This window comes from Falco biarmicus, chromosome 3 (assembly GCF_023638135.1).
Source record: "Falco biarmicus isolate bFalBia1 chromosome 3, bFalBia1.pri, whole genome shotgun sequence".
Classification (NCBI taxonomy): domain Eukaryota; kingdom Metazoa; phylum Chordata; class Aves; order Falconiformes; family Falconidae; genus Falco; species Falco biarmicus.
In genome coordinates this window covers 95946206-96090384 of record NC_079290.1, presented here as the reverse complement: position 1 = coordinate 96090384, position 144179 = coordinate 95946206, and the positions used below count along the sequence as shown (strand labels likewise).

The 144179-nt window shown below is 44.6% G+C and overlaps 1 protein-coding gene and 1 long non-coding RNA gene across 5 annotated transcripts; one reads left to right on the top strand and one right to left on the bottom strand.

Moving 5' to 3' along the window:
• Window positions 1-2137: 2137 nt before the first annotated feature.
• LOC130146958 (uncharacterized) lies at window positions 2138-8812 on the bottom strand. Its single transcript, XR_008821058.1, has 2 exons — window positions 6450-8812; window positions 2138-6405 (listed from the first exon to the last, which is right to left on the bottom strand). It is a non-coding gene; the product is annotated as an uncharacterized LOC130146958 (long non-coding RNA).
• A 19121-nt stretch (window positions 8813-27933) lies between these two features.
• On the top strand, window positions 27934-135079 carry NEDD9 (neural precursor cell expressed, developmentally down-regulated 9). Of its 4 annotated transcripts, none has more exons than XM_056330480.1 (8): window positions 27934-28119; window positions 60166-60383; window positions 111629-112069; window positions 127418-127519; window positions 128718-128819; window positions 129261-130484; window positions 130845-130934; window positions 132346-135079. In XM_056330480.1, exons 2-8 carry the CDS (start codon window positions 60381-60383, stop codon window positions 132853-132855), a joined length of 2472 nt encoding a protein of 823 aa, XP_056186455.1. In that variant the 5' UTR covers window positions 27934-28119; window positions 60166-60380; the 3' UTR covers window positions 132856-135079. The 4 variants fall into 4 exon arrangements, with proteins under 4 accessions (XP_056186455.1, XP_056186454.1, XP_056186456.1 ...); XM_056330479.1 differs by having other exon boundaries at window positions 27934-28123; window positions 60168-60383; XM_056330481.1 differs by lacking the exons at window positions 27934-28119; window positions 60166-60383 and adding an exon at window positions 94104-95897.
• Window positions 135080-144179: the final 9100 nt, after the last annotated feature.

The following is a 144179-nucleotide window of genomic DNA, read 5'->3' as shown; positions in this document are numbered from 1 at the left end:
GGGAGAGGGAGGATGGAGCCCCACCCTATTCCTTAAATGCATCTTTTTGCCAGTTTTCTGCCTGCCTTCTCACATGCTCTATCTTTGTCCAACGCCTTTGCTCAGTGAATTTAAGCACTTTGCCACCAATTCTGAGTCCCACTTTCCTTCTGACATTCCCCAGCAGCTTCCAACCTCAGATTTCAGGAGCATTACCAAATTTTCTCCTTGTCAACAAAATTCTCCTTTCTCTCCTCTTTCTCCCCCATACTAGCAGTGTCTCAGGCCCGCGGGCTGGTGTTTTTTCTAAATAAATGCATCTATTTCTAAAACCAAGCCTGGGGTACACGTCCTCTGTCAAGGAGAACATTTGGCCAAAAAGTGAATCTGGTGAAAGATCCCACCATTTCTCAACAAGCTTGGCCAGACACAGCAGCAGAAAGGTTTGGGGAAGCCTTGGCAGTAACCGGTGCCGTTTATTAACCCTGCCTATAATTACACGAGTCAATAAGAAACAACGTTGTTGCACCCAGGCAGTTTTCCGCTGACGTAAGGGAACATGCACAGCTGGCTGAAGCGAGCACGTTCTCTTTGACGAACATTCAGTAATGAATTTGCTGCACCTAAAGCAAAGCTTTATTTCAACACTTATTTTTAAAAAGCAGCAACCGGTTGTCCACACCCCAGCAATCTGCGTAATTGAGTTCATGATATAATATCACAATGTTTACTAAGAAAGTGGCAGATGGTAGTTATTGTGTTTTTTTTTAAAAAAAGGGCACATGTGTATATCATGATTATACTCAGGCTATTCCTGTGGAAAACAACACTTCTTTAATTTGGTAGAGGATATTAAAGTTTATTTAAAAAACATATACTCCATGAGAGGAGTGGCAGATGGAGTTAACAAGCTCACCTGCTGTTTTATTTAAAAACACTGTCTAATAAGAGGTTGTGTGTTTTAAAAAAATGCATTCATGCCATAATATGTAATCCTTTCCTGGGGAGAGGACATAAACACTCTGAGGAAGGTGGCAGGGCTCTGAGAAGAGGGCACTTCTCCAAGGCAGAAGGGATAGACCTGGAACAGGGAAGGGTTGGCTCTTTGTGTAAAGACAGCTGCTGCATCTTGAAGGGAAAGAGAAATCAGGGCAGCCACATCCCGCAGGTTTATGCTCAGCTCTATCAAAACAACAGATCCAGGGGAGGCAGGTCTCACCTGCAAGGTGCCCGTGAAGGACAGAGATTTTGGGGGTGCATATGGGTATTTAAAAGGAAAAACTCCTGAGAGGGAAGTAACTGTCTCAGTAAATCCATAGTTAACTGCACTGGGCTGAAATTGCACAACTTACCCTATGCATGTCCTGGCCCTTCAGGTTATAACAGCCTGTCGGATGGACTGTATTTTCTTAACAGGTCCAACTATAAATGCAAAAGCCACCTTTTTAGGAGCCAAGATGTGGTCAAGATCAAAAAGCAGCAACTTCAGAGTGCTGCTGTGGCACAGTGTTTTGCTGTGTACCACGGGACACACGGCAGATCGGTAAATCCCTGGGTCTGCAGACCCCTCTTGTTCGCTGACGATGCCGATGGGTCTGCTCTTTGGCAGCCACCGGCGCTTCTATTCCTTCCTTCAGCCTCAGTGGACAAAACTGCTTAAACCCTCCCAGTTGTTTCCATTTCTCCCAGACTGGAATCTTCCTTCCCCAGCCTACAGCACCCCGGGGGATGGAGGCAGGCTCCCCAGCGCTGCCTGAAGCAAGTTCAGCATGCTTGCCTTGGTGGCCAAGGGTTTCAGCAGCTGCTTTCGGTGACTGCTTTTCTGGAGACAGGCAAGAATGGTGTAGGTTTGGGGTAATTATTGGTACTCCAGAGGCAGATGGTGTAATAGTTGTTAGACAAAATGATCTGAAAAAAACCCAACCAACCAGGAGAAAAGCATATATTGTATCATACTTATTTGAGAAAGCTTGGAAGCAGATAGTGATAAAAAGTTAACATGACGCTTCAGATGGCAAGAAGTTAATGGAATGTGTTTTCTACTTTAAGCATTTAAGATGCAATTACTATTCCAGCCTGGGCTGCATATTGCAACACAGAATCATCTACCATGAAATCACTGAAAACAATTCAGGAAGCGGGACGAGGAGAAGATGGCAATGAGAAGATTATCCTTTTATTTTTCTTTAAATGACACAGATGTAACCGAGAAGTATGAGACTGTGTTTATGAAAACATCCCAGCCTGACGCCGCACCTGCTCTGGGCAGGCAACAAGAGTGTTTCCTTTTTGCTACACAGGCTGGTGCTTACCGCCCACGCTGGCTCTGCGGTGGCACACAGCAGGCTTCAAAATGTTTTGCTCAGTTATATATCATGGAGGTTGGCCTTTAGAGTCCGTGTGTTTGTGTATGGACCCAAATGTTGGATCTGAATTAATGCAAGCTTTTTTGAAGATTCTATAAGCTTTGTTCCTTTCTGAACTGAACAATTCACTGAATATTAGACGTATAGAAATAAATATAGAAATAAACCTTAACATCCTTGGAGTAAGAACTGGAGCCTACAACGAGTATTTAACAACCACACAGGCACAGCCAGTCTTGTGTGTGTGTCTATACCTTCATAATTATACTTCAAACCAGGAGGAGGTGTAACAAAGGCAGCATTTACTCCAGGGCACTCTCTAGTTAGCTGCTTAGGCGTTCTCCAGGGAAGTGAGATACATGAATTTGAATGGCCTTGGGCAGTAAAGAGAGATGAATGGGTTTAACTCCCTTTTCCAAAATAAGCAGATAAAAAGCAGCCACCACCATTTCATGCAGAGCTCTGGTACAATTGCTGAGGCCTGGAGTTAGGTTTTCAGGTCCCCCAGGACAGCAAAGAGGTTTGGGAGATCTGCATTTAGACAGAAGCATCTTAGACTGACACTAGGTACCTGAATCCTTTTGGAAAAGAGCCCTTTGCCTACCACCTTAGTCACACCTGTTTCCCTCAGGTAAGGCAGACTTAAGCTAAAGTAGGGCCTGAATAAAACCCAAAATATTTTTATTTCCTTGATTTGATTTCTAGAAAGCAAGGATGGAGAGAACCTGTATTGCTTTCATTAAACAGTTTCTTTTTCCAAACAGCTCTGCATTCAGCAGCATCCTGTGCTCCATTGCGTGAACTCTTATTTTTCAATTTTGCAGATTTGCTTGAATTGCCAAAAAATGCACTTTAATGGATGGCTCCAAGAGTAAGGCTGTGCTGTGCCCACCTGGGTTGGTAGTGAGCAGCAAAAGGGTGTCAAGCACATGGCAGGAGCAGGGACTTTGCTGGCAGAAATGTAAACCCAGCAGGCAAGACTCTGCTACTCAAAAAAAAAACCCCAAAGCACAAACAAATAATTAAAAAAACCCAACCAAGCGCTTTTAATATTACTTTTAAGAAAAAAAGTAAAAGTGGGAGTTGACAGGGAACAGAATGGCTGCCCAAACACTTCAGCAGCTTCAAAGGAGGAAAAACCCAGAAACTGGAAAAACACCCAGCCTATATCTGACATGGTTAATGGCAAATACTCATCAAACATCAAAGCTGGACATTTGGGTTCTCGCTCTTTGCCACCACCTCAGGAACTTCTCTGTGAAGTTTTGGTAGCTTGTCACGGCTGCTAGGACAGCACGAGGACACAGGGCTGATGTCCTGTGTTGGTGTCTGCCGATGGACAAGACTTAGCCAAAGAGGACAGGGGTGGAAGTGGGGCTGACCAACTCAAAAGCAATTTGGGGGAAAAAAATAATAATAAAAAAGACTTGCTGAGTTCAGCTCTGATATTTTTCAATTTACGTAAATGGAAACAATAAAATTGAAATAATCTACTTACAAGTATAGTACAGTCGTTCACTATTACAAAAATAAAGCATTTTAGACATCACTGTATAAAAATAGCCCATGACATCAGCTCTGTTTTTCATCAGCTCCAGAAAAAGCCGTGGGCTACAAGGGGTATGTGTGGGGTTTGAGTTTTTTTTAGGTTGCGTATGAGGACTGTTGGGAATAGAATTGGTACTAAGCCTCGCTCGTTCATTCAGGGAACACAGTTTACTACAGGGGAAGGCAGAAAGCCGAAGCAGCTAACTTCTCTCACACCACCATGCTTTAGATGCTTTCCCTGCATCACCAAATGGAGAGAGAGGGAAAAAAAAAAAAGAAAAAAAAAGAAAAAAAGAAGATAGAGAAAAGCAGCAGCTCCCTCTGGAAAAAAACAATTAATGTTTTCTCTCAGCTGACCTTTAAGGGAGCCCAGAAAGACTAAACTAGGCTGGAAGAATTCAGACTCAGAGAAAATGTTCCAAAGAGCCCCAGGGTGCCAGCAGCCCCGCTGACAGCGGTGCTGGCTGCTCATGTCCCGTGCCAGCTCGGCTACCTCCTCCTCCTCCTCCTCACCTCCTCCTCTCCCACAGAAACAAGCTGTCTGTGACCTTTAGGGGGGCTAACTTCTGTCATGTTCCTGAGCTGTAAGAGATTCAGGGTTTCAAGTCTTTATCTTCAGCTGTAGAAATGTAGTAACCAGGGACTTGAACAACAAATTCTGAAGCTGTGAAATAACCAGACTGAAAAAAACTTAGAGCTACCTTTTTTTGCAAAAAAAACAAAAAACCAAAAAAAAAAACCCCAACAAAACACAAAACCACAAAAAACCCAAACCCAAATGCATAAAAAACAGAGTGAAAAAAGAGCTACATTTTCATCGGAAAAAAAAAAAAAGTACCAAGTCATTATATTACATGCTTTGTAATGTCATTGATGGCACACAGCATAAGCTTGTTTCTTTCCTCAGAAAAAACCCAACAGTAATAAAAAGACACCTTATTTAAGACCCCTTATCGAAGCACTAGTCTCCCACTAAGGGACAGCTGTGTGTTTTCGTGGAAGACATCAGGCTGAGTACCAGGTGAGACCACAGTGTCGCCACGGACAAGGTTTTAAATCAGTTTATGAGAAAGCATGAGCAGGTTGTGACTGCATCTCTGTTCCTTGCAGGAGGCTTCAAAATAACGAGACACTTTTTTTTTTTCAGAATACAGGACAGGAATATTCTTAAAATAGGAGCTATGGGAGAAAGGAAAGTGGCTAAAGGAAAGAGCTGTCGCAGTCTGCAGATTATTTTATCAAGGAAGTAACCACAAACAAAACGTGTTTGGTGTACTTCTGTCACAGTTACCTTTCACGCAGTGCTTAGCTCACGGCTTTACGTGCCAAATCCCCTGTCTGCACGGAGAGTACTACGGCGTGCACACCGAATAACAGCTCCTCCTTGTCCTCGGCTGTTACCGAGCCTGTGACCTGCCAGAAGCCCGTCCGCCTGCTCAGCCAGCCCTGAGTCACACAGTGGCAGAGCCCAGGCGTGGGGAAGGGGGGCTGGACCCCATCCCCCCCACACACACACACCCCGTGCCCGGCCGCAGGCTGTGCTCCAGGCTGGGGTTTTGCTTCCGTCTGCCTTATCTCAGTTGATACACGCCAGTGTACGACCTGGTGGTGCGTGACTCAGGCGCACGGAGGGGTAAGTGATGTCAAGTGCAGCAAACAGCCTCAGAACAGCCCATTTACTGAACTAGTCAGCAAATACCTACAAATAAGGGAAGAGGCTAGGGAAGTCAGGAATTCTCAGTGAATGAATCATAAACGCTAAAACCTCACCAAATTTAGGAAGTAATATTTTCCAAGCTGAAGTAGCGTCCCAAAGTGAAACATGCAAAGTTTGCAAAGGTAGCTCACTCCCAGCAATTTTTCACAGATAGATCTCAAAGCACTTTGGCAAACAGGTCAGCATCGTTACATTCCCTTTTCAAGCAGGGTGAGAGGAGCTGGCCCGAAGGAGGTCAGCCCGTGAGCAAGGAGTGTGGCCACGAGCGGAACAAAGGTCTCCTTTGTCACCCACCAGTGACCTTCCAGTCTACAAACCCAGATAGTCTTTTTTGCTGGGGTGAGGAGGAAAGGAGGTTGCTTCAACTTCAGATTTGCGTTCTGAATTTACTACGCTTTGAACTTAATTAATTAATTTGATTTTAAAATCTATTACAAAAACCTTCATAAGAGATTCTGTTTGTTTAAACCAAAACCAATCACACCCACCGTGATCAGTCCTTAGGTCCATCAGGCAGGTAGCCAACAGTTAACTTTTACATGGCCCCATCCTCCCTCTTACCAGAAATACGAAAACAGACCATAAATAAGATCATACCATCCTACTGCTGAACACCACATTGGTGACAGGACACAGAGACCTTGCAGAGGTTGCAGAGGCTGGACGCTGGAAGAGTCTCACCATTCCCCAGCAAAAGGCTGGTTTGCCAGCTGACAGGGCAATGAGAGTACAACAACATACAGCAGAGCTACGGGGGGAGAAGGCAGGAGCTGGGACAGGGCAAGTTATCACAACCTTGCCCTCAGAAAAGGAGCTGGGACAGGGTAAGTTATCACAACCTTGCCCTCAGAAAATACCCCATGGAGTGCATCATAATGGTGACTCCTCTTCTGTTACACAGACCTCTTCTGTGGGCAGGCTGCTCCAAGACCACTGCCACCAAGGTAAATGGAGAAAAGTGTGATCAGACAAAATGCTTGAGAGGTGAAGGAAGGAGGTGAAGAGGTGAAGGACGGGTCTACCGTATTTGTCATCCTCAGCTGCTGAAAGCAGGAACACGGAATAATTAAAGTAACTCCATGAGATCTGCCAGCAACGTTTTTACCGGTGACTGTTTTGTTTCGCTGAGTCCATTTTACAGAAGCTCATGGTTGTGACGGTGGAGGGTTGTGGTACACACACCAGGTATACCATTTCTCCGTGTTCCTTTTAACTAGTGTTTCCCAGGAGCTTCACTGGTACTGCAAGCAGGCGTTACTTCATCTGATGCCCAAAGCCACCTATTTTAGTTTACTGTTTCCAACTCTTCCAGTCCAGATTCTTACCACATTAGAGAAATTTCCCATCAAGCACTGACAATAAAAATGGGAAAAGCTCATTGTCCTGCCTCCAGCAGAGCTTCTGACTTGGCCATCAGCCTTATGAATGGTTTGACTTTGAGTTCCCTGAGAAGCCATATCAACAACATCTAGTCCAGCACTAGGGACATTTTGTGATTCCTTCCATTGCAGAAAGTAAGAGTAACAGGAGCTTTTTGAATGGCAAATTGAGGTCCGTGACTCTCTCTGAATAACAGCCATAGACAAGAGCGAATGAAACTTGCTTCTCTGACCCATGCTGCTGTGAACAGCACCGCAGCTTGCTTACAGTGTGAGAACATGCTCTTCTACAACATCAAGTCCATCTTCCTCATGAGCAAGGGAGGGGAGGAAGGGTCTTGGGGAGTCCGTATGTTTTGTGCATCCAGACCTAGCCAAGAACCGCCTGAAAGATAACAAGTAAAATAACAACTAAAAAGAAAGATAACAAGATAACAAGTAAAATCCTTCCTTCAACCAACTTCAAAGGAGTTAGCATCTTTGCCCAGTATACGAACAAGCAGTCTTTTATACACAGTTTAACATACCAAGTAGGAGAGACAGAGATACTATACAGTGACAGTCACATTTCTTCTCCTAGAAGGGCTGGCTGCTCCACCAGGGAAGGTTATCAGCATCAGAAAAAAGGCGACACCTCCTCCTCCAAAAGACAAGCACCATCATAGCAACAAACCGTGGTTTGTTTTATTTCTGGCCGTTATCAGTTGTCTCAGCAGTATGTATCTAACCTCTGTTTACGATCAGAGGTTTATACTACATTGCAGCATGCCAATGTAAGTACATGCAGTGCTTGGACCAGGGCCAAAGTGGAGTACAAGGACCTTCAGCCATTGGTTTTACTAGTAGCTGTGATGAACTACACCAGCCAGAAGCAGAAACCTCACCCTTCCACTAGGAATGGAAAACCACCAGCACAGCCATCCTTATGCTAGTAACCATCAGCTTGTGGGGTAACAGCGTACCAAAAGGGTGCAGAACAGCCCGGGGAAGAGCCACCACTGCCTTTCTCTAGTGCTTTTTCCCTGCTTTCTGAACACTGTGAGAGGGAACCTGCGAGCTTACAGACTCGCCTGCCCTGCGCCTGGCTGCCTTCCAGCTGGGGAAGCACATGGATGCAGCAGCTGGAGACATGAGAAGAATCCGGACAAAGAAAAGAGATTAACTAGGGAATATTTACGCTCCTTTTTTACAGCTTGAAACAACCCCTTGCTAATGGCCCGAAACCAGGGACTGCAGAACTTCTAAGGGCTCCTTCTGTACAATTCCCAGCCCAGAATATTTATTCTCCACCTTTGTCACAGAACACAGCAGAGAAAGGATTTTGCCGCTAAATTGACAAGGACTCATTTCTGAAGGTTCTGCTGTGACGGGGACAAATTTCTCCGTTAGGCCATCCCAGGGCAGTGCTATTTTCAACAGCATCTGCAGATAACGCAGACGGCTGCTTTGCTTTGCTGCTCCCTCCGTTAATTCCCCGCAGCTGCACAGGGAGCTGCACGGCGCTGCCAGCCTGGGGAAACCACATCCCTCTTGGGTTTATATCATGGCCATAATCCTTACGTGGTGGTTTAGACAAGGCGCACTGAATGTTTCCATGAATAGCTGTGTTTTGCAACAACCCAGGGTGAGGTGGTCGCGTGTCCCTGTCCTTGAGGGGCTGGAAGTACAGGCAGCCCAAGGCCAGGCTGAGCCAGCAGCAAGCACCCGTGTTTGAGGGTCTGACGATACGCTCGTTTCTGACAGGTGATGGTGCACCCCTCCACAGGCGACAGGAGCTGTTATGGATGAGACTAACGCAGGACAAGGGTGCAGGGTGACATGGCTTTGAGGTGTTTATGATGCCCCCTCCCCACCCACCCTCAGGAAAGTGCCTTACAAACCTGAAGGCAAGCTGCAGGAGGCCAGTGTTGGTGCAGCACCCAAGGATGTACCTAGGAGCTCGGTGTGCTGTATTTCTCGGTCACTTGGCAAATAAAACGGGATCCCTCTGCTTTTCCAGGCTTCATACCCCCTACAGCCCTGGTTCCCCTCTGTGGGGCTCCCTGGGGAGGGCAGCAGGCAGCTGGGGTTCAGCTGGTCTCCCCCAGGGTGCAGGCACAGGGAGCAGCGCAGGGGTTTAGATCTATGCCTTGGACCACAAAGGTCCTCCAACCCCCCATCCAAAGCAAAACCAGCTAACAAAAAAAAAAAAAAAAAAAAAAAAGGAATCCCTGAGCACATTAAAGTAAATTGAAAAGGATAATATTTAAGCTAGTGTCAAGCTGTTATGAAATCGAAAGTGGAGAGCAGCAGCTCGCCGTCAGCGAAGCAAATGAACTGGCTCCTGGGGGTCTGTCCCATGTGCAGAGCCGGAAGAAACGGTCTCCTTTTCTACACTGTTATGAACATATTGGACTCTAAAACCAGAATAACTTTAAATGTTATCAGAAATATCTTTCTTAACCTCCCTGTGTAAGGGCTGATACGAAACACTGCATGTGAAATTTGCTATTGGTGCTTTTGTACAAGTCATTTAGCAAGGACAATGACAGGAGGAGGAACCATCCTAAGTCAAAACCCAGTCGGCTTTGCTTAGATTCAACTTAATAATTTCTACAATTTCATGCAAAGCAGTCCACAAACTTATTCTCTCACCATGTTTGCAGACTGTAAACAGCTGAAAAAATAATAAATCTGAGTTATTTATTCAGAATTATTTCCTTTAAAATGTCTAACAGGAACCCTCGAGCTGTATATCCTTTGTAATCACATTGCCGTGCCTAGTCAGTATTCAGAGTACAAGCAGGCTGGTTCAGTCTGAATGGCCTGATGGATTACATGAAATTGTTTCTGAATAATTTTTATTTCTACATCTCACCTGCATGTTGCAAAGGAAAGCCCCATTAAGAATAGAAGGTCATAATAACTGTACAAAAATTACAAGGGTGAAAAATAATAAAATCGGACACTTAAAAAAAATATTGCTGACTTGACTGCTTATAGACATCAAATCAATATATGCTATAATGGAAACCAGTATCAATGGATTATCTCCCAGGAGAGTCCTGCATGTATGAGCAGTCTCAGCAACTAATGTATTTCCCAGTGCCTAAGACACACTGGTGTAGAATCATAGAACCATGGAATGGTTTGTGTTCGAAGGGACCTTAAAGACCATCCAGTCCCAACCCCCCTGCCCTGGGCAGGGACACCTTCCACTAGACCAGGTTGCCCAAAGCCCCATCCAGCCTGGCCTGGAACACTGCCAGGGATGGAGCATTCCTGGATGATGTGTCCCTCCTTGGAAAGAGAAATTAGAGAAACTTGGTACCAACTGCATCCCCCGCTGCTGGGGTGAAACAGCTCCTACTGCTGCTGCATCTGACATTGCTTCTCTGCTGTGGCAGGGCCAGGAGCAGCGGTGACAGCAGACCATGGAGCAGGAGTAGCAGCGATTCATAACATCAGTGTATAAAATACATCTGAATCTGAGGTCCCTCTTACCCTTTCCAGTATGGGGATTAAAAAATGCACCCATTGTATCAATAAATCTGTCATGATATAAAATAACTGGTGGTGCCAACATATGAAGGCATTTTATTGCATGCCTAAATGTAAATCTGTGCTAATAGGATACTATTTAGCTTACAAAGCTGAGGACCTGAACGTTAAGGAACGCCAGTAGGAAGATTGCCTTTGTAACTGGAGATAGCTCCTCTTGTGTGTGCAGGCGTGTGCACACATCGGTATGAGACTGTTTGTAACTCCAGTTCTCCAAGGCTTATCGGGATACGGGGTATCTCACGTGTTGCCTCCATCCTTCGACATACAAGGCCAGCAGTGGGAGCCGCTTTGCTATCTGCTGGGAAAGGGATGGGGCAAGTCCTACCCAAGATAAAGCTTATAGGTAAAAGAAACATTTTTCATTAGCCCAATTAGTACGGTTAGAAAAAAGAGGAAACCTTCCAGGCAGACAAGTCCTTTTTTGGGTCAGAAAAAGGAATAGCAAGTATAACTTTGCGGGCATTTGCTCTGCAAAACACCAAACACCGAAAAATCCCTCTAGAGCCCTGGGATCCCAGCTCCATGGAGGCAATACCTTCTCCTCAGCAGCTGATGCAGCCCCCTGCAGCAGGGACAGACCTTGCCAAGACCCCCTTCCCCCCAGGCTCTGCTACATGTCTGAGGGGCCTTTGCTCCCTGGTGATCACTGGCCACGGCTGCAGCAGTAGCAGGAGAGCAAACCCAGGCTCCCCAGCTGCTCCGGTGGGGAGAACAGCTAGGGCAGGAGCCGCAGGAGGATGGGCACGGGACAAGGCAGGAACTAATCCCTCTGTGCCCATAACAAGTCAGGGCAGCTCCACAACCCAGCCCAAAAATAGGAACCCCCAGGAGGTAGGTTGAATCCATCTGGGTCTGGGTCCCGACGCCCCTCCCCACCTAACCCCCCTGCAGCCAGCATGACCCAGCACGTGCCCCAGCTGCCCATCGGCGCTTGCTCTCGCAGATCTGTCTTCTGAGAAGAGGGATGTTTCTTCTGTGTATCCTCATGGCAATGGCCCGAAGTTCTAAGGATTGCCAGTGCTGCATTAAGAAAAGGAAAAACAGGTAAGTGGAAGGGATAAATGAAATTACCAAAGGGGCAGGCCAGGTGCACCAGGTCACCAGGGAGTCTGTTAGCAGTTTGGGCTGCCTTTCTCATTTGGGAAAGTTGGTTCCAAAAGGTTCAGATGGCAGGTGAATCAGGGATTTACCGGCGGGGCAGCGGGGGCTGCGGCTGGCCTGCCTGCCTCGCTGATTATTTTGCTGAAGCTGCAGCATCCGAATAGAAATTCTTTTCACCTTACCTCTTCCTCTAAACTATCCTATAGGTAGGCACGCTGGCAAGTCCCCTCAGGTGAGCTTTGTCAGGATAACAACAGATCATTCCACATACCCAGCTTTTGGTGTTTCCGAATTCCCCTGAATGTTGAAAGCTATTAAGCTGACATGTTTTCTTCCATGTGATTCTCCTGGTGTGGCTTTGTGGTGGCCTGATGTCATACCTGACCACAAAAGACCATGATCTAATATACCATAACTGTTAGAAAATACAGTGTCCAACACATTGGTTTCCTAACCTCATGGGGAAAGTATTTACACCATAAAACTTAACTGAAAGATGGTATTTAAAATACCATATGGTATATATGGGAAGTAGGAATATTACATGGGTGAGTTTGCTTCTCTTTTTTTTTTTTTAATTTTGAGAAAACAGAAGTACTTGGTACTTCTGTAGAATATGGAAAATATTCTAGAGACATGAAAGGATGCTTTTTCTCATGTCCAGGTCTCTTTTATACCACGCTGGCAATTCAACAGTTTGGCATTGCTGGAGCAGTATAAAGCAACCTCTGGGTGGGAATTCAGTTCAGGCAGCGTGGAATTGCAATTTAAAAAGTCAATCATTTGCAGGCTTGAACTGAAGAAAAGACTTATAGAATATAAGGATACACAAAAATGCAATTCATCTGCTGCAGAATGCTGTCGGTGAGGGTGATACAGCAGAAGGCATTTTCAGGACATTGTGTACAGGCAGGAGACTGTGAAGGGACAAAAGTATAAAAAAAGATGAACCCTTCAAGACACCGACTTCAGCATTACCACTAATCGCTGCCTTGTTTTTAGCAACTGAGTTTCTGCACCATTTTACAAACATGCCATTTGTGTTTAGAGCTAAATGGATTTATCTTGAACGCAGCCCTTTTCCTGAGGGCTTGTGGCCTGTAAAGCTTTCTGCCTTTTTTTTTTTTATTATTTTATTTTTTTCCCCATTTGCCTGGTGATGGCTGCATTCCCACATATAACTAAGGTGGAAGGTGGCAGCACCCCAGAGGCAGGGAAAGGGCTGGAATTTCCCAGGTCGTGCTCAAGAATCCAGCCTTCTGCGAGGCATGGGATGCTACCTCTGAGCAGGAAAGATGCTTCCAACTGCTTTCTGTTCTCCAAGACAAGTTTTGTAGCATCACTGTCTAAACAAATTCGTTCTCTGCAGACTGAGAAAATGTAATCACTGCTACCACCGATGATCTTTAATGCATGCATTTCCATTTCAATGCAATGAGGCAAGGAAAGGGTGCTGTTTGTTTGTCTCCTCACTGACATCTCACAGGCTTCACCAGCGTGAAGGTCGTGATGGTTCTGCAGCTGGCTGTGGCATCTCAATGACCCCAAACCTGGAGGTGAAGCTGTGGGGGCTCTGCTCGCAGCTCAGGCTTTGCCAAAGCTCCACGGGGTGCAGGAATTCCAAATGATTCCTCACCCTGGTCTGATCCCAGGTTGCACACCTGGACTGATGCAAACACAGATTTGGACCTGAGCCACCTGCTTCAGGCCAGCTCGAGCTACAGTGCCCTGGGGCACGGGCTCTGCCTCAGATCCTGCAGGCAGAGCCTGGGGCTGCAAAAGCTGGGAAATCAGTCTAAAAATAGGTGTTTCAGTAAAAGTTTGTTTTTCACGTCTGTTTTGCTGCTTTACAGTGCATCACGCTAGAAATGTGGGCAAGTGGTTTTTGGTACTGAGCCGCCTTTTCATTTTAAAAGAATGTCCCCACCAACCACATCCCCATGTAAGGAAAAAAGCTGCAACTTACTGGTAATGCTGTGAAGTGGAAGGCTGGATCACATTCTCTGTTAAACCTTACTGTCGTTTAAGTGAGGCTTCGATGGTTTCAGGAGCTGCTTACCGGCACTGACACGGGCACGGAGGTCAGCACGCTCCCCACCCGCCCATCCCCGGGATGCTAAAGCGCAGGAGCCGTGCAAGGCTGCCAGGCAGAGTCTCTTTACTCCCTGGTGCATCGTGGTTGTTTAGGTCTGCGTGTTTACTTAAATCAGAGAAAGCGTGGGATGAAATACTTCTTTATTAAGGTTCGATGTCCTGCAGCTGGCGTCTTGCCTTCCGATTTATTGGATAGTCTGGCAGAACTGATGTTCTGCATTTACTGTTTTTAAACTGAAGGAGAAATGTCCCCCTGACAAAGTGGAATGCACGGAGACCATTCCAGAAAAGGTGAAAAGCTTCTCTTGCCTGGCACAGAAAGCGTGCCATATGCAGCTGGACACGTCAGCCAAGGGAAGAGATACTCTCATAAGCTGTTACTGAAACTTAAAAGTTCAGGAGCACGAGGCAGTCATTGCTGGGGATTTGGATGAATAAAAAACTGATTATTATCCAAGTGTGACCCTGAAAATAAGAAAAGGGTGGAATATTTTTCATTCTAATTTCATAGACTTGGTTTTTAGAATGGAATCATCTCAAATCCCGGAATCTGGGGGAACAAAGAACAAAAGGAAAATTTTGGGAGATACAAAATCTGGACACAGGATGGCATTTTGGAACACGGATTCATCTACTGTTAAAAACAAAACCAAACGCTGAACTCTGTAACCCAGCCATCGTGTCCCGCTGATTCAAGAAGCCCCTCCATCCAAAGAATGTAAACTCTGCTACGACAGGAGCCGGGAGCTCTCTTTTATGGAGAGCCGGAAACTTTTCTAAAGGCCCAGTTTATGACCTGGCTGGAGAGCTGGAAATAATTAAGTGTTCTTGTCAAAGGTCAAAGTCATAGGGTTAAATTCCTAGGAACTCAAAACAATTCTGGCTGACTGCGCCAAGACTGATCATTTGGCCCTTTCCTACCCGCAGTGGGAAGGCAGGGAGCAGCCTGGGACAGGCGTGAGCCATGCCTCAGGTATCTGCCCTTTCCAATTCCAAGTCTGATGTTTTGAGACTCATCACACACTCGTGGTCTAAAAAAGCGTAGCTGAGGTTAAAAAAAAAATAAATAAATCAATCTGGAAATCAGAACTGCAGCCCAACGACCTATTTATAGCCACACCAAATATGAACTAGATGCCAAATGAAAAACTAAGCTCCTAATTCATATTCTACTTCTGATGTAACCCTGCTGAATTCGACGGGGTGTTAGACTCTGCGGATGAAAACAGCAGCCTGGGTCTGGCCCTGGGGAGCCGTCGTGCTCGGCCGTACATGTGAACGTTGCAAAGCAGCCTGTGTCTGTGGGGACATTGGTCCTTCAGCCTGAACCTGTGCATGGTGTCATCACCAAGCGGCGCTCAAAAACATGATGAGGTGCAAGGGGAATTCACTCACCGGGTGCTTTTTGACCAAATGACGATGTTAGCCTCTCAGAGGAGCAACAGTCTGTCTCCCTTTGTGAAACTTCACGGAAACCTGATGCAATAATGAGTAGTGTGAGTCTGCCAACATCCCTGACATGAGCTATAAGCGCTGCCTGGTGAGATGTATGGAGTGCAGCTCCATTCAACTCACTGGGCTGAAAGCAGAAAGGCAAGCCGGGGTGGGGGTGGCGGGGACCGACACCTCACCCACCCCCCATGTGCTGGGGGTAGATGTGCACTGCGTTATTGCCCTGAGAGTTGTTTTCCCCATCGCCTTTCATTCAAAGTCTTTTGCCTCGGGCCCTCCAAACAATATTTGACTCCTACTAATGTCCTTTCAAGGGGAATGAGCATCTTTACAAGGCAAAGAATCACCCCAAAACCTGTTGGAGGGTGTTTCTCAGCTCTGATTTCCTATGGGGTCACATTGTTATAGCCCAAATATTTTCCTGCTACAGCCGGAGAGCAGACTCGTAGTTTTATCCCAACGTTTTAAGCTCAGCAGCATCTTTATTCATCCTTGTGTGAGGAATCAGGTTATTCTCCATTCGTCCAAGTCCTTTGCTGGATTCAAAGCAAATTATCTGGTATCAAATTTCTCCATAAAATAAAGCAAAAAGTCTCAGGTTGGATCTGAATTCCAAACTTGGTGAACATCTCGCTTCACAATGGGATAAACTGAGCCCAGATTACAACCGCTGATGAGATTTTGGGATAGTCCAGGTCCTGGCACAGTAGGATGGGTCAATCTCTACTGCAGATGGCTCTTCTGCCTGTGCCTCTTCTCAAGCTCTTTTTCTGCCAGTCTGCAAGCGATCCTGCTCCATCAATTCATCCCTGTTCATCCCCCTCCTTCCTCCCCGTTCAAATTTCTAAACCCGAAGAGCAACTGAGACCACACAGTGACCTTCTGCACTGACTGCTCTGTCTTTTGTGAATCTAAATTGATTTTCCTTGCATGGGAACATCCAGGATCTACCCTTTGACCTTCAGCCTGAGGTTGTGTATTATAGGAGTAAGAGAGAATTTGAAAGCGGCATTTGACTGTCAGCATTGGCAAGAAATATGAGCCACCCTCTACTAGAAAACAGTCTGTTTCTGTCCAATGCCTGGAAATATGGGAATTGCCAGACTTGCTTAGACACCAGGGTCAATATCCTGTCTCTGATGCTAGCCAGCACCAGATGCTTCAGAGAAAGGCCTGAGAAGCCTGTAGCTGGCAGATACAGGATAATCCCATTCTTATCTCCCTGCTTTGGAGAACAGTATAGCCAGCAGGCACACAAAGACAGGCACATGTGTGCACGCTGGGAACTGCCTGCCTCAGATTGCTCTCTTCCTGGAAATATTGCAGTATCCTGTGTCACGTCAAGTATTGTCCAATACCCACTGCAATAGCGTGCAACTGACCCCAGGGACTCGGCTCTGTTAAGGAGGGGAATGAATAATAGAAGGGATGCTGAGGGTTCAGCAACTGTATATAGCACCTGGGTTTCTACAATCATCGTGCAGCTAACAATTCAACTGAAAATGGCCAAAACCCCCAAAATAAAAGCAGAGCCAGCAGTCCAGACAGGAGCTAAAATATCATCATTCTGACAGAGGAACAAGGCTGTTGAAAGAAATTGCCAGCCCTTCACCCACATCCCTATAATGTGGGCATACTCTTGAACACGATTTAGTGTCCCTTTTCCGTGCCCCCAGGGTCAGCTGCTGGGCTTCCCAATGGCTTTAGGCAAGTAGTCAATGATCTTCAGGTCTCTAGGGCATGTTCAGCTTGTACTGATGCTCCTCCCAGCACCTACCTGCTGGAAGAAGATTTGGGACCAGGTTGAGCTTGGATATGTTTCTACCCTGCCCTGAACAGATCACCCTTTCTACCTATGATTTAATAATATTTTTTTCATAGCAATGCTGATCCACAGGGAAAGATAGACTTTCTTTGTGTAAAGCTGCAGTTGGGGATTTGACGTGAGGTTTGTCAGGGACTCTGGAAAGCTACTGCAACAGCCACTGTGGATTTCCCGGCCCAAATTCTCTCTGTGTTTTGAGTTTATCTGCTGTTATGCAAATCAGATGGTTATGAAAATATTACACTGTTGAGTACCTGCACCTCAGATGAGAGGGAGAGGAGAAGTTTGTGTTGACCTGTTAGAGAATTTTGTTATTGATACAGTTGAGGAAAACAGAGATCTCACATTTTGCTTGTTTAATTAGTGTCTGTCTCTAAAGCCTCAGATGTCCCACAGAACTCTTTCTGTAGCAGTAATTAAACAAATAAAATTGTAGAGCGCTATAAGATGATAATCCACATTATCTGATACTGCTATTTGATAGCTCTTCAAAGGACAAAGCAACCTTGATCTTCCTAATGCTCTTTACTCAGAAAGAGGCCCAACGCAAAGGCATGTAGAAGTCTGCTTTCTAAAATCAGTGGGCATAAAAAATAGGATTGCAGTTTCTTGGCAAAAAAAAGTGTTTCCTTGGTATTAATGGAGTAAGCTATTTTTAGTTTTGTTCTGAAGCCTTTGTAAGGGGCCTCTCTGAATCAGTTCAAAACACAAAGTCCTCTTCCCTAATCTGGAGAATATCGTACTCCCTCTCTCTTGCAACGTATGTTGTTGAACTGCAAAAGAATCATCTCATGGACAGCTTTTTCTGGAAAGGTTCCTTAAATAAAAGCTCATCCCTCATCCTTTGCAGACACACTTCCACCCAGGGGTTACGAGCCCCTCTCCAAGCACAGCAGTGCCCTGTGGGGAGAGCCAGGGCTGAGCTCCAGGGTTAACTCTCTCCTAGGACCACTGGCTGTGAGTCACATGCAGTCCTCAGTCCTCAACAGGCAAACTCATCCTCTCTTTCTCTTCCTACTCCTCCCCACCCTTTCTGCAAGTGCAGGTGATCTCCAGAGCTGCTTTTTCTCAGGCAGGGCATCATTTATGAGAAACAGTACATTCCCATGCTGCTAGTCCCGTATGTGAAGCCACATGGCCATGCGATGCAAAAGCTGATCTGATATAAATTCATTCTGCTGGCTCAAGCTGGTTAAAAGTTTTTGACAGTTACCCTTGCATCGGCAAGAATAATGCTGGAGCAGACCTTGCCATCAGTGCAAAGCCACCATACGAGCATGAAATCAGCATAAACACTGTACTGCAGGTTCTGGTTGACTTAGCAGAGCCTGGCCTGCCCATCCAAATGTCACCATCTGTCCCTCCCTGGTGGGGATTGAGTATGTACTGATGAGTGACCACTCCACACAGTCTTGCAACAACACAGGGTGGCATTGGGCAGCCCAGGGCCTCAGCAGGTTTAGCAGTGCTGTCCGTCACTGCATCTCTGCACAGTGACTACGGGGGGGGGGAGAAGCAGGATGCCCACCTGCCGGATGCTTGCTGGCCCACCGAGCAGGCAACCCTTGCTCACACCAAGCCGTGGCTGGGTGTTTCAGCCAACTGCCCCCCATCAGGTGGAGGCAGATGCCCGAGACCCCTGTATGTGGGATCCTGAGGACATCCGTCGCTTGAAGGTTTAACTCCCAGCTGCCCCCCAGGGGGTACAGAGAGCCTGAGGTGTATTGCCCTGCAGTACCGGTGCTTGATATAAACCTCAGCTTACATCCAAGAAACCTTTCCTTATGTCTGGGTCCATCTCGCCCTCCCCAGGGGGCACAGTCCAGCATTGCTCCCCACCACTAGAAAAGCCAAGTCTCGCTGGTCCGGAGGCTGTTTCCTCAGCAGCCCCACAAAGGTGTTTGGCAGCGGCTGCCCTGTAACTGATCCCACCGAGCAGGCCTGGGCTTTCCAAAGGGAGCAACCTCAGGCTGTAACAGGAGAAATTAGGGGGCCTCACAGGCTCGGAGCCAGCGCGGTGCTGGCTCCGAGGACGCTGTTCCATGTGGTCAATCCCTGTAGCTATTAAGGAATAAACTGCTATATAAAGTCGTGCCACAGTCAAGCACAGCCTCAGGAACATGGTGGTCACCGGAGAGCTATTTGAGTCCTGGTAGCTACTTGCTTGCTGTTACAAACACTGCCAGGGTTATAAAAGCTCACAAGGAAAACATATCCCACCATAAGCCCTGCTGCTGCGACCGGGGCTACGTTAGGTACCTGGTCCTCCTGCTATGCAGCCCATCATCTGCTCTTTGAGCTGAAACGTGACCTTTTTCCACTGCAAATGGCTTCCTCTAGAAAAACTTGGGGTTTGGTTAAATGAAATTATCCGTTGTGTACCTCTAGTAGAAAGTAAAATGTTACCTTTGGGGCAAAAATCCCCATATGCTCCCAAACTCAAAAAAGTTCAGCCAAAATACTGCAGGTTTTGATACACTGCCCAATTCAGTATATTTCTGTGCAAAATGTTAAAAAAAGCAGCAGTGTCTGTTCTAGAGGACCCTTCCTATTTTCTCATCAAATAGTCAGGATCATACCACTGTTCTACTGTTAGCAGGGAAAAAAAAAAGTTACATAGGCTGTTCAGAAGCAGCTTTTTTTCTGCTTGTCCATTTATGATAAATTATACTTTGAGGAAAAAGGAAGATATATGATTGTGGAATTGGGCTTTTTTTACCTGGAATAAAATAGAGATAATTGCTTTCTTCTGACCTTGAAATAAGCCTTTTTCCCTCGAGACTGCAGGAAGAATTTCCTGTATTTTTCCCCTAGCAATGCCCTGCTCTGCTTGATACTTTTCCATGGTGCTCCGTTCTCAGGGGCTGCATTTGTCCATGTGTCAAAGCTCTGCCTTTCTGCCCTCCAGCTCCTCACTAACTTCACAGAGCTGCAGAAGGCACGTGTCATTAGGTGGCATAACTGAGAAAGAGGGTTTGGTCCTGTGTCCTGTAAAGTTTCCTTTTAGCAGGGTGAAGATCTTTCATGCTGAAGAGATGAGGTGAAGTGGTTCTCTTAAATTCAGATGATTCCTACAGATGATTCACTCCACCTGTGCTCCCCATCCATCCCTTTTTATCCCTCCCCCTTCTCCCTGCCAACTGAGTCCTGCCCTAAGGACAGTAATAACTTTAGTTTGAATGAGGGGATAATTTTGTTACCTGTGTTGTTGCCAGACTCTCGGTTGATTTCTAACTTTTACCAAACCTAGAAGTCCTTAAATTACAGCAACAAGAACATACACGAACACTGCAGTGCTCTGTTCTAAACAAAGCCCAAACACATATTCCTCATTTCTTTATAGCACCATAGCGATAACACTGAAGTTATCGCCAAAGCATAACTTGACCCTGAAGAATGGTCACTGTTAGCAGTACCCCACTGTGTGTTTTGGGGAACGGGAGGCATGAACATCATTCACATGAACATAAAATATGGAATAATGAAGACATTTGCAGGTATGCACTCTCAAAAGAAAGACATGGCTCTGAAAGCTCTGCACGTAACTTTTTTCCCTGAAAGTGATTAAATGCAGATGGCTACGGGGAAAGCTGGGTTTTGCAACAGCAGTCATATAGGATCCTTCAGACTATTTGGCCAGTAATTTAAGTTAGGAAAGCTATTCGCAGAATGTGACCTCTGGAATGTAGTTATTCCAGGAAGATGTAACATATTATCAGGGAGTGAATTCCAGGACTGACTTATTTCTGGTAACAATTGAAGGATGACAAAAATATTTACAACTAACTTATAAAACAGAAACATGCAAATATTTGTCAAGGAGTTTATTTACAATGACCAGTTTATGCAGATCTCATTAGTTTCTACTTAGGAGAGAAATAAATGGACACAGACTTTGGAAATGATCCTATACGTTCATTTACAAGGTACATACAACTCCCATTAATTTTAAACAACGGGGTAATAAACAGCAAAGACTAACAAGACACGCAACCCGCAGAACTGCTGCAAGTGCCCTTGCACATACTTCAGCCTTTCACAAAAGTTCTCCATTTCTTCACAGCTGGGCTCCATATGAATCTGTAGCTCAGTCTCAGTGCAGACTTTTACCCTTGTCCAAACAAACCCAAAGCGAAGCTAAGTCAGAACAACGGCTCTCTGCAGCTCTTCCCACAGGAGCACAAAACTGTGCAAGCACAAGGCTCTAGAAACACGAGGGAAGATGTTAAATACTGCCCAGGTTAAACTGCCGACCAACTACAAAGCTTCTGTTCTCACTACCAGGTATAGCAAACCTGCTGCTAATGGGGACATAAACTGGGAAGGACCTCCCTGCCCCAGGCCATACAATGCCTTTCCACCTGGCCCTTCAAATGAGGTTCGTTTTTATCACACTAATACCCCCTTCTTGCTTCTGCCAAGGGGAGAGGTCCCCTTTCAGGGCTGGCCTGAGCACTTGAGGTTCATTAGTCCTTGTGTCAAAGCTCTCCTTTAGCTTAAACAGCTCTCTTCTTTTGCTGGTGTGTGTTTGCTGAAGTATCTATAGACAGCAATTGTATCCCTCTGAAGTTTTTGCTTTGCTAAGCTAAACAAACCAGCAGGCTTTTTAATACCTTTCCCTAACAGAAAAACAACCCCTAACCATTTACTTAACGAACCTAATGACCCATCGCTGCATCTGTCCCAGTGCAAACTGATTTTTCTTGGAGGTAGGTGACTAGACTTCTAGATGATAACTTGCTGGTGCTTTACGAAATAGCATTGATATTCCTACGCCCCTCCTGGCAATTCATGCTGAGATCACATTTCCATTTCTTTAAGGGAAGGTCGTGCTAGTGACTTAGGGCGATCTTGTGATCAACCAGTACACAACTAGTGCACCCACATCTTTTCCTGCGTACGAAAGCCAAGCACAGGGATCGAGCAAGTCACATTCAGGCTGCCCCACTGATTCCTTCCTCTGAAGCTGCCCTTACCCCCTACGCCAGCCTTGGTCCAGAAATGCAGCTCTGGAGGGATGTAGGATGTTCCACCCAAACCAAATCTTTACAAGCATCTCCCAGTTAACAACAACCCACAGACCTTAACGCGCACCACATCTACTTTTTCCCTATTTTCTCTTCCATGCACACCACTATCTGATGCTTCCCCCCCAGACAGGCTTCCCCCCCACCCTGCCCACCCCCTCTTGTCAGAACCAGGCGCACACCCCAGCCTCTGCCCTCAGCCATCTGTGGAGCCAGGATTGCTGCTGCCTCCGTGCCAGTCTGGGCTGCTTTTTCAAGGATAAGGACTGGTGCTTTACTCCCAGGTATTCTCTACCGCCCTGCCCTCTTCCTACTACACTAAAAGATACTGAGACAACATGATAAACTCTTGCCCAAGCAATGCTAGTCACGTACTTCATTATTTTAGGGAAAACATTTTGCAGTAGCTAAAGATAGTCCTTGGGTTTTATGTTATTTACTTAAACAGGTGTTGAGCAGCCCAACCTTAGCACAGATAAACAAAGTATCCCACAGAAATTTTAGTGCAATAATCTATCTGCCCCGAGAGAAAGTTGTGCTTCAGAAGCTTTCACTTAGAAAGCAGTAAAAGAGGGAATTTAAAGTGCAGCTGGCTATAACTTATGAAGCTGATCCCAGCCTCCCATTTTACAGTAACTTATTGCTATTATTTCTTTTGACTGCGAGCATCCCAAAGGTGGGAGTTGAATCAGGACCCCGAGCATGGCTGAAATGGATCTATCAGGCCAGTTGCAATGGTTTGGCTTGCGCTATACCTTCCCTCCCCGCTGGTCCCAGCCCCGTCTCATTTGCTAAGCACAGCAGCAGCCCCGTCAAGTGGAGACTGTTCTGCACCATCCGCACGGTTTCAGGCAAACTCTTGCTGTGTTTAATTCACCCTGGCCCTGGGATCCATCAGGAAGGACTCTGCTTGCCCTTTCATAATGCAGCAGCATGTTGTTCAACACAACTTACTCAGACCATGCCCAGAACCCACCTCCTGGACATGTATTTTCAGTTTTGTAAAACAACACCCAGAAGCCACGGTTGCCTTTTCTCGCAGAGCCACCGCTTTAGTCAGCATCCAAACCAACAGAAGTCTGGGCTTTTCTGTTTCCACGGGGTGAAAAACATATCAAGCGCTTTGTGCTACAGCCTTCCTGGCAAGACACAAAACTCTCTCAACCGTACCCATTTTCAGACTGCAATGTCAAACCAGATGTGGGACCAGATTTACTGTAAAAGGCTGCTTCTGAGCCATGAATCTTCCAGCAAATCTCTAATGCCCTGAGCATAATTTTGAGCAATTATTATAGCCTCACTCGCAAGCCCAGTGAGACTTATCATTTCACGTAATTTTGACATGAGCCCAGCTGAAACTCAGTGGATGGTTTTACTTTTTGGTATCTGCTGATGCTTTAAGACAGCTTCATTCCCCCAGCACAGAAATGAACTCAGTGCCTTGAAATGAGTGGGAGACCCAAGGCAGACGGTATGTACTGGTTTCAATATCTCTACATTTGGGATTCTTTTAATGTACATTTCTGTTCCAATGAAAGAGGAAAGGAGTGTTTGGTGGGGTCAGACCCAACCCCCTGAAACAGATCTGTCTGCCACAGAAGTTAGCTGTCCCTGGGAGCTCACTGAGACACGCTGATGCAAATGCAAACACCGATGAAGTGTAATTTGCGTTTCTTAGGACCCAGTCTCTCTAGTTCATTTTTCGTTACTCCTGTCATTATTCAAGGTTTGTGCTGGGGATCACTTTAAACATCTCCATCTAATGTGCAGGCCAGGGGGAGAGCAAGCAGCTTTTAATGGCACTGAAGAAAATATAAGCCAAAAGTCGACCGTGATACAAAGGGACTTGCAGTTGATATTGCCAAGAAGAAGAGAAAGAGGTATTAACAGGGTGCCAGAATATCTTATCAGAGACCACACTCCATGGCAGAGGTGGGAAAAGAGCCTCAAGCCTTTTGACTTTCAGTCCACTGCCTAAGCAGCTAGCTATACCACTGTTGTGAACCCTCCCGCTTACACTGGGGTGGCACATCCACCTCTGCCTGTGTATCTGACCTGCCTGCAAGCTCCATCACAGGTGAATTTATGTCAGAGCAACTCCTGGACGGAAAGAAAAAAAAAAAAAAAAAAAAAAGACGCAAACAAGCCACAATCAGAGGCTTACTCTGTTACGCTTAATTAGTTAGAGTGCTCCAAGAGCATCTCAAGGTCTGCTGTCCCCGGCTCAGAGGCACGTGGGGCTAAACAGGATTGCCTGCCACAGCAGCTGCATGCCAGAGACAGTGCAAATGGGAAAGGAGCAAGATGCAAAAGTCCTCGAGCCTGCTGTGTCATTTTGCAACGTTTGTTTCATGTCACGTTTCATGCAACTGTGCTGCATAAAAGCTGTTTACGTAAAACATCCTTTTCCTGAGGAACTGGGGCGCAGACACATGGAGAGCTCTCAGGGCTGAAGCTCAGGCAAGACTTGATGAGTCTAAACATTATAAAGCACTAATTACCTCAAAGGGGGCTGTGAACATACAGATTCATGGGGCTGTTGGAAGATGATCTGGCGAGAGAAGTATCTTTAGAAAAATGGAAAGAGATGGCCACTGGACTTGGGGAAAATGATTACAGATGACTATAGCAGGGGTGCAAGCTACTCTTTGGGAGAATAAATGGACCTGTTGGACCAGTGTTGAATAGGGAAAGGATTTCTTCTAAAGGCGCGATACGTCTGGAAACAACTTTTGCCAAGCAGCACTGCAGGCTGTAAGAGAGTAAAAGAATTAACAGACAGCAAATTGTTCCATGTTGAACCCACTAGCATTTATAGCAGGAATCTCTCTGGAAGGAGAAGGTTCTGCAAGCCAAAATGCGACAGTAGCTGGTGTTTGTAGTGCGCATGCAGACTGAAACGTGCTGAAACTGCCTGAGGGGGGGAGTCTGTTTTCTTTTGGTGTTTGAGCTACACTTTGCTGGCATTTTTCACCAACTCGGTGACCATTGAGAAGGACTGCTACATTTCTTTTTGGGACAAGTAAGCCTGGAACTAATCATTCAACCGAAGAATTTGGAGAATAATGGGTTTCACATATGGAAGGACAAGCTGAGTCCATTCCAAATAACAAGACACACACACAGTTGTCATACCTGAAAAGGAGGAGCACCGGTCTGGACGCAAAGCATCAATCTGTCCAGCTGAGGAAAATGAGAGTCTGGGAATGAAGACCTTGACTTGAAAGAGATGGGAAAACTGAAGTAATTATTTTGATGTGCTCAACACACTGCAGCAAAAGCATTTAGGGTTTCCCTTTCATTTGAAGTTAATCTTTCATTTCTGGATGAAGGAGCATACTCTGATACATTTCCTTGGATTTTCTGTAAAATATCTATTATTTGACTTCACCAGGAGCATTTAAGCACATCCTGGCTAAGATTTCCTAGCTGAAATTACTGCAAAGAGTTTACAAACCTATGATGAGATTTCTGAGGACCAGGCAAATGCTTCACCTCTCCACTGGCACAGAAAACAGCGATCTCCCCAGCGCAGCAGAAATTAGTATGAGATGGCTCATACCCGCAGATGAAAAGGTGACTGGTTTTCACCAGCGAGAGGCATCTTTTGTCAGTTTGTCACAGTCTGCCCTGGGGACTGCGCAGGTTAAGAAAGTAATACTCACACCTCATCACCATAACAGCTCCAGCCTGTTCAGATCTGACGTAGTTGGATTTTCTAAGGTTTCCAAATGCCTGAGGACCCTTTCTGTCTTCTACCTTCCCTGTTCTTCCGGAGGTAACATGCACCCCCAGTGCTAATACATGGCTGCACCTTCTGTCTTTGTTAAGGAAGGTTCATTTCTGTGGAAATCAGGCTTTCTGAACATGGCCCACAGAGGCACCGAGGTGCCTGCAGGCTCTGGTTCACTGTCTGAGGTGGAAAAGGTGCAAAAGCTGGAGAAGTCCTTGCTGCTAGAGCTTGGCACCTGCCCCTGCTTCTGCAGCAGCCCAGTGCAGGTGGGATCACAACCCAGGAGGCTCAGTGGCCAGGTTAAAGCTGATACACTTTGGTACACATGGTCATACCTAGAAATTTAGGAGCAAAGAAGTTAGCCAGGCTGCTGCATCCGCAGAGTTGATAACCTCTGGACCAGGGCAAGGCAGGCAATCCATTTTTGTGGACCTGAACCTGAAGTCCTGATCTTGCCACCTTGAAATGAATTAGCAGATACTAGCACCCATGGAGCTAGGAGCTGCAGCCAGCTTGGCTCGTGAAGCACAGGGGAATGCAACTTCAGGATGGAGACCAGCATGACCAGCTGCTAGCTATTAGTGAGCACACAGCTGGGTCTGGGTCATCCTATCTCGGATGCAAAGACCGGTCTTTGGCAAAATGTTCCACAAGCAATTTAACGAGTGTGTTTACGTGGGTGAGCAGAGTTAACAATGTGTTACAGGTGGGAAAAGCTAAAACGAACAAACAGGCAGTTTAGATAAAGATAAAAATGTAAACAGCACTTGCTTTGTAAGGTGATTGATCAATCAGCTGTGGTTGCTTGTCCCTTTTGGAGCAAAACAGACTTGGGGACAGATCGAGAGGCTTCTTTGCAGTTGTGAGACACACAAAATTAGTAATATACATTTTGTACTACCCAGGAAGGGCTTCAGCAAGTACCCTACTTGGAAGTCATGTGCACTGAGACTAAGAAGCTGAAGTGCAATGAATTAGGTTTTATCTCTTTCTCACCTCCTCTTCTCTTGCTAACTCCAGCTTTCTTGCTGGCAGCCCATCAGGCCCTGATGCTTCCCACTCCCTCCCGGCTCACCACTTTTGACCTCAGAGGTCTGGCTCAATTTCCCTACTCACTGACAGAGCTCTTTGGATGTTGTTTTGGCAAACAAATTCGTATAACTTCTTTTTTACTGTCTCACACCACCTCTTCACCTCTTTCCATGCCACCCTCCCCCTCCCTTCAGCCATGCTCCATCATGCATTAAGGGGAGTTTAAAGACGCCTCAGTACTGACCTGTATTTCACTACGGAGAGATCAGTTACTCAGTATTATTTGCATGAGAGACATTAGTGCCTTTCTCCTGAGTTAATTAGGTTTTCCCCTGCCTGCTTGGCCAGGCCAGCAGAAGGGCAGCATGGTTGTATGGCACCTGCTTGACAGCTTGTTCCCTTCAGGCCCTGCAAACAGCCACTGGCAAACCTGCCCTCACCATCACATCACAGCTGTTGCTTCTCCAGAAACCACTAGCGCCTGTGGTCAGGAGAACCAAACCATCTGCGGCGATGTCTCACAAGCCCTGTCCCAGCTCCACACCGGTGACGGGGCGCACGCCAAACCTCCATCACACGATCCCTACCTGTGTGGGATAAAACCTCTATCTGCAGCCACCCCACTGTTCCTTAATCCCATTTTTAAAAACAACTCAGGCTTCTTAATCATTTGCGAGAATGACAGCGAGGGTCCTGAAGCACAGAGGTGTTTCTTATGGCCCATGACCATAACCCACCGAGGTGCTGAGCTGTGGGAGCCAGCAGCCATCTCACCATGCACAGCACCGCTGGGCTGCGGCATGGAAAGCTCGGCGCCCACAATCTCACTTTCCAGAGCTACAAAGCTTTCTTTTAGCACCGAAGCAAGGTTAGAAATAGCCTCGGGAATTAGGGCTGCCAAGTAAACCATCAGAATAAAATGAAATTGCCCCTTGGCACAGCTCCACTGAATTTGGTGCCTACAAGACAGCCATGGACGGCCACTGACCTCTCCCCATGGGCTTCCTCATTCAAGAAGCACTCGGCCTGAATTTCTAAGAGCACTCAACCTGAATATCTAAGAGATACTGTCAAAAAACAAGGTTTGCCAAGCGGAGAGGAAATGACTAAAACCGGAAGAAAAACATTTGTGGTTTCTCTCTTTTACAAGCAGGAGGGGAGACAGAGTAAAAATGTACTCCTACAACCGAGCCTTCCCTACGGAGCCAACGGGTGGGCATGGTTTCCTTGGGCTATGTTAAACTCACCAAGGGTGCAAGAAACCCGACGAGAAGGGTTGAGAGAAGGTTGGCAGAGAGCATTAGGAGAGGCGTCCCCGGCAAGGTAAGTGCCACCCAGTGACACCCCTCCGCTGCTGTTGCTGGTGTTTCTGAGCCTGAACCTGTACGTCTGTAACAGCCCGGTCCCTCTGCATTTAGGTATGCAGCGACCTTCTTGAGATTTTTAACAACCCTACCGATTAATATGAACTCTGTGCTTGTTAAAGGCTAAATTAATAGCCGGTTTGCTCTCATGGGCTTTTTTTGTTGAAATAATATTTTGTGTGACAACTGACCATTGCAATTTGCCTCCTTGGACTATTTGGGTACCACTAAGTTCTTTAGTGAAGATACGTTTCATGAGAAATCAGGGAAGCCCTGCTGCATTTCCAAAGGCAAGTCAGGAAGTTGGCTGGCAGCAGCGAGTTTATTTGCAGAGTTGCCACTGCTGCTGGAGAAGGGGCCAAACCCCACGTACCTGTCGTTTGCCAAGAGGAAACACATTATAAACTCTTCTGGAGACAGCCCACCCTTACTCTAAGCTGGGCATTACCAAACAGATTGTCAGGTCTCAATTATATCATCAATTATGCTTATCAGACAGGAAATATCTAATTTCTTTTTTTGTGTTGAACGTACAGTAAGATCTGCTTCAATCTGTCCTGCATGTATCAGAACATTCTAGTAGTTATCTAAACAGAGGTTTAGGATGTGAGAAAGCTCAAAGATAATTTTAAAATAGGGTTTTAAAGACATAAGAGATCATTCTTTGCAAGCGCAGATTTCACCATAAGTCTGCCTCGGTCACTCCTATTAATTCCTAGGCTTTCTAGCCTATAGATTTTCACGTGGTTGAATTTACATCATGAATTTTTTGCTTTACTTAGTCAATTCATAGTGATGGAGGAACATAACATGATTGCTATTTTGTTAGTCTGCGGTGGTGGGCAAGCTGTTTCCTAATGCTGGTGGCATTTGATTTAAACAGCAAAAAAATTTGGCAAGAAAGCATCTGCAAACATTATTTGAATAACAGCTACAAAGCTGTGTCAGCGGTATGTGCCCCTCTCTTTCACTTTCTGCAGCTGTTCACAACTGATCTGCGATTGTACAGAGACCAAGAACGAATACTCAGGAAAGATTACATGGTGATCTGCACCAGGCAGCCAAGCCTCTTGGAGATACACCATTCAGGGTGCCATAGGATATGACAAGAGGATATGATTTGGGTCACGTTGTGTATTGTAAGCAGAAAATGAATTGTTCTGCCCACTCTGGGGCTATTTGAAGGAATCATTTCCTGGGCTAAAGAATACACTTTGATAAAATGCTTGTAGAGTAAATTCAGCTAAGTAATCTGCAACACCCTGTCAATTTTTAAAGAGGAACTATTGCTTCTACTGCACTGAACAGTTCCCCTGCACTTCTCTTTTTGAGACCTGTCCATATTCAGCCAGAAGGACAAGGAGAGGCTAGAGACACCTGTGTATCTGCCAAATCTCACTAAAAGCAACCCTCAGCAACCTCCCTGTAGGGCGCTGAAGTCCATATCTACCAGCTGCAGACACAACAGCCCTCTCTAAGCCTCCAGAGAACAACAGAGAGAAAATCCAGGTCAGTGCTGAGGCTTCCTCTGAAGCAATGTTGCTTCACAGGGTCACTAAAAAAAGTTACCTATCCTGGTAAAAGCATCATATAAACCGTAGGAAAAGCTTAACTAAGAACAGGCATGGGAGTGCTGTGCTGAGGCTAAGTGTGTGGAGCGTGGATTTTTTTGTCTGCTTCTCAGGAAAACAAAACAAGGCTGATAATAGCAACTTGTGTTTCATCGGAGAAGCCACACTGCCCCTTGGAAAGAGCTTAGACTGTCCTTCAGAGCCAGGGGCGCACTGCAGCTTAGGGACCTAGCCCGTACCTGGGAGCAGAGAGGAATGGACATGTTGGGACCAGGCTCTGAAGGTTGGTGAGATATGACACCTTGCAGCAGGAGCATTCAAAATTCAGGCATGTGACAGAGGACATGAGAGGAGTTGCAAATAGGGAAGGAGCAATCTGGTGTTTCAAGGGGGAAGGGAGACGAGGAAGGGTGAAGTAGTTTGGGGAAGGTATGGCATTCTTCATCACTAACGGTCCCCATGAACTTCTGCCAGTCATTCTGCCTACTTTTTTCCCCAAAAGCAAATTTTCTCCTTACCACTACACTATGCACTTTGATTTGCATGGTTTCCCACAGAGAGCACAAACGTGAAGGGGCTGTTACATACAAATGTAACTGACTGCTGCACTAGCACCCCGTAAAGCACTGAACTGTAGATCTAGCCTAATCTCCTAAGTCCAAACTTATGGGGTTTCTTTGCTCCTGGAGAGTTTTTCCCCAGTAATCCAGGTGGACTAACTGATAATGATAGTTAAGATGATTCCATAAGTACTCAGAATATCTTTAATTGTAGGTTACAGGTTGCTTTTTTAAAAACAAAAGAATTGTCATTAGCTTTTTCTCACCTAAATTTGCTCTTTCAGAACAAAGCATTCACTGAGTGCTCTACCATGCAGGCTCAGTGGCAGGCATTTTATCAGAAGCAGCAAATTTTAAACAAATATTGGCATTTTAATGGAATTTTAAAGTCGTACTTTCAAGAATCAAAACTGGAAACCATTGTTCTTACCACTCAGTGGAAAAAACAATTTGAATGAATCAATACTCATCAAAGACTATGTCACGAATACCAAATACTTAAAACACTCCTAACAGCATCTGGCAAACAGCCTGAAAAGCAGAGACCATTCTCTGTCTGTGAGTGGTACAACAAGTAGTATAATACATCTATTACTTGGTCTAGAGCACACAGCTGACTGTGCTCAGACCTTCTGACATCTTGTCTAAGACCAAGTCAACAGTTCTCCTCTATCAGCAGCCACAAAGAGATCTAACCAAACAGACTCCCAGAACGTTTAGTCAGGCCAGTATATTACAGGGCAAAAATTAATGATCTTCAATTACTCTTTATGATCCCTCCGATTTAAAATTCTGTGGTTGCATCTACATGGCAGGCCAGAAAAAAAGCTGTAGTTGCAACATGCCCCGTAAGTGATCCACCTTGTATTTGTGTTGGAGACACTCTCAAAATACTGCAAAGACATCTTTCCTGAAGTAACAGCTGGCAGGGATCAAACCCAGGTGTATATTCACGTTCTTCCATCTGTCTAATTACTGATCAAAATCCTCGTGTCCTGTGCCTGAGCTGCACTGGGCTCCCTGCCCAAAAGGGCATCCAAACACGCACCCATTGCTGCAGCTTTGACTTATCTTCCATAAAGAACCTAATCCTGGTTTCTGGACCTTACTTGTTGTTATGGAAATGACTGCAATATCCATGGGAAAGCTCCACAGGATTTTGTGGCCTTTTGGGTTCTTCAGCCTGAGCTGGTCTAAGCTCTGCGACATTCTCCCCTTCTCCAAGGTACTTTCTAAACCTCTTGGCTTCCTCCTGCTGTTTGTCCGCTGCTAGAGAGGGACCCAAGGGCTCTTCTAGAGAGTGACAAGGAGCAGTAGGGACTGAAACATATGAGGAGAGGATATTTGTTCATGTGGTCATGGAAAGAATTAAAGAAGGGAAAAGGGGTCCTACTTTATAAAATCATCTGAACTGCAAGAAATGACCTCTGTTACTGTGATTCACCAGTTGAGAGAGGCTGCCTTGGCTAGCTGGGCACCAGGGTGCCATTTCTTCATGGGTTCCACATGATGTGTTGGGAGACACAATCGCACGGTGGCCTGGTGCAGGAACATGGCCGTAGGACAGTAGGTGGCCGTATCCCTTTCCCCCTCTTCACCCCTAGGCCACAAGGAAAGAAATCCGCTTTCACTAACGCTTCACCTCCCTCTGGGTCATGGTTTGTTCCACCAGTGCCTTTTCTACCCGAGTAGACAAACTCTTGTTTGCCAATACAGCATCTCTAAATGTCGCACGCAGGATACCTCAGCAGGACTTTATTTTGCCTTCTCTTACTCTTGTATAGCTGTCTAAAAGTGAGACACTCTTGTGCAACGATAGCACTTGATTGTTTTTCCTCATCTTTCTGATTCAAAGCAGTACAAAAAAGATTTTCTTTCTCCAAGCTGCAAGCAAACAGACCATTGTTGAAGAAAAAGCAAAAAAAATGCCTAAGCAGATTTTTCTGCCACAATAATTAGTGAGTTTTGACCTCTGCAGCCTGTTTCAAATATTGGACAAGCGATCTTCTGAGCTGCACGCCTTCGGTTCTCTGCTGAACTCTTCTTTTGAGCTTACTCAGGGTAAGCAGCATCACTGGCAATGAACCACCCCACATGTACATCTGAGGAGGAGCTGTGCTTCAGAAAGCCCCTCTGAAAATTAAATTTTCTCCTTCCCCTAGCATTAACAGCTTGATGCTGATAGACGTGAGTAACAAATTACTCTGTTCTCACACTAATTAAACAGTAAATTAAAAGTAGCACAGAGCTAGGACGCCTCTTGCTGCCTGCCCAGGCCACACAAAAGCATCCCCCCTTAACCCAGGATGCCTTGATCCGAGGTGAGGGAGGAGGAGGAGGAGATTTTATGGTCATTTAAGCCCCCGTGCAGGTACACAGCTCACTTTGCAGCACAACTAAGGACATGGCCCGCTTCAACAGAGATGAGGAAAGGGCTCCTTTTTTGCCTTTAGTGAGACAGACATTCTTCAATTTATTTTATGGCTACAGATGACATAGCTGTCTAGAGGCACTCTGGTGAGGAGAAGCGAGGAGAAGAGCCAGCGTGGGGGTGGAGAGCTGCAGCTCTGCCCCTCCATTTGATGTGGTCTCTTTTAAAGGTCACCCACTGGGACCCGACATCAATCAAATTATTTTTGTAAAAACAACAGTGATCCCAATGAAGATTTATATAACACATTTGTGCTATAGCTCTTGGTTCCTTTTTCTTATATTACTTAAAGCAATATAATAACTTTTGCAGGCATATCGTAGGAGACTGCCAACATCTCAAACATTTCCTTGATGTAGGATGATCACAATTGAAAGGAATGTGAATTTTATCCAGCCGTCAGTAAGGTTTTGTTTTCCTTAATCCCTGAGACTAAATTATTGGGCAGTTTTTATCCTTCCAACTAAATCTTAATTGAGACTTGCTGTCATTTAGGTTACCACATGACTTTTCTAACCAAAGCACCAGGGCACCTCTGAGGAAGGACTGAGACAGGGACCCTCAGCATTTCTCATTGCTAAGAGCTGGTTGTGCAAGAGACCTCTGCAACACTTAGGAAAAGGCAATCAAAGTTTCTTTTCAGTATTAAATTTTCTTTGTTTGAAGCGCTCTCCTAGTCAAACCTGTGAACAGTGTAACCCAGCCAGAATTCCCACCGACTGGAAATAAAACTGGTGGTTGGTGTCCCAGGGTGCTGTCATTTTGCTTTGCGCTGCATACGCATGGGGGATTTTTTTCCCCACAGCTTGAGAGTTCAGGTTCTCTCTCCAGAACTGTACAGAAGAAAACCCAAAACCTTCCGTCCACCCGCAGTTAGGATCCATCTAGGTGTCTGCAGAAGTGCTGAAGAAAAGAAGCGGTTCGGCTGCGGTGACTGGTGTCACTGGAATCAGCAGTAAAGATACTGACGTGGGGAAGAACATCAGGGATATTTCAGTGCCATTTCTTTGGAAATAACTTGGGATACCTCCAAGTACTCTGGCAGCTAAATGGCAACATTTTCCCCAGCAAAATAAGTTAGGTCCCTTTTCAACAGGAGCAGAGTGCAGTTTCTGCCCCCATTGCCAGGATCATCCACAGATGCAAGGAGACGGGAATGGAAACAGCAAGTACAGCCCCCTGTTCGCCTCCCCAGCGGCAACGAGCCCACGCCAACACCAACGGAGGGCAAATGTCCTGCCAAAGGTGGGAGTGAGGGAGGAGGAGGAGGAGAATGGCCTGCTTGCCACCTCCCTCAGAGCCCCCCATCTCCATGGCTTCCCTCAGGCAACATGAGGGATGGTCTGGAGGCTTTGTTTAATTTGGAGGAAAACCTAGAAGCACTCACAGTTCCCTGCGACTAGTCTGGGGGAGAAGCACTTAAACGGTAATGCCAGGGCTTAGCTTTAACCAGGATTTTAGCCCCGAGCCTCAGTTAAAGACTAATAATTCAGACTGACTGTTCAGGTTCTGCCAGCACCAGTGAAGACAGACAGGCCATTCCTCACCCCGAAACAAGCAGGGAGGAGATGAAATCCAGGAACCTCTGGAGGGATCCGTTTCTCCCTTTCTAGAAGGATTGTGGATTGCTAACCTGGGCTGTATGTCTGACTTTCTGCCAATTCAAATTAGGTCAGAGGTGCCTGGGTTTCTGCACCTTGGCTTCCCACTTTCAAACAGTGTGCGTAACTCATTCCTCCCTCGCAAGGGAGTCACAGGGTTGAACGCATCGGTGGGTGCACGTCATGCACACGGTGCACACCAAGTGCCGAAAAGAAAATAAAAAGGTTGTACTCAACCATCCTGAGCACCTCAGCACTTCACGGCTTTCATTCTACTGGAAAGTGTCCCTGCCCATGGCAGGGGGTTTGGAGCTAGATGGTCTTTAAGATCCCTTCCAACCCAAACCCTTCTAGAATTCCAAACAGCACCAGCATCTCCCAGAAATATAATTAACTTTTCTTTTTATGGGAGCTATTGAGAGTTGCCACATCAGATTCTAAATTCTATTTTGTATCAGGACTCAGCTAAACAACAAATCCCTGCGTGCATTTTGCTTTAGGAAAGTATTCCCAATAAATACCAATGGATTTTGATTTTTTTGAAGCTATTCTAAATGCATGGCTTAACAATAATTAATAATAAGAGCGACCGCTACTTCTTAGCGCAGCTCTCTGTCACTACAAAACTTCCGCCAAAACCCTACTAATTGAATAGTACAGGCTGGGGAGCACCTGACTACCCAAGGGATGTGGGAGTCCACGCAGAGCGGTGTGCCAGCAGCACACAATGGCAGCAATGAAAGCCAGCAGGGCACCAGGCTGCACCAGCACGGCCAGCAGATCTGGAGAAGGAGTTATTCCCCTTCGCTCTATGCTCATTAGAGCATATCTAGATACTGTGTCCAGTTTCACATATATATATACACACACACCCCAATACAGGAACGGCGCCGATAGCCTAGGGTCAGTTCAGTGTAGGACCACCACGATGGTCATGGCTGGAGCACCTAACCTGTGAAGAGCGGCTGAGGGACCAAGGCTCAGTCAGCCTGGAGAAGCAGTGGCTTTGGGGTGATCTATCAATAGCCCCAGTGTACCTACGAGGTTACCATGAAGACTTGAGACAGGCTCTTCAGAGGTTCATGGTGGGAGGATGAGACACAAAGGTTGTAAAACAAAACAGGAGTTTCTGGCTTGATATGAGGAATGTAATTTTCCCCATGAAGACAGCCAAGCGACAGAGCAGGTTGCTCAGAGAGACCATGAAGTCTCCATCCTTGGAGATTTTCAAGACCAACAGGACAAAGCCCTGAGTGATTTGGGCTGACCCCACAGCTGGCCCTGCTTTAAGCAGGAGGTTGGGCTAGTTGTGGTCAAGACATCCCTTTCCTACCTGAATTACTCTGAGATTCTCATGCCATAACCTGTCATTTGTCATTAAAGGTGTAGAAATATTGTCAGTCACCACTGGGTAGCTCTTGAGAGCACATAGGGCAGTTAAACTATAATAACTTATGGTCCTTCTTTCCAAGAGCACCACATCCATTCGGTTAAAGATCTTCTGAGGCAAGAACGCAAAGGTTATCATCATTATAGCTACATGAGTGGTCACGACTAAATGCTGATCTGCCCAGACCTGGTCTGGAGCCAAGTGAAGTAACTGGAAAGTTTGAGTGCACACATCAGCTGACTTGAGATGTAGATATCCAAACCTGAACTCATTACTGGCAACTGAATTACTCCCCACGAAAAGACATAAGCCCACATACTTCGGCAGAAAACTAAAATAAGCCAGGCTGATTAGTGCCAAAACACATTTACTCTCCCCAGACTACAAAGGCAGTCTGATGACTCCAGCTATAGCTGCGTATAGTGCACACACCTGTAAAGTTAGATAAGATGGATCCTACCCTGATCGACTTCGGCAGGGGGTGGATTATGCTTGGAGCCTATCGAGGTCAGCACAGCCAGACTCAGAAGTAAAATATACAAACTCCACGCCGAAATACATTTCTGTGCATTTTCCAGTTTAGAGTTTTAGCCCCACAACTTCACAATTCTAACCGTTATTTATTGGGGAGATATTTTCCTTTTTGACTGTCATGGGTGGAACAGCCTTGAGGACTATAACAAGAGACTGGGTGAAATTTCATAGTGAAAAACATAAGGAAAGCAGAGAAGAAAAATACCTGACTCTACTAGCACACCTTACAAGTTATGGATGCACTGTGGGATCCAATAACTTTTCACTGAAGCCTATGTAGATTGCGCCAGGCTTCTTCCCAATCCCACAACAAAGGCGATATGAGCCTGTCCTCATCTGCCATAGCAGTGGAAAGTACTGGTCCTCCACGTGACTAGGGGAGGTGCTTCCAGCAGATGGGGATGAGCTGCCCAGGGTGAGAAGGGCTGCAGGGAGCCTGAAGAAGTTGGGGTTAACCCTGTAGTTTCACAGTCTGTTTCTATTGGCAGAAGCAGGAGGCCACAGGGTGAAGTGAATCCAGATGCTGATCTGGGTTAAAAATAACAGCATGGTAGGGGAGGGAAGGGGAGGAGGGCAACAGCTGGCTCTGCTCCCAGCCGGGCAAATGCCCCAACGGGAGCAGGGTGAAGGGTGAGACTGCTGGTCTCGGCAGCCACCAGCTCCTGCTGGCTGGGACCCACTGTGGTGGAATCCAGCAAGCTGAGCCTGGGTGGGGGAAGGTGGAAGAGGGTCCAACTGCTGCCCAAAACCACCCCCAGTGGGGAAACAGAGCAGAAAAGAGAGAGTGGCCACAGGTGAAAGATGGTGTTGTTCACACACCCTGAAAATGTGTTTACCCTGGTCAGCAACATGTTTAGAAGGGAAATTAGAATGAGATTTCATTTTCTTTTCACTTATTTTCTTCAGTCTTCAGCATTTTTGCCTCCACAAATAAAACAATGTCCAAACCAGAATCCCTTTGGCATCCACCCACTATTTGCGTTCCCTGCAAAACAACTTCTCTGTCAGCATCCCAGTGACAGGCAGAGCCACAGCAGTATAAAGACGTAAATGACAAACAGGTCTCAGAGAAGCAGTAGCTTGTGTGAGGCAAACTGAAATTAAGAAAACAACAGACAAGCTTTCAAGTACACAGGTCTGAATAAATGCTGAGTGCCCAAATTTTACTGGTTTTCTCTTGGAGAATGTGCCAGCCTACTAGGAATTGTGGACTACACCGACCTGCCTTCCCGCTTTTCAGTGGTGTTCACTTTCCAGCTCCCACTGTTCATGTTTCCATTTTATCTGACTTACTTTTATACTGGTTGATCGCTCCATCCTTCCTATATTTACTAAGCTACCTGCAGGCACCCACCACCTCTCTGTCCACGTAATGGAGCTCATGAGATAAAATGTTAAAATGGGAAAGAGATGCTCAGGAGGGACAGAACGAGCCACAGAGATCCTCCATGCAGGCAAGATGCTTGTCTTTTGTACTTGGGGAATCCCTTGGTGCAGATCAGTCCCTGAGTATTCAGGTCTTATCTCTAGCTATGTCCCTGCCTGTTTCCCCCTCCCCTCCTGCCGGTATGAGAGCAGACTCCCCAAGACTTGCTCTCTGAGTAGCTGGCAGCAGCCACACAAGAAACTGTGGCTTGTGCTGCGGAGGTAGTCACAGAAAACCACACATGGACAAGCCACACATCTAGAAACATCCCCCACCCAAAGGAAAGTATTACAATTACCATCATTAGCTGCTGCCTAAAGTGGCTTTCCACTCCCAAACACCCAGTAGAAAATTCAGATCCATTTCAGACCCTCTCTTCCCACTTTTGGAAAGTAGCTTTGCAATTCTTGTGTAATTACTCAGGAAAAGAAAAAAAAAACAAACCAACCAACCAACAAATCCAATTATCTTCTCCTTGAGTCATGCCACTTGCTGGCTGAGCGGCAGGCTGAGTTCCTCAACCAATCCGAACGAGATGGCTGTGTGGAAAGCTGACATGGTGTTTGGCAATGCCAAGCCAAGCAAGCAAACATTTTATCAGAACAAGCTTTTCTAAATCTGTCCCATGAAGCAGAACAAACATATGGGCAATGCCATTGCTATGAAAGGAAGATATGCAGGGCCCCGGTCCTTCAACCTACTCTATGCTTTGGCTCCAGCACAGCTTTGAAAATGAATATATTACAAAAATTCAAAAATGTTGATCATAGCAAAGGCCCCCGTGTAGACCCAATCATACTAACATCAGAAGTCCTTCTGCTGATAAAGATTATTCCATTTAGGAAACTAATCTGAGCTGCAAATGGATGTAAAGTCAAGGTTCTTCCAGCCTCTCCAGAAGTCAAAACACATCAAACAAACATGAGACGTGCCACTCACTGCCAGTGCAAAAAGCCTTGCTCTGCAGTGTTTGAGCTGGAACCAAAAGGAAGGCCTCACAGAAGGAATCAAGAGGCTTTTGGGGTGTATTTGTGCTGCCGGTACTTTTCCCTGGCCCGTGGCCCCTTGAGCAGGGTTGTTTGGGTACAAAGCACTCCCATACAGGATGGATACTCACACACACACATTTTACCACAGCTCACACCAGTCAAGCGTCATAAATTTCCTGTGCTGACCTCTGTGGTGGTGGAGGCAGATCATTTATGAGAAAGCCAGTTACCTCTACACTGAGTAATGGCCCTCTATGCCTCTCCATTCAGCTCCTGTCTCTCTACCCGAGAGATTCGTGAACCCCTGTCCCTCACTCCTATGTTACCCCCACCACACATCACACTCCCCAGAGTGCAATTACTTCATAAAAACCATGTCATGAAGAGAGCTGTGCTTGCTAGCTTACTCCTTTCAGTCTCCTAAGTAAGCAAGGAATAGATTCTCAGGCTACACATGCCACCTAACAGAAAATGCCTCCTCTTGCACCCAAGTGCAGCCAAATGTCTAATGTTTCTGTTCCTATGGCACCTACGGAGGAAGGTTGCTGATGATGAGTCCTATATCACACGCATACAAGCCAGTGCTTTCAGTCACTGACAGGTTCCTGCTGTCCCAAAACCAGCATTCAGATCCCACAGTACACCAAGATGTTCATCCTGATCTAGGCCTTCCTACATATACACACATCCACTACATCTGTTACCTCTCAGTCTTTAATGTATTTATACACAGACTGCCTTATACTGTGTTCTGCATGATTTATATTCTGATGATACGCTAAATTTGAAAAAGAGTTGTAAGTTGACACAAATATTCATTGCCTCATGGACCCACGAAAGAGCCATCCCGGTATTTTATTTGTATTAAGAACTTTGGCCTTTCACTGCCCTTTTGAAAGGCTGTCTTCAGCTTAAAAACTACACTGAAAAAGCTTCACTTTTACTCAGTATTTGCACAAGTACAGCAAACCCAAGTGTAACATCTCGGCTATGGACCCATAAAGATATTGGCAGCCATGAGGTGAAAGGGACTATTCGATCCTGATAGGTCCTTGTTTGTGCTTCAAACAGATTTGAGATACTGACCCAAAGTCTGGCTTGCCTCTCTCCAGGGAATTTAATCACTAGAGTAGTGTGAAGTGGCCACAGGGCCAGGTTTTCCTCCCTTAAGGCTCCCACACTGCTACCACAGCACAGAACCACCCCAGCGCCCCTTCCGTGGGTCTCCTCACACCTAACAGCTCCTGAGCACATGATGCCCTTCCTCGAGGGAACGAGGGAAAGCAGCCCTAAGTTAGGGAGAGGGGGGTACCCTGCCTGCTTTAACGCACACCACTGAGTTAGCAGGTGACCTGCAGTAAACAGGGCGTACGGGATGGCTTGGTGGTGGTTAGTGGCAGCATCCCTGAGGAGCTCCACGCTTGGCTGGCAAGCTGGAATGTGACCTTGCCTGCTCTGCCCCTTCCACCCAAGATGCTCAGATCAGACCAAGTTTCCCTACAACACTGCCTGCAGCAATCAAACATTTGATCGTTTCCAGGTAGTCAGTGTTTTTACTCCAGATTGCTAAAATTACATGGGGGAAATCAGTTCTTTCTGTCTAGAGCCACTGAAACTAGTAAATCCACTTAGCCTGACTTTGAACTATAACAACTACAGTATTTTTAACACAAACTTTGTGCTTCTCACAAACTTTTTGTTTACCAGCCTCCTATCTTTGTGAAAAACATCCCGTGCTTAGTTAGACTTCATGTAACAGGCAAGCCCCACATCCTGAGTCAAGTGGTTAGCTGCTGATGCTGAAAGCAAAAGGTATTTTTAGTTGCTGTTTTCTAATCTGAATTTGTCCACCTTCAGCACCTAACCACCTTGCTGCATCCAGAGATAGTTTTCAATTAATATCTCTTTGCTTTCAGGCATTAGTGGAAGAATATAAAATCTCACCTTTGACAAAATAAACCAATTTAGCTTCTCTTGCCTCTCTTTAGAGGGCACGGTTCAACTCATGCTCGTGCTGCTCAGCCCTTCTCTGCTCCCTGCCCACCTGTCAACATCCTCTTAAAAGTGTAAACACCAGGAGCGGGCTCAGTAGCTCAGTAATGGGCTCATTAATGCTGTACACGTGGAAATACCACCTCCTTGACCTTTACTCAGCAATCTGCTCTAATCCCCGGCAGCATTTGCTTTCAGGTATACCGTATCACACAGGGAGCATGTGTTTAGCTGACTGTCCATTAGCAATGAGCCTGACTGAGTCACTGGTTTCCAAAACACAAAATGTCCCAGTCAAACAGCGTGGCTCTAAAAGTACACTTTTTGTCTGTAAGTACCTTGAATTTGACGAAATATGTAAATACATTTTTTGTTTGGGATAAGATTAGTTTACCAGACAATCCAGAAGACCCTGAAAAATAGCTCTGTCCTTGACATTATTCTTTATTACTTCATCAACAGTTGCATCATCATCATTGTCTTTGCCTAATGAAATACGACGTGTGCTCTCAAGTCAAAACCCAAGTAACTGGATATCTCTTAGCCTAAGAATGAGACTTTTGGTTTATCTGTCAGGAACATCCATTCTGAATGCTTCCTCATGTATAATTACTTTAGAAAGTGGGACTATTAGCCAGATTGTAATTCATTTAATGCTTTTAATTAGTCTTATATATTTATAGTTTTGTCTTGCGCTCAGAACGTCACGTGGAAAAAAATCATATGCCTCAGAGAAATTTCAATAGATGTACGTTTAGGTAGATATCGAAACCATTACCTCCACCAACCAGACGCTGCAATTATTTGACGAGACGGTTTTCATAAAACTACACTGATTACCATTAATTTTTTTACCTTCTTCTAACCCTTTCCTAACTTCAATGCACTATCAGCCTTCCTGTGATTTGCCCCAGAACTTACCACCTGCGCTTCAACTATCTGAGTGATCTCTCCCATCTTTTCCTTATTTGACTCAGCTGGCTGGTTTTGGCTTCAATGTCTTCACAACTCACTTCATTATTTTCCAATTCTTGGTGCTGAAACATGATGGACGTATGGGCTCAGTAAATGAGAACACATTTTTCCTCAGACCGCAGTAGAGAAAACTGTGATTTTGTCTTGGCCATTCTGACTTCTTCTGCACATTGTCCCCTCTGCTGGGTTAGAAATAAAATTTCTACACACAGGTGCAAGCATGATTGTTTTAGGGGAAAAAATTAATGTAGAAAACCTGGTTAAAACTTTCAAAACTTTCACCTTTGCTCTTCCTTTGGTCAGGAGAAGGATCCTGCTGCAAAAGGTGCAGGTGGAATCCCTTCTCACATCAAACTCTTATTGAGTTTACTTGAAGCAATGCAACTCCATCACTTCAAACCACATAATTTGTTATGCTTTGTGCAGTGCCTAAGACAAGCAAAGCCCAAAGTGACAGGTCCCTTCAGCAGTGCCGCAGCACACGTGCCAGTAACAAGAGGATAACCCTACTGCCCTCCTTCAGCACCTTCTTTCCTTGAGAGAAGCAACAGGTTTACTCAGGGCAAGGAAAGCTGGCAGAGGCATTATGGAAAGAAAAAGCTCCCCTCTCTAATCATCTCAGTTCTTGATTCCCCTGGGTCATTCAGGATAAGCCCTCCCTTGCACGCGCTAAGCGAAGGCAGCCACTGGAGGTGGAAGGAAGGGACAAATGACCTTCAGGAGATGTCCATTTGTGCCTGGTGCATCTCTGTGTGTTGCCATTACCCTGGGTCTGCCCAGCTTGCTCCATTTAAAGAAGGGATAAAGCTGTGATAATTTCAGATTGGCTACCTGGTTAAAACGATAGCGAGTGACAGGAACATCCCACCTGGAGCCAGTAAAATGGATTAGTAAAGACCAGTATCCCAGATTCCAGGCTGGAGCCTGCTGCTATTTCTGGTTACACAAACGGTAACACGAAGCTGGCTATCAGGTCACATATCGCTTAGCACCACTACCTCACACTGACTTGCTGCTAAATGCCTGCAACAGGAGCTTAGGTGACCATCCAGATCCAGGTGGTAGGTTTTAAGAACTGAGTTATTACTCACAGACCACAGGAAAGTAACCGATACTCTGGAGTATCTTTGGCTAATGTATTGTCTAACATTTCATTTGCTCCAAAACTGCATCGGATTTATCACTTCTGGCAAGAAATAGGATCACTTGTGTGGCAGGCTCTACTGATTAAAGTTGAAAACAATTTGTGCAATGTTATTGCCACCTGTATTGAAGAAGGAACAGCTGTTACCACTCATACCAACTTTAAAGGGTAAAGATGGATGGCTAGAAAGCTGTGTGCACGTTTGTTTGGGAAGCATGAGGAAGGGAAAACGCTGGCAAGACCCATGCTATAAGCACATCTGGGCTCAGAGAACAGACATCCACTACTTAAGGAATGGCTCCCTGATGCTCAGCTTTGAAAATCGAACAAATATTTAATGCTGGCTCTGAATTTTCCAGCTTTCGAGTTTAAAACAACATGAAACAGCCTTTGCAGCATGGAGCCATTCCACACCGATTTGCTCATTGGGTTTAGCTTACGGGGCTACTCTGGGGATGGCCAGCCTTCAGGAGGTCACCCACCACACCTCGGCTGGCTCCAGAGTCAACCAGCAAAGAGGCCCAAGCAGCACTGGGTTGAAGCACCATTTTCTCACTGATGGCAATACTGGGAGAACTAGGTAAGAGTTAAGGACTTCCAGGAATTAAACAGGAGGCATCAGGGGTGTGACACAAGATGATGAAGGGGCTTTTGGGAGGGGATCTTGTGCAGAGTCTTGGTCTCCACCTTCTTCTTCCCTTTTGTCAGGGATATGCTTCCTCTCCCACAACCTGCCCTGCCGTTTCCCCCTTGATGAACACACTCCCAGCAGGAAGGGCAGCAACAGCTATCACAGAAGCAGGGCAGCTCAGGGGCAGGGAAAACCTGCATTGAGCTAAGATGCTTGACATAAAGCGTGTTTATCAAGGAGCAGCAGGCAGGGTGACCTGCTGGAAAGGATCTCTTTGGTTGGCCTTTTTTAAATCAGGAAAGGGCGGAAGCTGGGGAGAGCGTTATCACATAAAGCCTCTTTCAACCCAGTTGGTGCTGTCTCCTCAGACTGACGCCTCTGGAGCACTGGTCAGCAGGCAGCTGGGCATGAGCCCCCAGCGTGCCCAGGTGGCCAAGGGGGCCAGCAGCACCCTGGCTGGTGTCAGCAATAGTGTGGCCAGCAGGACCCGGGCAGTGACCGTCCCCTGTGCTGGGCACTGGTGAGGCCGCACCTTGACCCCTGGGCTCAGCTCTGGCCCCTCACTGCAGGGGGGCACTGAGGGGCTGGAGCTGGGGAAGGGGCTGGGGGAACTGGGGGCGTTCAGCCTGGAGAGGAGGGGGCTCGGGGGGACCTGGTTGCTCTCTACAGCTGCCTGACAGGGGCTGTAGCGAGGTGGCTAGCTGTTTCTTAAACCGACAGGACAAGAGGAAATGGCCTGATTTGCACCAGGGCAGGATTAAACTGGATATTAGGGAAAATTTATTCACCGAAAGGGTTTTCAAGCATTGGAACAGGCTGTCCAGGGAAGTGGGGTCACCATCCCTGGAGGTATTTAAAAGACACGTAGCTGTGGTGCTCAGGGACATGACTTAGCAATGGACTTAGCAGTGCTGGGTAAGAGTTGGACTAGATCCCCTTAAAGGTCTTTTCTAACCTACACAATCCTACAGTGCTATGACTTCCCCAGAAGTTCTGCTGCCATGCTCCCACCTTCGAGATACTCCTCCAAATTTTAAGTTGAAATTATAAAAACTTCAATATGGAACAAATGAATAATAAAAAAGCACAGTAATGGATGGATTTGCTCAGGCTCTGTTCATAGCAAGCCCTAGGCTGTGGCTGTTCTCATCGTTGGCTGTCAAAGCACAAAAGCAGCGGAAAGCAGGGGGGACAAAAACGTTAAGAAGAAAACTCTGAAGGAGGGAAACGGAGGAAAATCATGCACCAAAGTAAAGGGACAGAGAGGAGAGCTCTTGAAATAAAGTCCAGCAGGAGAGCATAGGAGTAGGTCAACCTCTACCTCTTCCCTCATGAGCGAATAAATCATCACTGCCAGGATCTCATCTGGATTATTCACCAGCCCATCTCCCAGGGGTGCCAGCAGCCCTACAGACCACACAGTGTTACTGGTGGCTGTGGGAGAAGCAGTAGGTCGGGAAGGTAAATGATCTCAGTCCCACTTGGTGATCCTGGGTTGTTGGAAAACCCTTAAATGTGGGACACCACTGGCACTACAGCCTACTTGAAAAGCGTTATGTCCACCATAAGGGATCTCCAAGATGCTCCACCTTACTGATGTGCATCTTTTGTGCTATGTGTAGGAAACACCTCCAGTTGTTTCACCCCACTCACTCCTCAGCGTGGCACAAGGGGGTCTAGGCACAGCTATTGTGGCTGAGACCCCAGTTCCTCCAGGGAGGTCTCTTCTCTCTTCCTGTAGGGCGAGGATTTCAGAAAAGGCTAGAAGGGGAAACAGCCACTAGAAGATGGCAGTGGAGGTACGATGGTAGAGCTCAACAAAACTCAGTTTTCATTTTGCCCAGCCTCTGGGTACATGTTTACACATTCAATGGTACTCTACTGTACAACCCAAACTTCTCCATACCCCTCTGTTCAGAGACACCATGCCTTTTTCTTTGAGTGCTGTCTGGAACGCATCAAAGAAAGGAGGTGTACCCACAGTATCATGTCAGAAAGACCTCTGGTTTGAGTAATTCCATTAAGAGACTGACTGGGTCAGACTTCTTTCCCTTCCCAAACAGTATTTGCTGGGTTATCTATTGTGCAAGACTCTTCACTATTGAATCCATAATAAACTGGACTAGAAAAAACCCTTCTACATGGGGGAAAATATTTAAAGCTTGGGGAGAATTATTCTAAAGAAAAATCTAGATTTACAAAAAATGAAAATCTAAACCACATTTATCCCTTCTTTCCCTCATTGTGGTTTTTTTTTAAGCTTCAAGCATTTCAAAACACTTTTTTATTTTTCTTGTTTCAGGGCTCTTATAACTAAGTCAAGTGTTAAAATTGAAGGTAATTTCGAGCTAGAGTTTTAGTTTTAAGCTAGAGTTTTCTACCCAAAAATATCAGGACATTTAAAACATAATCTGAAATTTTTACAGCTAAGTCTCTTATCACTGTTAATTCTCATGGAAAATTTTAGTTTTAGACAAAGTAGGTTTTTGTTTTGTTACAAAAATGATCTCAAGAAAAACATTCCCAAAACACTTATCTCTAACAAGGCTGTCAAACGCCTTGTGTTTGTGTCCCAGGGAAACTGTTTTGTAAACTGAAACTTAACTGCTATTGCAAAAGCAGGAAGAGACTCCTCTGACCTCCACAGCTTCCACGCTTAGAAAAGCACGTTCCAGTGCCACCGAAAAAATGACCTGTCGTAATACTCCTTTGAATGCACAATCTCCTCCTCTGTCATCCGCCCAACAAAAAAAAAAAAAAATGCTTACATGCAACTATGAGTTTGTGACTGCTGGCAAACCGAAGCAGATGTACTGAAACTGCTTTCTGATTGCCCCTGCATGCATCTGAGCACTACCAAGGCCACCCAAAGGCTACGGATCCCAAGCTTGTCCAGTGTTAATCACTTAGCACATTTGAAAAATTGCCATCTGATGAAAGGCAAATCCAGGTCCTCTCTCCCAAGGTTTGAATCTGCTGCCAGATTTGACAGAGCTGGCCCAGGCAGTAGGTTTTACTCTTTTTAAGGCAGACGGTCCCTACAGAACCAGGGCACCAGCTTAGGGAAAAACAGAGATGCGGTGGTTTAGACTCACTTCCCATTTGTTGCACATAAGGGAAATCACACATTTTTATAGATGCAGCCAGGGCAGCTGAGATGAACAAACTGATTGCTACCCTTTGCTTTCAAAGGACAAAGTCAGCAGCAAATGAAAAGAGTCTCAGCTGCAATGGGACACATGGTTTCCAGAGGCAGATCTCTGGAGAAGGGAAACCACAGCTCTCCGCAGTGCTCCTACTCCTCCACTGAACTACTTGCAATGAAGACATGAAATCCTGTTCGAGGTTCTGCCCAGATTAGTTGCCCACAACCATACTGCAATGAACTGATCAACTATCAGATTTATCTGTAGCCATGAACCACAAGGCATGCAATAACTCTTCTGCACACAAATTGCTGTTCAAATGGAGTGTAGATGGCCCAAGGATCAGAGCAACAGGTACAACAGCTCTTATTCCCACTCTCAAAATGATGTGGCTGTGTGTGGTCCTGAGCACACCAGGTGAAAGGGACAGTTTTTTCCTCCAAGAGGAGCAGAGGACATCCAGCTCCTGGCCAGAGCTGGGTGGCATACTGCTGGACTGAGCCCTTAAGGCCACGTTTTGCCACGCAGAACCTAAATGTGAAGTAGGCTTACTGACCCGGCAAGGGAAATACTCTGCTTTGATTATCGGACTCTGAGTGATTACAGATTTGCACCGCTGTCGGCAAGAGCTGTGTCAGCCCCACGCTGTGCCATGGCCAGGGCTCTCACGAGATGAATTCCCCTGGAGCACACCCAAGTCAAGGTTGGGCATTAGTTCCTCAAACCATCTCCCAGAGGTGGTACACTCTGCAGCGGAGCTGCTGGAGCATGAAAGTCTCAAGAGTTGCTTTTGTACCTGAGAAAACCGTGAACACCAGGGTTATTTTCCCAGGCTGCTGCCTAACGTGCCATGTTTCGTTATGGCACGGGCAGCCCCGCTTGCCTGCTGGTGGGCGCTGGGGCTGTATGCCACCGTGTGCTCACCTCCCCGTCTGTGCCGTGAGCTCATCCCACCCCCGAGCCAGCGCATTCCAGGCGAGCCTTCCCTGCAACAGCGCAGGCCTCGCTGCAAACGGGTGGTTTTCATTATTGTTGGGGTTTAAGGGAAATGGTTTCCAGAACTTTAAAAAAAAAAAAAACCACAAAAAAAAAAACCCAAAAGCCCACCACCTTTTATATATATATAAATTTATGTTAGAGGCTTGCTGAACTTTGAGAAGCATTGAAGCATTTGCTGCCAAGTGGTATGCCCTTCCTTATGTCAGCAAACCCAACATACACATTTGGGCTTGGATGACTGTCTGACTGGTATGTTAGGAAGATGTTTATCTAGGGATGTAACTCACTGTGTTCAGGGGAGGAAAAAAACCCACAAAAACAAAAACACAACCTAAAAATGAATGGCTTAAAATGTCACAAGTTGTGTTTTCACATTTATCCCAATGCTAAAAACAATTACCCTTTGGCTGGTTTTCATTCTGATTATTTGAAAGTACTGCAAGTAAACCAGGGAAAATAAGCATGAAAGGGAATGAACTGGTATTTCTGAAGCAGAACTGGATTGGCGCTGGGAGGGAAGCATACCCACAATAACCTCCAATGATCATATGCACATCTCCTACCACAAAAACGGATAAGGTACTATTTACAGGGCTTCAAATGACTAGTTGACAATTGACACTTAAGTCTGCATGTTTAAATACATATCTTTCTTAGGTAACCCCTGCCTTTCAAAGAAACACATTTGGTTTCAATAAAAAGGTATGCGAGGGATTTGGAGTTTTTTCAACACACGAGAGTCCAAACTAGTCCTTTTGTCTTCAGTTACCGTCCTGACAGCTCAGACCATAATTGACTTCATTAGCAGTCATTCACCTCATGAGACATGTCACTAATAAACTACTGTCATCTTGGATGCAAGTCCCTTCCTCTACTGTTACAGTTTTTCAGAAAATCCATCAAGTCTCTTCATCTCATATAGAAAACTATTCACAGCAGCAGAGGGAACCAGAGGATTTCAGCCAGCCTGCAGGTATAGGAGCATTTGGTCAAAGGCAGCAGTTACTCCACTGGAACACACAGTGTTTGGAAGATGGACTTTGCTGGCCAAACCCCTTGCCTGCCTTGTATAACATATCCTGACACTATGGCAAGCGTTCTTGTGCAAAGCAGGAGTGGCAAACATCTTGGCCAACAAAGCTGCAGCTCAGCAACCTGCTAGCTTGCTGAAGTTCACATTTAGAGGGGATCTACAAAGACTTCATTTGCCTAGTCTGTCCAAGAGGCCCAGTTTAGTAGACAACTAGAGCGATTACTCACAGGTTTGCATAAAACAAAACTGGAGAAGGTTGTGGTCCTCCTTGTACCCTATAGCTTAGCTGCAATGCGAGGAAACCAACGTTTAATTCTGTTCCTCTGTCTCACTTGATCACCCATGCCTCAACTCTTGTGAGCAAACTTAAGCCACCTAGTTGTAAAGCCTTGTGGGAAAAGGAAGAGGGAGTACTCATCTGGTCTGCCTTCAGCTCTTCAATGTGAACTGGCTGTGAGCCAAGCCTCTTGATCCACCAGCGCCCTCGCACTCAGGCCAGTCACAGAGCAAGTCATCACAGACACAGCACAAAACCATGCCAAGGTTCCCAGTTTACCTCATGTGGTGGAGGGAGCGTAGACACCAAATTTCAAAACTGTCAGTTAGTCAAGTGATGAGACTAATCACTATCCTGCCAACTATGGCAGTTTCTACGTTTTTTTATAGCTCTAATCGCACGCTTCTTCCGCTAGGATGTTCATATTAGACCAGACCACTACCCACCCCAGCATCTTACAACCAAACTATTTAACCAACCAGATTATTTGTCCTCCTCCTGTCAAGTACGAGTGTCATTTACAACTACTAATTCAATGAGCTGATGCATCACTGCTGAAAAAGAAATACGAGTTGTAATGAGCTTTCAATGGCAATTGTGAAAATAGCTCTTGAAGCAACGTGATTGCTAATTACTCATCCAAAGCTACAATAAATTTTAAACTTGGATGCTCTGCTGTGGTTTTGCTCATTTTTCTTACAAGCTTTGTTTAGAGCATGGACTTAGGCAGCCAAGAAATCATAAGAAAGTGGGAGAAGACAAAACCAGGAACTGGGAAGAAGTGAAGTCATAATACAGGAAGTAAACGGACCAGGAGTTTAAGAACATAGAGCTTTTAAGGCAGGGTGAGGGACTGGATCTCAGTGATACCCCCCAACACATGACTTTGGAGCAGGGATGACAAAGTGGGTTCCTCAGAGCTGAGGAAGAGGTGTGAGTAGCAATTATTTTACCTACCGTAATATAAAACTGCTGAGGTAGACCAGACAAGGTCAGAAGCAATGTGCAGTCCCTATGGACTGAAAGCTGCTTCTTGACCTGCTGAGGGCTAGGCAAACACCAGCTACCAGTGCTAAAACAGAAATATTTGGAGCGTGGCTCTCAGCTGCACTCATGAGAGCCCAGCATCCCCCTCCACACTGGCATTGACCTCAGCTGGTGTTAGTGTGTGAGGCTTCAAACTGCCTTGGGGAGAGGGGAGCTTGCTGCTTTGTCATCTCTGCCATGGTGGCAGCAGCTTCTGGCAGAGGTGATGGGCACACCAGTGTGGCAACACCATCATCTGCTGCTGCTGCTAGACCCGAGAGGAATTGCAAGCCACATCTCAAACTCGGGAGGGTGTGTGTGTGTAAATTTAAGCATTTGGTGTTTGTCTTTCCTGAACTCAGAATGGCTTACTCATTCTGGTTAACTGAAGGAGGGTGTGGGAGGGAAAAGGCACTTCTTTCTAGCATGAGCTGTGAAGCCAAACAGAGCTACTGAGCTGTAACCTTCTCTCCTACCGTCAGCACGGCATACAGCAAGTGTCAGCTAGTGCACAGTCAGGTGGAAGAGCAGAGCTGCAGTTCTGGGCTCTGTTCACATACACAACTGCACTCTGTGATGATGACTTACTCGAGGATCCTGTCCATATGCCACAGGTGCCAGTCAGAGCGTTCCCATCTCCCTCAAACACATAGGCTTGCACAGGGTGGGACACCAGCCTTCTGACAGCTGCCTGCTCCTCTCCACTGCCACGGCAACATTTATCGCTCATTTATTGCCCAGGACCAAGCTGGTCCCTGATAAATTGAGCCTGTGAGCCAGAGACCACAGACGGATGCAGGCTAATGGCTAGCTGGCCACTGGCAAACACCAGGGAGGTTCCTGGCATGCCCATGGGAAGAGCGGGGCTCTGGGAGGCAGCTACGGGCATTGCTTCACCTCCCTGAGGCTCTGCTCTACCGCCTGTGACTAATTCTACACTTAAATTAGAATGTGGGGACTCCACTGATACACACACTTCAACAGGACAGCCAAAGCTTTATTTTCCTTAAGCTTTTAACTACGCTACTTACTCTGCTTTTACATTAACTCGCGTCTGCTCTGCCTGCTGTTCATTGGGCTCTTTATTATCTCCTGTTTCATATGACTTACCTCCTCCTACCCCCATGCACAGTTAAAGACTTGGTGGGTGGTAAACTTCATGCTTAAACCATGCTGCGGATGGGATAACAGGAGTCTGTAGATTTGCCCAGAAGCAAGTCCGAGGGCAATCAAGAAAACGGCCTTGGGATGACTGGTTAAGGGATCAGGAGCACAAGCCGTGTTCTCCTCTATCCTTCCAGCCGCAAGCAACGGTGAGGGAAGCAACAGGCAGAGCCAGCAGATCAATACCTGCCTCCAAGCCTGGTGTCACCAGCAGAATTTGGGGGTTTTGGATCACGAGTCAGTTTACACACCAGGACGGGTGGGGTACACCTGTCTGAAAGCAGGGAAAGGATCCATGCACAGGAGCTAGTGGGGCTCACTGAAAGAGCTTTAAACTGGGTTGGAAGGGGGAAAGGGATAAAACCAGGCTCGCTAGAGATCAGCCTGGGGGCAGCACAGCAATGTTTGAGGGACAATGTGCTGGTGAGGTCCTTCAGTCTCAGTGGAGGTAGAGGTTGGAGATCCATGTGGCAGCAGAGAAGCTGAGGGTATTGATGTGTTAGAAACCATGGAAGCACCTGAGAATGGTCACCTAGGAATCAGGGCTTCCTTGCCCTGCCAAAAAGGTGGTGGTATCAATAGCCCAACTGAAGCGCATCTACACCAATGCACGCAGCATGGGCAACAAACAGGAGAAGCTGGAAGCCATTGCACAGCAGGAAAACCATGACACAGTTGCCATCACAGAAACATGGTAGGATGGCTCACACAACTGGAGTGCTGCAATGAATAAACTCTTCAGAAGGGACAGGCAAGGAAGGAGAGGTGGTGGGGTAACCCTGTATGCTGGGGACTGTGTTGATTATCTAGAGCTTAATGATGGTGATGATGGGGTTCAGTGTCTATGGGAAGGATCAGAGGGAAGGAGTCTGTTACAGACCACCCAACCAGGATGAAGAGGCAGATGAAATATTCTATAAGCAGCTGGAAGGAGTCTCACCATCACTAGCCCTTGTTCTCAGGAGTGCTTCAACTTACCAGATGTCTGCTGGAAATACAGTACAACATAGAGGAAACAGCCTAGGAAGTTCCCAGAGCATGTGGAAGAACTTCCAGAGCATGTGGAAGAACTTCCTGACACAGCTGGTCAGTGAGCCGACGAGGGAAGGCGCTGGCTGGGCCTGTTGTTTGTGAACAGAGGACTCGTGGGTGATGTGATGGCTGGAGGCTGCCTTGGGCACAGCGATCACGAAATGACAGTTTTCCGTTGCCAGAGAAGTGAGGGGGGTCAGCAGAACCGCTGCCTTGGGCTCCCTGAGGGCAGACTTCAGCCTGTTTAGGAACCTGGTTGAGAGCCTCCCTTGGGAGGCAGTCTTGGAGGAAAAAGGAGTCCAGGAGGACTGGACATTCTTCAGGAAGGCAATCTGAAAGACACAGGAGCAGGCCACTCCCATGTGCTAAAAGATGAACCAGCAGGGAAGATGACCGACCTGGCCGAACAGAGAGCTTTGGCTCGAACTCAGGAATATAAGGAGAGTTTATGACCTTTGGAAGAAGGGGCAGGCCACTCAGGAGGACTAGAAAGTCATGAGATTATGCAGAGAGAAAATCAGAGGGGCCAAAGCCCCAATAGAACTTAATCTGGCTACTGCTGTAAAAGACAATTAAAAAAAAAAATGTTTCTATGAATATGTTGGCAAAAAGAGGAGGGTGAGGGAGAATCTCCATCCCTTATTAGATGCAGGGGGAAACACAGTGACAAAGGATGAGGAAAAGGCTGAGGTACTTAATATTAAAGACTGAGGCAAAGGCAGCGTTAAGACCAGTTGTTCTCTGAGTACCCAGCCCCCTGAGCTGGGACACAGGGACAGGGAACAGAATGAAGCCCCCACAATCCAAGGGGGAATGGTCAGCAACCTGCTACACCACTTAGAGGCACACAAGTCTACGGGGCTGGATTGTATCACCCAAGGGTACTGAGGGAGCTGGTTGAAGTGCTCACTGAGCCACTTTCCATCATTTACCAGCAGTCCTGGCTAACTGGGGGGGTCCCAGTTGACTGGAAGTTGGAAAATGCAATGTCCATCTACAAGAAGGGCTGGAAGGAGGATGCGGGGAACTATAGGTCTGTCAGTCTGACCTCGGTGATAGGGTTGGTTATGGAGCAGATCCCCACTTGCAAATATATTGAGAGGGGCCCAAAACAACAGCGTGTACCTGAAAGTTCACAAAACTGCGAAGCACAGAAGCGTATTTCAGAACGTCCATTCACCTGTTTCAGTTGCTCATGCCAAATTTCCCAATATTTCCCTGCTGCTCTGTGACAGGAAGGAAAAAGGCTGCCAAATGCTCCTGATACCTAGTCTAGTTTGTTTTTTCTGAGCACTGAACCAGCGTTGCTTACCAACAGGCCTGGCACAGTTTGCTCAGGCAGCTGGCCGAGCTCAGCCCAGGAGCTACAGAGTGCGCTGTTGACAGAGCATCCGGGTGCTTGCTGTGCCACACGGCACGCGGAGTGAGGCTGCAACGTCCGCACTCAGCTGATGTGGAAAGACAAACAAATTCAATCCACCTCAAGGAGACAAAGGGTAGAAAAAATGATCTTTGGTTTCATTTCCCTCCTCTCGCTTACCTCAGGCAAGGCAGTTACCATCCTGGTGCAACCTGTCACCAGATCTAAGCACCTTGCATCAGTAGCATACGTGTTGCCCACTGGATTTTTTTGTGAAATGATGAGGCTAAATAACACAGCCAGCCACCAAAACTGCTCTTCTCCCTTGTCCAAGTGAAGCTCCACTGCAAGGGGAGTCCTGTTGATCCAAGTAGCCTGCCTGCCATCACCTGCACCACACGCAGCTGGTACTGCAGGGTTCTGCATCAGCCTGCTTGCTTGTACCGCTCAGGAAGGCTGAGAAGGTCCAGGTCCCCACTCCACTGATTCTCTCCATGCAGACAGAATACAGGTTGGAAGAACAACCAAGCATGGGGTTTAGACCAAAATATATGTTTTAAATATGCATATATATATATATGCACACACACAAAAAACCTTCCTGCCACATCTCAGTCTAGCACCCCTAGCATAAAAAAATGTTTAGAAATTAAAAGAATACCATAGCTACAAAGGCAAGGACTCTGAATCCAGACTGTGCAAATAGCCTTTATATCTGCATTTCTTAGCTTTAGCCTTTACCCATATGCATTTTATCACATACTAATTTTCCATAAATCCCATGCCTCATTCAGCGCCAATATTTTAAGTATTAGTCGGGGGCTGTGCCCCAGTAAGTATCCTGTCTAGAAGGCCCCTGCTTTATACGTTGTAAAGTCATAACGTGCTACTGAAGGAGCGAACGCAGTCTGTTGAAAGAAAAATCATGGTCTCTTGTACAAAAAAAAGTTTCCATAGTCTCAGATTGCATCCATAACATTTGCACAGTTCCTAAAAAATGTCTATTACCTTATTTAACCCCAGACTTTGAAAATAGATACTGCATGTTCATCTAGTTCCAATTAATTGTGCTGAAACATTTTTGGCCTGCTTTGCTAGAATGATAAGCAAGCACAACAACCAAAAGCAGAAGGCTATACTTAAATTAATCAAGTAGTGTAAGAAAAATGTTAAGTACAAGTAAAAAGGTTTTGGAATATTCTCCTCTCAATGTCACTGTTCGTTTTGACCTGAAAACAAATCTGGTTTTCAGTTAAGTGAGCCTGTGAGTAAAGCTGGGTCAGAGCCAGAAAATAGTTGTCAGTAGGTACTATCAGAAGTGCAAACATTTGGCTTTACTATCTTCAAAAAAAACCAACTGGTTAAGAATACAGGTATCTAAATTTTGATAGAAAAAGCACATTTTAAATGGAAATGAAAAGCAGTATTTTAGATTTCATATTTCTCCCCCGCCCCCCACCCCCAAAAAAACCCCAAACCCAACACAAAACAAAACAAAAATTATGAAAGAAGTCGATTTCGACTGAAAAGACATTTTAGAAATGTCTTTCCCCATCCGTTGAGAGATGAGAGGCTTATAAGATGCCTGATGGCAGGTGCAGCACATTCTGCCCTGGATGATGCTGAATGAACTTTCTGTGCTTCTCCTTCCAAAATACCATCTCTCATCACCAGGCAGATAACCACCGGGTGGACATCTACAACCGCAGCACTACCTGACAGCCAAACGTAAAAATAACTATGTAGTTCCGGGCTGAGGAGGACATACAGTATATACGGGGTAATGCATGCAGCATGAGAAGGAAACAGAGAGTGACTGAACAATGAGGAGAAAAGTTTTATGATTTAAGCAACTTAAGATTAAGTAAAGTTCATACAGATGAACTTGAATTTGGCATTGATTCATTTTTTAAAGTACCATTAGTATCATCAAAACCCACCAATCAAACAACGTTGATAGGATGCTTTTAACACAGTTTTCTTAATATTTTACAATAAATATACTGAAACAACAGATTTTCACTTGTGAAATCAGGTCTTGTGAGCAACATTTACACTTCCCTACTAAAGCTAGTGCAATAACCTGCCACGATTCCCTTTGTGGTCCTCCTCCCAGAAGGTGAGGCAGACAGCTTCCAGCGGCTTTGCAGCCTTTTGCAGAGAAAGGAAATACAGTCCCGATCCCTGCTTCAAGTCCTGAAGGAGAAATGACCTCTGGTAATGCGCTTCAGCCAGTTACCCTCCAGCTGGCTTAATAGAGGGAGAGGCATTTCTGGTTTAAGTGTGGTGGTTAAAGCTGCAGCCCAGTAGCAGCCATCAGGAGAGACCCATCCCATGCAGCCACTGCAGGAGCAGCTCTCAGCTCAGGAGCTGGGGCTGGCTGCCGGCTCTGTGCCTCTGGTTTGACCCCAAAGCCATCAACCCACCCAGTCAAAGGCACATGAACACCTTCAAGTAGGATCTTCCAAGTGAGAAGCATCAGGTGACTCTCACTGCAGGTCACTCAGGAATTTGGGTACATCCTCCTTAGGTTAAATGAAACGCACCTCTGCAATCTCCCAGCTCCCACACACTTCCTGAACAGCAAAACCAAACCCCCATTAATCAAGGCTGATGCCTCAGCCATCCATCCCTGCTTTTTACCAACTTTTCCCTGCTCTCCTCACCCCTGCCTACTAACACTTTCCTCTCCATCTCTGCACCCAGCCGTTAGAACTCTTCCAACCAGTTCCCTCGTGAGCAGAGCAGGTTAGATGGTCATTTCCAACTACAACAGTGACTTGTTTTCTGGGGTCCCAAGAATCCTCCCACCCAGAGTTGTCAAAGATGAGACCCTGCTGTGATGCAGAAAATGTGGACTCTGTTCCCAACGCCGCCACATATCTTCTACCTGGGTCTTGTACAAGTCACTTCAGGTCCTCATACCAGTGCTTGCTCTCTTGCTGCTACCTGCTCAGGTCACAAGGACTGCCTGTGTAGCCTGTCCCTCAGGCTGTTGTCCTAATTAGAAGCTAATAACTTCCTCCAGCACCTCATTCAGCACAAAGAGGCATTTTTCAGTGCTAGAAGAGCAGATACCTGAAAGAGTAACTTTCGAAATATTTGCTGGATTATTTTCACCAGTGTAAAAGGGAAATTCAGTGTCAAGCAATAAGTAGTCTGTTTGTGAAGCAAAGGCACGGAGCACTTGCTCTTTATGGAGCAAGAGTGGTGGGAAAAAACGCTGCCTTATGGCAGATCTGGAAGGCATGTGGGTTGTACCTTATTTTCTTTCCTCAGTGCCGTGAAAGGATACAAAGTAAAATCACGCAATATGTAGAGGGGCAGTTAGCCCTTTCAGTACAATGTTGTCCTTCTTTAGAGGAGGGGGGCTTTATGTTTGCCTTTCTTCCTTAAACACAGCTGACAAGGATTTCTTTAGTGTTTGTATTTTCAAAAGGATTTTAATTGGATCTCTCTTTCCATCATTTTTTAGTACTATGATCTACCCTGGTAAACCACGTGGATCATAGAGGGGTAATTTTGCTCTCGGTACCATTTGGTAAAACAAATGTTTTCTGTATACCTCAGACGGCACTATAGGAATGAACGCATTAATTGAAATGTAAGGGCAATAATCCCAAATTGCTCGTTTGAGAAACGCTGTTTTACTTCTGGACTGCTATTTGGTTGCCTAAGCTATGAAGTTAAGTCCTGGCCGAAAGCTTTTCAGCCTTTCCTTCATGGGATTTAGCATGAGGTTACTGCTGCCTAACTTGAAAGCAACTAATGCAACTCCCTTCAAGAGCCTCTTAAGCAAGCATGGGGGATGAATGTTGCAGGCGCTTCACAGGCAGGTTTCATGCCTCATTCTTGGGCAATGGAAAAAAACCAAACATACCAACAGATGAAATAACACGCCAACAGACTTCAGACTCTCACTTGATGCCCTTAGCAAAAGGCTGCCCTGCTTTACTCTGTTGCACGGATCCTTCAGCTGGTGATTCCCCCCAGCTATATGTTCCTTCCTGGGCTGAGTACCCACCAGCAGGTCAGTAATGTAACTCCAAAACGGCATTGCTTGGATCAAATACTTTGCCTGCCCTCCCATACTCAAGAGTTATCACTTCAGAAACAGCTCAAACAGCCTGAACTACACTCTTAATCCACAAGCAAAGGAATTGACATTGGCATAACTGCAATGGAATTGACGTTGGCATTACTGCAATGGCTTAACTGCACCCTACAGCTATGCCTGTAAGATTCCTCACACCTAGACCAACCCCAGAAGCATCAGCACATTTCCAGATCACAGGAGACACGCATGTTCAGCAGGAACATGAAACCCTGCACGAGCTGTTGGACCCCGTCACTCCCCTGATGGGAGACAAGGCAGGCACGAACTGCCCTTCCTCCAGGTCACACCTTGCAGAGGAAAAGTTTGGCTGGTGGGAAGACGGAGAGGGAAACAACTTTCCTGCTCTCCACTCTCAGAGGAAAGACCACAAGCAGTGCACGGCTCACACCACAGGGGCTGGAGAGGAGAGTAAAACGGTTGCTAAAGCTTCTATGAAACAGCGACCAGAGAGGTGACCTAAGAAAGGCCAAGAGTGGCAGCCCTGCAGCCAGGCAGCACACACTGCTTTCAGGAAAAGCCCCCCTGAAGTTGTCTCCCACCTGGCCAAACTGATCACATCCCTGAGCACTGAGCTCATACCCTGGGCTTGCTGCAGCAAGGTGCCTCTGGCCCCTCCACCCCTCAGGGCACTTGTTGTATGTGACACAGAGACGTTTTTGATCCTGTTGTTTAAATCCTCGGCCGGTTGGATGAGAGGTGAGAAACTGGGTTCAAGATGTTGAAGACATTTTAGAAGGCAGGGGGCGGGGAGAATAAACAACAACAACAACAAAAAACAACCCACAACCAGCAGCTGGCTGCTATTTGCACAACAAAAAAATAATGCCTTTTTCTTCCCTGGGAAGTGCTGCTTCTGTGCTTAAGGCGCAGACAGACACAAAAAGTCCTTGCCAGGACATCGGTTTTCCTCATTTGTTGGGAGCAGAGAAAGGAGGCTGCTGTGCAGCTTTTACCAGCAGTCTCGCTGTCAGTGAAGGACCCTCCAGCTCACCCAGAGCCTTTGTTATAAATCTGTTTTGGTTGGGAGCCGGGGGAAGCATTAGTGCCACGAAGTGAGTGTATTTATAAGGCAGCAGTCATTTCTGCCTTGCTTTGTGCAGTTGTGTCCTCTGTAATTTTTGGACAAGGCATTAATGTTGTCTAGAAGAATTTGGTGTGGGAGAAGCCATACCTCCTGGGTTCTCTGCATGCTACTAAAAGGACAGCGAAAGGATTCTGAAGTTCAGGAGTCACTGACATAACCTCAGTCAAAATAAGTCAAAAGGAACAGAGTCATTTGTGACAACCGTTTTCCTGGATTTGGAAGTACAAATAGCAAAAGTTACTGAGCTCTTCAAAAAACCTAAGTGCGCAGTGTTTCCAAGGTTTCCTTCAGACTGACTCTCCTGGCAAACAGAAAAGATCCCAAAGCCAAGTAAATCTACTCAACTTCTAGCTCATCCTGCTTGTCGCATGCTAGAAGGATTACGTTATGGCTTACCGCAGCCGTACCCTCAGCCTGTCTAAAACTTCACACCCTCCACACATGGCATAAGCTCTTCTCATGTTCCTTTAACTCACAGTTTTCTCAGAAGCGTGCTCAGCTATTTCCTGACAACTCCCATAGGGTTTGGGGTGTCGTCGTCCCCCTCTTTTCCTTTTCGTGCAGTTCAGGTCTTTCTTTGAAACATGATGGGTCTCAGAAACAGCACCCAGAGGAGCTGGTTACCAGCAAGCAGCCACCTCCACACCTGAAGGCTCAGGAGGCAAATTCCAAGCACAACAGCAGTTTGTGTGTCCCTTATCAGCATAAGGGCAGGGCCTCAGCAATGTTATGTTTTAGGATACTCAAGACAACAAGCAGGTTTAAAGAACAAACCAAAGTGACCTCTGAAAGCACGACTGGTCATTTTAAAACTAGATTAATGATCTCTAGTGTAGAGAACAACCCTATGGTTTATGTTTGCATAATCCATATGGTGGCTTGGCTTTAGGCATTGTCTCAGTATGAAGAGCAACAAAAATATTTTTAAAAAGGGTAAGCTATTCAAACTCATAAAGTGTTATATTTTCAATCCATAATTGTGGATTGCTTGTGCTTTGGTTTATTGGCTGCATTTTCTCTTAAAGCTTGTCCAGTGAAGCCCACGAAGTAGCTGATTTTACCCTGGATGAGGTCTGTTTGACCTTTTGGTTTTCCAGCACAGAGCTGCAAGGTTAGGCTGCAGATCTGCAGATGAAGGAACTGTGGGAATAAGCATTCCAGAGCTATTGAACAGCTCTGGATATCAGCCTTCCTGATAAATGCATTGGGAGCAGTAAAGTAAAGGCCATGCAGCATGCATTGGTTTATGATACCTGCCAAAATTCCTTAGCCCTTAACAGGGATATAAATAAAGGTCATGCTGCTGATTAAAAACACATATCACTGACAGTGGCAAATCTACTTATAGTTGTATTTTAGAGAGGATCAGAGTTTTTCCCTGAGGTCAATCTTGTACATCATCAGGAGAGGCGTGCAGGGAAACCCTGCGCAATGCAGAACTGTTTGAATTGGCAGGACAGTAAGTAAACGGAAAGACATTTTCCTCCTTTGTTCATCTCTGTTTCATTGACCTTTTCTTTCAGAGGAGGGAAAAAAAAAAAGCATTTGGATCCATGAAGAAATATTTGGAACAAGGGAATCCTGCAAGTGCGGAGAAGTCCTACAACTGGGAAAAGCAAAAAACCAGCCAGTGTAACCACAACGCTGGATTTCCTATGGAGATAACCATCGCTGATGCACAAAGCTCCTGTGTTCCTTCGATTAACGTACTATAGGTGGAAGCCAAAAACACTGGATAATGGTAAGTTTCACTTTCTGCAAAGTCAAAAGCTGTTTTAATAGAAGCATAGCTGCCTTTCTTTTGAGTTCAGCAAGCAAAAACTCTTTCTTGGAGGCTGACTGAACACCCACAGTGTTCAGAAGTCAGGCAGAGCACTCCTTGTTAGGCTGGGTCGCAACCGGTCTTAGACCAAAAGTAGCAAGAGCTGGTATCCTGAGTAGGGGCAACACTGCAGGTCTTGGTAGTAAATACATCTTTACTGAACATAGTGCCAGGAGGATTGTCTCCGGTGAAGGAGGGGGAGCCTTTAGTAAATGGTATCTCAGGGGATTGGTGCAGCCCATTGGGGTACAGCATCTAAGTACAAAGACATGAGCAACGTCATCCACCTCTCCATTAGAGGAGAACTTTTGAAGATTGTGGTCATCAGTTCTCGTATTTAAGGGAAATTTCTAGATGTCAACAGGAAGCATTCAGCATCTCCTATGGGCAGTCTAAGACATTTTAGGAGGCCTTGTATCCCACCACTCTGAAACCTTCACAAGTTCCTGACTTCATGCTCCCTGTCTGCTGGTCCACGGCACTACAGCAATCCAGTTCCCACACAGAGGACACCACCACAGGTAAGGCAAGCAGGCCTAGGGCTAAGACAGCGAAAGACCAGGAGATAAGAATGCTGCTGACCTACATATTTACAGAGTATTTCTTCTCCCTATCAGCCCAATATGCAAATATACAGGCATGTCTGTGCATTACCACACACCTACTCTCCAGTGTTTGAAGTCTGGATGGCCCTTGAGGCAAGAGTCATGTTGTGCAGAACAAAGCACTTGTCAGCACTAACTCCATGCCATCATAAACGTTTTATCAGTAATGAGACCAAATTGGAGCTGAACAACAAGCTTAATTTTGTTCTTTAGCTTTCACCTCTGAAGAACAGGCTTGGAAGCTACATCCTTACACAGGCGATAGAAAAGATAAGGAAGCACATTTATGATGTAATTAAAGTAAATCATGCTGGCCTCCCAGTAATGAACCCATTTCGAATTATCCTGGAGTCATCTTATCTTGCATGTGCCGCTTCAACACTTGTTTAAGGTGCTGCCAGGGTGCCTGTCATCAGTAGGACAAGGTTGCCAGTAGAAACTGTGCAGCAGAAACCTGAAGACAGGCTTGCATACCTGTCTCTTGACTCTCTAGCACCTTATTCACCCTTGAGAAAAAAATATTTTAAAAGAAAACCACAGTGCAATTTTGAAAGGGATCTGGGTGAAAGAAATCAAACAAGAACTCAGAATCAATGATTTCATGAGCAACATAAAAGATTTCTTCATTTGTTCCTGCTTTGAGGAAAGAAATATTTTCCAGCTTTCAACATCAAACAGCCCCAACATAAGGTTGTTTTTTGGCTTTGTTTGATAGAGGGGGGGAATCTCAAAAGTTTTTCTTGGAACCCCTTAAGTTCCCAAATCCAACCTGCCTCTCTTCATATTTTTCAGTGATTCTTTTAACAGAGGTCCTTTTCCAGAAGCCATATTAGTTTAAAGTTTACTCTTTGTCCTTCACCCCATTTATTTTCCTCACCTTTTACTGTTCCCACTGTAAATGAATGTCATTATGCCCCTTTTTAAAGGAGATAAGTGCATAAATAACCACCAAAAATGTGCCCTGCATAAGTCCTGTCAGTTACACAATTAAACATGTTCTCTTTTGCATGATGTGTTTTATTGAGGTATAAATCAGGACTAAAAGGCAATTTAGCACAGACAGGAATTTTATGGAGGGGGGTGCAGATCCCCTGGGCTCGTCTGGAAAATGAGAAACATACTCATAGATGATACATCTCGCCGGGTGCAAGATTCACAGGAGCTACAGAGCACTCCGTCTAGACTGAGATTTAACTTTCTCATTTAAATCAAGTGAAATAGGACTGTGCTGGATGCAATTGCATAAAACCTTTCTGTGTTGGATTAAGGAGGTTTTTGCAAAGCCCAGTCACACTGAAGAAATTGTGCGGGCAGAATGGAGTGTTGCCAAATCACAGGGAGTAAGCAGGAGCCGAAAGGTAGCAAGGACTCCCCACGTTTAGCAAGGTTTTAGCTGCACTCACTTTCTTTCTTCCACTAAGCAGAAGCCTTCCTTTCTCTCCTGTTACTAAGGCAGGCAGATAGATGCTTGTGGCAGGCTTTGCTTTCTTCCAGTCAGGACTCAGTTGCAGACCCTCCTCATTTCTCTCTAGGAAAGTATAAATTGAGGTCAAATAAAATACCTAGGCTTGCTTGCATCCAGAACGTACCTGGGAAGAGACAGCAGGACTCAGAGAGAGCTTTTCCCTTATATCTCAGGATCCGACCAAAAGCACGACCCTCCACTTGGGCTCAGTGTGCCCAGCTAGAAGAAAGAAGGGAACTCTTGCTTTTCAGCACCGCCCAGCAGAGGTGAAGTACATGTCTCGTAGCCCAGCAAGGAAAGGAGCAGGATCACTCCATCCTCCGTTAGTCAATGGAAAAAGGGCAATCACATTTGTCTCCGCATCTGTCTGTGCAGGCATCCCATCTCACTACACCACCCAACCCCATAGTCAGGATTTACAGAAGGAAGGGCTAATCTTTGACCATCTTGCTAGCATCAGTTTTATTTCTCCAGCCAGCCCTGCACTCAAGGGTGTAGTGCATTAGAATCCACCTCACCTAATAAAGTTGACTAAACCAAGTTGTTCTCTCCACAGTCAACAGAAACTGGTATTAGACTGAATAAGCCCTGGAAATACCCAACTCTCAGAATCTCAGCTAGGCAGGATAAATTTCAGCCTCCCTGCCCTAAGAAATATAATTTGTACCCAACACCAGCACCTTCCAAGCAGCAGCAGACCAAGCTCTGCCCATGCATCTTAGCGCTTGCATGGTAACGGGGCAAGGGCAACGGTTTGCCCTCTGTGCACAACCCAGCCCGTCTGGCACAGCTACGCCTGGATTCAGGAGAGCTGCGTAACCAAATTAAATTGTCCTCTTAACTACTCATTAGGAGGTAGATGGCAGAACAAGGCACAGCAGTTCATAACAAGCTGGAACAAGTCTGCAGGCTCAGATGGCCCCCCAAGCAAGTTACATTTGAATCAAGTACCTCCCTCTTGACATGCAGCACGTTAAAGCACACAGCATTAATATTTCATCCTTACAAGCCTTCCACTGTCCAGCACTGCCAGCTCACGATACATTTTCTGGAACACAAAGACTAAGAATACGTGCTGGTTTCTACCGTGCCATGCCAGCTCCCAGATTTTACAAGAACCCCAGCATTCGATTATTTTTTGTTTAAGAAAGCTATGTATTTTTTACTCGGCCCTCAGTGCTTTATCTGCTTCTGCAGTTCAGGCAACAAAGCCAACCCACCTGGATTGTGCAGGCAGCTGCAGCACAACAAGCCCTTCCTGAGGATGTCCTCTCCCAATGCGTTCATCAGGGATTTTGGCTGCACATCCCCGGATGCTTTGCACTACAGTAAACAGAGCTGCTCCATGACACTTGCTCAGGAGGTGAGGATGCTTTGCTGGACAAGAGCATCGGCTTCCAGATGAACATATACACCTCACCTAATTGTTAGGGCTTCCAAACAATAGCTAATCACAGGGTTGGCGTCATTAGCAGGTCCTGAATCAGGTTTCAGTAGTATCACCTAACCAAAGTGGCAAGGGGAGAGGCCCCTTGCCAAGGAGGGGAGGGAAACTGGGATTAATAACTGTATTAAAACCCACAAAGAAAGACTGGGAGGGCTGGAAGAAGTTCACATAAAGAGGGTGAGAACTGACAAGAGAGCACAGAACCTTTCAACCATCTGTTTTGTTTTGTACTTTAAAGGTGCAGTAAAACTTATTTATACCCAATTCCTTAGTTTACAAGGAAAGCAAGTTGCCTTACAAGTTTTAAAAGTAGCCTCAGCTGAGCAGCAGTTCTCCCAGCCTGGATCCTGGGGATTACATCTCACTCCATGAATAATACTTTAATTCAAGGGGGCCATAGTTTTCCATCTATAACCTCTACCTCCAGTTGACATAGATAGCTTATTCTCCTCTCCGTTGAAATACAGGAAAATGAAGGCCTGAAGTAGCAACTGCCTGAAATACACCCAATTACAAAAATGTTGTGTGCAGAGCTTTACGTTATTTAAAAATTACCATGGGGAAATTTGGGTTTAGTGTCCAGCGAGTAAAGCAGCAAGAAAAACAGAATACCTCATAATGGATCTTGAAGAAAAATACCAAGTACTTGGATTTTTATATTTTTTTAAGGAGAAAAGAAAAGGGGAGGGGTAAAAAAGACAGTCCTTCAAACCGGATTAGAAGCAGAGTCAGAAAACATACAAACCTGTGATGTGGATAGGCAGTTTTGGTATGCTTTCCATTTGTTTCCAGTCTGCTGCACAAGTAGTTCATCAACACACATTGGCCGTGGTTTATCTAAAGGAATCCCTCCAGGAAGCCTGCCCTTGGGAGCGGCTCCTGCATTTGCTGTTCTTCAATGCAGCAGTAAGACCTCAGAGACATCTCCCAAGTGGGAAGTCCATCCCCTGCAATACAGTAGTCCTCAGGAGATGCTGACAGACAAAAGAAGCGCACAAAAAAAAGTCTATGCCCACTCTTTTTCATGCCTGTGTTCAAGTCAGTAACTCCTAGACTACAGCCAGGTAAAAGTTTAAAGCCAGCTTAGTCCTCTTTCCTTTCCAAGCATGACAAAGCGCAAGCGAGGCACATCTCAAGCTCCAGCCTACTGGAAAGCAGCAAGAACCAGAGCTAGAGAGACTGAGCTGAAGTTTGGATTATGGATTAATACAACCTTGATCAAATGGAGGAAGTATCACTGAGTTACAAGGATGACTGCAGAAGAGAGAGCCCAGGGACACATTCACCGGCTGTTGAGTAACGCAGTATTTAAAGGCTGGGCTGTTCCAGCTTCAGTGACTCATCACACAATTTTTCAATATTACCTTGCCCAATTAAAGACAGCCTCTAGCTGTTATGTTTCATTGTTCTGTAGGGTTACCACAGCGTGTATGTGGATCACAAGAACTCACATGAGAAGCAGCCAAAGTAAATTGGAGCAAGATATAGCATTTTTTGGATGGCCATTTTACATAAACCCCTATTGCATGATCACCATCAGTATTCTGTTGGAGAAGGGGGGATCCAGAATAGCAAACTAAATACAGATACACACAAAAGGGCTGGAATAGATCAGTGCTAACATCTAATGCTCAGAACCAACATTTTCACGGTCAGAAGCATCAGATGCTGGGGGGAAGGCAGGGAGAAATCCCTTTTGCTTTTCTCAAAGTTGAGCTGGCTGAAGCCATTAGTGCTGAATAGCACAAACGGAAAACTAGAAGGAATCAAACCCCCTTCTCCGCACAGTTTCTCTAACCTAATCCGAGCCAGAAATAGATTTTCTTAAGACAGACAGCTCTATAACACACCCAGCAAAGACTGAAGCTAAGCCACCCGGCGAGGCAGCCCACCCTGAGAGCTGCCCGAGCAGGTTCCCCGGTACCACAACACCTGCAGGCTAGGCTCACACTCAGGGTAAACATTTGCCTTTCAAAACAAAAACAAATGAAAGGCTTTGGGTTGCTCCAAATGAACATAAATATTTTCCTCTAGGAATTCTTCTGTTGTGATGTCTTAGTTGGGGGTTTTGGGTTGTTTTATTTATTTTTTTTTTTTTGACTAACAAAGAGCAGGCTGGAAGTGAAGGGGCTCTGTGAAAATACCTTAGAGCTGTATTTGCTTTAGTCCTAAAGCAAAAGGATCCAGCATCTACTTAAGTCCCATGAATACATGCATTTCTTAGCAGCGAGATTAGAATGCCATTAAAGAACATAGATTCACCAGCAAGATTAAAATGCCATTAAAGACCATAGAATCACCAGTCTGCCTACAAATTATACTGTCTTCGCTCATAATGTCTACTCATTTCCTGCAGTATTTTTAAGGACCCTTATTTCATTTTATTCTGTTTTCTCCCTTCTCTCATTCATGACGTTTCCTTATGCTCATAATTATTTATTTGGCATGGCATTTTGTTGTAAGAGAACAGCCAAGCCCTGTGTGCATAACATAGCAAAGAATTTCCACTTTAAGAGAGCTGGACTTGTAATTTACAGACGGCACAAAAAACTAATTTAAAGAGTGAATAACCTTAAACTAGAAAAGCTGAGAGGTGTTTTCTGTGTATGGCTTTTGGCAAGTCAAATCAAAGTCATATCATCACTTTCAGCTTTTGACAGCTTTTGCACTTGACCCCAACCCCGACATTGCATCTTGAACCTCTCTCTGCTACTGAGTCTGAAAATACATCTTAACTACATGCAGCTTAAGGGGACTGCAATGCCACCAGCAGCTGCACCCCAGGCCTGCTCAAGGAGAGACAGGAAACACATGAGGTGGCTTGTCTCAAGACCTCTGCTTAATAGCATACAGACAAACCCAGGTTCATAATTGTCCTCCAGGCACCCAGAACTTCTCCCAGACTCTGAGTGACTTTTTTCACAGTTGAGCCCAAAGCCCTTTCCGATTAAAAGAAAGACTTACTCTTTTCACTACGGTATGGAACTTGCCTTAGTGTTATGACCACACCATACTTGTCCAGGCCACGCAGCAAACAGAGGCACGGGTCCCTCCATCACACAGGTAAAGGATGATGGCAGTAACAGGGGCCATTCCTGCCTGCCCTCAGCTATGCAAACCTTAGCAGCTACGGACACCTGGAAAAGGAACTGCTTCCCTCCCTCTTAATGAACCATTTGAGCTACAGCCATTGTTTATTCAAGAACCTAATAAGAGATGTCTGTGGCTATTTTCTACTTAACATCATTAGTTAAACAGAAATTGATTGCAGATGGAAAACAGCCATTGTGGTTTATTACCAATGATTTGTTTCCTGGCATTTAAGGGCAGATATAGGTTGGCAGATCTGTTCCCTTAGGCTGCAGACACTGCAAGGTGTGGCCATGCTCTGTGTTTACAAGCTATTATCACAGCTCATTGTTGGCTTTTTCATCTTCAGGCATGTCTAGCAAGGCTTAAAGGCTCTGTGTGAGGGAACATGAGAGGAGGTTGGTTTGTCTGCTATCAGCCAAGGATTACTGGTATGCTTTAGCTACCTCTTAATAGGAAAGCTATTCACCACAGGCAACCCTTACTTGCTTTCAGCAGAAGACCTCAGCAGCCTTGAACAGAGATGAGCAAAAGGGAACATAAATGGCCTTTATATGTTTTAAGTCTTTCAAGTGAAATGGAAAAGATAGCCCCAACCCACAAAACTTAATGTGGCTGGGTCTTGCCTCTCGCTGCTGTGCTGTGCCAGACCAGACCCCACAGAACTACACCTCCACTAACCAGGATGAGAACTTGAACTCTGTCAGACCCATCTTTCTGCATTAACACTGAAATGTATGCAAGATGCCACTCAAAATTTTCATCTGGTGCCTATTAAGAATGAGACCAAGCTAATTACAACAAGCAGTGGGTGTTCTATCAAGCAAGCATCTTTAGAAATCTTTACTGGCTCCCAGCATGTAGTGGGAAACAGTGCAAAATACCACTGTTGAAAATCTTCTCTGGAGCCTGTCTCAAATTTCTGTACCACCAGATTTCCCCATTCTCTGGCTTTTCCCCTCTGCTACTCAAACGACAGGTGCCTGTTCTGCAAGGTATGGCATATGCTCCGTTTTGAGGACTTTGCAAACAAATGACAGCACTGGTGGGGTCTTGCAGGACCTGAATCTCAGCTTTTAACTATACAGGATACCTACAGCTACTGTAAGAAGTTACTGGCAGGTCTCTTTTACAGTGTGCTTTCACCATCTGACAGAGCTTCCCTACCCAGCCTGACAGCTGGAGGACAGAGGAATCACCGTATTTGATACAACTAACCCTCTGTCTATTCCAGGCACTGGTTTTGATGTAAAACCAGCTGCCTTGATAAGACACAAATAACCCAGTGGTTCCTCCAAGGGAGAAGTTTGTCCCTAACCTCCACTGGTTACGTGTCAGTTCATGCCTCAAGTCTGAATATTTATAGCCCTTCCAGTGGCTTCTAACCCACGCCTACCATAAAGCCATCACACACCTGCTGGTACCCAGATTGCCACTGGGAGAGATAAACTCAACGGAAGCAGATTAATTGATCCTCCTTCCAGATTCCCCATGATCCACATGACCAATTGCTAGCCTGAACCTGGCCATCCTTGCTCTCCATGACCATCCACAAAGTCATGCCTTCAGAAAGCCCAGAGACAGCAAAAGCCTACTTATCTCTTTCTTTACCTTTTTTCCCCCCAGCAGAAAGTTTCAAGGAAAATGTTTCCAGGGAGTTACCGAGTCCAGTTGCAAAATACTTTCCATAGTGCCGTATATAGCAGCTGATGTAGTTAATGTCTGACATAGATTGTAATGTTTTAAATACAAAACTCAGTGCTGACCCTCCCTAATGTTACATTGCATTTCAGTCTAACATCTGATTGATGACCCAAATTCAGATCAAATTTGCAGCAGGTGATATGCAGGACATGTTTTCCAGCAAATCTAGTTAGCCCAACTAAATCCCCCAGATTTTACTTCTACATGGCTATTTTCTCTGTAGTATAAAGAAGAATATCAAGTGCCATAACTGAAATTTTATTATTTCTCAATAATAAGCACCATAAACAAATACTTATTTCTCAAGACTTAAAGGTATATCTGATGTCACCATCTGCACAATTTGGTACCATTAACAAACGCATTAGCACTGCCTCCTGTGTGAGCTTGTCCAAGGGTATGGCATTTGTTAGCTTGTTCAATAGCATTACAACCAACTTGCAAATTCAGATTTCATGAGTTTTTGTTCTCGAGCAGCAGGACTGCTGGCAGCATTCTGTATGTTGTTGTGTGCAATTGTGTGTGGTGGTTTGTGCGATATCATCTGCAAGATTTTATTTTAGATCATCCCCTCCCCTTGTCCTCACCAAAATATGACTAGACCCTCTAACAGTAAGAATAGATTGTACAGTAGATGACTGCAAGCTAAAACTTCATGGGGCCTCAAAATAAAACTCCACTCTATTTTCTGTAGAGAAAGAATAAAGAGTCAGCTGCGAATACAGTAAGATTAATGTATTAATCATCTGCTGGCATGGCACACTCTGGGAAAGAGGCTAATTAAAAGGGATTTGTGGAAGGTCATCTAGGATTACTTTCTACTAAAAGCTGTGGCAAGACATCTGGGTTATCAGTGAATTTTGGAAGTTCCAATTAAGGTGCTGGAAAGCAGAAGCTGTACCAAGAAACTGAGTCCTCCAACTCCCTCTACACTGGAAATATGCTCTTCATATTGCTTCTGCAAGCATTTCTGGCTTTCGAACACTTGGAAGAACAAAAACTGGGGCTCTATTCTCTCCATACCCTAAATCCTCTTCCCATAAACTATTGGCATAATGACTTCCATTTACATCAGTGACACGGCCTGATGAGGGAAGGTAGTAAAGTTCTGCTGATTTTATTGACTGAAGCATGTGATACGCAGGACTTGTTTCCCAGCAAAATAAACTATCAATCAAATTAGGGAGCTGAAATCCCAGCTCTGCTCTTCTAATGGCACCAGGTATGAACTTTGCCCAAAACACATGGTCTCAAGCTTTTAAAAATAAACACTAGCTAATGAGTCTGAGGGCACCTCCTTTTCCATCTCCTGTCCAATGGAGATACTGCTGTGCACTTCAGAAGCAGGTGTTTCATACGCCTGGGTTAACCTGATGCCAAGAAAAGCCAGCTCTTTCCTTGCATGCAGGGAAGGAAAGAGCTTCCTTATAAAACATCTCTATGCATGATCAAAATTGTGCCTAACGACAGACAGATGCAGTTAGTACGTGTTTTCAGAAGCAGGTGTCCTTCAGAGTGCCATTTAAGAGATACAGACTGTGTCACTGAGGGGGAACCCTCCTATGAAAAGAGCTCAGGTGCTCCGTCCAACCAATCTCAATCACAAGCGCCAGCATCCGTGCAGGAAAGCTGCCTTGCCACCCTTCGGACCATCGCCAGGCTTCTCACCTTGCCTTCAGAGCAAAAGGAGCTGCACTGTCAGGGCCACCCCAGCCCACAGTTCAGCTGAGGAGCAGTGAGGGGTGGTACAGAAGAGTAAATTCAACAGATAATCCTTACAGAGAACACAAACTGTCATGATAGAGCTTCCTGTTTGGAAATGGCAATGTCTCACATCCCCAAGCCAGAAAGAGTAGCAAACCTTCCTTACAGAAGCAGCAAGAAACAAGACCAAGAACCCTTTTTCTTTGCTCAGTAACAGCAAGGAGGAGAGATACTTCATGGTTTTGTAATGCCCTGAGAGCACAAAAGTAGCTGCATGCACAGCTGTGGTTTGGTGGGATGAATGATGATGTGCATTTTATTTATATTTTGAATTACTGAAGGTTGATGACTAGAGAGGGTCATCAGCCATCAAGTTCAGACCCAGGTCTGAAGCAGTTCCAAGCATTTCAGAGCACAGGGTGACAGGCATGGGACTTGGTTTTTGCTTCAGGTCATTGGAGAGAAAATGGTCAGCTACACAACTTAGCTCTGGAACCATCCCGGAATTTGTCTAGATTCATGGCCTTGGCTTGCACCCATTAGTGGTAAAAACTGTGAGGGAAAGTGCAAGGGAGGAAGAAAAGATAAAGTAATGGCATAAATTCCAGTAGCTCCTGGAAAAAATACATTTGACCTTTATTATCTACTAACTTCTAACTCTGACGCTTAGCTCTGGTTTTTGCTTTTAAAATATTGTCCCTGGCAGAATGGAGTCCAAAGAGAAAACAGACTCTGGAAAAAGTGTGAGACTCTGGGGAGACAGTTATTTACTGGCAGTTTCACAACCGCCCCTGCACTTCTAATGAAATTTCATTTGTCAAATTCAGTGCAACTTGGTGACAAGCCAAGCTTATTCTGCCTGCCTTTTAGCTTAGAAACATCCTTTTGGTCTCCTGCTCCCAAGCAATGCCTTTATTTCATTTGAGAAAAAAAAAAAAAAGTTGCAGCTTGTAGTTAAAAAGCTCATCTCGAACTCTCATGGACACGATTTCTTATTGTAATATGAAAAAAGAAGTTAAATTTTTGAACTGGTGTTAACACCATGCATAATAAAACATGCTCCTCACCATGAGTACTTCAAAGGGAAATATATTCAGCTTTGGCAAAAAATATCCCACAAATGGTTGTGATTTTATATGGACTCACCACTGTCTGGGATGAGGCCATCTAACAGGAGTCTGGACACAGCATCCTTCCAACTTAGGATGAAAGCCATAGCTTCTACAGTGGGGAATGGATCTTACTTCTTATTGATGTTTTTTAATATGTGAGGCCTGGTTTGTGTACATAGTTTGCGTTACATTCCAGTGGTAGGCAAAACAGCTAAGCTATTTTGATTCTCCTGGTTAAAATACTACTTTAAGCCCTTTTAAAGTTTTTGCATGTTTAGGTCTTAGGGCAGAGTTGTCAACAGAAACAGTCACAGGTTTTGTTTGGTTTTATGAAAAAGGAGAATTAAAAAAAAAAAAAAAAGAGTGAGCACAAACAAACTGATTACACTTCCCCCATTGCTCAGGAAAAAAAAAGAAGAAAAAAAAACCAGACAGTGATTTATTTTTCACAGCCTGAATAGCTGGAGACAGAGAGCTGATATATGGCAAGGAAATTGCCACCCTAAACAAGTTCCTTTGAGCAATTTGATGATTTTTTTTTTTTTCTGCCTGAGTTATGAGCCCTTGGAATGCACATACCATTGATTTGTTTGGTAATTTGCACAAACGGCTCTTCCTGAGTTCTTAAAGCCAATGTATATCCCAGAGTGGAAATATTAGCATGATACAGAGAAATAGAGTCCGATTGTTTGCCAGAGTCAGGCTACCTAACCTTGCAAATGCACATGAGTAGCTCTGGCTTCTCCCACGATCAAAAAGCATACCCATCCTGCAACCAAAATATATGGGTTGTCACACACACAACAACGACCATGAGGATGTATGCATTCATCTGCCCTTTGCTGGAGCTTGAAACTTCTAAACTACCCGAATTCTCATGGAAGCATCATTGCTGTGGTATCAAACACCTCCTGGTTGCACAGCGGGTGGTGTGACCATCTCTGTCATATGGGGTCGCTTCTTCCTGATGGAAATGTTTTTTGTGGAGTGAGGTATTTTCATTTGGCAAAGAGGTTTGTTAGCATCTCCCTCTAAAATATAAATATAAGCATAATCATAAACATAAACAGACAAACACCACAGTTTGACGGGATGAGATTTGTGTGGGTGGTTTAGGTGCCTAATTGCCGTGTTCTCACAAAGCCTGTGGTTTGCACCCTGAGAACCCAGACCTCAGCCTGCAGACGCTGAACCTTGTTATCTCTTTCATTCAGCTCCAAACTGCTTCGTGCATAATACACATTAAATACTGGTCCTACAGCAGGCTTGTTCAGAGCAACCACCCAAAATCCACTCAAAACCACAAAATCACGCTCAAGAGGAGACTAAGAGGACCATGCCTCTCTTTTATCAAGAGGCTCAATGGCTAAATCTTATTTCTGAGACACCAGAAGTGAGAGCTCAAGCCTTTTTCCACCTGATGTGAAACAGGGGCTGGATGATGGTTTCTCAAACTCCTAGGAGGCCACCTTAGGCATTATGTTACATGTTATCCTGGAGTGGTCCTCCCGCTGTCTCACTAGATGGACTTATTCCACCCTGCTTCCTCACCTAAACTGGGACAGCGATAACACAGAAAGTGAGAGGGTAGATCAGTAACCCAGCTCACATGGGATGTGGAGGCTGGGCATCAAGCTGCCTTCCAGCAAACATTCAATTATGTCAGAGACACCCACCAAGTTCCAGCAGGGAGTAAGAGACCCAAACCTTAGGATCCCTCTTCTTCCAGTGAGTTCTTTGCCTTCCCTAGGGCAGAGTGGGCAGGCTCCCTTCAAACCCTCCTTCTAGTACCTTGCCAGTCTCAGAGGCCAGGGGAGTGACCCACTTTGACTGGTGTTGCTCACACCCTCCAGCCTGGAGATGTATGGCCAGCATCCTCTCACCTCCATGTCTCTCACCTCCTCCTACGGTGCCACAGTTCTCAAATGGAGGGTCTGCTCTTGCCTTTTGGTGCACCCTGATTTCTAGCAGTAGAGGATTAAGTCCAGTGACTCGCACAGCTCAGCACCCTGTCTAAATTGAAAGTAATCCTTGAAAACTAGGGCTGAAAGAGACCTCATGAGATCATCTAATACCATTTTTTTCCCAGAGAAAGCATCTGATATCCCTAGGCTAACCCCAGCATGTTTATCTAACATGCTTTGGAAAGCGTATGAGAAAGATCATAACCTCGTCCGGATACCTGCTTCAGTACTTTATACTCCCAGAATTCATCTTTTTTGTCTTATAGTCAACTAACTAATCTTTGCTTCACATTTGTTTTCTTCCTCTTCCACCATGTATGAAAGAAAATATTAACTTGGTGTAGAAATACTGAAACTGAGTTTCAAAATTAAATCTTCCCACTGAAGCTAGTAGTTAGTGGACAATTTTGCAAAGCAAAATGAAAGGGAATTGCTAAAAAAAAAAAAAGTCATCTCTTAATGCTGTGTCGCTGTGTATGGGGCCTCCTTTTAAGCTTTGCTGTTGATTTGGCAGCTCTTTGTTTATTTTGAAGGGATAAGTTAAGCAGTCAAGGATGGGTAGGAAAAGCCTGAGGCTGAGATTACCATGTAGCTTTCTAATTAGACCGGAATGAAAATAGGTCTAAATCCATTGAGTATACAAAATACGTTTGCATACTTAGCAATTGATAATAATTATGGTTCCTTATAACAACAGTAAATGCCTAGTTGTTATTTTGTAACCTAAGGCAAATGAGTAGGGCATTTGTTTTACTTAAGCTGACAAAACTTGTAAAAGAGGCCACCACAATGACATTCCAAGGCACAGGGAGAGCTGTCATTTTATCTGCTGGCTGGTAAAAAAATATATGATTCCATAATGTTATCCTACCAAATAGCTGAGGAATTGCACTTCTCACTTGCTGGAAGGATCTAAGGAACTAATCATTAGCTGAACAGTCTAATTTGGTCCAACCTCAGCACTGTATAAATAGTCATGTACATCAGCAGTAAAAGAACAAGCAACTTATTCTTGAGAAACCAATGGAAAAGTCTGACCCTCATTTCCTTACACAGAAGAAATCACATAAAAGCATTCAAGCTGAGATTCAAAATACTTTAATACAGACACAAACTATGCAATGAACATGTGTTAACTGTCAGCCAAAAAGTACCTAAAAATCCATCCTAGTTATCTGTGGAGGGAATAGGAAACAACATGTGGACATTTTATATAATGGATGATTGTTAAATGCTGACCTTTTTTGTTGGGTTCTGATTTTAATGGTCAGAACTTGATTATGCAGGAAGAGGCGAGATTTTCAGCTGCACGAATGGAGGTTACGCAATAGCACTACCAAACCCACAAGTCCGGTTAACATGTAGATAAGTAGAGATTTGCAATGACACCTATGTTGGAAGCATTACAGCAACCACACGTACTCCCTTGCTTTTAGTTCTGAAAGTCAACTACCAATGCAGCCTACGCAGATGTGCAACAGGACAAAATAGTACTTCAAGGACCAGTACAGTTTGGTAAACTTGTCAAACTGAATCTTAAATAGTTCTACAAAATGTATAATCTGTATGCGAGTGCACCTGTGGGGTGGGGATGTGCTTCCTAAGGCAATGAAAGCTTAAGGGATAACATACATATTTCTTAGAAAACTTTACCATGTGCATGTATGGCCATTTATCTGAACTTCAGAAACTTCAAACTCTTGACTTCCAGGGAGCCAAGGCTGGTAGCTCATCCAGAGCCTAGCCCAGTGAGATGAAATTCCAAATATCCTCTGAAGTCCTTGAGGTACATAAAGCACCATCTTCAAGAAAACCATCTCTTTGGCATGCAGAAATCCCCTTTGCAGCAGTTGTGCAGCTGCTGCATACTGAACATGTTGGGGACTTGTCGGGGACTTTGCAAAAGCAGATGATCTATCTGCACGCAGGAGTACCCCTGCACACTTTATGAGCCAGCTTCTTTCTGCACTTTTGGTATTTGGGATTAAATGTTGGCAACAGATGTGGTTTGCAGGTCTGTGAGATATTTAATTTATGGGCATTCTCAAAGCAAACTGCTCAGATTTCCAAGGATTTGGAAGATTCGTATGTATTTAAAAATACTTTATTGCATTTCTGTGGATGAGTTCCAGATATTATGGTGTCCTGCAAATGCTTCTAGCTACCTCCTTTATGGCAGCCTGGATTTTAGACAAGGTCTTATTCACAACAGGCATAGGTCCTTTCTGGCACTACCTGAGAGAGCAAGAACTGTCTGGCTGGGAAGGGGGACAAAGCCTTAACCTTGTTTTGCTAATGTGAATTAATAAACTGCTTCAGCTGTAAGAAAAATGATAATGAGTAATAAACATGAAGTTTTTAGTCTTCTAGTGAATGGTGTTTACAGTGATGGACAGTCATGAAAAGATTGGCCTAGAGGAATGAGAGGTGATAGCAGTCCAGGCACTCTCTGGAAGACGGAGAAGTAGAGCAAGAGCTTACATTTTTTTACATGTTAAAAAAAAAAAAAAAAAAAAAAAAGAAGAAAACCTCAGTTATTATAGAGATTTTATTCTCTGTCATTTAAAAATTCAGGAAAAAATCTTTAAAATCTTAGAAGACAAAGGGAATAAACCACTTTCACATAACAGCTGTACTCTTTTTCACAACAGGAAAATCTCAGGCTTAGAAACCCCAGTTTCACCCTCCTCTTGTGCGTGAGAGAAAAAAAGAGAGAAATCCAGTAGAAATATCCCCAAATACAAGCATGGCGTTTCTCTTCCCAGAAAGATAATTACATTGAAATAAAGGTCATCTGGTTTTGTTTTAGAATCTCTGCAAGCAAAACTTAAACAATTTCATGTAGAAAAGCAGGGAGTTCAGCATGCCTCAGTGCTGTTACCTGCAGTATACAGATCATTTTGAATACACAGAATTTATCTGCCATTGTGTCACTGTCCTTGGGGTATTATGTTCATTTGATTTCAGATACCAAAAATCTGATACACTGGAGTCACTAGCTAGGCCCTCATAAGGAGCTGTGTGGATGCTATTTCCCATCCTATCTGCCTGCATTTTCAATATAAGGGGATAATGTTAGTAGGAAATACAATATTCATAGATACAGCATGGAGCAGAAGGAAAGGAGGAAATCTTTTCCTCCACTGTCTTAAAGGTTTTCCTCAATAGTGAAGTAGGAAGTAGGTAATGTAGCTCATAGAAAAATAACATATACAAGGTTAAACATTTTTGTGTCCTAAAGTAGCAGCCATTTATAAATCTGCATCGAGGACCACCACAATATAGATGTATTCCCAAAACTATGTAGCAGTTGGGTACGAGTGGTTCATATTCCAGGAGAAATGAAGGCTTGCTACCACCTGCAAGGGCAAGGGGAATTTCCTGGGTTTCTTAACACTCATTTTTCTGCTAGGAGAATGGCAATTCTAAAACACTTTTTGAAGAAGCATGAGAAGGTAGGGAACAGTGACTTTTAGCAGTCAAATCCTTAGCTTTAAAGAAAGCCTACGGAGGGAAAATGGTGACCAACTTGATGTTTCCACATCCTCCTTTGTTCTATCACCCCAAAGGGGATCAGGTCAAATTTCTCCACATCCATTTATTGCTTTTTAAATGCTGAACTAGAACGATGGAAAGATTCGTAAGTGCAACTTTCAGAAAGGCATCAAGAGGGACATTCTGTTCCTCAGTAGCCACCCAGAAGCCCACCCCATCAAGGACTAGGGACAGCTTCTGACCTATTGGAAACTCCATCTGATTTTTGTCCTTTTGCAGAGGACTAGCAACAACTGCAGAAGCCAAAAATCTAAATGGAAGTAGAAGGGAAAAGACAGAGAAGTTTCTTGCTTGAATCTCTGAGTAGAGGCAATTGAAAGGTGGAAGCAGTGTGCACGAGAAGTCTCATATCCATTGCAATCTAACAGAAAGACACTGGACCTTAATCCAGTTGAAATGAATGGATTGTCAGTCATGAATACTGTGAAACCAGAGATCATTTCACATATTTGTAAAGGCCAGGTCCTTGGTTAGCGAAGATGTGTATCGATTCAGTCAAATCAGCGGAACCAGGATGATTTGTGCTAAGCCAGGGGACAAGCCTGAAATCTTCACACTTGTTCTTCAGTCTGCACTTAACACCAAGTGGGGCTTTTTTTATATTTCAGATAAATCACGTTCTAGGGATTGTTGTCTTTTTTTAAAAAAAAGATAATGTTTTTAGCCATTTCTCTTCTTTACTCAGGAGGCTATCTTTTAAGTTGGAATCTCTAAATCAACCTTTCGATAATCACTGTAATATGACAAAAAATAGGAAATAAATGTGTCAAATTGATTTCACACTCCTTTTTATTTGAGGTGCTTGCTGCAAAATTACATACTACATTAACCAGCACAGGTACTTGGGTTAGACTTGGTTACACTTTCTTAACCACAATATTTACTTCTCAGTTGGACTTACGAAAGAAGATAAGACAATTTAAGATGAGTGATATCACCCAACATGAGTAAAGAAAGGAAATACATGAGTAAAGAAAGGAAATACATGAGTAAAGAAAGGAAATACCAGTGCTTCGAATGAAGTGGCAGTCGGTACTTACTGACTGTGTTAAGGTGCACTTATGTTATTTAAAAAACAGAGGAATGTTTTACCACATTAGTTGTAAACAAGATCAACTGTAAAATGAGTATTTTTACATGTGGATATAATTTGCACACATGCAGATATTTTAATATCCATTATAAATTAGAAATGAGGTTACTGAAAGCAGGAATCCTTTTTAGAAGGTACAGAATCCAGTATTTCGTTATTCTGACTGAAAACACCTCAACTGATGAGTAGTATCATTTAAATCACTTATGATACTTCACAAATAAAGTAGAATCCTCCCCTAGAGATAGCTTTAATAATCTGGCCTATGGAATTCTGTAAGACTTCTATAAGAGCTGGTGCAGTCATCACCATTTAGATATTTACATGCCAGGCTGGTAGGAACAAATCAAAATGCAAGTGTTCATCAGAACAATCAGAAAATATTCAGCGACAAGAATGACCTGGGAATAGATCCTCAGTGTGCTACTCAAGGGGAAGAGCATCCAGTTCCCCTGGCAGCCTTTGTTCCATGTGAAATAATTTACACTATTAGCAGAACAAAACATAGTTAAATATAGGTAGAATTAGGCAGGCCTTGGGCTGTCAGAGCTGCTTACTAGAAGGCAAAAATGGAACAATACTGCTGGCTTGGTAGAAAGGTCAGGGCCATTTTCATCTGTGTTTGGTATTCTTTGAACTTGAGGAATGAGAGAGAAAAGAGATGCTCACGTGCTAGTGCATCAAACTGCCTCGCTGTTAAACTGAGGGCCTGGCACATGAGCGGGAGTCCCCCTGGAGCTTTTTCACTGCTCCAGGAAGAAGCTGCACAGTTGCAGAACAGGTCTGAAAATACTGGATTGGATATAAATATTGCACGCTGCCATGGGTACTTTTGGAAGATGCACTGTGAAAATTCAACCAATGCAAAATTTCAGAAACTTTCCATTGCTGAATGTTATGTATGATTCAGAAGACCTGAGGCTATCTTGGGGGGGGGAAAAAAAAAAAAAAAAAGGAAAAAAAAAAGAGTCTGGAGAATTTATCTAGTTCCTCCAGGTTAGTGCAAACATGCCCTGAGCTAGTCCTTTGCTTTTGCAGTCCCCATACTACCATGTCTGTCCTGACTTGGGTTTTTTTCAGTATCGGCTGAAATTTTGCCACAACATCTCCTGTATGTAAAACGTTACCTTCTGTCAGGAGAGGGAGAAAATACCTGAGATCTACTAGCAACTACTGTCTCTTAAATCGCCATGTGTGGTCCTCAGCCATACAAGGAGAACAATGAGCTGTTTAGGTCAGAAGCTGTTTCAAAATTGTTGTGCGTCCCATTAAAAACCCAGATGAAATCAAGACCAAAAGCAAATTGTTGGAAGCCTGTGTTTCACACTCAAAACATATACATGGGGAAAAGAACCCAACCTATGTATGATGACTACGCTTTACATATTTTCTTTTGAGAAAAACAGAAGCCACTTCAGCATAAATGAGATGGTCTGGAAAATTATTAAAATGTAATGAATGGAATTGGTCTCATTATTTTGATATCAGCATTTCCTTGAAATGAAATCCTGACTTGTGGCCAGGCAGTGGTTTTAGAGAAGAGTCACTTTTTTTCATTATGGGGTTGCAGACCAGGAATTGTGCAATAATCTCAAGAACTTGTCCTTAAAGAACCGTTTACTAATTGGTGGGCAAATATTTCCTCAACACTTTTATTTGGTAGCAGTTTCAAACCACAACTTTGAGGGATTTTAGATTATAAAGCTTTTTTTTGTGTGTGTGTGTTCTCTATGGAGAAGAAAGATGGAGACATCATTGCCATACTAGCAGTTAAGGAACTCCATGCTGAGTATGTTCAGCAGTTCCAGTTCTGTCAAATCGGTGTCGCTACAGGTTTACCACGGAGCATTAGCCAGCATGGCCCTCTGGCCAAGAGCAGCAAGTATGGCAAATGCTCCCAGAAGGCAGGTGGATGTTTTAATTGCACAGCTGTGCGCATCTCCTAGTCACCTTAGGGCCATCCTCGACACCTAGCACAAGAGGTGTCCACTGCTGGCCAGTGAGTGGAGAAATAGCATTAACATGGTGAACCCTTTTTCTTCTCAATTTATTAGCAAATTGGTCAGGAAGAACAGAGAAACTTTGGTCCTCATGCATAAAGACCTGCAGACTACTGCAGTCCCAGCAGAGAGGAGTGTATCCCTCCCTGAAGATATAAATGCACTGATGATGAACCATGGCTGCCTGCTGGCAAAAAGGAAAGAAAATTGTTTGTGTGTTATGACGTGTAGCAGGATTGGGTTGAGCGAATGAATATAGCTTCTTCAGTGACACAGCTAGTCCCTGCCGAACTAGCCCTGTGTTCCTAGAAATGTGTAGCCCTTTTGGAAGACGCTTCAGAGGAACCGCTGCATCTGCTTTTCCCCACCATTTGGTTTAAGGAGATGTCCCCACCTGCATTTCTTCCATGCTCCTGGGAAGTCTGCTATACCTTTCACAACTGAGTTGCAGACACTAGCTCCAGTGAGCATGGCCCTTTGCAGACTCCAAATCCAGAGGGCCCAGACTAGACCTCTTAAGCGCTCTCAGGGACTTAGCAGATGTTTGGCAAGCAAAAAGGTGACATGTAAGGTTTCCTTGTATGGTGCAGCTTTGTGGGTATGGAGTCAAGCCAGGACGTAAAGTCTAGTTAGGTACCTGCCACAGAGGTTGAAAGAGTAAAGATTTATTGTGGTGGCACCTTAATATCAGAAGAAGCCAAAGCAAAGAGTAAGTCAGGGCCAGTTTTACTAAGCACTTAGGCAAGAATCATTGCACTGTATGTCTCCATTTGTTCCTCTGTCCTAATGATTGTCCTATTGTCCTACTGCGCCCAGCATGCAAGTTAAACCTGAGTCTAGCCTTTCCAGCAGGCCAGATGCAGTTCAGAAGACTAAAACAGCAGGTTCCATCCTTTGTGAAGAAAAATGGTAAAGCATTTGTCACAGCTGACACTACACAGCAAGCTTCATCAGAGTGCGTTTTGGTGCAGCTCTGTGCTGCAACATACAGAACAGGAAAACCACATCCTTTCTGAAAGTGAGCATTTCGGAATGTGAGACCTAGAAACTCCCAGTGTGAGGTGTGATTTCGTGCTAAAGAACCAGAAAGACACATTTTGTCACTGCAGCTAGCAAGGTAGGCAAGACTGCTGGTGCAGAGAGCAGGATATTGATGTAGAAGTTACTGAATCAGTAATGGATTTAAGGGTCTCTATTTTTTTATGTATGGCGCAAATTAGTAGAAGCAGAAAACAATTGAAAAAAGTAGTTTCCCTCTAAGGTATCTTTGTCTTCTGTGTGCATTCCATCAAATGAAGAGGATTTTCAGAAGTCCTGGGAAAAACTTACTGGCTACTTTGAGCACTGAGATGGTTGACTGCAGTGAAATAATTTTCTGTTCCTTGGGAACAGAACCAGGGAAGAGGCCACTTTGTATTTACAGGATAAAAGTGGCAGAGGTCGTGGCCGTCTAAGCAAGCAGGCTGTGACAATTACACAATGGATGAATTTTCACTTGGCTGAACATCAGGGACTGGAAACTGGGCCCAGATTTTTCTACTACTATTACTCTGACTACCAAATCTCTCCAGCTCCCAGAATTCCTGGACCAAAATTTTACCTGGAAACAGCTCAAACATACTTTGAAGATGTGATTATTATTATTTTATGTGTTTTCTACTCTGCATGTCTTGTTTCTGCCAGAAGAAATGCATTTGTGGACAGGGGAGATGCAGGTCTCCAAGTCCAGCTCAGCTTTGCTGAGCCAGGACATTCAGGTATCTTGGCCATGATCCCAACAAATGTTCAGGCATCGGATTCAAGAGGCTCATGCACCCAACTCTCAACCAACCATAAAAGGGTGGGTATAAGGCAACGGGACCTTTTGGATACCACTGCCTTCCTGGAGTTGCAGCCATATGTCAGCTGGGATACCTTAAGGTAGACCTGTCCATAGACTCCATGCTCAGTCAGCCCAGTCTCATGCCTGGTGGACCCACATTTATCTTTGGAAGCCTAGCCCTCAAACATTCACATGCCTAAGTGAACCAAACCTCCAAACCACTTTGATTTTGGAGGAGGAGGATGACACAGACCGGAGAGCAAGGGCAATCTAGCTAGGTGTTCTTTGTAGCATTACAACACAGCCAAGGGTATAATGGGGGAGATTCAATGAAGACACAGCAGCGCCACTGAGCAATGCCCATGCTCCCCTATTAAGCACTGTTGTCGCAGCTGAGTAGCCAATTCTCCCTGCCATTCATCTCACAGCTGCCTGTACCTCAACTTTTTTGCATTTCTTGTGTGATCATGAGCAAATCACCAAGTGCCTCAGTTTTCCTTCCAGCAAAATACTGATGATACTACTCTATGTCAAAGCACAGCCAGCAGTTCAGAGATTGCTGACCTACTACTTCCATCAAGGAAAAAAAATGGAGTAGAGGATGCAGTAAATTTTCTTAAATGCAAGGGACAACGTGATCAAACAGTTGTATTACATCTCTGTCATATATAGTTCTAGGTCAATAAATATTTAAACACTGGAAGATGTTCTTTTAACCAAAATTCAGCCACCGTGTGGTCAATATACCATTGACAGGCTAAGATGTATGCAGTCCTTCCCTTATTTTCCTCTGATAAAGAACACAGCTAAATGAACCAACTTTTTCTCTAGTACTCCGTTTCTCATATTGTGGTTGTAGACCAGAGATGGGTTCATATTAGCATCTCAGCAATTGTCTTCTGACCTCATCTGGTCCAAAAGTGGCACTCTCTCCAATCAATTCATTTTTGAAACCTTGAAGAGGAATGGATCATAGAGTCACGAATAGCAGGAAAAAAAATCATGAGATGATTCTTCTATGGAATTGGAGCCATGATACGAGCCAAAAAGCCCCAAATTATTTTGAAAATATATCAGTGAACCCAAGAAATAGTACAATTTTTTTTGTAAATAAGTAATGGAGAGAGAAATAAGCAAAATTAATCCAGCTCACATTAGCTATCTAGCACCAAACTTTGGAACTTAATACTGTTATAAAAAGACATGTCCTTGATTACAGAGGAGATAGTTTCTGCTTTGAAGGCTGGACTTAGTTAAATCTTCTCATACTCTGACATATTTTTTTGTATCTAACTTCACCATTCATGGTGACACTTGGAATTAATCTGGTATGAAGGTATGAAGTTATCTATATGTAGTAAGTCAGAATTATTACGCTACACATACGAATGCCATACCCTGTCACCTACTTCAACATAAGCTTTATCAACTGGACTGGTCCCAAGAGACAGTTATCACTCATAAAACTAAGCAGCTTAAGTATAGCTTTCCAGGTTCTCAACACCACCAGGATCTTGAATGAACCAAAGACAGGTGCAGTCTTTCTTTAGGATGTATGACTAGTTTAATTAAGGGGCTTTATCATATCTATCTATAAAAATGGCATGCCTGATGTATTTCATATTATCTGCGGACACCTGCTGACACACAATACATCTGAAGTCTAGAACCATGACTATATAAACATGTCACAAGTGTGGTTTTGTTTTCTGAAACGCAGAACAAACCCTGCAACAACAAAGGCAAACATTAAAGCAGAGATGAAAGCTCTCCAGAGCTGCAGGTAAAAAAATTCTTCTCTGCATCAGGTGTCTTTCATTCTATCACTGTGTTAAGAAAAGGTGGAAAGATGCAGATGTACTTTTTATTTACCCAGGGATTTGGGCAAAGTAGTGATAAATAGCAAAAAGGGATATAAATTCACAAGTTTGTAAGGAACTCTCTTATTTTTCCGAAGACTGAAATAACGAAATAATCACTGTCAACCTCAAAGAAAGGAATTGAGGTCAGCAAACAGCTGTCTCAAAGCCTGAGGGAAGCAGTCAGGAGGAGCACTTGCTACTCACCATATGAATGGCAAGCAAAGAGAAAAGCAGACCTGACCTTTCAGGGAGACCTGGAAACAGCCCCAAGAGCACTGGTCATTAAAACAAAACAAAACACACAAAAAGGCATTAAGAAAACCTCACTCCAATGGGAAGAGGAAGTGGTTTAAGGGGATTAGCTCCCGAAAAACAAAGCTCCACTTTTCTTCAGACTACTGAGGAGTCCCAGAAATATTCATCTATAGCATTGATGGGGCTGTGAAAACGGGCAAATGTTGGCAACCACTCAGCAAATGATAGTAATGGGAGGTGACATCTCTGGACCTCAACCAGCTAGCACACAATTGTCTCATTTTCATGGTGTGTCAAATTAAATTTAGACTTTAGTGCTTTGCTTGTCTTGCACCGTTATCTCCTTTCCAGAGCAGAACACAAAAGAACATTTGCAACCTTACACTGACTTTGACCTGCAAACACAAATGCCAGCTCACAAAAACTACTGCTGAATCATTTCTTTTCTGAGCTGTGACCTTTTTACCCTCCTTCCCTTTCATGTCAGTCCATTTCTTCATGAGCGGCTCTCATGCATCTATATCACAGAAGCATTTGAGAAGATTTGGTGGATTTGTACTTGATGAGCTGCAGGGAAATTTTCTTAGCATGGAGCCTTTCACACTGAGCAACACACACAGTTACCCTTTTCTAACAGTCCTTCTCCAACAACCATAGCAACATCTACAAAAACTACAATAGTCTAGTACCTGTTTCACAAAATAGAAATGCCCTAAAATCTTGGGATGTTACAAGCAGACACAGTGGCAAGGGATTCATTTTTTTTCATAAAATTCATAAATTTTACCTTGGCACTGTAAGACTGGCATAACTGACTAGGTCTTCTCTATCTTGAGACTAAACAGATAATAACGTGGAGTCACAGCTACACGAGCCACAGCTTTGCTAGGATGAGCATCACACCCTCCCATTCTTTTGCTGAGGTAAGAGCCTCTTCAGCTGTGCAAACCCAACTCACCTAGAAGTATTGCTATTGAGACCAGACACTTTAAAAGCATTGATGCTTTTTTTGAAGCTGCCATTAAAAGTCTGATGTCTTGCTGCATCAAGGCAAAAAAATATCAGTCTTCATTAATTAAGCTTCAAAATTACTCAAAGATTAGGACTTCAAAATAGGAGGGAGTTTATGGACTCAAAACAAGGCTGAAGTTAAAGTCCTTGAACTTGGTTAGTTGGTTGTGTGACTTTAGGAGACTGAATTTGAATCTAAGACTGAACAGAGAACAGTTGTAGAGATGGATAAGAAAAGAGAGGCATCAAAATGAAAGCAGGCAACACAAGTTTCAGGTAACTGTGTGGGGACTTTTGGAGAAGAGGTACTGGTATGACTGCTAGATTTGGTCTGAGTTAGTCTGAGTTTACCACAGCAGAAGAGGAGATGTGTAATACCAGCTACTTCTGCTCAAGCTGGAAATACTAGAAAAATTCCCTCTGCTTGTGGCACTTCTGGGTTCAGTCAATCAGTATACAGAGATGAATAAAAATTAGGGACAGGCCTGAACCAGAGCTCCATCCAGCATCCATAAACTTGAGAACTCACTGCATATGGTGCAAACTTTGCAGATATGTTCAACAGGAGATAGATGCAGGAGAAAAAAACCTATGATGAATTCTCAAAATCTTGAAAAACGTAACTCCTCTGGAATACAATTTTGTTGCACAAGCGTACAAAGCTCATCAAGGACCCAGTTTAGTGAAGCACACACATACAAATGAATTTAAGCCCGCATTCAATCACTTTGCTGAACACAGGGCATAGGTTCCACTCCCTAGCAGTCATTTCCCATTTGGAAGCCCTTCTCAAGGAGAGAAAGGGGAAGAAGGAGGGTTGTTTAGCATGATATTTTTAGATAGATTTTTTTAATGGAATATTTGTTAAGCTTTCTTCCACCCTGACTGCCCCCTGCCCGCTGTCTGGGTTTTGTGTGTGTTTGTTTAATGGTTAGCAATGCATCATAGTACGGCTGCTGTTTAAATATTTGCCTGAAAAAAATGTAGTCTGTGCTTAAGAAAAGTGGTTTGGCACAAACTGGACATTTTCAAACATCCATTTACCAGATGGATTGCTTTGTTCAATTACAAAGAAAAAAAATAGATGGTGAAGGAGTTGAAAATCGAGTGGAATGTTCCTAAGCACACAGCATTGTTTACTATCTGCATGTCTCCTGGCATCCTGTGAGAAACTATCAATAAGCTCTTCAAAAATGTTCCTTTCCTTTAAAGAAGTCTGCATTTTTAACAATAATAAAAAGGCAGTAAATATACTCTACAATAGCCTGATGGAAAAATGTGCTAAAGTATTTCTATAAATCAAATGTAGCAGTTTGGCATTAGCTCTGAGGCAGTAAATTTAGCAAATTAGGACCAGATGATTTTAAAATAGAATCTTACATAACTTTCTAGCATGATATATGTATTTTTTAATTTAACACAAGTTTGTCTGTCTTCATAAAGTTATCTTGGCTGCTACCAGAATGTGGTTCAGTCTTTAAGAACTATATTTTTTGTTATTTATCACGTGCAGAATGTTTTAAATAAGAAAGTGAGGGGAACAGATTTCTCAGAAGACAGAAAAGGCTATAATCTGTTCTGATCCACATAAGGTGTGAGGTGCTTTGTATCCCTAATGCCCCTGACTACTTGTCTCCTTTATTTTGATTAATAATCGCCTATTTCTTTGCCCACCTTCCTTTTCTTGCCCCTTTTCCCACAAATTCAAAGAATTGTCTCCCTCCATTCCACCCCTACAAATGCAACTTGGTCAGACAGACTTTTCTTTCACCCATGTGCTTAGATCAGGAGTCAGCATTTGGGACCTTGCATTTCTTATGCTTTCCCACTTCTCATCTCTGCACCAGAATATCCATCTCTGAGAAATATGGAAAACAAAACGATAAGACCAGTCCAAGGAGTCTATTCCACCAGCTTTAGTCCAAACCTTGTTACCCATCTACACATATATACCCGAAACCTGCTCCCCCAGCACATCTTTGAGTTTCACGTCTCTGAGCCAGCATTTAGATCACTAGGTACTCATGTCAGACCACTGCTTATGTTCTGGGGAGAGGGGATTGCACACGTACAGCCTTCATGGCTTTCTTTTTGGGCAAACACTCATCCATACCATGGTCTTTCGCTGGAAACAACAATTCCTGGAACAGCTACTGTGGACCCATCCCATGGCAGCTGCGCTCACTATGGCACACCACGCTGCCTTACTTTTGAAAGCACGACTAAGGTGCTTCTGCAGTGCCTACTTACTGTCTAGTGAGCCAGAGCCAACACGCTCTGTGTCAAAACTTTAAAGGAGAGCCTCTACAGCACCCTGACAGTCCCAGGGATTTTCAGCAATGGCTTCCAGACATACATCTCCAGGACCTTATGGCACAAGAAATGAGCTAAGCCCCTCCTCAAAAGGCATGAGCACACACGGACACAGATCTTTACAGCTCCCAGACAGCAGGGCTGAACTCTGAGGAGGAGAGGAGTCAAACCCTCGTGTCAGCACTTATGACTCAAGCCCTCATCAGACTTCAGGAGCAAACACCGTGAGTCAACTGCGATGTGAGCGAAAGGGCAGACAGAGAAGAGAACGTAGGTGTTGAAGGACAGACCAGCAAATGGTTGTGTGCAGCCTTCCTTTCATGTCATCGCAAGACCGGTGCTTCTATCAGCTGTGCAAGTGTAAGTATCCAGACTGAAGCAAGCAGAAGAGTAACTGTGGTGGATACTTGTGAGAGCCAAGTTATCTGCAAGCGCTGTCTCCCTCAGCAGAGACAGTCTACTATGAGGAGCCAATTAAGTCAAAGCCAAGGCTTGGGATGCTACACAGCGCAGGCCAAATTCTGGTCCCATTTAAGTCGAGGGAAGCTTTGCCAATGGGAACATGTTCTGTCCTTTTCACCCCGTCTTTGGCTACCCCATTGCTGGAAGCATTCAGAGTTTGCAAACGAGAGCAATGGAAAAGAGAGGGAACAGAGTTCCCACGTTCCTTCTCTTCTAGTATTGTTTCCTGAGTCCTGCAACACGCAGTAAGGCAATGATTTTTTTTCTTTAAACGACATCAGACTGAATTGCTTGTTAAAAATAACAGAAGAGGAGGAGGCATTTGGAAACCAGTCGTTTGCCTTTAAAGAATGATTTTGGGAGAGTAGACCAAAAACAGATTTAGATGGCAGCAAAGATAACCATTTTTGGCAGTTTTGTGGAGATGCAAATTTACACTGAGTATGAGATGAGAGCTTAAACACCAACACCCAAAGAAGAGAAAAATAAGTCAGACAGTGTGAGACATTTCACGTGCAGTTCCCTGTTGTTATGGATATCAACTGACCTCCACAGATCTAGCTGAGGCAAAAGAGAGAAAAGTTGAATGCTTTCCTTTCATATATCCTCGCTCCAAGCACCTCCAAAAGAAGCAAATTTCCCTGAAATTCCTCAAGCCTCAAAACACCTCCGGGCTGAGACTTCAGGGGAAGCTTGGTGGTAAAGGCAAAACATAAGTTTCCCCTTTGGATTAATTGATTTCTTTTTTAATTGCTAACTTGCATTTTATTAAATTTTCATTTTTGCTTCCCCTTCTCCCAGTGGAAAGAACTAGTTGCTGGCTACTGGACAACAACCAAGCTGCTGGCCCTACCAGGGAGAAATGGGTTTGGTGCTGTGCAAGAGTTCCGGGTGAGAGATGGAGAGGGAAAACATGAGGATATAAAATATAACGACAGCAGATTACCTTTGCTAAAAGAAGTGTGGGAGACATGCAACAAAAGGTTCCTAAAACCAGAGAAAACAAAAATATAACAGGTTTTGCAAGCGAAATGGACACAGTTGGCTAGTCCAGTCACAGGACGATTCCCTGGATGATGTATAAAACTGATGGACAGTTTATGGTCAAGGGATTGTATTTTAGGGTCAGTTTTGAGTTTTTGCCAAGTTAGTGTGCCTGTTACAAAAGATGAAACGCTGTTTCGGGGGGAAGGGGAGAGTATTTAGATAAGGGTTTCTTTGGTCCTAGCTCCCTGAGATGGGGCTAAGATGCAGAAATGCTCTGCACAGAGGATTCATGAGATTTCAAGGATTTTGATGCAGTATTTATAATCTAACAGATGTGTAAGGACTTCAGTTCACACCCCTCTTTATATGCTATTTTGTAGCTTCATGTTTCTGTGCAACATCCTTGTGATCTTTAGACCTAAATGTTTCCCACTGAATCGCAGGACCTTTTTCTAAATACCACTTCAGGAATAAATGTTAGGCTGTTTCTGCAACAGATGGACCAAAACATCCACAAATTCAGAGAAAAGTGCTGGCACGTGTGTTTGGATTCAGGGCTCTCCACCCCATTGACTGCAGGACTGGGAAGGCAGGAGGAGGTGAAGGAGAGGCAGGCAGGAAGAGCAGGCAGCAGCACGGCACCAGAGCCTGGAAAGAGCAAAGCCATGCACTACTGCATTCAAGACAAAGCTTCTGGGCATGGGAATTGCTGATATTACTCTGTGTGTGCATGTGTGGAGACAAGATCACGCCTGCTGAGAAAAAAACTTAGTGATGATAGTCTAAAAACTATTATCTTCCTAGATACCAAACAGGACGTCAGCAAACCTTTTTAGTCCAGGCCATTGTTTCCTACTTTATTGTCCACACTCGCAGTCCTGCTTTTACGAAGGAACTCCTCTGCGGGTGGCTTATGCGCTACTTGACTCAGGACTTCATTCCCACAAACTAGTATTCTGGATGCATGTATTTAAAAAAAGTCTGGGCTGTTTCCAATCTGGGATCATAGTCCTGTGGTTGGCTGGTTGGCCTCCACCAAAAAAAACCCACCAAAACCCAACCCAAAGAAAAACCTTACTCGACTCACTCCTATTTTAACAATTTTAATACCTAGTGGACTAATGTAACATGATCCATGTGAATAAAATCTCAGCTCCAGAGTTTTGCCCAAACTGGGGAAAGTTCAAGTAGAAAGTTCAGGTAAAGATCTGAGCTTTTGGATGCCAGCACTATGACTAATTACGACTGCATGAAAAGCTTAACACACCTAAACTTTGTGCCTAAGTTTCTCGTCTGAGGCAATTCCGGTTCCAATTCTGGACTCCTTTCATCTTAAACGAGCTGTGATGTCTAAATATACATTTCCTCTTGAGCAACCTCCATGTATTACATTTATCATTTTTCATCCACACAACTGTGAACCAGAGAACAGAATTATTTTGCAGTCTCCATAGTTGTGCTATTTTTCAGCTTTTATTAAGAAAAACAAAAAAAAGCCTCTTTTGGTGTCTGTAGGTTGAATGGCATGCATGCCACACGTCTGGAAGCAAGCCTGTATTTTTTAACCCATATATAAAAAATATTCAGTGCCAGAGGGGAAAATAAAGGAGTGTATTCTGTGAGCACCACTGTTAGACTGGTTGGTTTGTTTGGGAAATGAGTAAGTCTTTGACAGTATCTCTGGAAGGAATAGGCCAGTGCATGCTCCATCCTGACATTCTTTTCCCTCTCCAGTATTCCCCGCATACCTGACATTTTTCCTGCCCTCCTAACATACCAGTTTGTGGGCAGGCAAGCACTGGGAACCCAGTCTGCCACAGCCCTGCACCTGGCTTGAAGCCACCGGCTTCTGCCATCTCTCCCACCCAAAGCACCACCATTACCTGCACCAGTGCACATACCAAGGGTTGCAGAGCTCTTACTTGCCTCAGCTTTGCAAAGTGTATGTGGCAGCTCAGCTACGCTTGCTGCCGTCTTCGCACAAATTCCTCGCAGTGCTGCTGAGAACATAGAGTCCCCCTGACCCGCGTGCTCTACACCAGCCAGGTGGCTGGGGAGCTGCTGTGCTGCATGGACCTGGAAAAGCTTTTCTTATCCATCCTCATCTGCAGCTAGTGCTCAGCACTGGATCACAGATAAATGTATTTCATTTTGATTTTACATTCTCTCTTTTCCTTTCTGCAGGATGAGATGGGTCCCTCATGCTCTTTTAGTAGCGATTCCATTGTTTCCTTCTCCTGTGTTCATTTTCCCCTGAGAAGGTGACGGCCTGCTTCTCATAACAAATGAAAATTGTAGTGGTATTTATTTTCCTCCCATTTCTTTCTTTCTTTTTTTTTCTTTCTTTTTTTTTTTTTTTTTAATTAAACAGACTTTTCAGATTTCATTCACTGGGTCAGGCTGGTGGCTCAGTGATGGCCAGTGCCAGAATATCTAAATCCCAACTGACTGCCATAATTTCTCAAGCTAACAAAGGCCGGATTCACTTTCAAAATCTTTTGGGTGGGAGGACACCAGTATGTTTCTCTCTGGCTGGCATTTGAAGCAAAACAGAAAGGACAGAGGGAGCTGAGCTCCATTTATTCCCTTTATCTGAAGGAGGGTCACTAAACAGGGCCTTGATGGTTGACTTACAAAGTTAAATGAGTGATTTCTGAAGAAACACTGCATAAAATGCCCTTCTTGAGAATGTGAACAGCTTTTGTGCTTGACTGTGAAGGTAGGTGGAATGCGTGTAGGATTAGTTCATATATATTAAAAGAAATTTAGAATTCAAGAGCAAGGCAAGTGAACTAGCTCCACGGTTAAAATGCATCTTAGGAAGAATGGCAAAGGACAGTCAAATTTAAATAGACTGTTCTATTAACAATTTTTATCCTCATAATTTGAGAATGTAATAATGTAAACCTGACTACTACAGCGATCACCACTCACCCCTCTGTCTGCCAGGACAGACTTCTGTTACCATTAAATGGAACAGACCACTTGCTTGAAAAGATTTCCATCGCTGGTCAAAGAAAAACAGAGCAGACTTTGTTTTGGTTTGCTGAAATGCAAAATATTCCCTTCTTTGGGTGAGAATGAAATCTTTTTCTCAATATCTCCTAGTGAGGTGGGAGAGGGGGCCTTTCTGTGCAGACAGACACAGAAGCCTGCCCACATCAGTGGTGAATTTTTGTTAGTGTTCTTTTCAGGAAACAGCAGCGTTTCATCTTTTTTAACAGATTTGTCCAAGCAAGCAAATTCCACCACTCTGCGTGTGTATAGAACTATTATATACTGAAGGAATTCCATCCACTGCATACCTGCTGAACCAGTCTGGGTAGCGTTATATAGGCAGCAGGACCAAGGCTAATCACCACGACTCCTTTGCTCGTAAAGTGCAGTGGCACTATAACTAAATTAATTTTAATCCCAATTCCCGCCCCCCCCCCCCCCCCCCCCCCCCCCCCGGCCAAGTATCACAGCAAGAAGTGATGCAGATGCCACACAACATTATCCAAAGGATAGTTAGAGCTTTGTGCAGTGGGGGGGGGGGGAGGGGGGAGGGGAAGAAAAAAGATAGCTCAGTGTTTCCCAAACACAGAGCTCACAGACCCTTCCTGAAAAGAGTCTCTCAGTTGTAAGGGAGACACTCTGCTGTGTCTCTCTTTTCTCAGGTTGTATCATGGGGAAATAGGAACAAGGGATTTTTGTTTGAGTAACCTTTCAGAGCAGGATATCTGTCTTGTGTTCTTCTCCTATCCATTGTCACAGGGTGATAGCTGGCTGATTTGCTTCAACGGGTATTCCCGTCCCAGCCCGGCTGACAGCTGTTTCATGTTGTGTGCCTAGGGCTGTGGCCGGTGAGCCGCAGAGCCTGGCTGACAAGCAGTCCTTTTGGCTGCCCTACCATTTTACTTGCCGCCATCCCCCAAATACCTCGGAACCCCAAGCAGCAATCAGGAGGGCACCAGGAAGACACAGACCAGTGATAGAGTGAAAAATAAAGCAAGTGATAAGTTTACCAGGATGGTGTATGAGAGTAGGAGGCAAGCAGCAGGTTGCCCAAAGGAGCAGAGAGTAATATTAGTTGCCGTCAGCAGAAGCAAAGAAACAAAAGCCATTGATGCAGGCACAAGACCAAGTCACAGAACCCATTTGCTACTCTGCTAGAATTCCAGCAGCATAAAATATGAGGCAGTGAATCAAGCCATGGCTGTGCTGTGAAGCAAGAAGACACATTACAGGAATTACCCTCCTGAGAACTTCAATAGGATCCTGTAGTTATAAATCCTGGCAATATAGCTCAAGTTGCCTCTACAAGACAGACATCAGTAATACCAGGTCTTGGCTTCCTCATCAGCATGTTCCATTGCATAATTGAGCTGATTATCCAAGGCAACCAACTCAAAACTTTCCTAGACTACGCCTGAAATACAGTATTACATAGTAAATGCACGGCAGTCAAGAAGGTCATCAAGAAAAGCAAAGTGCTTGCGCTAACCACAAATGTGAACTTGCCACAATCCTGACTTCTTTTAGTAATGTGTCAAGGCTAGAGGATCATATTTACAAATCTCCTTTTCAAGGTAGATCTAATTCCTGATATTCACGATAGATCGGGGACCTCTACCATGCTGCTAGCTCTGCTAGAAGTGTTGCACTAAGCGGGAGTATTTCACCCTTGGGGAGATTAAAAACACCCTCAAAGTGCAAAGAAAACTTGAGACAGTAAACGAAGTAGGTGAGAGGTTGAGGGAGGGTACGCACATTAAATGAGCAGTGGGACTTCACTGAGGAGGAGGTGTGCAATGGCAATCTCTTTTTCTCCCTGTAAAATACCAACTCTTGCTTCTGCTTCTTCAGAATTGTAAAGTATAGCTATCAATGACACGAAGTGTCATTTCAATGGCATCTAATTAAAAGTTTTTAATATGACTTACAGAGAGTGATAAAGGCAAAACAAAATCTACCATAGAACCACCCAACTAGAATTCTACATTAACACATCAGTTACCTTATATTAAGATCAGTCAGGGACATTTTACATACATTAAAAGCAACACAAGCTAAGACAAAAGTAGAAGGCACAGCTTCTCAAATGTGCTTACGTTTCATAATGTGATTGTAAAGCATTCTGAAAAAGGAAAAAACAACAATTAAAAGTATCAGTATTGGTGGAGTGACTGGAAACCAGATGCATTCCGTATTAGATGAAGTCAGAAATATGATTCTACTTTTCTTATTTTTGTCTCTGATACTTATCCAGTTCTTATTAATGTGGTTTTACAGTCTTGAATGCGTTTATCTTCATGACAACGGTGCCACATAAAGAGATTATTCAGAGCTTGGTCAGGAAACAGGATTTGCATGCTAGTCCAATACCATGCTAACACCTTAGCCATTGCGTCCTCTGTACTTAGGAGAAATTTTTCTCCGCCCAGGAGAAAGTTTTATCCTTAGAGTATTAAGGGGAAAAACATGCAAAAAGAAAATCAAAGGTTAAACTCTACAGTTAAGAATCACTCCAAAGAGATTTGCACTCTCCTAATAGTAAGCTGGTTATGCATAATCACTGGAAGAATTCTTTTCTAAAATACAGTGTCTAAGGACACAACATACAAATGAGCATTATTCTCCTGAAACTAACCAAATTTATTTTGATGCTACACTTAAAAAAATGCTGCCCCAAACTCAGCACATACAAAATGATAACAAGTATCTTCTTGGAAAATGAGAAGAATCAACAACAACAAAAATGGAAAGAAAAACCCTTACAAGGGGTTATAGCCAGTGAAGCTATAGCACTGCACAGGGAGCCCAGTCACAGTGGCATGCTCTGCAACACAGAAAGCAGAAGCTCGCTTTTCTCGCTAATAACTGTGACATCTTTTGGACTGACAGGGACTCACACCGATGAACTACTAGGGCATATACTGTCAAGAAGGTAGTCTAGAAAAAAAAATTCACATTCAATTAGTACAAGCATGTATTTTATGCTGAAACTAGAGAACGGAGGAGATTGCAGATAAAAGTATGACATTCCTTAGAAGCCATGAAGCCATTTTAGCAATAGGATCCCTCTCTAGAAGAGTAGTCACATGAGAATTTATGGATATCACTGTACTATGGAATGAAGTTATGTTTGTAATCTGGTAGTACAAGATTATCCTTTGCTGTTTTTCCTTAGGCCACTAGAAATAGTCTTGCGTCCATCTGTGACCTAGAAATGTTGGGTAAGTTCCAACTCGGGCAAAAAGGAGAGAATTAATTTCCCCTTCACCCAAACAAGCTGGAGTATGCCCCATACACAAAGATTCCTATTATGTGCATCTTGTCAATCATGCCTGATTAAGGGGTTAGACTTAAAAAGCATGGAGGATCAGCACACACTTATTTTCCCCGCTCTTTCCTACCCCCAAGATACCAGAGTTAATTATTACTCTTTTCTAAATAGTTCTTATTTGCCATGGTCACTCTTTATAATGGACAGCTTTCGATCATTAAAGACATCTTGGCCTCTGGTGCCTAACCAGTGTTTAAATAGCAGGCTTTCCCAGGCAAAGCGAACACTTGGCATTTTGATTCCCGAGGTACTAGTTTAAAGTAAAAAGTTAAAAGGAGAACAAAAATCAACAAGGAAACAATGCAAAGAGAAGAACCGAGCAGCATGAAGTAAGTGTTCAAGCCCTCCAAAAGCTGCACAAGGTGACTACGGAAGGGATGGATGGAAAAGGTTTAGCACCGGGCGGGTTTGACAACAGGCTGGGACCCCTGCAAGAGCCTAGCTGGCAGGGCCGGCCCAGGCCAGGCTGCAACAGGCATTAGAAGTGCCACACCACTCTGTCACTTCAGTCACTCTTCCCAGCACTCCCTTCACCGATAGCCCAGGCGCTTTGAACCTCGACAGGCCCAGCAATCCCCCAGCGCAGGAGGCAGTGGCGGGGGCGGCACAGAAGGCCTGTTGTTCAGAGTGCCTGTTTCACGCAGAGAACTGGAGGTGAGAGGCTTTGAAACGGCGGGGGCAGAGTCGCTGGGTGACAGAGAGCAGGGCCGCCGCCCCCGCTCCGTGCGGGGCTTTTCCCCCCCGGGAGCAGCTGGGCCCAACGCCCCCCGCCCGCTCCCCTCAGCGCCGCCGCGTAACCCGCGCTGCGCCGCCGGTGGCGGGAAGGCGGGAAATGAAGTGGGCGGGGGCAGGAGGGCCCACCTTGTTCCCGAGCGTGGCCAATGGGGAGGCGCTATGCAAATGAGCGGGGGAGCCTGGCGGCGGGGCGGGCGGCGGGGCGCAGAGAGGCAGCGGCGATGCGGCGGCGGGCGCTGTAGCAGCCCCGCCGGCCCCCTCAGCGCTCCGCAGCCATGAAGTACAAGGTGAGCCGGCGGCGGGGGCCGTCCCGGGGCCGGGGTACGGGCGGGCGTCCAGAGCCTGCCAGCGGCCCGCCGTCCTGACAGGAGGCGGCCGGCTCGGGGCTCCCCTCAGCACTCCCCCGCCCGGGTCAAGCGGGTCCAGCCGGGACGGGGCGGCCGAGCCCTGCGCGCTGTGTCCAGGCGCGGAGCCCCAGGGGAGGCGCCCGCGGTGGGACGAGGGGGGCAGCGGAGGGGACAGGCCGGCGGGTGGCGGCGGGGTGGCGGGCTGTCCCCCGAGCCCGGCGTGGCGCGGTGCCGCTGCCGACGGCGCTCGGTGCGAGCCCGGCGGCTCGGGAGGGGTGGGCTGGTCCGCGGGGCCCGCCGCGCTCCGGGACAGGTATCGCGGCTTCTCCCCGCCGTGTCCCTCGCCCGTTCGCCAGCCCTTCGTGACTGCATCCTGAGCCCAGGGCACTTTTCCAGGGGTGGGGGGGGGTCTGTTTGATGGGTCGCAAGTCGGGGAAAAAAACCCCACCAAAACCCAGCCATCTCATTAAAAAATGGGTAGCCTGTCTCCCATGTTAAATACGGTACGTCATTTCGGCTTAACTTTTTATCAGAGGTTGGTTGGTGGTTTTTTTTCCCCAAAAGACACAAATGTCAAGGCTTTCATCCCAATATTACTCAAAAGAACTTTGGGCAAGGCACAGAGTTGCCCATGGGGCATTAGGTTACTGTACAGACATACCATCAGCTTGTGCGATTGGAAAAAAGGGGGAGCGAAGGAAAAACTTTCCTTCCTCTGCCAGAAATAACTTAAGCATCAATAAAAAGGTGATTTGGAAATGTCACACGTTATATGCTTAGTTTGGAAGTGAGGGCCATCTTCTCAGTGGATTTAGGCAGCGTACTGTAAAACAGCCCTGATGCTATAAAGTTCTATAAGGCTTATAAATCTGGGTAGAATGAGATGTGTGAGTGATGCCTAGGTAAATATACACAGATTTTCATGCTTTTCCATATATCTCTAAGCTCAGCCCAAGCTTTCAGGATCTCTCATACCCAAACTTTGGGAGAGGTCACTGGAGTGAAGTTTTCAAAGCTGCTGCCAGTTTCTCCATTTCATGATGGTTGGTTAAAAATAACCGGGGAAAAGAAATTGTGTAAGATATAGACAGACAAAGATACTGCATGAGTTTGAAAATTTTTATCTGGTTCTAATGACCTTTGGGGTTTTTTTCCGCCTTGTATCTCACTACTGGCTGATTCGAAGTCTGAGATCAAATTCATCTCCTGCCCCTTTCTACTCCATCTCAGATCAGTTCAGGTAGACTTTGTACCTGCTTGGAGAAGCTGTGGCTCTTACTACAAAGTGTCAGGCACTCGGGGGTAGAAGAGCAGTATCCCTGTTAGCGTAGGGAATGAGAAGGTGGTTCAAAAGGGGGAAGTTTTCTTTGCCTTGTCTGGTTGGAATGAGCATTTTGGTTTGGTTTTGTGATTACATAATTCTAGATAGAGAAAGCTAGACAAAGAAAGAAAAAGCTATTTAAAAAAAAAAGGGGGGGGGGGAGACGAAGGGGTTTGGCCTCACAAACCTTCTTGTCAGACTAGGGTGTTTACTTTCCCTGAGAATTGTGAAGTAGGTAGTTACACTGTTTAACTTGGACAAACATTCTTAGAGCTGTTTCTTATCCCAGGAGTAACATATAAAGAAAATACTTGCTCATTCAGTCTTTGGCATTTTCTTTCTGTATTTTTTCCCCTTTTATTTTTCTATAGAAAAACAGTGGTCCTGTAGTTTTTCTTGTATACAGAAAATACAGAGCATGGTATGTCCCGAAGGCAGGCCACAAGCATCACTTAGCATCACAAGAGGTGGCTTAGCTTTCAGGTGCAGAATTGGGTCTGTTTAACTGTTCCTAGTGTTGTATTGGGGCCTGTCTACTTATGTTGTGATAGTCCATAAGATGTAGCCTCATTTAGTGAAACGATTGAGGTGCTTATTACAGTTTAATTAGAGTATTAAGAGTTGGACAGAACAGGAACTGACTCACGTGTGAGACCCTGAGTATGTCTCTCCATCACTCATGGCTTCACTTTCACTGTGACTAAACCCGAGGTAATTTCTGGTCTAAAAATCCTTTACACTGCTCAGTCTACCTTTTTTTCACTCAAGTGTTTTGAAAACTTGTTCCCTCTCCTCTTTCACCTAAGCTTCTTTTATTGTCCACCCCACTCTTTTAAACATTCTTCCAACTTAATACTCAAGTCTGAATCCTCTGAAAGCTACTGGGAAAATCCCTGTGGATTTAAGCCAGTTCAGAATTTTACCTTATATATATGTCTCTACACATCTATCTTTTGCGCATCGTGTGAAATTCAGTGAAGATGTGACTGTTCAAAGCAAAGACAGATTTGACCCGATGTTAAGTCCTGGTCTACCAGTTAAATATTGGAGGACACAAAAGTTATTCTAACTGAGCCATGGAAAGATGGGAAACGTTAAGTATAACAAATACTTAAGTGTTGGTTGGTCATATTTCGTAGTCCTACTTGTCTGTAAGCTACTTTCAGAAACTAATTCCTGTAGGGTGCACTTTATTATGGCAACACCCCAGTTCTTCATTCAATGACAACAGCATCCTTTTGCACTGAATCTCCATGTACAAAACTGCATCCCATCAAGTTCTCACAGGATGCCATTCTAATATTCTGTAGTTCAGAATGTAGGATCAATCCTTTCTGAAATCAAACTCGGACTGTGATTCCAAGGATGAGGTAGTTGCAGCTAAAATTAACTATGTAGGAACTGAAATACTAATGGATTGCCATGATGAGAGAAGAACATGGAAGGGAGAGGATATAGCTGGCCAGCAATTCCAATGCCCATACCTCAGCCAATAAAGTGTGACAGAAGCAAAAGGGAGAAGACATTATCATAACAAGGCTTTTGTAGCTTGTTGGCTGTTCACAAGCAAAACAAAAAGAGAGGGGGAAGGAAAAAGGGGGACTTAATCTGTTTACTGAAAGATCCAAACAGTTAGTGAAAGGGGAGAGGAAAAACAACTACATTCCTTACCTCATTTAAGCCAAAAGGAATGACGTAGATGTAAAGTATGAGGTCTTGATTATCTATTTTTAGATAATTTGTTGGGCAAGGAAGAAACCTAAATAGGGTTTGAAATGCCTGCCATTTGTGCTAAGGCACAGTCCTGTAATATATAGACTTGATTACAATGCCTGCACGCCAAGACAAACAAAATAGTGTCCCTGGGAAGAAATACTATATTCCCAACCAGAAATGCTTGTGAAAAGCTGCTTGTAACCCTGGCAATGAAAGACTGAATGTCGGGCCGTGTAAAGGGAAAAGAACTGCCTGTACTTTACTAATCAAATCCTCTCAGTTTCATTTATTCCTCACATTCCTCTTTGTTTCCCCCCCTTTTTTTTTTTTTAATACCTCAGCAATCAGAGGGTGACAGTCAAAGTTAGAAGTAAATAGGAACTGTAAAACCTTGTAAAAGGTAGTACTAGAGGAACAAACCAACAAAGGAAAAAACTGTCCAAGCACTGTCTCTGTTACCGTCGTGAATTTGCAGTGCAAGTTTTGTGATTTTTCTTTCCTCTGGGCATGGAGGGAGGGAGGTGGCAGAAGTCTAGCAGCATCAGGCCTAAATCGGCAGCAGCACGAGCGAGATGCAGCAATAGGACTGGGTCCTTCCCAAAGCTTGGAGGGCCACTGTCATTTTCAGATTCCTGCTCTTCCCCACTGTGGCCCCCTCCCCTCCTGCAGACCTATGTACTGCTTATAAGCCTTCAGTTTTGGGTCAAGTATGTATTTGTATACTTAACAGAGGTAACTGCCTCAGTACCTCAGGATATTTGAGAAACTTCCACAATAGAATTTGTTTGCGCTCCTAAAGACTTGGTGGGATGGCAAGGTGCTGTTAATTCTCTTTTATGTACAGATGGAGGTGCTGAGGCTCAGGGATGTTACAGGACTTGTTTCAGAGGAAGAAGAGCCGTCAGAAAGCATTATAGCTAAACAACCTGCAGTTGTTTGCAGATTTTCCAATTTCTATGTTTTAATGCTAATGCCTGCTCCTGAGTAATGTAGCTGTAAATCTGTTTCATCAAGAAACTGGGGTAGCCTAATCTGTCTCTGTCCAGTAGTTCCTAGTATGTGATGGGGAAGCAGAACTGCCAGATGAACAGTCTTCCTTGTATTTTTGATAGTTGCAATTCAGTTTGACCCTAGATAGTACAAGAGGATACTGACCTGGGGGTTTTACTTATGCTTTTAACATCCTGCTAGAGGTTGTAGTCACATTAGACTGTTACTTTGCCTTGAGGTACCTTGACCCAGCATTAGTCATTCCAAATGGTGCCATACTGTAGAAAGAGCTGATCAGTGGGGGACCTGCCAGATCAGAGAGCAGAAGAACTCCATAAAGTCTTACTATTAGACAAACATCTTCTGCAAAGGAAAAGTGAAAGTACATTTCAGGAATGTTCTGCAGCCCTTCTAAGCTAATTACCACTATTTTGCAGAATACCGGCTAGACTTGGGAGAAGTCTCATGAAGCATTACTGTGAACTCGTTAAGTAAGTGTTGGAGCACAGTTCCTAAGACCATGTTCAAATTCACCTTTGGAATCTTCTGATCTTAAGCACAGCAACAGGTCGGGTTAGGAAAGATTATACCTGCACCAGTATCCTATCACTGAACGTTGAACTCAAACGTGTGGTGGCTTAGGAGAAGTTCATATTTTTGAACTGCCTGTGCTCCATTACAAATATCAGAATCATTGCAGCAAGGCCAGGTGTGTCTAGTGACCCGAATAAAAGCTCAAGTGAGGCAATCCTGAGTCACATACACCTCCATGCACCACAGCTGGCATGGGTGTACCTACTAGCTATTTTGACCAACTTTAGAAACGCTAGGAGACAACAATCCTATTCTGCTTGCAAAGTCATCTGGCAAATAGCTTGCGTTCATGGTACTCCTTAGCCAAGCACAAGATCCTGTTCTTGCACAGACATACAGGAGAAGAGGACATTCCCTCAGTATCTGGAAACAGTAAACAAACTTGTGTCTCTGTGCCTACAAGAAGTAGAAAACCATGACTAGAGCATAGGGCTTCTTGTCATACTGCTGTTATCAAAGATGTTAGGGGCATAGGCATGACTTCTGCATACAATAGATGGGTTTAGGTTACTTAGGGGCCTAGGTAAAGTCACTTTTGTTTTGCTTATTTTGTTTGGACTAGCTCACCACAGACATTTAAGTACTTAAATCCCACTCATACTAATAGGAATTAGGAACCCACCTGTCTCCAAGATGTAGAGTTTAATTTCATTTTTAAAGCAACGTAAGCACTTAAGAGCATGCATGGGTGCCTGCCTTAGCTGCAACGATTGTGGAGAACCCTTATCTTCTACTGTTCCCATTTTCTTGGCAAGTGGCCTTTTTATTTTGCCTTTTGGTCTAGACATTACAGTAGTGGAAACTGTCTTAATTTTAAGTTCATTTTTCCACAGCAGATTTGGACATAGCTTGTGTTTGACAAGAAACAGGACTGCTAAAGCTATAATTTGCAGTTTTAGAAACAGAAGTGCATAGCATGACAAAAATTGTATATTTTTTTTTCTCTATAGGGATGAGGCCCATTCTTGCCTTTCTATTTTTGTATTCATTTTAAAAACACTTCATTCACAGTCAGAGAGGATTAGCCTGTCTGGAAAAGGAAGAGTAATAAGAATAAGTTTACAGGAATGCCATCAGTGCATCGGAAGGCCTTTCATAAGCAGGCCTCATTCACAGCAAGGTTGAAAGTTTTAGCAATACGGTGGATCATTTGATGACAACAAACCATAGAAAATGCTGAAGCATCCTAGGAGTAAGTCTCAACTCCTCCAATGAATGTCCTGCTTAGTTGAGGGCAGGAGGAGGAAAATACAGACCACGAAAATTCAATGATTCTCTTTCAAAGGAATTTTTTGACCAAAACTGTTAAGTATAAAACAACTGGAAGCATGCAGTGTTTTAACATGCAGCTTCCAGTAGGTAGGGTCATGAATATCATTGTCCTATGGACTTTACATCCAGATAAAATGCTTAGGGTAATAAACCAATTTTTACTGTTATAAAAGAGCCTATTTTACAAGCAGATATCTTCTCTTTTTTTCCTCTCTCCTTGCTTACACTGCTTTATCTCGTTTGCAGCCCAACTGCACAGAAACTGCACAAGCCAATCTCTCATATGATTTAAGAACACAGTTAAAGTTGTATTTCAATCTGAGACTAAGCGTAATAACTAACTGCTTAAAGCACACCTGCACTCTCCCTCCCTCTCCCTTCTCCAGGGGTATGCTTCCCTAGAAAACATCAGCTTGCCAAAATCAAGCTGTTCTGGGGGGTTGTTGACTTCTGGCTGCTGCCTTGTGGTATGGAGAAGACCCTGACCAGACCTGGCAGAGCCTCCTCTGCTCCCCTGGAAGCATCTCTGATTCACAAGCAACTTGCTGCCTCTCCCCCCACCAGCTTGCTGAGGGCTGGCAGGAACCTGGGCACAGGAGTTCCCAAGCTTGGGGTTTTTTTTTTTTTAGTAAGCTGGACTCTTAAGAGCACCCCAAGTTGTTGCTGCTATGTAGTATCCCAGGTGGTGACACTAAAGTGACAGAGAAGGGTGGCTTTCCCTTCTATGGAGAATTTTTGGAGAGACTTGGGAGAAGAAGAGCATGTCCTGGTTCAGCTAAGTTCTAGATTTAAAAAAAAAAAAATAAAAAATCATACTTCCCCAAAGCTGAAGACATCAGACAGAAATAAGCTGGTGACAATACCGAGGTCCTGTGTCTGCACAGCTATGGTCTCTTGACAGTCTAGTTGTGAATGTTTTCTCAGAGCTGTACAGAGAGGGGTTAAATTTGGGAGGAGGATGGTGTGGTGTTTTTTTTTTTTTTAAGGAAGCTTTGTCTGGGAGAAGACTGCTCGCAAATGCCAGAAGATGGAAAACTAAGAACTTGAAACACACATTTCAGGATTCTTTCTTTCCATTTTTTTTTCCTTTCCCTTCTCCTCTGCTCCTTCAATTCTTAAGCATTCAACATCCGATCTCCTTTCATTAAGTTTTTAATTGCTTGCCTGAAGGAAAGAGGTTAGGTTTTCCATCTGCTTTTTGATTTTGATGTACTGTGGTTTAATCACAGTGAGATCATATTTACTCTAAGGCTATTGTTTGCATGCTTTATTTTTTCCTCCCTCCCCCCCCAGCCCCAGCTGATGTCACAGAAGGCACACAGCCCTGGGATGGATTTGAAAAGGCCTTTTAAAGTCATGGAACTAGATCACACCCTTCCTTGGGTGGGGGGAAAGGAAACCGGTTACAAGGGTAAAACATACATAGAAAACTTTGTGAGTTAGGTGTGGTGGAATTTCCCAAAATATTAATAGGTCTTGAAGGTAAGTCAGGGGATGTGGTTTGCATTCCCAGAAAGAGCAGAGAAAGTGGTATTTCAGCACTCCTGTAAAACCCCGCTAACTCAGAGGGCAGGGGAATAAGCTCAAGATCAGGATATATCGCAGGAAATCACTGCTCTACTTCGCTGCAAATGTTACTGTCACAAACCATATCAGTCTTCTGTGATGCTCCAAAACAGGGTGGGTGGTCTGACAGCACAGAAGCAGTGGGCATTAATCTCGGGGTGTTCCCCAGGGCTGAGCGGGTGAGCATTACCTCAGATATGCCCTTTGCTAGCGTAGCGATGACCTGTTGCGTCTCAAGGCACAGGCTGCAAACAGAGGGTTGCTATGTAGTAAAAGGGAGTTGCCACTTCTGTCAGACTTCCCCTACACGCTTCTGAGCACCTCGGAAGTTTTACATGATTCAAAGGGTGTTTGTCATCCAATACATCCATCCTTCACTGCGTCAGAAACAGAAGCGGGTAAGTCAGCTCTCCTTATTTAACATCTGACCTCAAATTCTGTTTCTGCGATTACCTTTGTAGTGCCCAGGAAATCAGAGCAGCACACCCCTGCATCTATGTTCTCTAACTAAAATAAAGCAAAAACAGCCCAGCCAAAACCCAAAACTCGATCAAGAGCCTGGTTTATTGTCCTTCTAGGCAATGTAGAGTTACCGTTTTGTTACTCTTCAACAGACACAGAGCCAGAATACTTCCTTTTCAACTCACTTGTCCAGTTTGAAATGTCAGGCACTTCATGGTGATGCACTCAGTGCAGAACAATGAAGTATTTTATTCACACAGGCCAAAGCTTCAGTTAAGATCTCTAACCTTCATTTTCACATTTTTCCTTTTTTACTTCCCTCCCAGCCTTTTCTACCCTCCTTATTCCTTCTTTTGGATTCACACATTTAGATTCTCTCCCAAGTTGCAGGTTCACTGCCACATCTCAGTGTCACAAAGCACTTTGCTGACTGCATAAAAAAAATAATGGCTACACAAATATCTTGCACTTGCTTAAAACAGAACAGCTTTGCTGAAACAAGAGATGTTCTCAGGCCGGAGAGCCTTCAGTCTCTTGCATGTTCACATTAAGTTTGAATACAAGTTTTGGGTGAACTGATGGACCACAGCAGCATCTTGAGCAGGAGTGTGAAGTGCCTGGGCCCTGCCTGGTCTGCTCACTGCCTGCCTGCCACCTGAGCTGGCTGGAGTGCTGTACCTGCAAAAACTGACAGTAAATATATCCAAAGCATGACAGCCATAAGGCCTACTTCATCTTATCCAAGTACAATCCAGTAAGAAGGGGACATTCCCATTTTTCATCCTTAACTTTCTGTGTAATGGTCATGCTACAAAACAACCCCAGGCAGAACAAACTGAAATTCAGACCTTTCGGGCCAGACAGAGGGGCTGGGACAGCTAGAACACCAAAATAAGGCACTTGCTTTTCTCCCCTGCAGACCCAAGATTTTCCACATCACAACCTCCAGGCATTTTGGCGTACTTGAGCGTGACTGACTGCCTCTGTTCTGGAGATGCATAGGGCTAGAGTGCAAGGATACTCAGGGTGGATGAAGACCTGTCCTCCTTAGGGCCTCTGCTGAGGCTGTTAACTCTCATTAGCTGTAAAGCCAAACTTCCAAATCTGCACATGGAAAACAGCCTTAATTTCCATCCAGCAGGACCTGCAGTTATTTGGGCTAGCAATGCTTGACCAGAAAAGTATCTGCACTAAAAGAAAATTTGGTGGAAGAAAGCAAGAAAGTGCCTGAAAATTGGAACTGGGGGCTTTGTCTGTAAGCGTGAACTGAAACATTACCATGGCGAGCATTTACAACCAGGCTCCCTCTTTTGTCGTTAGCTGAGAGCCAGGGAAGCTCACAGTTCCCAGAGCAGACCCGCAGCCTGAACGAGATGCCAAGGGCCTGGCAGAGTCCTCCTGCCAAAGCTGCAGTTAACTGCAACACCTTGGTTGGGCAGCAAGCTTTTTCTACACGCTGTGGTAGCACTTCCTGCCACCTCTGCTTCGCTATCGACTTAAGATAAATACTAAGTGCCTGCACACAGCTTGCTGCTGGCAATTAGCAGTTACAGGTCTGCACACAGGTAGGGGCTGTTACGGCCAAGCAACAAGGCATCATTTTGTAGTTCATTTCCCGTGTTGGCACCCACATGGACATACCTAAGAACATGCCGGTGCATCTTGGTGTGTGACAAAAAGCGCTGCCTGCTTCCAGGTTTGAGGAGACCAGCAACACACATTATTCAAGGTTGCGTGTCTTATTCAGTGACCTCTGTCAACTTGTATTAAGTAGACTTCATGAAAAGATGCTTATTATAGATATACCTGTTACCTACTGTGCCTCGATAGTTTCTTGTGTTGTAAACACCATGCAATAAATTCTTTATTTCAGGGGCAGTGACAGTGAGAAGCAGAGAAGGTGCTAAAAAGCGCCGATGTTAAACTGTCCAGTGACTCTTGCACTGAAGCCCTTATGTCAGAAGGCGCAGAGCACAAACTTGCCTATCTTCTGCCAGTACTGCTTGTAGTCAAAACCGTTTCTCAGAATAAAACTCATTCTTTACTGGGTTTTCAGATCAGTTCTTCAGTCTCACAGGCAAATCATTACTATTAGACCTACTGCAACCATACATGGGTACATAAACGCTTAAGCTTGCTTTTGAATGGCAGTGATTAGTTTTAAAGAAACCTAAAAGACGGGGGAATCTATACTGAAAATTATTATGTGATGGATAATTAAGAGTGAGCCAACCAAAATGAAGCTACTGGTTAGAGCACAGACACTCCTTTGGGGTGTCTCCCCCCACCTTTCCTTCCTTTGTTCTTCTCTTCCTTCCTTCTCCCGATCTAGCTAAACGTAGAAAAGCTGTTTGGCATTTTAAGAAACAGTTTGTCCAATAATAGACTAAAAGGGTCCCACCCTTTTTCATTTAAAAGCAGAGGTGATTTCCCTAGTTCTGTTTGCACATAAAACTCTACATATAGGAAGCAATATTTAAAAACAAGACAAAGCAGAACAAAACAACATGTCCCACCAGCCAAGCACAGCGCAGGGATCGGTATCCACAAGCCTGTGTGCTCTGGAACATCCTAATGTGGCACTTTTGTGGAAGTGACTGAAATTCTTCAAGCTTATGGTTGGTTGAACCTTTTCCTCGAGCGTTCATTCATTGCAGAGCTGGCTGAGGAGTCAAGTCGGCAGCCCTGCGCTAGGAGCTTGGCACCGCGACACTCAGCCCTTAAAGACTCCATTGTATTTAACCTCATAGCGTGTCATTTATTATTCCTGTGTTTGCTTCCATGGCTGTGGGCACCTCACACGCTCTTGTTACCCACGTCACTGGATGTGTTCACACTAATAGAAAGAGTAGATATTTCCACCACTCTTTAACTCTTCTGCCATTCAGCCTCATCAACAAACAACCTTTTCATCCTCCAAACCTCAAATTACAGAATTCTACCAGATCCCTTCACTGCAGGGAAGGCGAACCAAAATAGATCATATTCTTCAAAGTATTTTCACATGTCTTTATTCAACTGCAGGCATGTTAACCATCAGATGCAGTAGGCTAAGGAGAGATTAGACACACCTTTGACCGTTCAATGATAGACCTCATTTATGCATCTGAATTTGGCTTGTAATTCCTTCAGCATCTAAGAAGAAAAATAGTTTACAGAGGGTTTTGAGGTTTTCTTGTTTAGGTTCTGCAAGTAGAACAGCTGACAGCTTTCAGGGCAGCAACAAAGTCTGGTGAGCCTCTTCCTGCAGCATGTTCCAGCTACAGTCCCCAGGCAGCAGTCATTAGGGTCAGGCTCACTTTCACTTTGACTTGATGACAATTGGGATAGCACTTTATTTAGCAGACAACTAAAAAACTTCATTTTATTCAGTGATTTTACAGAAGGTGCTTTCTACTGCACTCAAAGAGTCCAAGGTTAAGAGGAATTTAAGCTTCTTGAGAACAAATATTTTCTTTTTGTTTTGCCTGTATAGAGTACAAACACAGTGGGGGCCTGACCCTGGCTTCCACTTCCAAACATCCCAGTATTGCTAGCAAGGCTTGAGGATACAAAAGCTGAACTGAACCTTTCCAGTCAACCATTAGTTGTAGAGAAGCACTAATGGAAGTAATAGCTGCTATAATACAGAGGGCTCAGGATGATAGAGCTGTATATTTACCTATATATTTTTTTTCTCTTTGTATTAGAAATAAAGGGACACCTGTGCAACTTGCCAGCTGTGAAAAACTAGCTTCAAGACAAGTTTCTCAGCAGCCCTCTCTATTGACAATTTGTTTAGGAAATGGTCAAGTTTATTTGTATAGCACTTAGTCATACAAAAAGGTCACTGCTGTTGCCTTACCTTCTTATATCAGACGTGTTAGTGCTTATTCGGTGCCTATTTCACAGACAGGTGAGTGACAGATCCTTGCCTCTAAGAGCAAGTCCAGTTAATTCCAGATAACCCTCCCCAGTCTCTGAGCTGGTGAGACCAGTGAGGGGGAGTGTTCCGAGATGCAGGCTGTGATGCCCACAGCATCCAAAAATTATTTGCATTTGTCAAATCAATCCAGATACAGCCCACAAGTGTTCAGGGGTGCCTTTGATCAGGACTTCTTTTTGTGTGTGTAAAAGTAGGGACTACAGTCTTGATCACCACAGCAGGTCAAAGGTGCTCTGTGGTTTTCAAAAGCTTTCCTGATGACATTCTGTGGTGATAATTTCTTTTTTCTGAAGACTGACTCTGCTGACTAATGAAAGCAACTGTGACAGTGTTCCTGAAGCTCATATTAAGAAATCCTGTGAAGGAAGAATGAAATCAGGGAAATGCTCAAAACACAGGTTTGCTTAGCAGGAACAGTGGCTGTGTTGCTGGCAACAAGCAGCAGGCTTAGGATTTCTGGTCCCAGTTCTTATTTGCAGGAATATTTTGCCGGCTTCAGTACTCCATCAGTGGCTGATGCTGGTGGCATGGGCCATTTAAAAGGCCTTGAGGATATTGCTGTGAAACAAGTGGCAACCAATTAGTATAATTCACATACTGGTGCCTGAGTTAACACTGACAACGAGAATCTGAAGCCGTTTGCAGCAAAGAAGTTCTTGAAGCATATCCAGAAAGTATTAACATGCTGCATGCCAGGTGGTGAGAAGGTCACTGGGACAGAGATAATGAGCAACTGGAAAAAAATTCACATGGGAACTTTTATCTGCTCTAATTCTACCAGTTTTCCAGCTTTGTTCTGAGAATTGCTTTGCTACAGAAGCTAATCGAGCTTTTCAAATACCTTTAATCACTAAAGTATGGAAGAATAAGCGTTGATCTTTGATTTAGCCTGCTTGTTTTGTGCCCCCGCCCAACCTTCCTCCTTTGTTAAATAATACTCTCTGCAAAAGCTTCCTTTAAACAGTCAGTTGCACAGCCTGAGCTAGTCACATTAGTAGATTTATCCTGTGCAAGACAAACTAGAAAGAAATGTAGAAAGGTAAGAGATTAACTTGAATATTCAGACTGGGCAGGAACTTATCTTTTCTGAGCTCTTTCGACTCAGCTGAGCAGCCAAGTCAACATGGCAAGAGCATAGATACAGTGTTCAAGACGACACCACTGTTTTTTGACCATGCTAAAGAATAGTTTTACAGTTCTGCCAAGGCACGGACAAAACTGCTCCCTGCTTTATCTCTATTTGCATTTCTGAGTGTTGTTGACTGATGAGCTGAGTAGCTGTACAGAGAGAATGGTGGGCCCCAGTGCTGCTGTTTACATGGGAGTTTAAAATGGCAATCCTACTTTTCCAAGCCAAACTTGATTTATGCTGGCCTCACTAATGATACCGATGAAAGGCAAAGCCAGTGTTTCTCATACATTTGAAAGCTGATCCCCCATTCAGAGACGAGAAAACTGATCTCACGCACCCCATTTCAACACTACGTCTTGGGAAAAGCATATTCTTCTACCTTTTATGTGACATCTGAGCTGACCCTTCCTCCATCCACCAGTCAGCCCCTTCATACAGCCTCCCAGCTGTATACTACACTTAGGAAAAGTTGAACTGAGCAAGGTCAGATGGAAGCCTGCTGTTTTGATGAAGCACAGAGATGATGCAAAAACATCAGTGCTTGTCAATGGGGAAAGATACAAGTGGGGGATAAAATAAAAAGTTTTGATATGTCCAAGAAGGAGAATAAACACGACAGATGAAAACACTAAACTGAACTTGATGCTATCCCTTTAATAGAGGGAAGATAAGTCGTCAAGACAGCTGCATATCCTATCTTAGGGTGGATTAGCACCATTTCGGTTTGTGTACAGCATTCACATGCTTCAGCTAGAACACTCCAGACCCAGGGCTTCCTGTGTTTTTTTTCAAGTGCTTACAATTAGTTTATAACTGTCTCTGCTGACTGCCTTCACCAAAAAGCAGGCAGGCATGGAACAGTTGTTGCCAATGCATTTGGAAATATCACCAGAGCCAAGAAATTAAGTGTTCACTGCCTTTGTGAGGGGTCCAAGAATGTCAGTGCAGACAGCTTGCCTACTTTCCATTGAATACCGACACTTGGCCAGTTACTCAGACCTGGATGTGCCATGTGGGCCTGCAAAGGGAGCTGGTTCAGTCCCTGAGAGTCAGACCACAATCATACATCAACTCAGAGCTGGCTTAAAACTTCTTAGTAGAGGTACTGCCGGTAGCATAGCTACAACAAAACAGAGGTCAGGGCAGGCTGCAAAGCCTGCCTGAAACAGTAGGCAAATGCTTGGGAGTAGATCCGTGTGGTGAAGTTCCCTGTATTATTACTGCTCCACTGACATAGTCAAGCAAAATGAATGTAAGTGTGCTTGAGGTACGTTGGCACAGCTCAAAGGCACTTGACTGCTTTTAGACTCCTCCCAGGTTGCATACAGATGCACTCTATGGTAACGTTTGGAACCTAAATTCTTAACGCTCTTCAACATAAGGACAAGCCCATACATATTGCTACAGCTTTCCCCACAGCAAAGGCATGACTCCATCTGGGGTCACTGGACACCTTTGTAAAAAACGTTCTCTTCAAGATCTCTCTACAGAGAGGGGGACTCTGGGGAACCTTTTCCTTTGAGGTTTTTTGGTTGTTTTGGGGTTTTTTTGGTGATGGTGGTTTTGAGGCAGTGGGGGGAAGAAGCTTTTTGCCCATTAAGCCAGTGCTGTGCTGCACCACACCGCTAAGGAAGTTTACAGAAAGAATGAGAAGGCAGAGCACTACATACCAATGTGAGCATCATAGTTCAAAACCCGTGACGTCTTGTCAATTTTTAGTTTTGGCTGGTTTTTCTCATGAGGTGATCTACAGATCCCTGACTTTAAAGGAGCCTACAGGTGACAGCTAAGACAAGCCAGCTCACCGCCTTCACACTAATGGGATCTGCACCTCTAGCAGAAAGTCTTTGGGGACCCTGAAAAACTTAAAAAATGTTTGGAAACAACTGCTCTGGATTATGTCCCCGAGAGCCTTATTCAAGTTTTATTTTAAGTATCAGCTGGCTGTAGCAGCACACAGCACAGTTACAGGGAAGTCAATGTCAAGTGATGAAGGTACAAGCCCCCATTCACAGGAAGAGCATCTCAATGCCAAGAGCAGAGCTCTCCTGACTCCCTGTCTGTTCAGGTGACTAGACCACATAAAGAGCTCCTACCTGACCTAGCATTACTGGAAGACTTCTCACTAGCAGTGTTGCTAACACAAGCCTCTCATTTTTCCTGCGTAGGGCAGAGAAATCCTGTGCTGCATTATTTTCCCATGTTATTTTGATTTCCTGTACTCTTTACAAAATAAGTTCTTATTTCTCTCCACTTAGAATGTGAAGTTTTAGAAGATTCTAGTATGTTTGTTCATGTGTTTTTCTTGCCCTTCTTTCTCCACAGAATCTTATGGCAAGAGCCCTGTATGACAATGTCCCTGAATGTGCAGAAGAGTTGGCCTTCCGCAAAGGAGACATTTTGACAGTGATAGAACAGAACACTGAAGGTCTTGAAGGATGGTGGCTCTGCTCCTTGCATGGCCGGCAAGGCATTGTTCCAGGCAACCGTGTGAAACTCCTGATAGGTCCAGTGGTACAGGACAGTCCTTCTGGCCAGGATATGTCCAATTCAGGACTGATGCATCAATCCTTCAACCAGCAAAAGATCTACCAAGTGCCAAGCTCACATGCCTCAGCACGTGATCCTGTCTACCAAGTGCCACCTTCCCATCCGAATCAGGGAATTTACCAAATACCCACCGGTCATGGTCTCGTGCGACAAGATATTTACCAAGTGCCACCTTCCATGCAGAGATGTATTGATGGTTCAGCTCTGACTAACAAGGTGTGTGTGCATTTGCTTTTATGTCATAGCTCCAAAGCAGCTCACTTGTGCTGAGCACCAGTAAAGTAGTTAATGGCCAGTGATAGCCTATGATAGGAAGGATCGGTGTATATTTGCCTGTGGGAGGCAAATAAAAGCCCAGTTCTTAACTGCTTGCTTAATTTGCCACGAAGATACACAGCAGAGGATTTTGGAGCTGCGCTTCCGCAGGATCTAAAGATGAGGGAGAGTACGTGAGCTTGTGTCCTCACAGGCTCCCCAAGGAAGCTGAAGCACGTTTTGCCTGTGGCACTCTTGCATTATAGGCTCAAAGAGAGCTGCTGCAGTAAGATTAACTCTCCCACAAATTAACATCATCTGCCCAAGTAATTTTTGTTTAATTAAAAATGATGTACTGCCTTGCTGGAGAAGTCCCAGTGGGTCTAAACTACAAAGAAAACAGTGATTGATGAGACAAGGGCCATACTTGGAAGTCTGAGGGCGCAAGAGGATGATGATAGCGAGGGATGTTTTTAATACTGAACCTGAAGTTTATAAGGGTGCACTTGATGGTTGTCTCCAGCTAAATTTCTTGATTGCACCACGGAGCTGTTGCAGCTCCCACTTTCATCGCTGCAGCAGCTGAGAACTCCCAAGGCTCCCATGAGAGGCACTGCATTATGTGGGTCCCTTATTCCTGCTGACCTTCTAAGGCTCTCCCCATCCCCTGTCACTCCCTCATTGTACCTTCATGGGGTACCAGCCAGGTACCCCAATGGCTGCAAAGGGTTAAGGAAGGTACCCAAGGGAGGAAGGAGATTCTCCTTGTCTTCCAGATCCCTTATTGCCAAGCCAAAGAGAAGCTCCTACATTCCCTCCATTCCTTGCTCAACAGCTCCAGATGCTAGCATCCTCCTTAACTTGCAGATTACTATGCCTTAATCTCTAAAGGTATGTGAGCAGATGATGTCTCTGTCAAGAAGTTCCTGAGCGGTTTAAACTTTCATCACCTAATTTAGATCAACAAGACAGGCTGTTTCAGGTTTTTCCCCCACCTCACCCCCAACTAAGCCTTTTTCATATCAGGCCTTTGGAAGGCATCTACTAATGCTTTTATTTCCTTGTTACAATTTCATTTTCCCTGGTAAAAATTGATTATTTTTTTTTTCTTCCTCCTGAGCAAGAGAAAGAGACCTGTGAAATCATACTAAGTCAGGTTATAAAGAGGTTTGTTTGCTCAGCTTTTCCACAATGAAATTTTGCGGGGTGTCCAAAAAGATAAAGTGAGAAAATTGCACTTGCTGCTCATGTAGAGATAGGAGTTTTGTTAGAGCAGTTATGCAGGTTTTCTGAGAAATATTACATCTTTTCTCTCCATTTCTCCTTTCCCTACAGACTAGATACAGTGAAATCTTTTTCAGGGGCAATATAGTTTACCTATCCACAGCAGCATTTAGATATCCTCCAAGGTAGTTTATGGGCACCTGGTGAACAGCCTTTTGATGGTACAGCACAGAAGAGATCCCACTTTACTGTACATTGCATGAAACATTACAGCGCTGCAGCAGAGATGCCACAGGAGCTGCACTGAAGTCTGTTGGGAAGCCCAAGCTAACAGCTTGGAGTGTTATGTACTTTAATTTTAGGACCTGACCTACCTAAACAACCACTGGCATAGTTAGCGTAACGCAAGTGTGTATGTGTACCCTGCACAATTTAAGCCTGAAAGGAAAGCATTCTCCAACTGCATGTGAAGTCTGTTCTCTCTGAAATAGGACATTCTACATAGACTTGGTTGCTACAGGGACTGTTAAAACCCTAGATAAATTAAACCAAAGATTTCAGAGTCTCAGTGTAAGTGCAGACTTCTGTTGAGATGCAAAAATCAGAAGCATTAAAGCATCTATTTTCTCCAAGTTTCTGCCTGGAAATTTTTCAACAAGCTCGAATATGATTTTTTCCTGAATTCAGGTCACCTTCTGTAGAAAATCAAGACCATTTATTTGGCTGACTTGTTTCATTTTAATTCCTTGCAACCTATGAAAGGTCAGCTATGCTGTATAAAAACAAATGGCTACGTTGCCAACTACAAAATAAACTAAACATGCACATTTATAAATCATTTTACCCTCAGCAAAGTAGCTACTGATATGCTTAGCACTAGCCAATTCTTGCTACTTAGGGTAGGATCACTTTAATCCCAACTTTAAATTTATTTAGCTTAAGAGCTCTGAGTCTCAGCTACTGTCTTGCTAGTGGCAGGCATGCTAGATGGCAAACCTCATGGCAATGGCTTGCTTCGGCAAGGGGCAGACATGCCTCTACTCCCTTGGAATTGCTAGTCCTACACTTAAAAATAGCTCATTGGGATTGAAACCCTAGTAGACAAGAGAAGTGTAGGGTTATTAGTAAGAGAGGAGTCTGATGCAAAACATACTCCCTTCTTTGTCATCCTAACCTTGCAAGACTGCTTTTTACTGCTACAGCGGCAACTATCTGCTTATGCCTTTGTGAAAGAAAAGCCTAATTAAGAGGAAGCACTTCAGCACTCATCTCCTTTGTTGGAGGAAACAGTCCATCCTCCAGATTCTCCTCCTCTAGGAATCATTAAAAGCAATCCTTTGTACAAAGGAAAGCTGGAAACCTTGAAGATTTGATTTTGAGAATCTTTGCTTTGGCTTCCAGAATGATTAATCTCTTCTCAGACTTGTGACACCTGTGCCAGTGGCTTAAGTGAGCCACTCTGCCTTCTCCCATCAGCAGAAACAGCTGGTTAGCAAGCTCTGCATTTCAGCAGTTTTCAGGGTGTGGAAGGGGTTTGCGGTGAGGGCATCCTATACGCAAGCCTTCTCCTTTCCCATAGCAGTAGCTAGAGAAGGCTCTAGACACCGTTCTAAGCAGGACCAGCAGCAGTTTCTGACCTATCCATTTCTACACGCATTTGCCTGTTTTCTTTGTGCAAATTGTGGTTTGGCTGTGATACGAGTTTTACAGGCAGAGCTTAGGAACTGCTGTCAGGCAGGAATTGCCTAGCCTTAAGGAACAGTAAATCAACAGCATGCATGTTGTAAAGCTGTGCTGAGGTAACTCATCTTGTTAGCCAGAAAGGCAAAGCAAGTCAAAAAGGAGTCCTGAGGCAGGTAATTATAGTGATTAATTGATTCTGGCCAAGCAAGCTGTTGACAACAGAGCTGTATCAGCTCCTTCTATCACATAGAAATACCACCTTCTAAAACTCACCCTATAAACAAAACCGATAACAAGGGATGGTTTAAAATTAGTCTTGGTTAGCCCCAAGCTTTTATAGCTCTTCTGCAAGTCTAGTCACTGAACGGTTACACCCCTAAGTGTGAAGAGAGTCTGAGGAGCATAAAGATACAAAAGCTGTATCTTAGAATTTTTTCCTTCTTTGTGCTCTGCCTTCAAACTTACTCTCTTTTGCTGCAGCCAGCAAAGAGAAGGAGCCTTTAGACAAATCTGACATTCAGGAGACCTGGGGTTTTTATCCTTGCCAGACTGCTGCATAGTCTTGAATAGTGTTTTTGCACCTCAGCAATCTCACCTGCAAAATATGTGGGGTAATTATGAGAGGAACTTGTTCTGTACAGACTGCTTCGAGAACACCCTTTGAGAAAGATGCTGTCAAAGCACAAAGTCTCTTTTGCATCTGTGTTTAATTATTAGTTTACACATGAGCTTTAAACAGGGAAGGCTATATGTAAAAAAAGTCACTACCGTAATTTAAACACGCTTTTTCTGGTGCAGTGTTACCCCTAACTGTAAACACGCTTTTTCTGGTGCAGTGTTACCCCTAACTGTAAACACGCTTTTTCTGGTGCAGTGTTACCCCTAACTGATCTGTTGTGCACTCCCTATTATCCTGGAAATAGCATTGGCCAAAACACGCAAGGGAAACATTTCCTTGTTGAAATACAGTTTTGACAAATTCTGAAGGCTTTCTGTAGGAATCAGTAGCTTTCCAGAGAACTTTAGATCAAGGGAAATTGGCACAAAACAGAATATAAGGCTGATGCACCACAGCTGTTTGAGCAGGGAAGAGGCTGCACTGTAGGGGTTACCAGCCCTGAACTGCAGCTCTCACAAGGCATGGACTAAGCCAGGCAAATAGAGATTAATGCCAACTTGGAACATATCAGCTTTTTTGTTTGTTGTTCTGTTTGAACTAGAACTTTACAGTTCAGGAAACACTCAAGCTTTATCCACCTTTTAAAAGTGGATAAAGCAGAACAGGGAAGGAACTCATGTCCACATGTGAACATCTCTGGCCCATTTCCAAGTATAAACATGCCCTTGACAGATCAAGGGTTTCACACCCCACCATCCTGCTATCTCCACCTTTTTCAAGGGTTCACTGTGTTCAGCAGGAGGTTTGGGTAAGCCACAGCCAAGGGAACAGACCTTGTTTCCTGGTCCTTATTTTAGAGTTGTGTTGGGTGAATCCATGAGAAGTGGAGACACCACCCCACAAGCAGCACCACCCTGACAGTTCTGGCACAGACTTTAGTAGCAGGAGCCAGTTAGCCGCGTTATGACGTTTTTCCTTCCAATTAAACAAGTGCTGTCTTAGCCGGGAGGAAAAAACTGCTATATAAAACATTTGTTCTAGAAATAAGCCTGCTTTCACATTATTAACTTTTTTCTTGCCTATTTTCACATTTATGAAGTGAGACCTACATTAAGCATAGTAAGGAGTTGTGTGGCAGGTATATTTTGTCATCAGAAAGACCACAAACATATCTAGTATTCTGTAGTTTGCTGGCAAGTTGTATCTATATTACAAGATTGAATGATGTCCCCGTTTACCCTCAAGTCTGAAATACCACAGCTTCCTGTGAAATGGTTTACTCAAATGACCCAGCCAGTCATCTTACAGTCCCTCGTTTCTTCTGCTTTCACATTAGTAACAAAACATCACTTCAATGTTAAAGTGCTGAACCCACAGCAAATTTGCTGAGTGGAGCAGGGGCAGTAACACATACCTCAGCACTCAATGCTCTGTTTCACAAAGTGCACTCTAAAGGGTGAAGTTCTCTCAAATTCAATGCAAACTCAATGGTAAAAATGGCACACAGGCTTTTACTTAGGCTTGAGAGTTCCACTTGTAACTTTCTGGCTTTTCTTCTATTAATGTCACATATTTTACTGATAAAGAGCCTGTGCAGTTAATCTGTCCTCCTGATCTGATCTCTGTGAAAACCACAGAGTGAAGAAACCCTCATCCACAAGACAGAGTAAGCAGCAGTTAGTCACTGATGCTATGTGTAGAGAAGTATTTTAAGAAAAAGACTGCATTTTATTAGGCTGAGTAAACATATGAGCTCAACATTACTCCCCGTTTCTTCCTAAGCGTGGGGCTCTTTTTAATCAGTTCTATTTGTAGACCAGAGGCATGCATTTTTTTTCCCTTTAGTATCTGAAAAAAGGCAAGTCCTGCAATCTCATCCAATAACTGAGGTCCCTTGGGACACAAACCCGCCTGCACAGGGACAAGTGCAGGATCAAACCTTAGCTAAAAAAAAACTATAAAAAGAAAAATGCAATTTTATGGGCTCTTTTTGTGGTGGTTAGAAACCTAACCAGACCTTTGGTTACATCTGGAAGCCCACTAACCAAGCATTGATTTGGGGTAATCTAAGTTTCCCTGTAAGGACTAAAACCTAAACACAGCAGCATTTTACAAAAACACAAGTGGAAAACCGATTATTCAGAGAGTGAATTTCATCATAAGGAGGAAGCATGGTTTCTGGAGATAGGAAATGAATAGATGAAGACAGGTTGCTGACAGAAAACAGTTCTATTGCAATCTAAAGGCTTTACAGGTGTTCAGTGATTTTGTAGACATTTTGTTTTGGAGGAAGACTAATTAGCATCAGAATATCATCACTCCACATGTCTGGCATGAAACATCTCAATTGTTCTTTTCAAAATAGCAGTGCTAATATTTCATCCATTTTTTCAAAAAATTGAATCTAAATCTTTCTACAAAAACAGATTGTTAGAATGGAATCAAAGTGAAATGAATGTAGTTAAGTTCTTAGGAGACAGAAACATTCCATAAGAGTCCATCCCTAATCCTTAAAAGAAACTAATCTATTCCCATAGGGTCTCATCAGAACATTTTATATTCACAACCAGTCCTGACTAAGGTCTGGGGTAATTATTATATAGATGCAACAGACAGTTAAGGATGGCGTTTACATCTGTTTAAAAGGTGTCTATACCTTCCACAAACTTGCCAAAGCAAGCTATTCTAAACACCAGTTAATGGGAGCACTTGTCTGTACAGCTGCCTTGAGGAAGCCATACAAAAATGGAGCTAAAATACAGCTTGTGAGCCAGACAGCCTCTATAAATCAAATTAAGTTGAGCTTCTTCCTGATGGAAGGTTTTCTTAGCCTACTTCTCTCAGCAAGATGGTTGCCAACCTAAAGGCTTTAGGGACACTTCCATTGGTTTCTGCCCAAGTGTACCTCTGAGGACAGTCTTGTGGAACTGAAACTCTTTGGCAGTACTTTATCTCAACCATATTTATTTTTTTTTTACCCACTGGGAATTGCCAGTCACCAAAACTGGAACTGTTGACAGGGAAGGATCTGTTCTGAGAAATGTCTTAAAGGAAGAAATAAAATATTTGACAGGAAACAAGTAGTCATGGAAATACCATACTTCAGCAAATCCCAAATGAAGTTTTATTCCCCTCCAGCCCCTAGCATTCCATCTAGAAATTCAGCGTAGAAGGGAAAAAATAACTGAAATAAGATGAAGCTCCTCAAAGGAATTAAAACAAGTTGTTTGGAGTGAACAAACTGATTTATTGTTTGTGAGACCTTAGGATTTCATGTCATTCACAACAGTAAGACCACAGTGTTCTACCTGTCCCAGCACCTCACCTTCACATCCTTTTCTTCGTTTCCTCTCCTCCTTCAAACTTGCCCTAAGTTCAGGCTTCTGTCTTTGAGAAGAGAAGTCATAGTATTACTGGCATAGAAAACAAATGCGTATTTGCCAAATGGTTCTTAATGTGACAACCTTTTTAAAATGGGAAGACTAGACAGACTGGGACAGCCAAAGCAAGATGCTGCTTTAAATATTTACTACAGGCCAGACACCAAAACACTTTGAGTTTCGCCACACACTTTCATTAATTAAAACTCCAGCTCAAATTTAAGCACAGGTTTCCAGAGAATGCTTTAGCAGTTGCAGCTATTTCTCCACTAGAACTTAGCACACAATAATCTGGGGGTTTTCTTTCTCTGTAAGAGCCATCCACAGACATTTATTTCAAAGCCCATGCCTGTTCTATCACCAGTACGGTAACACAGCAGCTCTTTAGTCCTGTTGGCCGATCCATGCAGAAATGGGGATCTCACTGTCTGTCTAAATGAAGTAATTGTCACAGGGACAGCGCTGGTAAAACTCGTAACAAGAGTATTGGGCAAGTATCCTCTTTCACACTTCTCTTAGAAATCCTGATAATTTCATAATAATGGGGATATTTTGCTCATCTCTTATTCTCTTCCTCTCCTCTCAAAAATGGGAGATCCTCAGAAATGTTAGTTTGGCTCCTTTTAATCTCATTTTGTAAGCAAGAATGACTCCACCAGAAGCTAGGAAATACCCCTTCTGAGTCAGCCTTGCAATTCAAGGCCAGCCAGCACCAAGCCTGTTCCACTGAAGCAAGCAGAAACATTGCTCATAACACAACTAGCAGAAAGCCCTAGAGTTGGTACGAGAGAGAGCAGAACCAGGTCACAAAAACATCATAAAACAAAGCAAAAAAAACCCCAGTCAAGTCTTGTCAGTGACAAAGTTGTTGAGGTTTTTTGTGCCTTGTACTGCTCATTCAGTAAGGTCTGCAGAGAGACAGACCTTTGTATCTGCAGTTAGTTTGTGATCATGAACACCAGCAGCAAGCAAAAACTCGACACTATAATCCAAAGCAACATCTGATGCAAGTCAGCAGCATTCCCCTATACTTAATACAGCCCTCATGTGAATCAGAGCTTAGGTCATTTATGTAACTCCATAGATTAAAAAAAAATATTTGGAGAGACAAAATATAGGAGAAACAAAACTGAAAATTAGTGTAATTAACCTGCTTTTGTGTGCCAATTAATGGAAAAGGTCACAGCAGAAGTTAAAGAGTCAGAATTAGGCTAGTTGCAAAGCAGTTGGCTATGGCTATACCATTATCACCAGCAGCTGATGGTTTGAATCAAGGCCAGCTCATGACTTCACATTTTGTGTTTTAAATCAGTTTCACAACTTCAGCTCTACATCTTCAAGACTTACAACCCAAAACTTGCATAAATCTGGTTGAAATAATATGACTTCAAAAGGAGAAAAGTGAAACACCCATTTTCATTGTTGTCATTTGCATTACAATATCACAGGCATTTTTTAAGACTGGGCATCTACTGGTGAGGCACTACAGAGCCACATTTAAAACCTGCTCTTTAAATCCCTGAGCCTGCAATGTTAAGCATTTTTAATTTAACGCACCATGAATCAGCGACATCTGGACACGCTTTAGCCCTAAGAGCTTGTTCACTTTCAGGAGAAAAGCAGATCTTTGTAAGCATAGGAGAAAATAAGCAGGTGTATCTTGAAAGCAAGATCAGGAAATAAATCAGTTCTGTATCAGGGTAGTAATTGTCACATTTCCTTTTCTTCACGTATCTGAATCTTCTTCTCAGAAAATTCACTGGGGAACACCCAAAGGCAAGTGGTAGTATCACTGTGTGTGTTCATACCACGTTTCTTTCCACCACACAGAGGTGATAACTCACTCAACCCAGGAAAGAAAATGCAGTCATTTCTGCTGATTTCCTCTTACCTTGCAGAAATGTTTGGGCTCATTGCTAGACACAACTCACAGTGGCAGCTACAAGCCTGGTGCGTTAGAAGAAATGCCTCTACAAGCTTCTTCCCCGCTCTTTCAGCCTGTGAGCTTTGATCGAAAGCTCCTCAATGGTTCAGTTGTGGCAGAAAATATTCCAATGTGACAGTTTATAGTGGCCCAATGTTGATACGTTATTTAGGTTAAAGCATTACCATTTCATAATCCTAAGACCTAGATCAGCCTACAAATACATTTATGAGTGAATATCCGTAACACATGTGAGAATGAAACCCCAACCTTTACTCACTGACAGCTGAAAAACACATTGTGTGTCATCATATATAGAAAATAAAGAAGCTGGGGCTACTGCATCATAAGAGCGTTTTTGCTCTTTTTTTACAGTAAGCAGTACCAAGTGATACAATAGGTATTACTGTCAGAAAATTCATTATCAGTTATTGGGAATCTTAACGCAGCTTGCAAAAGACAGAGGACACCCTACGTGCTCTCTGTAAAAAGGACAGGGTTTTAGCCAGCTAGCTAGGTTCTTTCAAATACCCAGATTACCTTAGAAACTCCGTTCTTTAACACAACCTTCTTGCTGTTCAACTTTGCCACAGGGACTTTCCCAAAGAAAAATGATTTAAGGAGACATACCTGGCTTTCTTAAATACATACAGCAAAACAGAATGGCCAAGAGGCAGCTCACAGCCTGATTTTGCATTGTTCAGTGGCTCCTGCCACTGCCTTCCAAAGGACTGGGAGTTCAAGAGAGCAGGAATTACATTCTTCCCCTTAATTCCTCTCTCTTACAATTTCCCCATATTTTCTTTAACTATTTGATTTTTCTTACAAGCCTAAGAAAGCCCAGGTAGCTGTTACATATCCACCCAAGAGGCTTAGGAACAGGATTTCAACCACTAGAGCTTTGTATTAAACTTACAGAAATACTTCACAACAGAAAACAAACATGCTCTTTTTCCCTTTACTTACATTTTGAGTCATTTTTCCCCACATTCAGGGTTTACTAGCAGCCCCATTTTATACCCCACCACTTGGCCTCCTCCAGGGCAGGACCCTTCCCAGGGTAAGGTACAGCTGGTTTTAATAGATACGGGGCTGACAGCTGAGATTAGCAGCAGCTGGTGGCAATAGCTCACCAACTGCTGAGAGTTACCATGGGGTGAAGAGGGGAGCATAATGGGAGGAGATATATTTTAATACAATTCTTCATCCAGATTTAAAATGAATACGTGAAATTTCACCTCACGTGCCTCTTCTTTTCTACCTCCAAAAAGAACTGATCTATTTTAAAAGTCGTCAGCAGACATTCTTGGGGTTAAGAGACTGTGCTGGGAAATAGCAAGCTGCCCTTTTCAGCTCCCCTGTGTGCCTGTGGTTTGGGTGAGGTGAGGTGTTGCGGAGGTGCAGCAAACCTCAGCTTCAGTTCTCCCACCTCCCACCATCATTCTGCATCTCAGGTATTGCTGCTTATGGGAACAGTCCAAATTCTGCCCTCCACGGTGCTGCTATGAATTCAGAGTAACTCTGTTGGCTTCAGTAGGTTTATTTGCTATTTTTCCTTGTTAAACAATGTAAACTACGCTGCTGTGCGTCTGCCGTAAGCATGAGAACTGTTTTATTGCTGCCTGGGTTAGGAATGTTCTCTATTGCAGCCTAACATCCATTTTAATCCTGGAAGGAATAGAATGAGTTGGGGTTTTTTTCCTTGTATTTAAGGAAGAGGGATTTAATGAACCACAGGACTGGATGTTTTGCAAAGTACATGCACATTCAGCTCTTTTTCTTGGTTAGTAACATGCCATTGGCATGGAAAAGACCCAAGTAATTGCTTTTGGAAGAGTATGGTCTTTAGCAAGAACAGAACAAACTTTCTGCACAGTTGTCTTTCTTTTGCGGTACTGGGAGTTTGAAGTAGGCTCATTACATGTTTTGCCAGAGCCAAACCAGGTCCCGGTTAGTTACTCTGCATGGATTAAGTGGTTAACAATGTTTTGAGAATGTTCGGCTAGATAATTTGTGGGAACACCATCTGTTTCCCTTAACGCGTAAACAAGGAAAATTGCTGGTTTGAAATGCAGGATTATTTAAACTTAGATGACCACAGGCATTCTTAAAAGAGAACAGGTAAAAGGAGGAAAAATCTTCGCAAGGCCTGAAGTTCAGTGACATTTGTTAGGAAATAAACTCTGAAGTACCAGATAGAGCTTCTATCCCTGTTCCAGAAGTGAGAGAAGAGGACCTTTTCTTTTGCAGCCACCTCCTTCCTTCTGAAGTCCATCTTCAAAATTAAACCGCCATCAAACATTCAAAGCCATAAAAAATGGTCGAACAATGCACTGAAAGGGCTGAGCATCTCATTCAGAAGCAGCAAGTTCATTCAATGTGTTTATGGATGAAGATCCAAAATCAAAAGTTACTTCTGAAAATACTGGGTTTGGTACTTCTCTTAATTCACCTACTCTGCTACCTCCCTCTTCCTCATGCAGAAGCAGCAGTGCAGCCACATGTCCTGGCTCACATGACCTATGAGGAGACATGAGACATGTCTTGGAGACATGAGAATCAGAACAAAGCTCCACAGTTTCACTTTGTGAAGTAGCGTGGATATTGTTTGAATTACTGTTACACAACGTTCGCTCAGGATAGGTTTTGGCGATGAGCTGCTGCTGTTCTGAATGGACTAGGAACAAGCAGTTCACAGGCACGTTTAACCTAGTGAGGAGTGTTGGAAGAGGAGTAGAGGTACAGCAGGAAATGTTCTGGTACTCACTGCAGACCAGATCAGCATTTGCAGATTTTATGTGAAATCGCTCAGAACATGTTGTTACTAGATAATAATCCTCCACACAGGGAAATATACCTGAGTCACTGGGAGGAAAAATTGTCTTTCATGTTAACAACAGCTTGGTTGTTGCTGGGTTTCTTAAAGTTGTATTTTCTGTCTTCTGTATAGCTTTTTCACAAGCCTAAAAAGGAGCCGACATAGAAGCCTCTGATGCATTTTTATTTGGAAAATAAATGCCACCTTAAGTAGAGTGCACCGCTAAGCACAGCGCTGCAGGCAGCTCAGGTCTCCTGCCTGCAGTCACCCTACAGGCAGGCTGTACCCATGAATACCCAGAATCAGGCACGTCGTGGTTTAGCCTCTCGCTTCCTTTGACAACAGCCAGAAGCACTCAGGGCAGGGGGTTGTTTCACCTAAATAAAGGAGTGACTCTGCCTGGCCGCTCCTTGGGGTTAGTCAAGTATGGGAAAGAGAGCAAGTGTCAAGATACGTGATAGCAGAAGCCCTGCAGCTCTGGGTGAGACGGGCCGCCTTCATCTGGCCGGTCTGGCTTTAGTGGAGTTATTCAGGATTGTATAATGGCACAGTATATAAGCAGCCCTGCAGTACTGTAAACCTTTCCTATATCATCTGGTGTGTCAGTCTCTTGTGAAAAATGGGAAAGGTCTCTAAGGATGAGCTACAAGAATAATCACAGCTGCATGATACTCCTGTACGCAGAGCGAGGGAGGATCTCTCTGTAAATACTGAGCACGAGCGTAGCTTCTCCACATGTGTTCTGGTCTCCACAGCGTAAGGATATCATCTGCTTTGCCAGCAGAGCTTCTTTTTACAAAAGCGAAACACCGTGTTTACCTGTAACAACCACAGCAAGTGCTTTTACTTGTGTGTGCTTAGGAATGTGATTTAGTGGTGGGTTTGGCAGTGTTAGATTTAGGGTTGGCTCGATGATCTTCAAGGTCCTTTCCAACCTTCTGTGATTCTATGCCTTATTCCCTGCGCTGCTCAGCTGAGCTCCCTTTTTTATATTGGAAGCCTGTGACTTTTCTTTGAGTTTGCTCGTGGCAATTAATTCTCTGAGCAAGGAGAGGGTGGTGGTGTCTTGTATCCTGAACGCGCTTAGGGATGAGATGGGTAGGACAGTTAGGGCTGAGCCTGTGGAAAGGCGCTTCTCTAAAGTGCTGTGCAAACCTCGGAGAACTGAGGTGCCATAAAGCTGCTGCAGAGGTGCCATACGTTGCCTCCATGGGCAGGACTGCAAGAAGCATCACACATCTGAGGCCTGGAAGAGATGTGGTCAAATTTTATTCCTGCTCTGGGTTTACGATAAGAGTTCAGCTTCTGAAGCAGACCACAGCTGAGCAAGGGTTTATAAAAATTTCAGACCAAGGGACCAATACCTGCCTTTTGGAGCCTGCCTCCTGCTTTGTTCTGCTAGGCAGTGGGGAAAGCAGAGCCAAACTGCAGGGGTGCAACTGGTGGGGGGGTCTCTGGCTGCCTGCCATGGACAGACTGGTTTTTTTTCCTCTGGAGCGGTCAAGCAGTTTCCCGGCATATTAGCAAGCAGCCTAGTGCCACAGTGTTCACAGTAGCAGAAGGGATCACAGAGACGGGCTACCCAGGAAACAGCCCTGCGTGTTTACTGTGCATTGGCTGTTCTCCCGCAGGAGCATTTTTAAACACCCAGTGACTCATCATTAAAGCAACACTATGATGGTAATTTTGAAGTCCCTGGAAGTCTGAGTAAACATTGCCTAAAACCAAATCTTTCTGTTCCTGGCTTGGGTGGAAAGCGTTTGACTGGCAGCACCCAACTGAAAGAAAAAAGGGGGAAAAAAAAAAAGGGGGGGGGGCAAAAAATAGACAGCTAGTCTGATCACCAGCCCTCACCGGCAGAAAAAGCATGAGGAAGCAATGTTGATCCAGGTTAGCAGTTTCTCAGGCAAACAAAATAATCCCAGTATTACATGAGAGTGGCCTGGGAGGAGTAATGTCTGGAGCGATCCATTATGGGAAGCTTCTTCCAGTAATTTAAGGGAGAACTTTCTGAAAGTTGTGTCTGTAGGTACCTTTTACAGTGCAGTAGGTGACTCGGTGGGAGAGAACAGTCTGTCATAAATTCGATACCTTTTTAGATTCTTTTTAAGCAACTCTTGTATGTAAGCCCTATTAACTGCACACCCAATTCAGCAGGAGTTCTCTCATGGGCAGCGAAGTGACCCAGCACTGGAGACCATAGAGCTTCCAGTTCCTTCCTCTGATGCTAATTCAAGGAAAAGCAGCTGCAAAACCCACTGGTTCCCCGCCTGCCAGGCTGAATGGCCTTCCTTCGCCTGGGGCAGTGGCCACACCGCCTTGGGCTGCTCCCAGTCGGTCAGGCGTGTACTGCATACTGGTACGGCAGTCACCCCAGGGGGAAAATCCAGTGGTTGTTTCGTGGCACAGGGAGAGAGATTACACAGCAATATTTGGTACAAGAAGGAAAGCCTGTGTTGTTACCATAGCGGAGAGGGGGTAGCAGGTTAGCATCAGGGGCTTTCCCTGCAGACCTCAGTCAAGCAAAGCTCCCTGTGGAATCTGACCGGGATACTAGCATTCCTTACAGCAAAAACTTACAGGATCTTTACTGAGCATTTGGGCAGAAACTCTGTTGTATGTCATACATACATTTCCAAAGACAGTTAGGGAGCTGTCATACAGAATTCTCCCCATATGAGTACAGAGCTACATCTTGTACAGGCCTCTGTAATTTGACATTTTATGCCTTTGTGTTACAGTATTTCTATTTTTTTGTTAGAGCTAAATAGCACCAGCAGAGGTTAAGATGTCAGCATTTCCACTGTAAACCCAGCTCTTTCTTGAGGTTAGGTAACATTTGTTTTATACCACACTATACTGAAATTCTGCCATGCAGATGCTGTCCAAGACACGAGGCATTTTACCAAGGTTTATTTGAAGTCATTATGGTAGTTAATGGTGTAGAAAATGTCAAAAAATGAAAATTCTAAGTTAGTTTTTTTTTTTCTTTCACAGGCTGTTCTTGCATTATATACTTCCAAGAATGGCTTAATGTTTCCTATCTCTTAGCCACTAATATAGGCGAACCAAACAGAGAGGAAAGCTGAACGTCCCGCTTTGGAAGGGTTAAGCATAGCTTTTCTATGTAAAGAATTCCCAGAGCCACAGCTCACACCCAGTTATCCAGGATGTTGTGCTATGGAGCACAGTAGCACAAGACACCCTGCCAGAGTAGGTGGGAAGTACCTCCCAGAGCCTGAACGTAGTATTTTAAGCCTCTGCCAGTAAGTGGGGACACTCCACCTCAGCAGGATCAGCGTGTATGTCGGGTGGTGTAACCGTCAGCTGTCAGCTTGTGTGGTCTGTGCTCAGTGGGAGGAAGGGACCAAACTCCCGTAGCCCTGCTGGAGAACCTGTGCTTGACAAACAGAAGATGCTGTAGCACTAGCAAGCAGCCATGTCAGAACATGGTCTAAAAGGAAAAGATGGTGCATTTGTAGCTACTAACAGTCACTTGGTGGTGTTCAACTGTCAGAAGTGCATGTAGACTTGTGTTACTAACGTTGCCACGTAAAGAGTGAATGTTAATAGCACTAGATTGTTTATACCCTGTGCAGTTACAGAGAGAATACGCCAACATCCTCAGAGACTTAGTTTCCTCTTTTCTTTTATCGCACAGGTAATAACTCCAGTCAGGTCAGGACAAGGTTATGTTTATGAATTCCCTTCCAAATACCAGAAGGATACCTACGATATCCCCCCTGTTCGCCCTCTCCAAGGGGTAAGTACCAATAAAACTGCCAGCAGCACTGACAGGGCACAGAAGGTGATGAATGTCTACTGGAAGTTTATGAGCAAAGCAAATTCTCTCATTTCAGAGGGAAAATATGTTTTAATTAGATGCTGTGGCTTATTCACAGAGCGCAGAAGTATTTCAAAGTTGTATTTGATGTTGACTAAGATTTGGCAGCACACCAAACGCAAAAGTCCCATTTGTTTTCTGTGTTTTGATCAAAGACTGTATCTAAACAGAATAAACTTGCTCCCTGGGAACAATCTTTTTTTCCCCCTTACTTTGTTGTTGCATAGTTGACAGTAATTTACTCAGTAAGGGTAAAATTATCGCCTAGATGAACAGCTACTATGCAGGGAGTTATTTTCACCACATGTCTACTGCACCATGTCACTGAACTTAAATACATCTTTGTTCTGGGGAACACCCTTAGCATTCAGTCCCCAAGACCACAGACATCTAAATGCTTGCAGGACCTATAACCCAACGATCCTGCATCTCTCCACGGCTCTTTGAAAGAGCAGCTCCTTTAGAGGATAACGTTGAAGCTCAGTAGTACATAACACAGGCTGACACCGAATGGCCAGAACTGTTGGGAAGTCTGGCTTAAGAGACATTCAGACGGTGGCCTTAGACTACATGCAGAACCCACTGTAACGTTGGACACGCCACCAAACGGGATGCTTGAAACATCTGACAGCTGTACTCTCTGCTAGTGAGACAGCTCACACTGCACCTGATAAAGCAGATAGGTGATGCTGACAAGGGCAGCCTTAGTTTCAGAGTTTAGTGCGTACTAGTACAAGCTTATTCCTCAGCCCCTCTGATCTCTGTCACTAAGGGTGTGATTCGTTCTGGTAACGTGACTATACTGCTCCCCTGTTCACCCCAACAGGTATGTATAATAGACTGGCCTTGATTTAACTGTCAGGACGGAAGTCAGCCATGACTTCATCTCTCCAGCTTGCTGTCCACACAGTTGCCCAGAGCGGGCCCAGCAAAGTGCATTTCCTCCTAACTGTCCAAAATCCCAGGCCAATCCCAGCAGCTCTCCCATACGAAACAAAGTTGAAGAGTTCTGATCATCTTTGAGCTGTATGAGAGGAAACACAGAAACCAGGAAAACTCACCTGAGACCAGACCTTTCCTGAGGTGACTTGTCTGTATCAATTTATTCTTTCTTTAGATATATGACATTCCCCCTGCATCGGTTAAGGGGCCTGCGCTTCCAGTTCCCATGGGCGAAGCAAAAGCTTTAGGAGTCTATGACATACCACCCGCCAAAGGGGTAAGTATTACGCTGTTTCCACAAGATCCTGTATTTTCATGTCTGACCAAAGACATATTTAAACAAGAGTTCATACGTGATCCTGACGGAAAAGGAGATTCAGTACTTTAAAGATTTCCTTGGTTTTTTAAACCGTTAAAACTGGTAAAGTGATGCACTGCATCGAAGTTATTAATGTTATGGAGTGTGAATTGATAATTAGACCTATATTCTCTTTGTGGCAGCGTGCTGTCTTTGGATTTTGCTACTTTTAAAAATTTGCATCAAGATGAATGCTAAAAAGTGAGATTCTGAAAGTGATGCTCCGTCAGACGCAGGATAAGTAGCTGACTCCATGAAAGTCAATGGCAGGTCATCCACCCCAGCATTTTATAGGCCATGTGGAAGATGTAAAATATTTTTTGTTCTAGCCAGTTTCATGGTTTGCTTTCTGTGATGCAGGTCTATGCTACACCTCCATCTGCATGCCGAGATGATACAGGCCTGAGGGAAAATTTGCAGGATTTTTCGTCTCCAGTTGGCCACAGTGTAAGACAAGAAGGAGTATATGATATTCCTCCTCCCATCACCAAAGCAACTGGGAAAGAACTTAATAAATTTTCTCCTGAGAGTGTTTTATTGCCAGATGGAGTGCCACAGAAACAGAATGTTTATGACATCCCTGTGAACCATCAAAACCATTTTCTTGGACAGCAAATTGCACCTCAAAAAGATGTTTATGATACCCCAAGAGGAGTTGCATTCCCAGGACAACAGACAGGACTCAGCGAAAGTCTCATCCCAGAAGGAAGAGAAGGTGTATATGACGTGCCACCACCAGTCCTCCAAGACACTAAAGGCTTACAGGATGTGACTGATGGGATAAACAGGTTGTCTTTCTCCAGCACAGGAAGCACAAGGAGTAATATGTCCACATCTTCAACAACATCAAAAGACTCTTCTTTCTCAGCATCAACTGCACAGGACAAAAGACTAATCCTTGACCCAGACACTGCTATAGAGAGGCTTTATCGCCTCCAGCAGATGGTGGAGACAGCTGTCAGTAACCTTATGGCCTTCATTACAGCAGACTGGCGGTCTTATGGATATATGGAGAAACACATCAATGAAATTCACACTGCTGTGGATAAGGTTGAGCAGTCACTGTTGGAGTACCTCCAGTTTGCGAAAGGATCAGCAGCCAATGCTTCCTGCCTATCTGAGTTCAGCCTTCTTAACAAAATGAGAAGGGAAGTGCAAAGGTTGGAGGACTCTCACCAGATCCTTACCCAAACCAGTCACGACTTGAACAGCTACAACTGGTCTTTGAACGTTCTAGCTGTCAACAGACTGCAGAACAAGTGTGATGACCTGGATCGGTTTGTTATGGTGGCAAGGACAGTCCCGGATGATGCCAAGCAACTGACCACTACCATCAGCATCAACGCAGAGGTGCTCTTCAAACAGGCGTTGAGTAGCTCACGTTTCAAAAACATACCAGAGAATATCATGAACGCTCCTGACTATCTATATGACAATCCTCACATGCAGCGTCATGGAGAAAAAGCACAGAACCACTGCAGTTCCCTTCCTCCGCTCCTGAGTAAGGGTCAGCACCCTCCCAGTACCACCAGTGAGAGCTCAGAAAAGAGCTGGATGGACGACTACGATTATGTTCACCTGCAGGTAGGTAAACCCAACACCTTGTTCTGCACAAGGCCACGTAAGAGTTGTCTGGTTTTTGCAGAAGCTGTTTTCAGGGAAGCAAGCAGCAATTAGATTGCCGCACTAATACGTATTACATTCAAGAGTAATTCCACCGGGGTGATATATATATATATATATATATATATATATAGCCTTATATATATAATATATATAAAAATAGCAGTAGCCTTTTGCTGTGCCACACTATCCTTTTCTTCTCCATACTCTTAGTGGTGCACTACCAGTGAAAAAGCCGATGCAAAGCAGCCTGTTATTTGACCTATGAGATGTCATTTAGTGGGTTTGATTTAACACGGTGTCTTACGTTATGCAAAACAGGGGAAAGAAGAGTTTGAAAGGCAACAGAGGGAGCTGCTGGAGAAAGAAAATATCATCAAGCAAAGCAAAATGGAGCTAGAGCACCATCAGGTATGTTTGCTCAGGTGCAGTAATCACATTAATATGCAGTGTTGCTTGCACGTAAGGAGTATTTGTCAAGTAAAGCAGGAGGGGCCCTTCCCTTAGCAGTGTGCAACTGCTAGCATCATGGCTGTGAGGTGTGTGTGAGCGCCAGCACACACAGTTGTCCCAGGTGCTAGATGATGAAGATGACAGGTATTAGGTCTTGGCTAAACAGCAGCTCCAGGTTAGTTTCTTTCCAAGTGGGATTTATACCAGTCAGGCTCCACCATTAATGGATTTATGACTGCGAAGGACAAAGCCGCATACTGTCATGCTCCAAATGGGAAATGATAAGCATCAAAATTTTAGCACCTTCCTGGCACCATGTGTGCCGTGATTGCTTATGCCAAAGAAACCCTCGGTATTTGCTGCAGAGCAGCTATTCCGAAGATCAGCATCTCTGCCCTGTTCATTTCCTTGTTGCCACTCCATACCTGAGCAGAAGCCTAGCCACAGCTGTCAGTGTTTAGAGTGACACCTCTTGTGGCAGAAATAAGCCTTTCCCTTGCAAACAATTTCCAACCCTCTCAACTTCAGAAGGTAATTATTTTTTATACAATGCACCATTGTGGTGGGCCCGGCGCGTACATATAAGAAAAAGCAGTTTCTGTCTCCAAAAGTTTACCACAGAGGGGAAACAGACTTCTGCAGTGTCTCACAGTGGGCCAGTCACAAAGCCAGCGTGAGAACTTGGCCTTCCCGACCTGCAGTTCAGTGCCTTAATCACTGGGCCACACTGAATACACGCGCCCCCTGCACGTTTGTTCGGTAAACAGTGATACCATTAATTAAATATCGTGCTTAACATCACTTTAAATGCTAAAAAAAAAATAGGTCATATAAGATGGAGGGCTGTCACTGTGCCCTCATTAATTCTTCAATATGTTGTTGCCATATTGCATGGCAGAAAATTGTACGAGCAATGTGGAGGTGAGAGTTAAAGGTTTGTCATCTCAAAATCCCACGGAGATGGCAGCTTTTTAAAGATTGTGTAGGAGTCACTGCCACTTGGCTCCATCTCTCTCATTTGTGATTTCAGAATATTCCAAATGAGCAACAGCCTGTAAATTCAAACAGCCTGTAAATTCAGGAGGCTGGTTGGTTGTTTTTTTAGTTGGTTTCTTTTTGTTGAAATGCAAATAAAGTATTTTAGATGGTTTTCCCTTCTGAACTCTATGTATTTGGATTTATGGTAACCAAAGCACTTCAGTGCCCCTCACTCTCCAAAAATAAAAGATCTTAGAAAACATACTTCTTATTTAGCATAAGGTCAAGCTGGGATGCCCAGGGCTGTCCTGAGGCGTAAGGTGAAATCGTAACACATAACAACGTCTTAGGAGAATGCTCTTTGAAGAGAGCCTTTTCATTTGCCTTTCAGATCAATCAGTTCCAACGTCTGGAGCAAGAGATCACAAAGCCAGTAGAGAATGACATCTCAAAATGGAAACCACCTCAAGGTCTCCAGACTGCAAACAGCACTGCCACCTCCCGTGACAGCCAGCTGCTTTTATTCTATTCTGACCAGTGCGAGACTCACTTCAACTCCCTCCTAAACGCCATTGACGCCTTCTTCAGTTGCGTCAATGCTTCTCAGCCCCCCCGAATCTTCGTGGCTCACAGCAAATTTGTCATTTTGAGCGCTCACAAACTTGTGTTCATTGGGGACATGCTTATGAGGCAAGTGACAACTCAGGACATACGTAACAAAGTGATGAACTCCAGCAACCAGCTGTGTGAACTGCTGAAGAGCGTTGTTCTGGCTACCAAGGTGGCTGCCTTGCATTACCCCAACACCGCAGCCCTACAGAAGATGGTGGACCGAGTCACAGAGATGTCTCGTCACGCACAGTTGTTCAAACTCTCGCTGGTCCAAATGGCATCCTCATGAAACCCAGTGGAATCCAATCCATGAGCAGCAAAGCAGACAAACTGGAGCTATTTTTATGTAAATGTTATCATTTTTTTTTTTTTTAATGAAAAATTTTAAATACATTCTTACGCGTTAGAGAATCTAATGAAATCAGGGATTTGGGAATATATCTGGTTCTGTATTATGTTTCTAATACACATTTAGGTTTGTATACACTGCATATATGTATATGTTGCTACATTCCTTAAAACATCAATTAAGCACCTTAAAAACTACGCGTCGGGTAAGCAGCGCCTATCTTTTTGTATATACTGCCCGTTTCCTCAGTATATTTGTTAACTGGATGCTGCACTCTTCTTTCATTCCATCTTGATTTTGGCACATGAACTTGGTTGTGAAACCTTCTTGTAGCAATCCATGAAGCAAGTGTGATGGTTCTCATAGAACTCCATTCTCTTCTTAGAAATTACTTTCTATAGGTTAATTCCATGAGATTTAACTCTCCTCTTGATGTTGCTTTATTATGTACAGCATTTGACCATTCTGACTAGCGTATATGCACAACTGCAAGCAGCAACACATCAAGCAAGGCATACAGCATTTGGGAGAACAGCGTTTTTAGGATATATAAGAAGTAGAGCCTTCTGAGGAGGAAGGCAAAATCGTATGTATTTAATATCTGATGGCATTCAAACTTTGCTATTTCTAGTAACTGTGCAACGTGGGATTTCAAAATGTGGATGAATTCCCAGCAATGTAAATTCATACGTGTTTACCTTGTATGTCTTTGCATCAGCAATTAAATTTAACAGTGAGGCTGGAAAGCCTTATTGTTCATGGACTCAGAGTTCTCCTGAGAGCATCCCAGGATCCACTGGGCTCGTCTTTGAGGCTGCAGATGAGCAGTGTCTTAGAATACCAGTCCCTTCCAGAGGGATAAACATGCACATGGTAATTCATATGGAAAGAAGACAGCTTAATTTGAAATAACAGATAACTTAAACATCTCTAGGCATATACAAAATTTAATGAAGAAATAGCACTTATTCTTCTAGGACATTCGTGGGAATTAATTGTATCTGTTGCAGTTCTGACTTCCATTCAATTATTGGGCTTTTTTTCCAAATTCTGTTGCATAGGTGCTGGTCCTTCTGCACTACACTGTTGTGAAAAATGACCTCCTGTTTTAATGGGGCCATTCCATCACTAAGTACACACAATCCTACCCAGTAATTTTCAATTTAGACCCTTAAAAACTGTTATCAGAGCAGTAGACTGCTTTAGAAATTTCACACGTGCTGGCTGCTCCAAAACACATAAGCTTATTTGTCGCGGTTGCTTTTTGCAAACTCCCTAAAAATAAGTCACAGAACACCATTTGCCTGGGGTCCTCAGACTAAAATCCACGCCTCAAAGTGAGCGATGGCTAAGGCAAATTTTGGGCGATTCTGGTGTTTTTAAAGCAGAAACACTAGCGTCCTTGTGTAATTCGAGGTAGTCCCACACTGATGTGTCCCGAGCGTTTGCATCAGCAAGCGGATCACTGGTAAATACCCAGTTATGAGATCAACAGCACCCAGAAAATAGGCACTCCTGCCTGACCGCTCACCTTCCCAGTTAGTGTCCACGCACATGCCTCATTGAAATGGGATTTGTCGTCTTGGATAACAAAACCATTTCAGCAGCACGTGAAATCTTGCAGCCTTAATGTATTGTCCCAGAGTGAAGGTGGCTCATGGCTGCCATAATATCGCTTCCAGAGTTCCAGAATGTTCCTGGAAGGGCAGCAGGAGCCAGCACAACCTCAGCTGGCCCAGAATGGGCTCCAGGGCTTGGCTCTGGCGTAACACCCCGAAAGGGCAGTTACACTATCGTAACCAACAGCCAGTTGCTGAAAAGCAATCCAAGCAAACCTCTTTTGTGCTAGTGTTGTTTGGGATTCTGTCAGGATCCCTTGTCCATTTTTTTTCACCGTGTATTCTTAGAAAGCAAGAAGGTGTTTCGAAGCTTAGCGGTTACGTTGATAGTTTGTGCTTTCAAAAGGAGAACCTTTATTGCAAGCTTGTATTACAGTTTGTTATCTTGTAGAGAGTCATTTTAAAATTATTAAATTACTAGCTTTTTTTATATAAAAAAAGGCAGCACTGGGTCTTGTTTTTTCTTGTTTTCAGAGTCCTCTAAGCATGTTAAAAGGAAATATTGTTGCTGCTTGCCAATACTATCAAAAACATTCTAAAATTAGGAGTTTGCTTTCTTTCCATCTTTTCACTAATCAGTGCTTCTAAGTGTGAAGTGAGAACCTGAGGGTATAAAACAAGGGGAAGGACAGTTTCTCTGCCTCTCCAGAAGAAGCCGGTGAAGCTTTTATGCAACTCAGCTACATAAGGCATCAAGCCCAAAATACGGCCGTTGGTGCCTACGGTGCGTGGGGTCACGCTCCTGCCCCACTCCCGGTGTCTGTTCCTGCTGCATGAGCTGCATCCGGAACCGGCTCAGCGTGGTCCTCGGGGTGAACGGCAGGTCCTCTCAATGCAAACCCAGGATGAGGGGGGGTGGCAGGACACAGGTGTGACTGTCCACCCATTCTGCCCTGTTCCCCCTCTCCAGCATTTACTGGTGAAGCCACGATCCATGCAGGAATGGGAAGAGCACCTTCACTCAGCATAGCCACCCTTCCCCCCAGCAGTAAGAGGACCCCTTTTCTACTACACGCCAAGTCAAGCATTAGCAAGGTGTGGGTTCCATCTGAAACAGCCACGTGGCTTTAAGGATCACGGAGTCTTTCCCAAAAGTTACTCTCCCGTGCACTGCCCTACCTTCTGTCAACACCCCACGTGTGGAAGGAGGAGAAAAGCAGCCTGGGACTGGCTTGGCTCTGTGCTTACACCAGTTCCCAGCTGCCAACGAACAACATCCCTGCTGGGGAACGTGAGCGCCACAAAAGCCTTGAGAGCAAACCAAAAAAATGGTTTGGCTCATCGTGTCCTCGCAAGGGGACGGCCAACGATGCACGGTTGCTTCCCAAAAGTGCTCCATTTTGTTCCTCTGCTAAATTTAAAAAGGTCAGCTAACAACAGAGGAGGGACTGGACAGCCAGAATGGTTCAGAACAGGCAAAAGAGCCTCTTTGCTCCCCTCCCTGAGCCACAGCGTCCCCACACAGCTGCCAAGACACGGCTGCTGTTTGGCAACCAAGTTGATGACCAGCATGAAAAGATTCTCTGGTGTCCAGTGTGAAAAAAAAAAAAAAAAAAAAAAGTCTGCCTCACACTAGTGGCAAAAGCAGAACACATTTGGCTGCTTAGTCTAGACATTAAGTAAATATCAATTCATATTAATTAGAAAAATGCTGCCTCTCTTCTCTCGTCCAGGATGATGAGCGAGGGAGAAAGAGGCAAAAGCTAGCCTTGAAGTGAGCGGGTTTTAGAGAAATTATCAGTTCGCATCGATGCAGGACATAACTTCATTGCACCCCAAACTGCAGAGCCCCCTGGGGCTACCTCTGCCATTTCTTGCAAGCCAGGGCTGCCCAGCTGCTGTGTTTTCATTAGCTGTGCGCCGCTGCAGCTTGGCAAACCCAAGGTGTAGGAAACCAACGTCCCAGCCCGTTGCCTGATGCTAGATCACACCCCAGCATCTTCACATCCCCTCTAACTTCTAGACCCTAGAGCTTCTGGCGCTCTCTGCCACATACATCTGGGCTATGTTGCAGAAACATCCCTCCCACGTCTACTGCCAGCGCTCTTCGGAGTATTGCTGTGCCAGTGACACCTTCCCTGTGCCCACGAGCCGAGCATCTGTAGCTGTTCTGCTCCAAATCCCGCTTTTCCCTGTTGAACACCACTTCCAGGCTGCCTGCTCCATCTTAACGTGCCTCAGTCTCAACCAAAAGGCTTTAGAAACTCGTAGTATTTACTCCAAAGGTACTAACCCTCCCTCCCTTGCCCCTTTCTCCTCTGACAATGTTCACAGCATTAGTTCGCGTTTGGACAGGAACCTTTCCAGGGCAAAGACAGGGTCTCGCCACCCCCAGAGGACGACACAGAGTGTTCCTCCCAACTCTGAAACGTGGCTGTTCATTTCATCTTAACCTGTTACGCTGGCAGTTTCACAAGCAACATATACACATCACTCTTGAATCAGCCGAGCCCTTTTTCCGCTAGATTTTGTCATCTTAGAGATGAACTGTCCAGATAATGCAGATTTATTTATATTTCTTTTTTAAAAATAATATTTTTTTTTGCTGTTTGCACCCAAATTCCACCTAAGACAGCAGCTTTCTCTGTCTTAAGAGCCCTGGATACAGCTGTGTGGATATTCAACATCAGAGTAAACAGACAGTTACATCCAGCAATGCAGAGTCCTCCCAGATGTTCTTCGGACTCAAAGAGAGTGATGAATCCAGGCTGGAGAGTACCTTGATGAAGTGAACAGCAGCAGGAGAAACATCTAACCCAGCCTTATCATAAACCTGCTGACTTCAGAGATGGAGCAGGAGTGACATGAGGCTTAACCTCCTGGGAGCCAGCACGAGGGCGAGCACAGGCTCTCAGTAACCTGTACCCCCTGTTTCCCTCCAGCAAGCTGCTTCCCTCCAGAAGCAATCTTACTTTGTTTAAACCGGAGCTAAATCTGGAGTGCAGTTCACATCATTAACAACGCCTGATCATGCTGGACATGCTGCTGGCCACTGGACTCACTTTGGAAACACAAGTATGTCGTTCTCCGTTCAAAACTCAAATATTTAACCTTCACCAGTTATGCAGGGCACGGTGCACTCAGCTCGCAGCCTGACCTCGGGGGAGACACCTTCCCAGGGCATTGCTCTGTGCCTCTGGGGAGCTGCTGGGTGCTCTTCATCCCACCACCTTCCAGGTCAGTGGCTAGGACCACTTTGGGATTGCCTCCTGGAGCAAAGGACCAACAAGGATAGTTTCAGGTCAAAACATCAGGGCACCGCTGGGCACACACGCAGCTGAGCCCACCTCTTCAGCCTCCCAGCGCAGCAGAACATCAGGAGCTGGCAGTTCCGTGGCAAGAAGCAAGGAGACAAAAGCTCCTTGTGCCTCCTGATAAACCCACGGCCACGTGGTCTTGCCTTGCAGTTGCCATGGATTTCTGAGCAGGAGAAGCTGAAATGCTCCGAGGGAGAGGCAATGCTGCGCAGAACATGACTTTCCCACCTCTCCTAGGGTTTAGTTTGCGGTAGGAGGTGACTCACAGGACTCTGTGCTTCAGTTCTGTCCTTTCAGCGGGCAGCGCCGAGCTGGGCTCAGCCCAGACTGGATCTGCAGCTTGCCACCGGCTCTTCTGCACCTCTCTGCGTTTAACCTCTGGCCCTGCACCACCCACAAGCAAAGTCCATCAAGTCAACATTTCTCACAGGAGTTCGCCTTGCTGCTATGGACCTCTCCATGAGCCCCCTGAGCCCCTACCCAGGGCAAAGCCCAGCACCTGAGGAGCGCTGCTGCAGGCACCATGGACTGGGCACACGCACCACCTCCCCGCCGGGGCTTGCCTTCCCTCTGCTGCACGCCGAGAGACACAGCGTCTTTTTCTGTACAAGCCACAAGTCGATACATCAGGCTGACTACAGAAAAAAAACAGAACGGGGGAGCACGAAGTATCAGGTCTCCAGGAGATATACAAAGCTCATCGCATCTGCAACGCGCGGCCTCGGCGTTGCTGCACAAGCCGCCGCCTCCGCAGGCAGTCGGCTCCCAGGAGGTTACACATACCATAAGCCCAAACAAAAATCACGATTCCCTGGGTCCACACACGCTTGCACCCACGGGGTATCAGCTTCTGTCAGCCAAGGGAAGGATGTAAAAATCTTGCTACTGGGTCGGGGGGTTGTCCCCTGAAATCAGAGGGATTTTTCTTTTTCTCCTTCCCTGTAATTTCCCTTAATTACAGGAAAAAATGATTAGAGCTCTTTCTTTGATGCAAAGCTGCAGGAAACCAAATCCAAGAGGCCCTTGGTAGCTTCCTACCCAACGAGCTTTATCTCACACAACACTGCAGGCAGGGCTACCCAAACTGCTGCAAACCAGGAAGGCACAGTAAGTGTCCCTGAAGCATCTGCTATTTATATGAAGGCAGACTTAAGTGTGGTTAAATGAAGGTTACAGTGAAGGACAAGTAGTGAAGGACAAAAGCTGAAAGAAGAGAGCCAAGAGAAAGGAGAAAAAAAAGAAAAAAAAGAAAAAAAAAAAAAAAGAAAAAAAAGAAAAAAAAGAAAAAAAAGAAAAAAAAGAAAAAAAAGAAAAAAAAGAAAAAAAAGAAAAAAAGAAAAAAAGAAAAAAAAGAAAAAAAAGAAAAAAAAGAAAAAAGAAAAAAAAAAGAAAAAAAAAAGAAAAAAGAAAAAAAGAAAAAAAGAAAAAAAGAAAAAAGAAGAAAAAAAAGAAAAAAAAAGAAAAAAAGAATAAAGAAAAAAGAAAAAAAGAAAAAAAAAAGAAAAAAGAAAAAAAGAAAAAAAGAAAAAAAGAAAAAAAGAAGAAAAAAAAGAAAAAAAAAGAAAAAAAAGAAAAAAGCTTGCTCTGGCTTTAGATTGTCTTACAAAAAGGAATCAAAAGTATATAAAAACTTTTTGTGCATGCAGAAGGCTCCAGGGCATTCCCTGTGCAGTGATTCAAGTCTGCCTTTATTCCCAGTGAGGTTCAAAGAGAAAAAACTACAAGGGTGAGTGGCCACAAACACAAAAAAGGAAAAAAAACCCTATGGACTTTTACTGTTTTTTCTACCCTGTGCTTTGTTTTTATGAAGGATGGAAGGAGCAGCCCACCCGAAAGCCTTTTATCTCAGGTGATTTAAGCTAGAAACAGGTACCTGTAATTAACTTGCATTCCAGAAGGGGAGAAGTTAACTTACTTGGCTTTTCTTCATGCTGCATTTCAAAGAGAAATTATTTTTTGATAAATGAGAATGAGCATGTGCACTCTGCAGCGCCTGACCTGCAGTTATTTTCAGGCCTCACGGCTCAAGACGTTGCTCTCCGTTTTCCACGCACAGATTTACTTAAGGAGCGAGCACAGCCCTGCTGGCAACTTACACCACTTCCATAGGAAGCGCTACGACGACCAAAAGGACGTTCCTCGAGCAGGGCTGTGCTGCACTGGACACCTCATTCCCCTGCGTACACAGGCAGAAGGTGGAAGCGGGATCCAGCGCTTCCATCCCAGAGCAGTGGGCAGGTGGAGCCGCCTCTGCACAGCGCGAAGGTGGGCACTTGTCTGTCACACCGTGGGCAGCACACAGAACCACCAGCTCCACCCAAGGAGTAAAGCTGCTGAAGGCCCGGAGATACACAAATGAGGAAGCCTCTTTCTCACTCCCTCCTTTCTTCTCCATGGGGATAGTGATGCTCAGAAGTGCCCCAGTTTGGATTAGCCCATCTCTGCTCCCGGTTCAAGACAACCCAGATGCGATTCCTCTCACCTACCTGAAGACATTTGCATGTGAGATACCATCAGGGTCCTCATTAAACTGATTAGAGACCAAGCCATATGTTTAAATCTACTTTAGGATGAGATAAACCCTCGCCGGACTCCAATGATTAGGTCTCCTTAGGTCTTCAAGGGTGGCCGAGAGAAGTAGTTCGGCAGCAAATGACCACATCACAGGCTCCTGAATTTTGAGGATGATGGATCCTTCCCACAGACCCCGTATCTTCTTCTTGAAACTTGGTGTGGCCATGTACACAGTTCAAGCCACAACCTGAACACCAGAACCCCTCAGGATACCATCCTGGAGCTGGTATCGGGACCGGCAAATCGCTGGTCCCGAGGGTCCAACGAGTGGGAGCAGCCCTGGAGCCTGAGGCTGCAAACATCACAACCCACATCCGAGCTAATCCCCCCAGCCCAGCCACCTCCCCCACGCGCAGGCAGCCTCCGGGGGTTGGGATCAGACCTGACCAAAGTCCCATCAGCCAAAACGTGCTCTGTGCCAGATGGGGAAAAGCTGGGCACACAGGTAGCGCACACCCCCGCGCCTCCGCTCTCCCGGCAGCTTTCTTGCCAGCTCTGGGCTCATGGCAGCACGGAGCCCAGGTGGTCATGGAGGGCTTGTCAGAGCTCCCAGCTCCCACCCTGAAGGCATTCCCGGGCTGGGCTGCTCTTCCTCGTACTGGGCCCGAGAAACACAGGGGTCAGGACAGGAGAATCCATCAGGTTAGGGTCACAGGGAGAGTTCTTTAGGTGATGTTTAGCTCCCCTTCAATAAGCAGTCCTGCATGCCTCCCTGCCTTGCTGGAAAAAAGTATTTGAAACTGTGATTACACATTTTCAGGGGGAGCATGTGCCAGATGTGGAGCTAAGCGGCTGCACATCTGGAGCAGCTGTCCTTGGCACGGGATGGGCTGAATCACCAAGAAAGACTAAAGGAGCTTCATGCAAGCAAACAGCATTTAATTTTGAAGTCTGGGTTTCAAAATGAGTTTCTGACAAAGTAAGCTTGCTTTTTGTTTGGTTTTGGGTTTGGTTTTTTTTTTTTTTTTACAAGTTAGAACTGTTTTGTGAAAGTTCTTTTCCATTTACTCTGACTGCTTCTCCACTACCAGCACATATGCCTCATCCCATTTCTGTGCGTTTTTTGCTCATATGGGGACAAGGATGACACAACTGCAAGTAATATTTACCGTACGCAGTAAGCGCACACATCCAGCTGAATGAGCTTTCACTTCTACAGTGTTTGCACGTTTTTGCTTTTCTCTTCATAATATTTGGGAACAAACCTTCAAAGAGCTTATTCTCGATGCTTTATCTAATGACACAAGCAAAGCCCTGTATCAGCAAGGAACTGCCTGTGCAATGAACTGCAGGGGCAGCTGGCAGCACAGGAATAAACAGCCAGGTATTTGGGCTCTGTAATTAACAGTTAACCACACAGGGAAGCATCAAGAGACTCACAAGCTGCTCCTGTACCACAAACCGACAATACTACTATTAGAGGAAACAAAAGCACCTACGTGGAGGCCAACGTAAGATACCAGACCATCACCACGCAACCCAGACTCCTTCAGGTGATGAGTTTTCCAGCAAATTAACCTGCCTTAGGCTGTGCTAGCATAGGGGGAAATTCCACAACCCATGCATTTCATACAAAACCATTACATCCCAGCAGCTACTTGTCATAGGGGCTCTGCCACAGATAAATTTTTTCTGCTCCAAGTCCCATAATAGGGCAGTGGCACAGGAGCCTGTGGCATCTCTTCCATAGCAAACCAAAATCTGTGGAGCAACCCATCCACAAGGAATAACTTTGGCAGAAAATGCTAACCTTTGCTTCCAGGCAAGGCAGCAGAGAATAAAATCTCCATGCCCTTTCGAACATAGCTCCATTTCCCATCCTTAAAAAAAAAACAAAAAAAAAACCAAAAAAACCCAACCTCAAAAAAACCCTCCCAATCAGGTAGAAAATTGAAATACAGTGTTTTCTACCTGGATGCATCCATAGCCTCCCAGGAGGAAACTGTACGACAAGCAGCCAGGCAAGCAGTTCAGCAGACTCCCCTTCCTCAGCAATGCTTCTTTTCTACAGACACAAAAATAAAGACACAAGCCCTATGCACAGAAAGTCACAGCTGCAGCCCCATCACCAGCTGAGATGCATCTATTTTTAAAGCCCATCCCATGCACACAGCAGCAAGTCCTCCAGGCTTGGTTTGCCTGTAGCCCTTACACTTCAGGTAAAGAATGCAAAAAAATAAAATAAATAAAAAAAAAAAAGGCTTTCTATACCCTACCTTTTGCACAAGTGGGAACTAAGTAGCTTTTCACAGCTTCCTTACACAGGTGAAATCAACTGCACAGAGGGTGGGACAGTCTTGTACCTGCTGACTGCAGCACAAAGCCCAAAAGCAGAGCCTGGCTCTGATCCCTGCTGGTCCTGTTCAGCACGCGGAGCATCCCAGGCCACGGGTGGGCAGGAAAGGCTGCGATCTCCCACGGACTGTACTGAATGCTGGTTTCTTGCCTATCACTTTAGCAGTGAACACAAGAGCTATCTGTAAAACAAAGGCTTTTTTTTTATTATTCATTCTGGACTTTGGAGATTTCCTTAGCTGAGGGGACGTGCGTGTGTGCGTGATATGCCGCTGGTTTTTGTTCTCTGAGCATCTCTAACTATCAGCCTGCCAACCTTTTGAGAAGGTAAGGACGGCCCTGTTGGCTTGGGCCCTGGTGCACACAGCCCTGTATTCTGTTTCTGACAGGGGCAGATGGGTATTTCGGGGTAAAGCCACAAACCTGGCTCTCCCTAGTGCTTGCAATCGTTGGACCAGGCAAGTTAGGAAATACAGCTCTGCCTATACCACCCATCATCCTATGAACTTGGGATGCGGATGGAAGTCTCCATCAGCCTGTATCTGCAGGTTCACAACCGCATCTTCCTGACACCCTGTGGCAGCAGGTTGCAGGCTTTTGTTACCTACTGTAGGATGTACGTTTCTTTATCTCTCTGTGGGACATCTCAAGAAACCCAGTGCTGCAGCTACCACTGCAGTACTTGGCGTTCCTAGAAAAAACACCGCTCCTATCATGTACCTGTACCTCGAGACAGTGTGCTCGGGTTGTTGTGTCCTCTTCTCAGAGCAGGAAGCCCACACTGAACCCCACCAGCCCCACGCTCTCTTCTTGTCCACACACTTTCTTCCCTTCCCTAGAACAGGTTCATCCCGCTGTCCCTCACAATCACTTTCGAAGCATCTTCCAGTCCTGGTGAGCGTTGATGACAAGCACATCTCACCTAACATGAACTGAGAGGAAGGGTCTTGGAGATGGGAGAAAATCCAGCATGATTGTTGTCTTCCCTGGTGTGATGGATGGATCCTGGCTAGTCAGCCTCAGGGTGGAGTTCAGACAAGAAAAAACCAGAAGCCACATCTGGTTTAGGACTTAAATACACACATGCCAGAGGCAGGCTTCAGCTGTTCCTCCTGCTGGATGCAGGGCAGAGGCTTCTTCCTCCTGCTCAAGCCCCCACGGGGTGGGCAGGCAGCCACAGCTGCAGTGGCCCAGCGTGTGGGCAAGCAAGTCCTCTCCAGAGGTGGTCCCATGCCCCAGCAGTGCTCCTGCTGCCCATGGAGCTGCCTGCTGCCAGGCAGAGCAGCGGCGTAAGAGCCAGTGTCACTCTCAGCCCTGCTAGGTGATTACACACAGCCCCATTTCTAGGCCCAATGTATTCATTCCCGGTTTTGAGCCAGACGGTCTCGCCAGGCACTAGGGATCATCCCATTACCACCAGGGCAGCAGCCCCCCAGAGCCAAACAGTGGACGAAGGGCTCCTCGGGCACGTACCCACACAGCTGGAACAAGCCTCGTTTCCCTGGCAAGTCATACAGGC

What these genes read in the sequence shown, in the direction of transcription:
- NEDD9 (XM_056330478.1), top strand. An exon ending in CTGTTCGCCCTCTCCAAGGG is followed by an intron (nt 127,520 to 128,717) that starts GTAAGTACCAAT and finishes TTCTTTCTTTAG; the next exon opens with ATATATGACATTCCCCCTGC. An exon ending in ACATACCACCCGCCAAAGGG is followed by an intron (nt 128,820 to 129,260) that starts GTAAGTATTACG and finishes TCTGTGATGCAG; the next exon opens with GTCTATGCTACACCTCCATC.